The sequence below is a fragment of the Camelus ferus genome, chromosome 33 (assembly GCF_009834535.1).
Source record: "Camelus ferus isolate YT-003-E chromosome 33, BCGSAC_Cfer_1.0, whole genome shotgun sequence".
In the NCBI taxonomy this organism is placed as follows: domain Eukaryota; kingdom Metazoa; phylum Chordata; class Mammalia; order Artiodactyla; family Camelidae; genus Camelus; species Camelus ferus.
Window position 1 is genome coordinate 19,502,405 of NC_045728.1, and position 132,790 is coordinate 19,635,194.

The 132,790-nt window shown below is 38.9% G+C and overlaps 2 protein-coding genes across 3 annotated transcripts; both read right to left on the bottom strand.

Annotated features, from left to right (window-relative positions):
- Window positions 1–4,887: 4,887 nt before the first annotated feature.
- Window positions 4,888–22,715, bottom strand: ACAT1 (acetyl-CoA acetyltransferase 1). 2 transcript variants are annotated; one of them, XM_032472795.1, is made up of 12 exons: window positions 22,565–22,715; window positions 17,138–17,185; window positions 15,946–16,063; window positions 15,500–15,595; window positions 15,179–15,279; window positions 11,774–11,917; window positions 11,120–11,270; window positions 10,083–10,178; window positions 8,395–8,508; window positions 7,456–7,520; window positions 5,708–5,865; window positions 4,888–5,271 (listed from the first exon to the last, which is right to left on the bottom strand). In XM_032472795.1, exons 1-12 carry the CDS (start codon window positions 22,640–22,642, stop codon window positions 5,151–5,153), a joined length of 1,290 nt encoding a protein of 429 aa, XP_032328686.1. In that variant the 5' UTR covers window positions 22,643–22,715; the 3' UTR covers window positions 4,888–5,150. The 2 variants fall into 2 exon arrangements, with proteins under 2 accessions (XP_032328686.1, XP_032328687.1); XM_032472796.1 differs by lacking the exon at window positions 22,565–22,715 and adding an exon at window positions 19,325–19,866.
- Window positions 22,716–32,707: 9,992 nt separating this feature from the next.
- On the bottom strand, window positions 32,708–114,400 carry CUL5 (cullin 5). The gene is made up of 19 exons (XM_032472708.1): window positions 113,903–114,400; window positions 97,746–97,855; window positions 84,817–84,916; window positions 78,990–79,166; window positions 77,197–77,338; window positions 75,668–75,813; window positions 75,505–75,585; window positions 62,480–62,573; window positions 60,307–60,437; window positions 59,951–60,058; window positions 57,202–57,266; window positions 46,468–46,600; window positions 45,456–45,587; window positions 42,601–42,724; window positions 42,116–42,291; window positions 41,401–41,562; window positions 40,549–40,667; window positions 39,780–39,903; window positions 32,708–36,321 (listed from the first exon to the last, which is right to left on the bottom strand). Exons 1-19 carry the CDS (start codon window positions 113,924–113,926, stop codon window positions 36,127–36,129), a joined length of 2,343 nt encoding a protein of 780 aa, XP_032328599.1. The 5' UTR covers window positions 113,927–114,400; the 3' UTR covers window positions 32,708–36,126.
- Between the last annotated feature and the right edge of the window lie 18,390 nt (window positions 114,401–132,790).

Genomic DNA, 132,790 nt, shown 5'->3' on the forward strand with positions numbered 1-132,790 from the left:
TTTTTGGTGATAATATTTTATTTCTACTTATCAAGTTTCAGTTTAAATTATATAATACAATATTATCATCTATAGTCACCATGTTACACATTAAACCTTCTGACCATACATGTTACAGCTGAAATGTTGTAACCTTTAACTTCTCCCTATTTTCCTCTACGCCCCCAGCCCCTAGCAACTGCTTTCTTACTGAGTTTTACTCCTTTTTTTAGATTCCACATATAAATACCATGCAGTATTTGTCTTTCTGCATATTTCACTGAGCATAATTGCCTCAAGATCCATCCATGTTTTCACAAATGGTAGGACATCCTTCTTTCTCATGGCAGAATTAACATTCCATTGTATATATTTGCCACATCTTTCTTCATTCATCTTTGACTGCCACTTAGGTGTTTTCGTATCTAGGCTATTGTCAATCATGCTGCAGTGAATATAGGAATGTAGTTCGGTTTTTTTATATATTAATATCCTGTTTCCATTTCCTTTGAGTGTATATACACAGAACTCGGATTGCTGGATTCATACTTTTTTCAGTTTTTAATTTTTTGATGAATCTTCATACTGTTTTCCATACTTACTGCCCCAGTTTACGTTTCCACCAACGGTACACGGTGTTCTCTTTTCTTCACATCCTTACCAACACTTCTCTTTTGTCTTTTTGATGATAGCCATTCTAACACCTGTGAGGTGATATTGTGGTTTTGATTTGTGTTTCTCTGATGACTGCTGATGTTGAACACCTTTTTGTGTACCTGCTGATCATTTGTATGTCTTTGGAAAAGTGTGTGTTCAGATCCTCTGCCCATTTTTTAACTGATTGCTTTTTTGCTGTTGAGTTGTGTGAGTTCTATATATATATTTTGGACGTTAACCCCTTGTCATATATATATATGGCAAATTCTTTTCCCATTTCATAGGTTGCCTTTTCATTTTGTGAATGATTTCCTTGGCTGTGCAGAAGCTTCTTAGTTTGATGTAGTCCCACTTGTTTATATTTGCTTTTGGTGTCAAATCCAGAAAACCTTGTCAAGATCCATGTCAAGGGGCTTACCTACTTTGTATTCATCTAGGAGTTTCATGGCTTCAGGTATCAGATTTCAGTCTTTATGTGTATGGTTTAAGATAGTGGCCCAATTTCATTCTTTTGCATTTGGCTGTCCAGTTTTCCAGCACCACGTATTGAAGATATTGTCGTTTCCCCATTGTATATTCTTGGCTCCTTTGTTGTAAGTTAATTGACCATATATGTGCATGGGTCTGTTTCTGGGCTTTCTATTCTATTCCACTGATCTATGTGTTTTTATGTCAATACCATATTGGGGGTTTTTTTGGTTTGGGTTTCTTTCCTTTTGGCAGGGGGAGGTAGTTAGGTTTATTTATTTATTTGTATTTATTAATGGAGGTACTGGGGATTGAACCCAGGACCTCATGCATGTTATGCATGAAGAATGAAATATAGCCATTTGCAGCAACATGGACATACCTAGAGATTATCCTACTATGTGAAGTAAATCAAAGATAAATGTCATGTGATACCACTTATATGTGGACTCTAAAGAAATAAGATGAACTTATTTACAAAACAGAAATAGACTCACAGACATAAAAAGTAAACTTATGGTTACCAAAAAGGAAAGAGGTAGGAAAGGATAAATTTGGAATTTGGGATTAACATATACACACTACTATATATAAAATAGATAAACAAGGACTTACTGTATAGTGTTGGAAACTATATTCCATATCTTGTAATAACCTATAATGGAAAAGAATCTGAAAATACGTGTGTGTGTGTGTGTGTGTGTGTGTGTATGTATCTGAGTCACTGTGCTGTGCACCTGAAAAACTATAAATTAACTATACTTCAATAAAAAATGAAAATTAAAAAGTATGTGCTGTTGTGTCTCAGGGAATAGGGAGGCCTGCTCCCTCCCCTCAGGAAGAAGGAGAGAGACGAGAGTTGCTGGTTCGCTGGAGCAGTCAGAAGGCACAACACTTACCAAGTTCTCCATCTGATACGAGCACAGGTCATACTGCCCCAAAACAGTTACAATCGTATCATCAAAGATCACTGGTCACAGGTCACCATAACAAATACAATTTTAAAAGTTTGAAATATTGCAAGAATTACCAAAATGTGACATAGAGACACAAAGTGAGCAAATGCTGTTGGAAAAATGGCCCTAACAGCCTTGCTTGATGCAAAGTTGTTTAAAAAAAAAAAAAAAAAAAAAAAAAACTCAGTACAGGCATATCGTGGAGCGATTGCAGGTTTAGCTCCAGACCACTGCAGTAAAGCAGCATCTCAAAGCGAGTCACACGAATTGTTTCCCAATGCATCTAGAAGTTATCTTTACACTATACTGTAGTCTATTCAGTGTGCAATAGTATTATGTCTAAAATATATATACCTTAATTTTAAAATACTTTATTGCTAAAAAATACTAACCATAATCTGATAGCAGGATTGAAGCAAACCTCCGATTTGTTAAAAAACAAAAGTGCAGCATCTACAAAGCACAATCAAATGTGGTGTGCCTGTACATCGATTATGTATCCTGCAGCTTTATTGTAGTCGTTTATTGTAACAGGTTTTTTTGGTAGTCTTTGGGTTAGTCTATATATAATACGTCATCTACAGTTCCTCTACTTCTTCCTTTTTGTTTCAGAAGCTTTCATTTCCTTTCCTTGCATTTTCTTTCACTTGCTCTGCCTAGGACTTCTAGTACTATGTTGAATAAAATTGGCAAGAGTGGACATTCTTGTCTTGTGACTGATCTGAGAGGAAAACTTTCAGCTTTTCATCATTGAGTCTGATGTCAGCTGTCGGCTTGTCATATATAACCTGTATTATGTTGAGGTACATTCTGAACCCCATATGTTGGGAGTTTTTATCATGAATGGATGTTGAATTTTATCAATGGTTCTGCATTTTCAGGTGATGATCTGATTTTTATCCTTCATTTTGTTAATTGGCTTATCACATTGATTTATGGATATGAACCATCCTTACATCCCTCGGATAAATTCCACTTAACTATAGCGCATGACCCTTTTAATGTGCTGTAGACTTTGGTTTGCTAATATGTTGTTCAGGTATTTGTATCTATATTCATCAGAGATGTTATGTAGGCGTGTAGTATTCTGTTCTTATAGTGTCCTTATTTGGTTTTGGTACCAGGGTAACGCTATCCTCAAAATCAGTTTGGAAGTGTTCCCTCTTCTTCTGTTTGTTGGAGGAGTTTAAGAAGGATTAATATTCTTTAAATGTTTGGTGGAATTTACCAATGAAGCTGACTGCTCCTGGAATTTTCTTTATTGGGAAGTTTTTGATTACGGACTCAAACTCCTCTACTGGTAATTAGTATGCTGGTAATTAGTATGCTCAGATTTTCTATTTTTCTCATGCTTCAGTCTTGGTAGGTCTTAATGTTCTAGGAATTTATCCATCTCTTCTAGGTTGTGAAGTTTGTTGGTGTGTAATTGTTCAGCATAGTGTCTTATGATTCATTGTGTATTAGTTGTAATATCTCCTCTTATTTATAATTTTATTTGAGTCTTTTTCATTGTAACTCTAGCTATTCTGTTTCTTTTTTTAAAAATCAGCATTTCATTTTACTGATCTTTTCTATTGTCTTTTTAGTCTCTATTTCATTTCTTTCTGCTCTAAGCTTATATTTCCTTCTACTAACTTTGGGCTTAGTTTGCTCATATTTTTCTAGTTCCTTGAGGTGTAAGGTTAGGTTGTTTTATTGAGATCCTTATTGATTCTTAACGCAGTATGACTTCCCTATTAAAATTGATCTTGCTGTTTCCCATATGATTTTGTGTGTTATATTTCTGTTTTGCTTAGAACTGAACCCATCTCAGCCACTTACCACTCTGTGCCTCCAATTCCTTATCTATGGAGGAAGGATAATAATGGCACCTACCCTAGTGAGTTTTTGTGAGGATTAGAGTTATTACAAATAAAGCCTCTACGACCCAACTTAGCACATGATGAGCTGCGAAAGAGCTGTGATTACTACTATTTTGAAAGTAGTCTTTGTCTGAATCTAAGAACAATTTTTTTTCCATATATTATCTTTTTGTTCCCTCAAAGGATTAAACGTGACTAATTTGCCATGAGGTATGTGTAACACAGTGAGCTTTCCTGCCCTCTCAATCCCTGACTCTTGTGAGTCTCAAATTGAGAAGGCTTTCCTTTCTGAGAACTGCAGCTGAGGCGGTGTGCACAGCCTTGCCTACCATGTGGTTTCCTCCTAGACGAAATGCAGCTCAAACTGCTTGTGCTGAATTCCCTCCTGTGTAAGCAAGAACAGGTGTTGTGGCATAATTCAAGCGGCAGTCTCGTCTCTTCATGAATCTATTCAGTTGAGCAGCTTCCACTTCCTTCCCACTCTGTGCTGCTGTAGTAATTCAGCACAAAGTCCCAACCCCCCCCACCACACACCCAGCAAATTCTGAAAGCTGAGGTTATGAGAAATCGCACCCACTTTAGATCTGAGCACATGGGTTCCTCCTATTTCTAGCAACACTGCAGATACTGTGTGGTTTCTGGACTGTTGATCCGAGGCACTGCTGGTCTGTGCAGAACAGCCGCTCTCACTTGGAAGAGTCTATTAAATCTCAACTAGCTAGAGATGACATTCACGTAATCTTTAACAAGCTTCAAAAACGTAAATTAAGATCTAGTGTCTAAAACTGAAGCTTCTAGCTACTCATTAAGTCACAAATATTGCACCATGGGGGGAGGAGGGCATAGCTCAGTGGTAGAGTGCATGCCTAGCACACAAGAGGTCCAGGGTTCAATCCCCAGTGCTGCCATTAAAAAAAAAAAAACTAATTACGACTCCCCCAAAAAACAAATACTGCACAATGGTATTTCAAATAGTACATACAGCTTTATAACAAAAAGAATACAAAGAGTTTGTATTCTTAAAAAATTTAAAGCAGAAGAAAAAATTCATTTGTGATATCAGAAGGCTATGGGATTTGATCTTTTTATCTTTCTTTTTTTTTAAGAGTTAAAAGAGAAAATAAAAAGTGAAACAGATCGACATGAGCTGACCCAGGGTCCTCAGTCACCCTGAGGACAGCAGGCCTGTCTGGCCACACAGGGCCGTTGCCTGAGACGAAGGAAGCACCTACAGCTTCTGGACCAGCATGGCAGAGGCGCCACCACCTCCGTTGCAAATACTGGCAAGACCATACTCTCCTTGCTTCAGCGCATGAGCCAAATGAACGATGATCCTGGCCCCAGACATCCTAGGGTTAAGAAAGCATTTGGGTTCTTTAATGATTTATAGAAGGTATGAATAACCAAAAAAAAAGTTTTTATTCCAAATTGATTTTTTTAAAAGTTTACTAGCTGTTACTTATAGCTGAACTTAACTACTTTAACTTGAGAAGCCTGTTTCAAGATGGTTACAGCTTTTTTAAAATCCCAAGCACAGACTTTAGTATTAAATATCTCCTTCAGCCTAAAACAATATTAGTTTTCAAGTAATAGATGTACCAAATCTCTGTTCATTGTGGATCCTATCAGAAACGGCATCTGCCCTAGGTTATGAAGGATGATGGGTGGGAAGAAAAACTGTTAAACCAAGGGTAACAGGAATTATCATGAAGCAGTTTAAGTTTAGCTAGAAGGACAAAGGCAGCCATTACCCTGGATTACCTTTCTCCTTATGACTTTACCTACCCAATTGGATGTCCAAGAGAAACAGCTCCTCCGTCGACATTCACTTTTTGGGGATCGATCTCTAGCATTTTAATGTTTGCTAGAACGACCAGGCTAAAGGCTTCATTTACTTCCCACATTGTAATATCTTCTTTTTTCAATCCTGCATCTTTCAGAACCTAAAATTTTTTAAAATATAGATTATGTTCAGATAAAAGTCAAAGCTTATTTCATTATCTTCTTGAAATTCAGCAATTTTGGCTTATATCTCCCTTTGATATAACTATTTAAATATGGAGTTTCCTAGTGTCCAGGAAGACAGGCTTTTATTTTCTGATTTTAATTTCTCATCTTACTGCATTGTGATGAAAGAATTTCGTTTGCATTATCTTATTTCTATTTTGGAGAGAGAAAAAACTTGATTTTCTTAAACATTCTATGAAGACCTGAAAAGAACATGTACTGTTTATTTGGGGGTACATACTTGATACATATTCTTAAAATCTACTGATCATACGCTACTTAGTTCTAGATTATCTGTCAGATGCAAGAGGTGCATTAGTCTCTACTGTTACCATGTTTCTGTTTTCCATTGCATCCCCTAGAGTTTCTGCTTTATAAAAGTTGCTGTGGGGTGATCTGGGGCACAGTTATTCAGAGATACTGCATCTTCACTGTAAATGATTTAAGTCTTTTATTATACAACCTCTTGTTTTGGTAATTCCTCAGCTATGACAGGAAGGTGTATGTATGGTGCTAGTGGTTATCTTTATGCTACTATCTTTATAAAATATTGCTAGCACCTTTTTCTTAAGAAAGTTTCTTGTTGCCAAAATAAAATTAACATGAAACTTCCTCCTCCTTGCTCCCGTCCTCCAGCTGGCTCAGGCAGCTTCTAAGCTGTACAGCTCAAACAGCTTCCTCTAGTTCCAAAGGCATGAGATAGAACAGGGTCCCCAAGCGCAGCCACTTGTCTAGCTCTCGGAAGCTAGCTGAGAAATGTTTATCACCCTTCCTTTCCAATGTGATGCATCCACTTGCAGAAGCTGGGTGGTTCTGCTGCTTTCTGAGATCTGCCACCTCTGGACAGACAGCACTCCCCACTGTTTCCAGTACTTGTCTATCCTTATTCCCTACTGATTTCTGTTTTGTCTGTCTGTTTTGAATCTGGGTGCCCCTCTCAGGGTGAGGCCCTCTGCTTCTGAAAGGGGGTATCTGCTGGGGTCTTCCAAGATCCCTCAGCCCCTAAACCAGCACAACACTGTCTCTTTTCCTGTGATCCCTCAGTAACTTCCCACAGGGTCTCAGACTGACAATCCGGAGTGGCTGGTTCTCTCCATATCTGATGTTACTCTAAGACCAGCTCCCAGGAGTTCCCATTCAGGATGAGGACCATTCCTTTCAGTAACGAGTGTCTACTTTCAGGCCTAGAACCCTGGACCCCCAGCATCCCTTTTTTTCTCTGCTGCACCAACTTCTCCCTGGGCGGTCACCTCCCAGGCCTCCGAGCTCACAGCACACTCAGAAGGCACTCAGCTGTGCACCTGTTACCCTTCCCACTGAAGACGCAGTTTGTGGGCCGTTGCTCTTTTACTTTTGCTGCTGTTGTGCTTGTTCTTGTAATTGTTTTCAGGAGAAGTGAGAAGACTGGAAACCCAGCTACCTCTATGCCTTGGCAGACAAATGGCATTTAAAATCTAAAACACGCAACCAGAATAAGCAAACCAGAAATGGGCCCCATGGAGCACAGCCCCTCGACCTGCCCTCACCTTAGGCACAGCATACACAGGTGCAACTGGAAAATCGATAGGTTCCACAGCAGCGTCCGCAAATGCTTCATTAAAAGAAACGATAAATAGGTCATTAAACCCTGTTTTACAAGCACCCAAAGCTGTATCTAATAATTTATATAATATACTAAAAAGAGCAAGTTTCCTACCCTTTATAATATATTTAAATGTATCTGTGCCTGTTCTAAGATTCTGCACTTTGTAAAATTATACCAGTCATCTAAGCCATTGATTTTCCCAGGTAAGGAGCCAGGGGGAATTGCCCCCAGGGACCTGGCATTATCTAGAGATATTTTTGGCTGTTGTAACAGGCAGACTGCCACTAATAACAGTATCTAGTGGGTAGAAGCCAAGGATGCTATAAACATCCTACAGTGCACAGAGTACCCACTACAACACAGAAGTATTTGCTGCAAAATGTCAATACTGCTGAGGTTAAGAAACCATGATCTAAACAAAATGGTACCTGTTTAACTTCTCGTGAAGAAGGCGAGGCCGACTTTATAGCTAAAAATAGGCTGAAGGAGACAGGGTGTGCCAAGGCCACGGAGTTAATAGCAAATACCAGTACAATTAGAGTTCACATTTGCAGACTCCTAAACGCATATTCTTTCTATGCTACCTGGCTCCCTTTCCCCATAGGGGAAAACATGTGCCTTTCAGGCCCCCACACATCATACAGGATAGGAAAAGACTCTGTTTTTAAAGCTTTCTCTTATATAAAGCATACCACAATGCAAATATTAAAGGAGCTTCTATCTCAATTAAAACACGTTATCAGTTAAATTCTGTCACAAAGTACAACCTACAGACAGAAATAGTTGGCTACTTCAGTGTTGTGTATTACCAACAAGGAAACTCAGTTTCAGGAAGAGCTGATAGGCGGTTAGGAATAAACAAGTTCAGAACATTTTCTACCTGCTATTCTTGCCAGTGGTTTAACACTGAGCCTCTTGGCTGCGTCTGCGGTCATGAGAACCACAGCAGCTGCTCCATCATTCAGCGTGCTGGCGTTGGCAGCCGTCACCGTGCCTGAAGGCATCAATGAGTACGATCGTCAGAAAGTCCTTTCACACTGAATGTGCTGGGTTCAATTTAACAAATTAAATTCCTACAAAGGACTGCCTGTACTGCCTGGGTTGCTAGATGCATGAAAATTACAAATATGGATGGAGATAATTCCTGCCCTCAGGAAACATACATAATTAAATGTGTGTGTGATGGGGGGAGGGGATAGCTCAAGGGTAGAGTGTATGACTAGCATGCTCCAGGTCGTGGGTTCAATCCCCAGTACCTCCACCAGAAGTAATAAATACACAGATAAACCTAATTACCTCCCCCTGCTAAAAATTAATTAAAGTATGAGAGTGTAAAAAAAACATGTATGTGTGTAACACAATGTAAGGATGCCTTTTTATGTTAGTGTTTTGTAACAGTTTATTCAAAGCTAGCTCAAAACATGCATGATGGCACTGGGTAAATGCTGGATTATAATTCTTCAAAGGTATTGACACAACACTGTAAACTGACTATAAAACGCAATCAAAACAATGTTTTTTTCATTCTTCAAAGATAAGGACGACTTCATATTTTTCCTAATTCTAAATCTTGGCTTATCCAGAAAACAGCAGGTACTCATTATATATTTTTCAAATCAATGTCAAAATCAGGTATTTCTTTCACTATAATCACGAAGTTAAATGTCAATGAACCCTAAAAAACTGTATATTTCAAAAAGGAGAATTTGATGGTATGCAAAGTCTATGTCAATTAAGCTGTTTTCAGTGAAGACCCTATAATTGTCTGCTGCTAAAATTATAAAAATAGACTTTTGCAGGGGGTAGGGGTATATAGCTCAGTGGTAGAGCGCATGCCTAGCGTGCACAAGGTCCTGGGTTCAATCCCCAGTACCTCCATCAAATAAATAAATAAACCTAATTTCCTACCCCCAAAAAACAAACAAATACATATATATATATACTTTTGCAATATAAATTTTTATATGATGCTTTTAAAAGAAAGACAAATCCACTCCTATAGTTGGTATTGGGAAATTCAATCAGAAAAGGGGAAAAACGTTAGATCATCATCACAGCTGCATACAGCCAACTTTACAAGCAGAACTGACCCTTTATTCTGAAAGGATTTAGAGCCCTGAGATCCCATTTGTACTAACATTCAACATTATTTATTGAGGACTAGGCACTGGAGGTGCGACAGTGAAAAACACAGCTGTCATCTTGGTCTTCCAGAGGCTTACAGATATCGAACATAACATGTAAACCTGACTTTGATATCACAAAAAACTTCCAAGATGAAATGCACATGAAAAACTGAATTCTACAGTCGTTCTACAATCTGTTTCAGAGACTTTATATTGAAAGTATTAACTGTTAAGCAATTTCAAATATACTTTGGAAAAAGATCATTTGTTTTGTTCATTTCACTTGAGCCAGATATACTAAAAATGTGAAACAACATCTAGATGTTTTCTAGAATTACTTTTTTAAAATCTTTAGGCCACTCTAAGACTAGATACGGTATATGACTATTTTTTAAGCTTCATTTCTTTTTTTTTTTTTAAAGCTTCATTTCTTAATACTCACCATTTTCTTTTTGGAAAACCGTCTTCAGCTTTGGAACTTTGCTAAAATCAACACGTTTGTATTCTTCATCTTCTTTCACCACTACGTCTGGTTTACCTAAAACAAAAATCTTTTAAATTAAGTAATCTTAGCACTGAAGACAATAACCAGTTGCTCAGTAAGAAACGGCGAACAAGGTGCCTGGTAGTCTGTGCCTCCCTTTGTACGCCCGCATACCTCAAGCCATCCCACGTAAATTCCACTCAAGAATCTACCATCTATAATTTCTGTTGGTGTTAGAAGAATTTATTAGGTAGCGTGATACAATTTAGATCTTCTATTCAGCCACACCTCATTCTCTTCCTTCTCAGCCTTCTCCTATGATCACAGACCCGTTCTTCTAACCCTGGGGGTAGGTGTCCAACCGAGGTGGACAAGCTCTAGCATCCCATCGCTCTGAGCACAGCAGTTATTTCTAAAATGGAAATAGCCTAAACCACATTAGCAAGTCTTTACTGTGGACTTATTCTGCGGCCGTTGGCGAGAAGTGTCAGTCCTCCGTGACGGAGAGGCCTACAGATGCGATGGCAACACAGGAAGCCTGAGAGAACGAAGCGCAGAAGCAGCGCTGAGCAGCCGAGACAGCGTGTCCCACCGGTACTGAACTTCCTGCTCCAAGCCCTGAAGGCCCCAGTTGCTGCCAGACATCCTTCAGTTCCGGGAGGAACTGAGCGGCCTAATAACTCTCCTTTTTTCACTTAACCTAATGTGTTGTCTGTCACTTATATTACAAAGAGTTCTAATAAGTGCATTTCTCAAACTAAAAATTATATGCTTAGGGGAATTTGCATTTGAGTTGAAACCAGATATTAAATTGGGCTGGATTATCTCTGAGCTAGCAACATTTCCCGTCATTAACCATAAATGGGAGTGTTGGTGTCCTCAGCTGAAATGAACAGAGATAAAAGTGTACTAATTTAAAACTTAAACATAAAACATTTAGCAACATGTAAAGTCTACTGAAAATTAAAATCTATTTTGGAACATAATCCTTCAACCTTTTTCTGTAATTGTGACAGGAATAACTTCATTTCCAAATTTTCCACCTTCCCATGCTGCTCTACTTCTGGTGTAGGAGTTAATAGCATAAGCATCCTGTTCATCTCGTGTAATGTTCAGTTTCTTTGCAGTATTTTCAGCACAGTTGCCCTGATAAAAGTTAAGAAAATTTTAAAAATGAATTAACTTTGTATACATTATAAAATATTCATTAACTTTGCTTAACATAAAATAGTAGTTAGTTAGCAATTAAATTTAGTTTCTTAAAATATACTTCTATTTGTATTAGGTAACTTTCGTACTCATGTCTCATCTTCAAATACTTAGCCCAGAAGTTGTAATTTTGAAGGCATAAAATTAAATGGTTTTGGAATCCATTATGAGAAGTCAGAAAATGCCCTATTTCAGTAGTGTGGGGCAGTTTTATTCAACAAGTGAGCCAAGCTGATACAGTGAGCACAGAAAACATTTTCCTAAAATGAATGGCTAAATCAGCATTTATATCCTTCAGTTCAGTTTCTAAAATACATTATTTTTCTTAAGCCAAAGTATATAGTCAATTAAAATGTGTCGTTCTTAAAATACATATTTGTTTTAAAAATCAAGCACTATTATACATAGATGGCATTTCTCCATTAAAAAGCAATAATTACCATATGAATTTTATTGTAGACATCAGTTAGCCCGTCTTTCACGATCAAATCTTCGAGCTTTACGCCGCCATATGGTGGTGTTCCTCTGTTCATTACGTACGGAACGTTGGACATGCTCTCCATTCCACCTGCCACCATCACATCCTGCTCAGCAACACACAGAAATCCAGTGTCAGTTCAAATAGTACCACTGACTTTTGAACAACACCGGGGTTGGGAATGTCAACCCTCCACACCGTTGAAAAATCCTGTCCTGTATGATTTCAAAATCAGCCCTTGGCAGCCATGGGTCCACATCCACAGATTCAACTGTAGTTGAATTTACTGAAAAAAATTCGCACGTTAAGTGGTCCAAGCAGTTCAAACCCATGCTGTTCAAGGGTCAACTGCAAACCCGTTTCACCCTTCACACACCCACCACAAGCAAGTATTCTACATGGACTTCAGTGAACATTTGCTACACAGGCACTACAGGAAGCGCCCTCTTGCCACCGGTGAAAGGAAATGGTCTAAAATGTGTAACGGTAATAAAGATAAAATCAGACATTAACAAGAATGCCAGGAATCGTTCATGAAAAACCCATCTTCTGAAATTCTTCTAACCCATCATGTCACTGACACACTACAATGTAATCTCAGTTCTCAGAAATAATCCTGCTTCCTTGATTGAAATCCTCCTCATCTCCTCCCAGAGAGCTACAGTAACTTCCTACTTGATCACCTGACATGCACACAGCCTTTCCTCCCACCCAGGTGTCATTGACACTCACCTGACTCATGCTGGCTGGACTGTAAGTCTGGTCATCCCACTCCTGAAAGCACTCTGCAGCACAGTATATAAATAAGGCCCTTTACAGCCTGGCTTCTCTCTCCCTTCGCAGTCTCATGCCTTTGACCTAACGCCTCAGGTCACACAGAACTGGGTAAAGGTCTTCAAAGATACCACACTAATCCACACTCACACACACCTCTGCACTTCGGACCCATCCCCCAACATGCAAAACACCTACATTTTCTTTACAACTAATCAAAGCACAGCCAGAAGCACATCCATGCCTTCCCAGACCTCCTACTTCTATCCCTTTTGGGGACAGCTTCCCTTCCTTCTTTTGTGTTCCTCAATTACTGTGCACTGCTTTTATTAACACCATTACTAGATTGTAACTGTATTTCTTTGTCAAGTCTTCTCACTAAACTAAGCTCCTTTGAGGCCAGAAACCTTGCTGTATCTATTTTTATGTCACTGGTGCCTGGCATATATAGAAGTATAAATATTAATCACCTAACCTATAATTACAGATCAACAAGAAATTCATTTGCATTATAAGGGCTAATTTAAAACAAACCGTCTAATATAAAACAGTAATGTAAATACACATTAAAGCCAACGTTATTTTCTCACAGCCTTTAATCAAGAATAAAAACAAACAGAAGTTCTACACTGAAGAAACCTAAGTATTTCGCCTGTTTTGAAATATAGATTCTCAATTATTTCTCATGTAAGTTTTATTCAGTTCTCCTGAAATACTGAATATTTTCTGGAGATGATGGCAATAAATAAGTGACAGAAATTAAGTTACCAATTATTCTACAATATAAAATTGACCATTTGCCAAAATCAGATAATATTAATATCAAAATAAGGCAATTCCTAGTATTCCTCTGGGTCAGGTCACTGTGCACATGCGCGGATGCATCACATAATACTAACTGAAAGCATTTCCATGTAGTGCAAATAGCATTTGCTGGAGAACCACAATAAATCAACTGAGACAAAGTGGTCCTTGTCAAACAGAACTGAAACATCTAAACAATCTCACGACCATTTTCCGCCCACTGCTTTGACAACGGTTAGGTCATACCTGACGCTGGCGTTACCTTGTGTGTAGGCAAACAAGCTGTCACAACCTCTGGAAAATGTGTGCCCAGTATAACTTTAGTGGAAAGCATTTGAAAATATCAACATTTTGACATCTCTGACCCAGAAATTCTCCTCTTAGGAATTTTTCCAAAAGACAGACTTGCACATAGTAAGATTTTTTTTTTTTAATGGTTTGTTCACCAGTCTGCAGTCCCCATAGCAGGTCCTCAGCTAACGAGGGGCAGAACTAGGATTCCAAACCAGTCTGGCTCCAGACTTTGTGTTGTTAACCACTACAGTGCTCAGTGCAATGAATTAACAAGAGCTGATGGAAGTAGTTATGAATACACATATAGGGGTATTTACACGGGTCCTTGCTGCAGCATTATCTAAAATAGTGAAGAACTGGATACAACCTAGATGTCCATTCAAAAAGGACCCACAGAATATATTACAGTTGTTCAGTTCGATAGGATAGTACCTTAAGTGTGATACAGAGCCATCTCCAAGACATGACGTGGGGCACAGAGCGCAAGCAACTTGCCCCCAGGGCCTCCGCTCTTACGCGGCAGAAGCGGTGAGTAAGTCAGAGACTCCAAGGAGGGCAAGAGGAAAGATTTCCCATCTTATACTTTTCTATGCCATCTCAGTTTTTAGCACGCGTACCAGCCTATCACTCTTTTTTCTCTTTGGCCTGTCTTACAACTGGGAACAAAGCAAGGGAGGAGTTAACAGCAAGGGTATGCATAATCTGGCTCTTATCTATGTAAGAAACAATCTGCAAACAGCTCACAGCTGATTTTTACCGGGTGTGTTACGCCCTGATAGGCTGGACTGCACTAGACAGGGAGAGAGACACCTGCTTCCTAATTTCAGCCCTGGAATTGACTCATCCTCTTTCCGCAACTGAAAAAAAGGGCTGGGATCTGATAAACTCTAGGTTCTTTGAGTCCACGTCTGGTCTCCTACCAGCCAGCATGTATTTGCTCAGTCTCAGGTAAAGACAAGACCAAAATCAGCAAGGCCAGTCTTGAAAGCGAATCTGGGCATGAGGAACCACAAATCAGTCATCCATCCTGGGCTCGATCCATAATTTGATTCCCATGTCAGCACCTTACTCTCATTTACGGTGAAAATCCTTTTTATTCTGGCAAATACAAAATTTGGGATGTTTTAAATCACCCAGAACCTCTGAGTAAAGGGGCACCCAAGGACTAAAACATCCTGGCTGAAAACTACTTTTTAACACAAGACACTTAAGCCATCGTTCTGACCTCTACTTCAGATGGAGCTGCCAAATCCGGACACTCCTGAGTGTCCGGAACAACACCAGCAACTATACTTATGAATCTCACTTTTAACTTTTTTTTAATTTTGGGGAAGTACTGGGGATTGAACCCAGGACCTCGTGCATGCTAAGCATGAGCTATACCCTCCCCACCCCAAGAATCTCACTTCTAAAGTATGAACACGCTTAGATCTTTAGTGTCTTGTAGCACAGCATACTATTTTAGTTACAAAAAGGAAAAGAAGGTACTTCTTACCTGGTGTCCACACATAAGATTCTGAGAGGCCATCATGATGGCTTTCAGTCCTGAGGCACAAACCTTGTTTACCGTGGTGCATGGGGTAGAAATAGCTAAGCCTAAAACCAGAAGAAGTCACACTTGTGAAAAACAAAGACACTCCTCAAGCACAACTGAGAATGAAAATTAATAAAATACAGCACGTTCAACTATAATCTGCAACATTGCTCCTGCCAATGTAAGTCTATCACACATTTAACATCTTACTTAAGCTGAAATGACCTCCATTTTTCCAGGTCAGACATTTTAAGTATAAAAGCCAAAACGTGTTCCTCGTACCTGCCCCCAGCGCCGCCTGCCTTGCAGGGGCCTGTCCTTCACCTCCTTGTAGGACGTTACCCATGTACACTTCTTTCACTTCTTCTTTGGGAATCCCTTTTTAAAAAAAAAAAAATTAAAAAGATATTTCCGTATTTTAGTCAGTTGAATAATTTGTAATTACCTAGTCAAGTACATGGCACTATATAGCAGGAATGGTTTCCTTTTCTTGTCGGTTCTGGGTTTCATTCTTAACACTATAGTACAAGGACTTCCTTTCAATGGAATTCGGAAAAGATAGGTGTTAATTCATTTCTAAGTGTTTTATGTATATATACATATATATATGTGTGTGTGTATATATACTATTCACATACAGAGAGAGAGAGAGAGAGAGAACATAAAATAAACATAAGTTCTGTTGAATCACTTGCCCCCTCAACACAAAAAGTAAAGCGACTACTTACCTGCCTTTTCAACGGCTCCCTGAATTGCAATGGAACCGAGTTTAGTGGCTGACAAAGCGGAAAGGCTGCCCAGAAAGGATCCAATGGGTGTTCTCATGGCACTTACAATGACCACTTCCTGGCAAGACAGAAGAGGGTGGAAATGATTACATTTAAATGTTACTCAAATCATCTTCCATTAAATAAACATAATTCACAGACATATTATCCAAGAAACAGATGTTATGAAGACTAATTACCCATCAAAGATTAAAATAATCTTCATATTTGAACAGCAGTAAAAACCGTTCAATGCTGGTACTTTATGATTTAAGACCTAACAGAAAACCTAAGACAAAGCAGTTCTTAAACAGGCATAGATCCCTCCCAGTTTCCTACAGGAACTTCAAACCAGAAGCTTAAGTGTCAACTCTATTCCTCAGTTGGAGCTTAAGAAACGATCACTTCACCCTTGTTAACTGCGTAGCAAACAACCCTAATCAAGGGCTTCTTACTGAAGGGAGCTCTGGGCTTGGAATCAAGGCCTGTGTGCTACTGTGGGCCACACCACTGATGCAGGACACAGCCAGAGCCATAACTCCTTAAACTATTAGTAAGACAATAAGAAATTTAAGAAAAAGAAGATAAAAACTCTCTTAAATATTGCAAAACACTACTGTAACAATTCTCTTTCTACATCCTCTTAGATAAACACATACATACCTACATTCTCACAGATAATAAGAGAACTGCTCCCTAGATGCTGGTTGAAGGTAACTACTAAGTCATTTTAGAAACCTTACGAAACCAAGACGGGACCCCTGAGAGCGCTAGGTGACCTGCTGATGGTCCTTGCGGTCTCAACCCAGCACCGTTCAGTCTCTTTCTTCTAGTATCTTCCATCTGGCCTCTGTAATGCACCCACACAATACAGTGAGAGTCTTCCAGAGTAAAGAAAGAACACTGCCTACTTTTAGAGAAGGTTGTTCACCACAGACAATGAGGAAGAAGCAGAAATTATGCAGGGCACAAAATTGAAAATTTTTATGGTACTCTGGGAGTTTGACTTCATATTTCAATAATGAGCTGTTCTTAACCATTGCATCATTCTGAGTTGACCCTCACCTATACACAAATCATAAGAATACACGTTTTTATTGATATTTCCTTCAAATTCTTGAAATTTTAAAGTACAATTTAAATTTCTACTTACATTTAAAGTGTGTTTTGATGCATAACTTCGCTCCACGTATCTTATTTCCTGTAATATAAATATTTATGTTATGATGTAATAAATATTAAACTACATCACTTTGCACTTCTCAGTAATAGAGTTATGGTGATTTCTTCTGGCTGCATCACACTTTTACTTCCACATTTTCCAGTTAGTATATATCACTGTTATAGTAAAAAAAAAAAATTACTGCTTTTGTAATATACCCATCTGATGAACTGTTGGTTGGAAATGTATGTTTTAACTTCTGATAAGCTTATGATTTAAAAATTTCTAAGCCTTTTTAAGTACTAGCTTTATAAAATGCAGCTTTAAGTTAATCTAAGTTCTAAATTAAGTAATTTTTGAGTACCACAATATCCTCATTGCTTAAAAAAATTCTAAGTTAAACTTGCTGTTTCTCCCCATCCACTTCTAACAAATGTCTCTAATTTATGTGAGAAAAACACCTCATACAAATTTAGTCTATATTACCAGATAAATTACTTTTCAATTTTTTTTTAATTAGAAGAGTAAATATCTTGCTCCTATATCTCAATTTTTCCACACTGGTCTTAGGAATGAATGCCAACAATAAATTTGAAAATGCAGGTCACAGTTTAGAGACCTAATTGATCTGAAATTGGGCAATTTACAGGATGAAGAACAAAGAATAAAATTTTATATCCTCTGGAGTTAGAAAGCACAATAAATATTCAAAAATGACAGCTTACGTTTAGAACCCAACCTTCTTGGTAGTTATAATGGTCAGTCATATCTCACAGAGTAATAAACAAGTCTACAAATATCTAAAAACTTTAAACTGACCCAAAGAACTTACATTAAATAAGTCTTGCCCTGATTCAATGAAAAGAACCAACGAAAGCTTTCAATTTATAATACATCACAGACTAAAAGAAAGCAGATTCGACAAACAGTGGTTACAAGCAGGGATAACCACAGTCACTATAAAGTACCCACCTAAAATTGACTTTTATAAAGTATTTAGGTGAAAATATACAAAGAAACACAAATGGCAGCGTAAAGAGAATTTTTTCCTAGGCAGTGGAAAAACAGAACTTAATTCTAAGGTAATCTTTTTTCCAAAGTTAATATGATAGAGTAATTCACTTTTATGTAGGAAATTCATGTAAGCAACTTTGCTATAAGAAATAATCTAATTTAGTCCTGATTTGATTCTAAAATGTCATCATTACATTACTGAGTGCAGCCTCTATTCTAAAGAAATGCCTTTACAGTTCTTGTGCGTGGGAGATGGCCAACACACATAAGACCGCCTGACGCTTCACCTGCTAGGTAAACATGCTGACACCACTTACCTTCCAGCAGGCATTATGGGGAATTTGAGGTCTGTCAAATATGGTCCCTGTACTCAAGCAGCATTACAACCTTATAAGGGAGAAATGCTAGTTATCTGCACTTCCTGCAACAGAATTTGTTGTGAACTATAAGAAAGGCAAGCCATCCCCAGAGAAGACAGGTTCCTGCAGGAGACCTTCAGAGGAGAACGATATACTTGGTGTTGTGCAATGGTCTTCAAGTACCGGGTGGGGTTCCACTGAAATGCTTCAGACAGGAGTTCCACCAACACTCTGTTTAAATTCATCTTTCAAACACATCAAATGTAAACACAATAGGGATCACCAACATGCTACTTGTTACTATCAAATTAACCTGTTTGTGTAGACCTTGAAATGCAACGTACCTGCCCTCTTACCTGCATTTGTACCTCTGAAAGCTGTGTCATGAGGTTAGCAAGGCTTGTCTCTCTACCCTCCTGAGCTGCATGTGTCCCCCTGAGCAACAGCGGACACTGCCGGCCCAGGCCCAGGGCGCAAGTCTGTGCCCGGCAGGGCTCCTGCTTAATGCGTGTTCCTCCTTGGTCTCAGCTGTGCAAAAACAAGTGCACCCTTAACCTGTCATATAATTCGGGCTGCTGCTTATGTAACCCATTATCCCTTCCCTCTCCACTGCAGCATCCATCCCCTCTCCTCCCGGAGCATTCCGTCAGCACAGAAGGCTCTGGCTCCTGCCACCTAAAAGAATTAAGAACAAACAAACTCCCCTTAACCCCAATTCCCGCTGAGCTTTCATCTCCTTCCCCAGCTCCTCTGTACAACAGAAGTTCCCCAACAACTTACTCACAATCTGTTTCCTTGTCCTCACCTTCTATTTCCTGTTCCACCCCATCTGGCTTTTATCCATCCTGCTGATGACTTTGAGCGAGGTCAGCAATGTCTGGGCAGCAAAATCCAACAAACACTCCACCATGTGCGTCCCGGCCCCTCGGAGACCTGGAGCTCACTGTCCTCCTTTGGGGCATATGTGCCGTGGGCAGGAGCCTGGACTTACAGCTGTGTGCTTCTGACCTTTACCTTGGTTTTCTAGAACACTCTCCACAAGTCGTTGTGAGAGTAAACGAGGTAATACGTGTAAACCATTACACAGACCCTCCCTTTTCTCGGCTTTCATTTTAACATAATCTTGTGGCCCTCCTGCTACCTCCCTAGTTATTTTTCTCAGTCTCTTCTGCTGTTTCAACCTCCCCTTCCCAACCTCTTAGTGCTGGAATGTCCCAGGGCATTGTTCCTGGCCCATTTTAATTTTCCAGCTTCACTGTCTCCTTAATCATATCTAGGCTCAGATTTAAACAGCAGTTATGTGCTGATGATTTCCAAAGCTCTGTCTCCAGCCCACACCTCTCACAACTGATCCGCAGACTCATATCCAAGTGCCCACTTGACAGCCTCAGGGTTCAACCAGGAAAACAAAAGCCATGGTATTTGAAACAGAATTTAATGCAGAGAATAAAATGCACAGGTGACAGAAGAGCTGAGAACAATAGGAGAAAGCAGGACAGAGATTACAGGGATCAGTAAACAGGAAGGCACCGTAGGCTACTGGGACAAAGGGAAGAAACAGTTACCAAAGCCAAGGGGGTCAGGATAACCTGGCAGAAGCAAGAACCAAATGAGTCATAGACACTGTCAGAAATACCATCTAAGGCAGAAAGAGGGCAAAAATGATTATCCTGACTTCTCCCTTCCTATCTCCCAATCTCCTGTAGGTGTCTGAAGCAGCCAGAAGCCAGCTGATGGACATTAAGATGTTGGCACCTGCAAGAGTCAGCCTCACAGCAATACAGAGAGAGCAGAGCCAAGAGATTAATCTAGAACAAATAGGCTCAGGACTGGAACAATGCAGGAGGTGGTTTTGTTTTTGTTTTTGTTTCTTTAAGTCTGAGTATTGAAGGGGAGGGTATAACTTGGTGGTAGAGTGCATGCTTAGCATGTACAAGGTCCTGGGTTCAATCCTCAGGACCACCATAAAGTAAAAAAAAAAAAAAAGTCTTGAGTATTAAAAGAAAATTATTTTGTTTCCCAACAGTAAAACAGGCATTTAAAGGAAGGAATGGTCAATAGTGTCAAATACAGTATAAAGGTCAAGAAGAAGAAGGAAAAGTACAGAAAGAGAAAACCACTGGTATTCTTCAGCAGAGTACACAGAAATCTAACTGCAGACGTTTAAAGAGAAATGGATGTAAAGGAAAGTGACGAGTAGGACCGTGAGAAAAAGCGATTCCAGATGGGAAGCAACAAGCTCTGCTAAAGCGTATAAAGGTCTGCTGACCATAAGGCAGACGTGTGTGTAGCTGAGTGCAAAGGGGAAAGACCAATTTACTTAATGAGAGGTCAAGTTCCATTCCACAAAACGGCACTGAATATTGAAAACCCTGCTAAAACAGATTTCCACAGATCAGTAAATGACCACTTAATTCAAGTAACAACCAATACAACTAAATCCCAGAGTTCAATTAAATGTATGCCACAAATCATATGCTAAGGAACCTACAGCTTCATTTTTCTCATTAGCAACACTTGTGTTTGATTGTAAGCTCTTAATTAAACTATAAATTAAGAAGGTTCTGCACTTGGTTTTTGTTGTTTTTTTTTTTCTACAAACTTATAGTACCTAGTTCACCTATTTCACCTAGTAAATGCTGGCTGAAACCCAGGCTGACCTAATCACATTTTGTGCTCTCCCAAATCATTCCGCAAAACTGACAAGTATGTTGACTAAGAACTCTTTCCTGGAAACCCACTCCTCCTGACTTTTCTATTACCTCAGCCATCCAGGATTTGTTTTGTTTTGTTTTGTTTATTTATTTTATTTTATTTTATTTTATTTTATTTTATTTTATTTTATTGGTAGGGGGAGGTAATTAGATTTATTTATTTATTTATTGGAGGAAGTACTGGGGATTGAACCCAGGACTTCGGGAATGCTAAGAATGCGCTCTACCACTTGAGCTATACCCTACCCCCAGAATTAATTTTATTTAAAAAACTTTTATTTATTAATTTTGTTGTTATTGTTAATGGAGGTAACTTGGGGGTTGAACCCACGACCTCGTGCACGCCAGGCATGCGCTCTACCACGCAGCTATCCCCCAACCCCCAGGATTAATTTTAAATTTTAGCCTCTTCCTTTTCCCTTGGCTCCCCGCCCTCACTCTGCATTTGTCCAGCTCTGCATTTACTTTCACAGTCTCCTGCTTAAAGCGGCTCCCTCTGAACCAGTGCCACAGCACACCAGTTCAGGCTGCTCTGCACCTAACAGACAATAGTTTTCACCCCACTTCAATCCTCCCAGACCTCTAATTACGACAAAAATATAAATATCAATGGTCCTCCCTGACCCGAGTCAAAGCCAAACTCTTACACTCTGACTGGATGTCAAAGTTTACTGGCCCAACCAAACTGGAAAATTCACACCTCCCCAACCAACCACACCCTGACCTTCTCTACCTACTCCTTAGGTTTTGCCAGACCCTAAACCTGCCGGTGAAAGCCAGCTCGCTTTGTGCACGGAAAACAGTAGATTTTTTTCAAGGCTGCCGCTCGTGTCCCCTGAACACACCAGCCGGCGGGGAAACACGGCTCCGGACGCCCTCAGCGTGTAACCTTCACTCATCAAGAAATTGATCGGCCCGTTCTGCTGACAGGTCTGAAGTCGAGAGGCACATCTTTTCACCATCACACAGCGCCTCGCGTCTAGTGAGCCCGACGACTACCTCCTGCATGAAAGCGACATCTTACGTCCACAGACGTCCACAGAAAAGCGCGCAGTGACGGGCTCTCCAGCCCGCCGGGCAAGGTCAGAACCTAGCCCTGGCCTTGCTGTCAAACACCCGCCCCGCCTGACAACCCAGAAGCAAAAACCCCCACGGCCCGGCAGCGCCCCTGCGAGCGGAGAGCTCCGCACGAGTCGGCGGGTCCGCGCGCGCGGTCGGCGGGGAGGCCTTCTGGGCGTGGGTCCCGCGGCGGAGAGGGGCTTCGCGCATCCGGCCGCGAGGCTGCAGGCGGGAGCCTCCGGAGGCGAGTCCTGAGTCCCGGCCCCTCTCACCTGCGTCAGCCTCCGAAGCAGGGAGCTGCCCCCGCGGGCGCGGGCTCGGCCTAGCAGAAGGGCCTCCTGCACAGCCATCCTCGACGAGCGCGGAGCGGGAACTCGCCGCAGAGAGACGTGGGCGCGCGCGGCGCGTCCCCGACTCCGCCCCACCCCCGGCCCAGCCGCCTCCTCCAATAGCAGCCTCGGATCGCGATGGCCGGCCGTCATTGGCCGGCAGCAGAGGAGGGGGGCGGAGCCTGACTCTGGGCCCTGGAGCCGCACGTGACTGTGGGCGTCCGAGCAGAAACCACCCAGCTCCTGACGGGCTGCTGGGGCGCCGTTTCCACCGCTTCTGACCTCCTGAGACCAGTGGTTTATGTGTAACCGGGCCTTTTCCATTCACTGAGCCTGCTTCTCTCACTTAGACCCACATAGTACAAAGGAAAGTCATGAAAATATTTTTAAGCAAGTCAGGTTTTCGTTTATGATGAGATAATGTTGCAGTTGTTTTTCAGTAGGAGGAAGAAGAGAAAACACATTAATGCCTAACTTGAACAATTAATAAAATTATATTAACCTTCACAACACTCCATGAATTAGATGCTGTTACTGTCCACACCTTAACTAATGAGATGAAGAGCTACAAAGAAGTTAACGTTTTGTCCATGATTGCACAGAAAATGGTTGGAGCTCAGGTCTGAACTGATAGCATTACATTGCATTGCTTTCCTGTCCCTTTTCCCAGAGAATGATACAAATGTTAACTATGATTATTCTTACATTTTGGGAACCCATTACTTGGGATCGTCAGCTGAAGAGCTGGAGACAGCAAATCTTTGTGACTTTGTAACATTATTTTCCTTTATATTGATTTTATACAGAAGATAAAAGCAGTGGACACACACACAGTGAGCACTCCAACTCAGCTTCCTCCATGCCCAAACCCATGTTTTCCCTAAAGTAAAATCCCCACCCTTAATTATGCTTTGTAACAGAGGGAGATTGTATTCTTCAAAGTTGGCCACAACTAAAGTTAGTGTTGGGCTGCACCCCACAGGCCTGCAAGCCCTGTAATTGCCTGGCCTCAAGACCAGAAGAGTCCAGAGTCAGTCTCAGAGACATCAATGGTTTACTGGGTAGGGGATCTTACACCCATAGCAAGAGGGTCCTGGAGAGACACCCCACCACAGGCTGCAGAAGGCAGGCTGGAAGGGGCACAGTCTGGGCTTCAGGGGGGAAGAGGGACTTGCTATAGGGGGAATTGACATCAGGTTGGCTCATTAGTTACCAGGGAGAGCAGCAGAGGAGCACACTCCTCACCACCCCTTTGATAAACTATCTTTGTAGAGATGTTCTGATTTAAAGATTAGAACAGTCTCTAGCGGAGATGGGGCCAAGTACGCAGGCATTCACTAATCAGGCTGCGTGGTTAAGAGGGAAGGTCGGCCGGGTGAGTAGGGTGTGGGTGAAGCAAGGTCTGGTCAAGAAGGGGACGTCCGGAGAGCAGGAGAGCAGCCATGTGGGGCGGGGGGTGGGGGCGGCCTTGTGGGGTTGGCGACCATACAGGTAGCCCACCCCACAAGTTCTTCTTTCAATATGACGATGCTCACTCCGACTCGAGGTGGGGGTCTGTGTTCCTTCCCCTTGGACCTGGGCAGGAAACACTGACTGCCCCGACCATGGAGTTTGGCAGAAGTGAGGTATGTGACTTCCCAGGCTAGATCTAGCCAGAAATATGGATTAAAAAGTTCTCAGATGATTCCAGTCCCCAGCCTTCAAACATCCCAGCTGATATCCCAGAGATCTTGGAGCAGAGACAAGCCATCCCTCCTGTGCCCTGTCTGGCTTCATGATCCACAGAAACAATGAGAGAAAATAAATGGCTATTGTTTTAAGCCACTATATTTGGGGATAATTTTCTACATAGCAATGATAAATTCAGCACCCCACCTTAAATTTCCCAGTCACACTAGGTTGGTCCTTTAGAGGGGTATGTGATTCCTTCAGCTAACAGATCCTCTATGATCAGTAAGTTATCAAGTCCTGCCTCCCTCCTTTCGATGTCACACCCAAGCCTTCTCTCTTGCTGGCCCTACTCTAGGCTAAGCACAAACCTTTTCATACCTACTGCTTCAGTAACTGTTAAAAGTAAATCATTATAATGTGTATCAATGCTTAAATTGTGTGTATGTGAAATGTACAAGATATATGAGATCTTTATCTGAAAAGTTGAAATTTTAAAGAAATGACTCAGAAAATTAAACACCTGGTCTGGTCTAATAAACAGATGCCAGTGCTGATAACTAGATGGCGGGGGGGGGGGGTCGTCAAACATCAAAAGATGACTGGTTATAATAATAGCTATTTATATAATTCTTAGTATGGGGCAGTTCTTTCACTGTTTAATTCATTTAATCCTCACAAAGGCCCAGTGAATTAGGGAGTTTTGTTATCCACATTTTGTAGACGAGGAAACTTAGATACAGAAGTTACATAAATTGTTCAAGTTCACAGAGCGAGTTATTAGTGACAGTTGCAGTTTGAACCCAGGCTGTCGGGTTGCCGGGTCTAGGCTCCAAGCCTCTTCGCTAGTTTTGCCCTAGGAGAGACCAGCCTTAGAAGTACAGCTTTGAGTGGACAATTCTGCCATCAAAAGCACTACTAGGTACACCAGAAGCAAACACAACATTGTAAATCGACTACACTTCAATTAAAAATAAAAAAGGACTCCAGGAAATATTGCCACTGTATTGAAAGTGACTTCTGGAGAAGTTCAAAGAGACTTGGGGCAGTTGGGAGAGAAACACACAGCAGACAGCTTCCCTTCCAACTCAACTTTAAAACCTAGGAGCAGATTCATCACAAGTGGAGCAGCAGGCCTAAGTGTGGTTAATAATTTCATTTAAGAACCTAGGAATCTGAAAATTCAAGGTTTTTTTTTTTAAGAAAATAAGAGAATTTTTTTTTAGAAGCCATAGAATGTGGGCTGCTGTATTCTATTTGTAAATTTTAGCAAAATAAAACATTTCAGCAGGGAGGAGGGTGGGAAGGGATAAACTGGGAGTTCGAGATTTGCAGATACTGACAGGTATCTATAAAATAGATAAGTAAGTTTATACAGTATAGCACAGGGAAATATATTCAATATCTTGTAGTAGCTCACGGTGAAAAAGAATATGAAAATGAATATATGTATGTTAATGTATGACTGAAGCATTGTGCTGTACATCAGAAACTGACACAGCATTGTAAACTGACTATAACTCAATAAAAAAATAAATAAAATTTTAAAAAATTTAAAATTTCAGATGAAAAAAATAGGGAAATTCACTACAGTAAGAATAATTGTAGTACTTGAGTGGCTTACTCTCGGGGCAGTTTATACTCCTAAATAAATAAAAACTAATTCTGATCTTTATTTGCATTTGTCAAAAAGATTTAATTGGGAACCAGTTCAGGAGTAAAGCATAGCACTGGGAGTTAGGGCAGAGACATAACGGTTGAAGGTATTAAATGCATGAAGTGACCCAAAGAAAAGCCTGTAGAGAAAGATACCTGCATTCAGGTGGAGGAAAAGGACACACCAAAATGGATGGAACAAGAATTGTAACAGAAGGGCAGCGAAGAAGCAGATGGCGCTGTGGGCTGTGACACGCCATCCTTGTATCTGGGCTAGTCCTCCATTCACACCCAGATGTGAAGCCATCATCACCAAGGGGAAGCACGGCCAAAGCAAACAACGGGACACTGAGGTTTTTATTCTAAAATTTGAAGGTCACACTTTAGGTAAAAGACAAGAAAGTTTTGAAAATTCGCTTTTCCTGCCCCTGCCCAGTGCTAGTTAAGGGAAACTCAGGGGAGAAAGGCTAGAGCCAGAGAGGAGGCCAGAGGATTTGCCACTGACCAGTGTCCCCGTGACAAGGCCCTGATCCCGTCTCCTCCTGGAGCCCTGCCGCAGGCAGGCATACACACACACACGATGAACTCAGTGTTCCAAGGATGAGTAAATCTCAGTTCCCAGATTCAAACCAGTTTGTCTGGAAAAGCAGCCCATGTGAGCACTCGAGGTTAAACAGAAGATTGAGGTGGTGGCTTCAGGCGCTTGGACATGAGGAGCCTAAGGCGGCCGCACAGAACGTTCCCATGACCCCAAAAGCCCCACAACTGTGAACTGGGTGATTTTCCTGTTGCAGCTGTGAGGAGCACAGAAGTCAGCTGATCCTTGCGTGGCCCGGCTCCTGGAAGCTAGGCCTCCCATACAGGCCGTGGCGGTGTCCCCACGCGGGGCACAGGGCAGACCAGGGCGCCACGGTGCCCAGGATAGAAGGGGTGAAGGGAACGATCCTGAACGTGGCAGGTCGTTAACCTACAATTTAGGAAAAGATACTACTCAGCCAGAAAGAAAGAATAAAATAATGCCATTTTGGAGCAACATGGATGGACCTGGAGATCGTCATACTAAGTGAAGTAAGCCAGAAAGAGAAAGAAAAATACCATATGCTATCACTTATATGTGGACTCAAAAAAAAAATGAGACAAATGAACTTATTTACAAAACAGAAACAGACTCACAGACATAGAAAACAAAATTGTGATTCCTGGGGGGAAAAGGAGGGGTGGGTGGAGGGATAAATTAGATCAGGATTTGCATATACTAATATATAAATACATAAAATAGATAAACAGCAAGGTCCCACTGTATGGCTCAGGGAACTATATTCAATATCTCATAAGAGCATCTAATGAAAAAGAATATGGAAAGGAATATATATTACGTATAACTGAATCATTATGCTGTACACCAGAAATTAACACATGGTAAACTGACTATACTTCAATTAACTTTTCTAATTTATGAAAAGATAACTGAATTTTACTGAGTTTAGGTGAAAATGACTAGATTAAAATTTCTTCCATGAGATAGAAACGAAGTGTTGGAAAACAAAACTTAAGCCCAGTTTAGAGACAGTTTAAAACTTTTTTTTTTTGCATATCTGAATTTGTAGGTTTGAGTTATCATTCCTGTCACAGTAGGTAACAGCGTCTGGACACAGAGTCATTAATAAAGAGCCACCTCTCTAGAAATGTGCTTCATCCCGGATTCAAAGTTCACTGCCCTCCTTGGAGACTAGCCCATAACCCCTGCCAGTGGCAACAGTGTGAGTGGAGATTGACAACCTGGAAAGAATACCATCAGTCTTGATAAAATAAACCTGTTGGCCTCCTCCTCTTTGTAAACACCCATAAGTACAGTCCTAAGCCCCAGAGTGGTTTCCTAGAAGTACAAGTTAGTTTTAGGAACATTAGAACAACATTTTCATAGCAGGGAACAAATTGGGAGATAAAAAGATGTTTAGAAAAAAAAGTGTGGGTACTAGATTCACAATACTAGAATGCTTGTTATTCATTCTGAATTAAATTCTTCTATAACAAGGAGCTTCCATCATAGTCTACTGGAATACCTCACTGTACTAGGTTGACTAGTGTCCCCTACAAGTCCTGCCTCTGAATGACTTTATTTGGAAATAATTTTTTTTTTTTTTTTTTGGCAGATCAGTCAAGTTTAGATGAGGTCATGCTGGACTGGGTTACACCCTAAATACAGTGAGTGGTGTCCTTGTAACAGGGGCAAGGGTCGCTTGGAGATGGAGGCAGAGAATGCAGCGATGCACCTACAAACGAGACCCCAAGGAGTCCGACACCACCCGAAGCTGAGAGAGAAGCGTGACACAGAAGCTCCCTTTGACCCCGCAGAAGGAGCCCCCTGCCAACACCTGGGTCTCAAGCTGCCAGCCTCCACAGCAGGGAGAGAATAAACTTCTGTTCCTTTAAGCCACTCTGCTTGCGGCCCTTCATCATGGCAGCCCTAGGAAACTAATGTACTCATCCTGGTCAGACTACGTATGTCACCTCCTCATGTTATTTCTATTTGCGTGCCCCATAAAACATCTTCTTTCTTGAAATCCTGGGAAGTACAAAGCGGCAAGAGCTTCTTTAGCAGACATTTGGAAATGCTTGTACCTAACTGTTGAAATAATCTTCCAAGCCCAGGGTGGAGCTGCTCCTGCCTTGGGAGCCAAAGAAACTTAAGATAATTTTCGTGTCCTTGTAAATGCTCCACTTGACCAGAAATACAGTGTATCTAGCCGGCCAATCCCCAACTGCCAAGAGTGTGTACTGATTTCTTTGTTCTAGGTAAGGTCAGATGTGAAACCTCGGCCAATTAACTGAAGCTGAATACTCTTTCCTGGTTCCCTGGCTGACGGGCTAGCCTAAGGCAGGCAAGGCCGACCTCACACAGGTCACGCCGTTTCCAGGTCGCTGCTCCGTTTAAAGCTCTGTGAGGCTCCTCTTGCCCAAAAGCCCTTAGCAGGAATGCTCCACTGCCCGGGAGGGGCTGTGCTCCCCAGCCCATGGGGAATGTAAGTTCTCCCCTGAATAAAGGACACCCAACTCTTTATTAAACTGTTTTATTTTTGTCATTTGGCAACACGCATTCAAGTAAGAAAATGATTACAATCGGAAGATGCACAAGACAGCACAAGAGAAGAGAAGAGTGCCTAAAAATAACTTCCATTGGGTTTATCTTGGGCTTTAGAACAGAAAGATACAAAAGAAGATATCTGGGGAAGTTCTTAGTGAGAGTGAGACAGAAGTCCCGCTTGCCCCAGGCATGACTTTGGGGCTTGTTAACCTGTCCCTCACCTTTAGAGGATGATTTGGTCTGGTCAGCAGTGGCTCCCAAATCTTTGAACTAAAATTTGCAAGTAGTGGGCCCCTAACTGAGCAAGGAGCCGCACTAAAAACGTGGGAAGTTTTTAAATGATGAAAATCCTTGTCCTGCTTTTATGCTTTCGACTTAGAGCGCTTCCTCAGCCACAGGTTCAAGGGAATGACCCAGTTCACCTCAGCTGGCGTCAGGCCTCAGACAGAGGTCTGAGCGCAACTCAGGGGAAAATGAGAGCTAGGCCAGCGGTCCAGAAATGCCACGGACGTTAAACAAACATCATCTTACTGGCCACTACTTATCACTCTGTACATTTAGTCCACTTCCAAATTAGGCCAAGAAGCAACCCAGCAGCTAGTCCCTACCTCCCTCAGATGGTGTAAGCAGACCGAAATATTCGTTCAGTGAACATAGTAGCAGTAAAGGCAAACAAAGGTGAGACCCTGAAGGCAATACAGGGGTAGAATCAATAGTGTGGTGTGGGAGGGGAGCAACAGGTACACCAAGGTTGCTAACCTGGGAGACGGAGATAGCTACTAAGTGGAACAAGTCTGTGATGGATGCTATGTTCAAGAATCAGCTGTAAATACACGTTGATCTGGGGATGGAAAGCCTGGGATGGACACAGTCTGGAGCAACGACATGCGGACAGTGGTTGAAGCCAGAGAGGTAGGTAAAATCAGCCAAGAGTCCACAGCTCAGCAAGAGTAGAAATGGGGATGAAATCCTGGGGCGTGCAGGCAGAGAACAAGGCTGAGGAAGCTAAGAGAGTAAGCTTGGGACCAGGAGAGAATGGTATCCTTAAAGTCGAGGGATGAAACAAATTCAGTAACTAGGAGTGTTCAAGGTACAAATGTTGCAAGGGGATCAAGGGAGATGAAGATTGAAAATGAACTTCTGATGAAGCAACAGGAGGACACTGATGACCTTGGCAAGAGGACCAGTGGAGGCAGAAGCCAGTGAGTACTAAGGAGAAGAAATAGAGACAGAGTGCACAGTTCTTTCAAGATGTTTAGCAGAAAATGGAAGAAGGAGGAAAATAAGGTCATAACATGACCAAGGCAGGGGGAGGACATTCTTAAGGATGGTGGATACTTGAATGTTTTTAAGTCAGTGACTCAAATTTTAGTGCATCCGTATCACCTGGAAGGTTTATTAAAACTCAGATTGCTGTCCCCACCTCTCCCCAAAGTAGGTCTCGGGTAGAGCTCAAGAACTTGCATCTCCAACAAGTTCTCAAGTGATGAGAATGCTGCTGGTCTGTGGCCCAAAACGTGAGAACCCCTGTTGTGGGCTGAGGAGAAAGTAACCAAAAGAAGGATGACTGGAAGATACAGGAATGTAGGTATTTTTGGAGCAGAACACAGGAAGCAGAGAAAGATAAAACAGTTGGCCTTGAGCAAGAAGTGAGGTACCCCTTCCTCTGAGATAGGTAGGCAGATGAAGACGTGCGCTGCTGAAGCTGACAGGTAGAGAAGGCAAGTTACCACAGTGCATACCTGACAGCCTTACATTCTCTGCTTATTTTCTCAAAGTAAGATCTTCTGCTGAGAATGGAGGAGGTAAGGCAGAATAAGGGAAAAGAAAATGATACACTTAGCAGCCACAGGAAAAGGGCTTTGTAAAGGTATTCCCAGGCCCCATCCTTTCTTAGAGGTACGATAAATATGGTCTCTTAACAGGAGTGTTAATTTTCAAACCTGGCTCGTTGCAAAGTTGGCTCTTTCCTTTCCTCTGCCTTCCTGGTTCCCACAGCTACCCTTCAACCATCAATCACTGTTGAAGAAACACCTAAGTAGCAGTCCGCTCCAGCAACCACAACAACAAGAGAAATACTGCATTTACCACTAAATGAAAACAACAAAACCCAGTAACACGCAGGTGTCATTCTTGAGATAAAAACAGCCAAGAACTAGAGACCTAAGTTCGGATCAGCGCTTGTGACATCAGGCCATTACCAATTCACACAGCAAGTTGCTACCCACTCTCTACGCGCTGTGGGATCTCACTATCAAAGCTTTTTGATCTTGAGTGTTGGAACACTTTACAGTTATACACAGAATTGTTTGCGACATTATATACATGGCTTTCTCTTTAATCAGATGCTCATAAAATTCTCAACAGTCGAAGACCCTTGTTCCAGACTGTCTGTTGGTTAAAACAGATGTTTAGGAACATACAAAGTCCGTATTTGATTTTACAGCCTAGAATAAGCAATTAGAAAATAGTCTTCCCATTTAAAACTTAAAATACTGAACTTTACTCAGTTCTTAAGCATACATGCTTCATTCATTCGATCCACATTTGCATGCCTTCTATGTGCCAGACACGTGTCTTTTTGCGTTGTTTCAGCAGGACTGGATCCAACTTTGGATATTTAGGGGATTTTCTTTGAGAAAAAATAATATAAATTACCAATACAAAATTCCTAGGGCCCCTCGCAGGGCCTTGGAAGGGGGCCGTGCAAGTCAGGGCCCAGAAGCTTATGCCTAATAGTAAATCTGTCTCTAGATTCTGGTGAACCTTAGACTGAGGTCACACTTTCCTCTGCCTTCATTTCCAAGTTAATTTCCCCCCAACCTCAAATCCCAGTTCAAGTCCAAGGCGGAGTTTAGGGTCACCATGAAGTGCTATGGACTGAATGTGTCTCTCCACAAGGCATACTTGAAACCTAGTCTCCAACGTGATGTTGCTGGGAGGTCGGGCCTTTGCTCTGGGAGGTGATTTGGCCATGAGAGTGGAGCCCCTGTGAACGGCATTAGCACCTTTATGAAGGAGACCCGGAGAGCGCTCCGTAAGCCCTCCCTCCGCCGTGTGAGGAGACAGTGCGAGGCCAGCAGTCTGCAGAGGGTCCTCACCAGAGCCAGCCACACTGGCCCCCGCATCTCAGACTCGGAGCCCCCAGAGCTATGAGGAACCAACTTCTGCTGCCGTACACGCCATGCAGTCCGTGGTGATTTGTTACAGTTGCCAAGACCGACAAGACACGGTCTATCTTCATAACTTTATTACTAAACTGCCTCTAGCTTTGAAATTTAAATATTTCACAAGTTATCAAATATACACAAAACAAATAATTTTTATATTTTTTACTTTTATGTGATAAAAAAAAATTTAAATTTGGGGTACGACATGGCCTATCTGAACTGATGAACGAATACATTCATCACTTTAAGGTTTGAAAATTTTGACCTCTTCCAGGCCTGACAGTCCTATGCGACCGTCAACGGAAAAGCTGCACTCCCGACAGCTTTCATTCTGAACTATGATTTGAAATTCAAAAGTAAGTTGGTTACTTTTCATATTTTTGACTCCTAAGGCTGGCTGAGATTTAGTATTTCATGATGAAATATATAAAAATACCTATTACAAAAATTTGAATTAAAATTTAGAAACTGTTTTACAGTAGAACACCAACATTTTCTGGATAGGTGAAAGCTTTTATATTACATTTTTATTTTGCAAGAAAATAAATTATACAACTTAAAAAATAAAATCCAAAAATTAAGCAGTTCATCAAAATATTTCAGCCTACTGCATACAGAAACTGCTACCATTTAAAATTGTACAGCATTATCATCTCAGTATGTAGTGGCACACATTCAAAATTGTATATTCCATACGAGGGTAGATTACAACTCAGGAACTCAAATTTGTTCAACACTCCAGACAACATATATAGTGTAGATGACAGGAAAGCTCTCATGTAATGTTTATTTCACAAACATGACCTTGGAAGAGTTTATAGGACAGCATCCCAGTCATTTACATGAAAATAGAAAAAACAAGCTTGAGTTTAAGATAGCAAATCTTTCTGGAAAACTTGCAAATCTTTCACCCAAATTGAAGTTTTAAAATTTGCCCTTTGAGCAGGGCCAATGACAACTTACTGCAAATAATGCAAAATACTTTTTAACTACTCTGGTCATATTTTGCATTAAATTTAATAAAAGATAAAAACAAGAAAGCTAATATCTCACTTTTGGAAATTTTAATATTTATGCACAAAAGAAGAGTAAGACACTTAAATAAAGTTTGACAGAATGCAGGGACCCCTCCAATAAATGTAAAAATTGGAAGACTTCAGAATTTATTTCATGATCCTCATTATATCATTGGAACAGTAATATTCTAAATATTTAACTCATTGTAACCATTAAAATTGTTCTATATTTTTACTTTATTTCATGTTTACTTACTCTGGCAATGAGACGGCAACAAAGGTTAACATTCTCCAGATGGCTCCATCTTTATATCATAAGATGAATGCTCGAAGCTTAAATTAACCTCAAGGGTCCTATTGCCATACTCCTCATGAAAAAAATATATACATATATGTATATATCTATATATTTTTCCCCTTAACTATGTCAGGTTTCATCCCTGCTCATAAGCACTAATTTTAAGTGCACATTACCAGGAAGGGGACTCAATAATAAAGGCTACTAACTGTGATTTTGTACCTTTAGCAAATTGCTGGTAGGTTTTTTTTTTTTTTCAGATTCTTTTTTTTTTTAATTAACAAATCTACTGTCAAAATATACTTAAAGAAAATTCAACAATGGTATAGGCACCTTGTCAACTAAATGGTTTTCATAAACACCAAAAAGTAGTCAAATTTTTGTATGCATAACGAAAACAATGATGAAAACTGTAAGTCTACAATATTTGCTGCTGTTCTATTCTCCAAAATACAATTAGGACATAATTAGCTATTAAAAAATTTATAAAATTTAATAGAAAACTTCACTATGGATTTAGAGTTACCCACTTTTGCATTAAATTTGCCTTTATAAATCAAAACATCATGGCTCTCATTCTTAAATTAAATGACTAAAAAGATTAGAAATTCCAAAAAAGTTCTGAGGACAATTCTGGTTTAATACAACAAAAAAATCTTAAACTTTTAAGAAATGGCCTGTAATTTTTCCTTCCATTTCTCCCTCCTTTGGCATTCCTGGATAAGCAAATATGCTAATATCAAACTATTTTTTAAACATACGGGAAACAATTATTACCAAATCATCATTTTTTAAAATTTCAATTTTATCCATTGTTAACAGTCATCTAGAGGAAACAGTGAGCACTAATTTAGTTGAATTCTTCACAATATGCTTAGTTTAATAATTGACATATGCTACCTCAGAGCTCAAGTATAAGATTTTAAATTAGAAACAAAATTCCAATTTCCTATGAGTTTCAGAATAGGTATTTGACTATACAGCAAAACCTTAAATGTTTTAAATTTGCTTTCCTTCCTTTCAGCGGGCAGCTCACAAAACCTCTTGGGAATGGGGACAGCCGCCATGAAGTGCTCTTGCAAGCACTCTGCAGTAATACTGTATGCCTTTCGATGCTCCAGCATTCTGTTTCCTACTGTCATCAAATTCACTTACAATATTATTACTAATACTAAACAAAATAGCAAACAATTTGCAAGAAAATCTGAAATGTGCCCCACAATGAATAAAATCCATGTTCAGCCATTCTTTCCCAACGGGGAATAAATTTTTCTCTTTTAAGTTGTTCATGTCCTCAAGTCCTAAAACCTCCACTATTTTGGGTATTCAGTTGCCAGCAACTAATAAGTTGCCACTTTGGATTGACTAAAAGGAACAAGGTAAGTGTTGCCTTCAGACTATTTTGAAAATGTTTATTATTAAAATATATAAATATGTATGTACATATATTTGGCAAGTTTACTGTTCATATTAAGATTGCAACAATTTTGCTTATGTTTTTCAGATCTTATGTTGTGGTTTTCCTCTTCCTCCTAGGTGACTTGATAATTACTTTTTAAAACAGAATGTCTTACTTTCCATAAAACTGTTATAAATCCATAATCATGAATCAATTTCACTTTAAAATTTCAAAATGTCTATGCTACAGGTTAAGAGGTCAGTTACAAAACAGCATTATATTAGAGCAGGAGATTTGTCTTGTTTTTAATAAATTTGAATGTGGCGTAATAAATATTAGGTATATAAATATTAAGTGTCTTAGCAAACACTTAAGATGCTTGTTTTGCTGTTTTGATTCTGCGGTCGAAATGACCTATTTCCATACATTTTAACAACCGAAATAACTAATATAATCCTCACTTATCCCAAACAAGTTTTCCATCCATTTAAGATAAAAAAAAAATTCAAAATTTCCTTATCATTTAACAAGAAACAACTAAACACAGTAGTCTCCTGCTTAAAGAAAGCCAACATTTTTAAGTTGGAAAAATTTAATACCATTTTAAAGTCACCATTAAAATCCAGTTACTATACTGAAGCAGTGTTTGAACAAGTAATCTGACACTATTAAATACTTGTCTTTTCCCTACATCTGCCCTGTCCCAATGTTGTGTTGACCAGCTCACTCTTTTGATCAAAAGAAACGAAGAATGCTATTTCTAGTTTTAATTGCATTGTTAAAACAAAACATAACAGCATTTTTCAGTGCACGAACATCTGAAGATCCTTCCTTGTGCAAGTACATTTTTCTAAGAGAGGGAAAAAAAAGAAAAGAAAAAAACAAGCAACAAGAACCCCACTGTTACCCTTCCCATTGTATTTCTTCTGGTGGGTATAAATTGGATTTATTTTTAAAAGTTCATAATGGGCTCTTCATGAATGCAAGTTTCTCCACAAAACAGCATGCTGTTAAAGAGTGTGCAACATGAAGGGAATGCCACCATGCTAACTAACGTGATTGGCAAAATATAGTTGTTTTGTTAGGTAAGGCAGAGATTTTAATATTTATGTAATCAAAGTCCAAATAAACCTTCCTCTAGCACAAACTGTAACAACTTTCTGCCCAAGCACTCCACAATTTGGGTTCTTAGTATTGTCCATGATATTCAAAATTACGCCATGTATATGAAAGTGTTGATATCAGATTCATCTCTTCTGATGTATTTGTGCTCTATTAGCCACTCTATTTGCTCTTTTATCATTTTCTTTTGTGGCAAAAACATGTTTTTCAGAATTTCTACTAATTCAGTCTGCAGCTGAGCATTACTAATTTTCTTTCTCATCTTCATTATTTGTATGATAGCTTCCTAAAAGAAAAAATAAAAATAAAATATTATTTTGAGCAAAACAAAACAAAAAAAATGACTTTTTACGTATTTCGTCCTCTAGCCAACATCTCTCCAAATGATCAGCAATCACTAGATTAATCTTGAGACCAGTACCTTTTACTTAACAAATAAAAATGTTTTCACTCTGAAAAATAAAATCTGCATATTATAGAGATTTTGAAAGTGAGGAAAAACAAAATCTACCCATAACCTCTTTGCTGAAAGAAAAATCACACCTAATGTTTTCTTGTTTTTCCCTTCATTTCTTCTTTCCATACTATGTACATTTAAAAATTTTATCTTACCTGTGAACACAAAATGTATGTAATCTGGTATTGTGTTAAGAATGAACTAAGATACAACAAACTCCTTTACATACTTTTTCATTTGTATTCAGTTATTTCTTTGTATAGTAAGTAGTAAGTCAGTTGGTGTCTGTTTTAAAAATTAGTAATTATGACTCTCTCTATATTTACCAGATGAATAAACTGTATTTGTTGTAAGTATCTTCAGCTTATATTGACTCAATTCAGTATTTTTACTTTCTATAGGAGTAAGTACTTTTCATCTAAGTCAATTTTATCAACAGTCTTCTTGATGATTTCTTTAATTAATATTAAGCTTTGTAATAAGAATAAGAAAATTACTAAATATTTTTTTCCCTTTGGCTTTTCCAGTACAAGCTGTCTCCTCAGCCAACAAAAGGTATTCATCTGCCGTAGTGGAGATAAGAATTTATTTGAAAAGAAATGTGAAAACAGAAAAGGAGGTAAATATTTGCTTTTGTGATTGAAAAATGGAGTTTTGCTGCAAGGCAGTATCAGCCTTGGGAGTCAGGCGCTACTCAGCATGAGAAAGTACCTTCAGCTTCCCCTGGACAGACAGGAGGACCTTACACTGCCACTAGAGGTCAGGTGGGTTCCTCCCAATGTCATTTTGTCCAGATCCAGGCTCTTCATCACAGGGATTTATGTTAAGGGTCCAGAAAGAAAGAATAAAGAGGGAAAAAGGCTGTCCCTCCCTTCAGGCACCTGTACACGACAGAGCCAGGAAGGAGAAGAGGAGCAACTGGAAACATCCCAATTTCTCCGATTCTAGCTGTGTTAGAGGTGAAGACGGTGGGGTGTGTGAGAGACCAACAAGGGTTCTGACCCTGGTCCGCATTTAGTATGTTGGAGGTCACTAGAAAAGCGGCATGATATAATGGAAAGAATCTGCACTCCTGAGCCTCTCTCAGTTCTCACATGATGCAGATCGAGTTGAGAGCTAACGGACCTGCCACAGAGGGCCTTTAGCGGCAGGAGAGGGTGCTCCTGTAGCAGCAGGTGACAATGAGAGCGTGCCATGTGGGTGAAGGGACACACAGAAGATGCGGCGGGGTCTCAGAGGGCTCAAGAGCCCAGTAAGAGCGGAGGACAGGCAGCCAGAGCAGGAAAGATGCCATGCGGTCCTCGCCAACCAGAAAAAGAATAAACCACGTGCATCTGCTACAGACGGCAGAAGAAAGTCAAATTCCCACAGGTGGCAGATAAAGAAAGCACTCCACAGCTGACAAGAGCAAGAACCCAGGACACGGACACAACTGTACAGATATGACAGTCCGTTCACTGTCACTAGGAGATCAAGTGAATTTCTCTCAACCTCAATACATCCAGACGCCACCTGTGAAAACGGGGAAGGATGGGAATGGTCGGAGCAGAATCAGGGAGAAATAATCAAGCCTGAGCATCAGCTCAAGGGACAGCCTGGATCAGCGGGCTGGGCGGAATTATGGATCAGTTTTACATAAAACAACAAAACTTCACTTTCTCTGCACATATTACAGTGTAACTACACCTGCCCTCACATTACATATCTCAGTTCTAATCTATCTGAATGGATCCGGTGTAGACATAAGCTAGAAATATATCATGCTTTTTTCCCCCAGAAGTAAAATTTCCTGAACCTTCTTACTGAATAATACATTTCCTTTCCATGGGCCATGGAAATTATTTCCTTTATTGCAAAGTTCATCTACACTTACATAGGAGGTTTAATTCCGAGTTATTATTTCTTTCAGTTAATCTGTCCGTCACACTTTTATTTTTGTAGATATTTTATTAAGTTTTAGTATTTGTCAAGACAAGTTCCACCAGTACTAACACCTTATTCTTACTTTTTTTTTAAGGTTCTCAATCACTCTCATCTATTCATTCTTTCTGATTAAAATTGAGAATCAATTTTTAAAACTCCCACAGTATTCCTAGGTGAGTTTTTATATGAAATTCAGTAATCCTGGTACTACTACGGGAAAAATCAACTTAACTTATTCAGCCTTATCATTAAAAAATGTTATTTCATGTTAAGCAGAAGAAGCCAGATACAAAGAGTACATACACTGTCTGATTCTGTTTATATGCAGACCTAGAACAGGCAGAACTGAGCAGTGGCAACAGGAGTCAAGAGGGTTGAAGGGGGAGACCGGCTGGATAGGAGACATGGGGAAATCACTGAGATGATGGGAATGTTCTGTACTTTAATTGGGGTGATGGTCACACAAGTATACACATTCAGCAGAACACTGAGAACCAAAAAAATGTGCATTCTATTGTATGTAAATTGTACCTCAATAAAAAAATTTAGTAAGATACAATCTTTCTATTTATTCAAATCTCCCTTTGAATTTCTCAGGTGAAGGGCCCTCTCTTCACAGAGGGCCTACACACTGCTTTTTAAAGAAATGCCAGTGAATTCTAGGGTTTCTTCTTTTACGTTCTTAAGTTTATTTGTTTGTTTATTGCTAAACAGAAAAGCATTATATTTTTATTCATCTTCTCTCTGCTCCTTTATCATATTATATGATCTAAAAGTCATGAAAAATTTTAATCTTTCCTATTTGTTTCATGTTTGATTACACTGGCCAATAATTTCAAATACAATGGAATGAAAATGGTAAAAGTGGCACAACTTAGTTTTAAAAAATCTCTGAAGTTAAAACACTCATACATTAGTTTGCTATAGGTACTCTTTATCACGTTCAGAGGTATCATAATCCTAGTTTTAAAATATGTTAGAAAAAATGTTCCCTAATTTCACATGACAATGGAATTAGAAGTCTTAAATTTAAATGAAATTTTAAACACACAGTCCCAGAATTGTAACTTGTTGCTGAGATACATTTATTCTCTTTGACGTGTGGTCAAAGAGACGCATAACCAAAAACGAAGGTTTTGCCCAAACAACAGAATCTACCAGAGACCACCAAGTCACACAGACGTCTCTTTCAGCAACTGAGAACACTATCAATACAATTTTTAGATTTCAGTAAAATGAAAATTAGCTCTTCTGTACAAAAAGTCTGAATACTTACATTCCTTTAATTTCAAAAAAGATTTGAAGATAAAAGAACAACAATGAAGTTTTTCAAAATGTATAGACTCCATCTTAATATTACAAACCTGGGTTCTTAGTATTCTTAGTTGAACTATTCCTTCATTCTCTTCTTCTCTCATCCTTTCTGTAGTGAGCTGCAAGCGTCCAATCAAGTTGATTTTGCCCCTTTTCTGAACTTTTGCATTTTTTCTATAAAAAACATTGAGTCAAATATTTTGCAGTGACAGGCCTTTAAAACATCATATTACAGCAACAATGTCTAATAAAAAATTTAGAAGTATTCTTAAAATTAATATCCAGCACTGTTTAAGGTAAAAGTAACAAATAACCAACATACAGCTTTATTAAAATGAATCCTATAAAAAAAAAAGAACCCTATGGTTTCCCTCAAATATGGTAAAAGCTCTGCTAATAGAATACGGGTGACTACACTCCCTGTAGTAACAGAGTTAATATAATGTATATTGCCATGAAAGTGATTAGATAACTGAAGATATACTGGCTGTAATTCAGCATTATCTTCTAATCAGATCTAAGGGGAAAAATCCTGGGTGGATAAAGCTGCTAAAGTGCAAAAGGATGTTTAAAGCTGAAGAGCAATACAGTATAATGTCAGACACCCACACGTATCCATGGACAATACACAAAGAAGTAATAAACATCTCCAGCTCATTAATGTGTTTAATAAACAACTAAATGGCATAAATTTAAAGTGATGACAGTATACAGGTATGTTTTAAATATCATGTAAGGAGAACAACTGTTTTGCTAAAAATAAAACATTAAAATTCAAACAAGCTATTTTTATTTTAGATCAACCAATGTAGACCTTACATTAAACTGAACTCCTGGTTCACTGAGAAGAGGGTACCCTCTGTAAAGTCTTTGGGTGAGTTGACTTGAGGTTCATACAACAGAACTTGCCGTTTGAGCTTTGGGAAAGCTACTAAAGACTATGAAGAACAAAGAGAAAACAATTAGCTTCTATAAACAGTGCAGAATGCCAAGATCAATTCTCCAACATGACCAACATAGGTGAGAAAGAATTATGAGCATGAATTTCAAATTCAAACTTTTATTTAGTACTTCTGTGAATATAACAATGGAAAGGCATAATGAGGAGAGAGAATGAGGAGAAAAGAGCTGGTTGTGAGGAAGCAATAAATACTCTCTCTGCCATAAGACAAAAACCCAAAAAACCCAGAGGCGCTGGTCATATATGAGCACGATGAACACCACTGCCAGCTATAAACCAGCTGATCTCTCTCTAGGTGAGAATTTACTTTGGAAGAGGCCTGTGGAGTCGGGGTAAAACGCAGTTTTGAACAGGAGGCTGATAAGTACATTTTACAAGCCCTCAAAAGATACTTCTTAGAATCTGGGTTACCATAAAATCTTGGAACACAGTCTCATGATGCAATCTTTGGCCACTCCTCATAGATAACATTTAAATACCAACTCAATCTTTCTCACACTCTCTCTCTTTTTGCCATTCTCTGTCTTAATAACTTGCTTATTTTCAATTTCTTTTTTTTCCATAAATATCTCATTAGTGTATTTTTCTTGGTTAAAAGTCATTTGAGAGTGTTATGAACTCATAAATTTATTTCAAGCAAGCCAACACATATTTCTTGCTATGAGAGAGGATGTAACTTAAAAAATAAAAAAACATAAAAGCAAACCAACCCATAAAGTCCTTCTAAGCTCAGCATCAGGGAGTTCAGTTGCAAGTTTTAGGTTTTCAAAGCTGATTTTCTCTCTGGGTCTTTGGTTCCATGCAAACAATACAGCCAACTGAAACGTCGTTACCTCCAAATCATATTGACCTACTTCATTCTTAAACGTGATCTATAATAGATAAAACAATTTTAAAAAGTAATCTCTTTATGATGATTACCATCTATCTATAATATATCTTACATGAGACTATGTATAAAAAAGACTGCTGGCTGTCTTCCAATATCCATTCTTCCTTTCTTACATGGTAATAAAAACTTTAGCAGACCTTAATGACTACTCAGAACACAGACTCACCTCCCAGCTTTCCTGAGCAAAACGTGGCCATGTGACTAAGTGCTGGCCAATGAGATTTGAGTGGAAACAATGGGGGAAACTTCTAGAAGTTGCCCTTAAAGAAAGCTATACTCTTTATCTTTCCCTTCCTGTTGGGCTGGAAGACAGGCATAGCGAGCAGCATATTGGATACTGCAGGCAAAAGAAGACCTCAAGCACGGTGCTACAACCAGAAGCCTATGTCCCTAGCAATCTCGTGAAACAGATCCACTCTGTCTGCTCCGACTTTCCCTTGTAAGAGCAGCAAGGACCTCATCTAAGCAAATCTTATGTGGAGTCCTGCTGCTTTCAGCCAACCAGTATCTGAACTAACACGCCATCTACTTACAATTCCATTTGACATGAGGTGATGCCAATGTAATTTTCTACCACTATGATTTTTTTTGTAGAATTCTTCTACTTCAGGTATCAAATCCTCCAGTTCAGTAGGAAGTGAGACAAAGACTTTTTCAGAGCTTCTTGACCAAGCACCAGCATTCAGAATTTTTATATTAACTGAATCGGCTATAGGAACGAATATCAGAAAATATAAAGCAAATAATCTTAACAATGGATAAAATTCAAAATACATAAAGGATAAGCTTTGGTGAAAAATAAACAAGACTCTAAAGGTTTTGTTAAAAAGTGTCCTTTTGTTTCAAAATAAGAATTAGCAAATCTAAATTCCGCTTTGTGGGATGGGGTGCCTTCAAGGAACATGGGCTTTGTAACATCTTTTTATCTATTACTACTTAGGTTTATTTTTAATTTATTAGAAAACAAAGATACTCTTTCTTAAAAAGTTAAAACATGTATGTAATTATAAAATAATACCTGGTAAAGCCAACTTATTATTTTTGTGCATTTCCTTAAAAGCTTGGTTTAAATCTTCAGATACTTTTATGTCCTGAAACATTCTAGCAAGCTTGTTTACGTAATCTGCTGGCATACCAACTTCCTATGAAAACCAAGGACAGAAGAAGTAATTAATAATATATAATCTGATATACTCTTAGCAAAAAATTTTAATGGAAAGCTAAGTGTTAGATGCTTTAGTACAAAATTCTGCCTTTCTCTTTTATTTATTAGAATGTTTATAATCTAATACCTATTAAATTTGATTCTTAGAAACTAAACAGAATATACAGGCAATCCTGGCTTTCTGTGCACAGTTCCAATACACATGAATTTCAGTTACCACAGTACAGTTAAATAACACCAGTCTCCCAACAACACAGTTCAACTTTCAATTACCACTATATATTAAATGTGAGTGTTACATAAATCACTAACATAACTTCTGGCTCCTCAGTCTATTGCACCACTAATAACAGAGCATATCATATCAGTGACCAATCACAGATACTTCTTCCAAAATCTGTCAGTCATGTTTATTCAATTCACCCACAGACAGCAAAGCACGCAGTCTTGTGGCCTGTCTTCCACGTCTTCCAGTGATAAATCCACATGGCATTTTATTAAAATGCATAATCAAAAGACATAACTGGTCAAGAAAGATGACAAAAGTACACCAAAAATATAACAATGTTGGAAATGAAAATAAAATAGAACATAAATGGAGTTTAGAAAAAAGAGCTGACTGTGGTTGTTTAATGTTTATTGATAATGCCAATGGCGAAGATTTTAAATATGCAGGTATAGAAACTTAATGAGGGCAAATTATCAACATAAATGAAAAAAATGGTAGTGACAATAAAAAAAAGGATAAGATGAGGACGTGATGCCAGCAAAAACTTTCATGACTTTGAAAGACCAAAAGATGAAAGTTTGGAAGCTGATCCAAACTTAAGAGTATGACAGCTCTTCAAGGTATACAAAAGGTGCTCACTGTGTACTGTGAGTTGCATGACAAGAAGTCAAGTACTAGTCAAACCACTCTTCATTTTAGTAACAGTGTTACCGAGATATAAATCATCTGTCTCAAAATTTGCCCCTTTTAAAGTGTACAATTAATCAAGTTTTAGTGTATTTACACAGTTATGTAGCCATCACCACTGTCTAATTTTAGAACATTTTCATCATGCCAAAAAGAAACTCCATGCTTACTAGCAGTCACTCCCCATTTTCCCCAGTCCTGCATTCCTGGAAACCCTTGTTTTTTGTTTCTAAGGATTTGGCTACTGTGGACACACTGAATTAGGGGAATCATATAGTATGTCATCTGTGAATGGCTTCTTTGATTTAGAAAATGTTTTCAAAGTTCATCCATGTTGTTGCATGTATCATTACTTCATTTCTTTTTATGGACAAGCAATATTCTATCACATGGATAAACTATATTTTGTTTATTTGTCAACTGGTTTGACATTTTGGGTTGTTTTCATTTTTTGGTCACTATGAATAATGCTACTATGAACATTCATGCACAACTTTTTGTGTGCTCATATGTTTTCACTTCCCTTGAGCAGAATTATCTAGTAGCAGACTTGCCAGGTTAACTCTAAGTTTAACTTTTTAAGGAACTGTCAGTTTTCCAAAGTGGCAGCACCATTGTATATTCCTACCAGCAATGCATGAGGGTTCCAATTTCTCCTCTTCCTTGGCAACATTTGTTATTATCTGATTTTTCACTGTCGCAGTGGGAGCGGAGTGGCATCGCACTGTGGTTTTGATTTGCCTTTCCCTGATGACTAATGATGTTGAGCGTCTCTGCATACACTTACTGACCATTTGTATATCTTCTGTGAAGAAATGTCTATTCTAATTCTTTGCCCATCTGTAACCAATTTGCCTTTACTGTTGGGTTGTAAGAGTTCTTTGCATATTCTAGATACAATATTAGACATATGAATTGCAAATATTTTCCTAACTACTCTTTTTACATTTTTAAAGTTTTTTTTAAAAAAAAAAACCACTTTAAATCTGAAAGTTTATGTTTTAACTTAGTGTACTAAATACATACTAATTTTACTTATTTTTATTTTCCTATATAACAGATGGTAAGTTTTTAATACTGACAAAAATTTCTAAGTTATAGAACAATAATTTTCCCCACTGATTGTTAATTTTAAGATCAACTACACAGTAATTTTTACTACCCTACACCACCATGCAAAGTAGGACTATCTGTAAACCTGCAATTTGAAATACAAATATAAATGAAAGACATATGTATGAAATACATGTAGGTATACACATTATGTACTTATTATCATATATTTATATATTATATAGAATACATATATATAAATGAAAGACATATTAATTTATGTTAATATAACTCAAATTCCATTAAAATTAACTGAAAGAGACAAACTTAAAATTCTGTGACATAGGAATGTAGTCATAATTAGCACTGATTACGCTAAATAAGCCACCACCTTTACCTATTGGTTCTTTTTCCTTTATAGATGTATTTATTTACAAACATCTCTGTGGTTAAATATTTAGTACTAAAAATACCTTTAAAAATGAAATGATTTGTCCAGTAGTTTATTTAATAACGTCAATAAGTGAGAGATACAAGAGTGAAACAACAGAAGCAAAGCAAGAGCAAAGGTGCTTCTTTATTAAGAAAATACTTATTTTATATAATTGATGCCATATTCTTATAAAATGTCCCCTATTTCTTCAACATTAACAATTATCACCAAACTGTACTGCTTAAGCACACATATGAACCATGTGCTATCTTAAGAGAACCAAGTATTTTTTAAAAATTTACTTACTCTTAGCCACTCTACCATATTCTCTTCAATTTCACTATCAGCAGAGATGTCTAATATAAGACGTCGTGTCAAATGCGCTTTGTGATATCTCATAAAAACGTCTTTGTTTTGTACGTACTTAAGGACCAAGAGCTGTACGGGAAACAAAGTGACTTTCAATTTATAAATGCTCTTAGCCATCCCTCTCATTTAGACCTTCCTACATTCCCCACCGTCAAAAGTCAGAAATTTATATAAACATATACAGACAGAGGCCTACTAACCTGAACAGTAACCATCTTTGAACAATAACCAATCCTGGTATTATTTTACTACTTTAAAAGTTAGCAAACTTGAGAGACTGTAACCAAATAACCTTTGAGTGCCTATAAATACCAATTTTTGAAATTTTATATAAAACGTGATAGAACTTTATAGGAAAATCAATGGTTCTTCCCAATTTTTTCTTCTATGTATCTTCTTCACTTTATTCTGACACCAATCTTCTTCGCTCTAACTCTTTTTGTCTATACTTTCTCTGTAACTTGCTTACTAATTTTTTTCTTCTTTGATTTCCTGGGCTAATATCATGTTACACTAATAACAAGAGACAAATAAAAATGAAAGCAACTAACTTTGAAACTACACTCATTCACCCTTGGTTATCTATTTTGAGCTCTCACAAGAAGAAAGAAGTGAAAAACATCCAGTCTCAACCATCATTCCAAACACCATTGGCTGGTTCCATTTCTCTTTTTTGCTTTGTCCTTTCATAGGAGCTAGAATTTAATAGATTTTTTAAAAGAATCGAGAAAGAATGAAATGCTATTTCCCTTTCTGGCAGCTATAGAATAAAAATTTTCAGGAAGAAAAATAACTGCTTTACAGAGATCTTACACTGGTAAAATTTCATATTAGTTGCTTATAGACACATGTTAAAAAAATTAATGCTATCACAGAAAACCTTATACACAAAACACAAATTCAAAGTAAGATAATTAAACTATCTGAAGTTAAAAAAAAATGTATGTACCACTTCTTTAAGCTTTGCTTCAATCTCTTCAGAGGTTAGTTTTTTGCTTAATGGTGTTTTTCTTAGCAACATGTCACAGTAATTGGCAAGCAGCTCAGGGCATTTTGACTCAGGCTGAGTTTTTAATCCCACCCTGAAAAACAAATTAAAAGCAGTTGATGAAAATGACTGAATCTGAAATATGTTTTCTAAAGCCAACTTTTCACAAACGAATTTCTTATGCTATATAAATCCAGTGGGAATAGGGTGAGAAAGTTTACACCTAGGGTCACGGTTTAAGGAGGCACTCACTCTTAGGGTCCTGCAAGTGCACTTGTAGAAAGAACCCTAACGGTATCATCTCCTTAAATTGTACCTCCTTGCCTCAATCTAGTGGCAGCTCTGCCAATCATCTTTAAAAGATTTTATTCAGATATTCTAAAATACTTTTGAAAAACTATGTAAATCTTTGAATATAAGTTAATATTTAAAACTTTTCATTATTAGTATTAAGATAAAACTGTTATTTCACTCTGAAACATATCCAATGTAACCTAAATTCCACAGTGGTATGAATATCTACCATCATCCATTTAAAAAAAAGCTATAAAAAACCTCTCTTAAACAATGAACTTGTATCTATATTTCACTTTTCCAACAAAACTTCAAAACCAGTGTATTGTATTTTATACTTGAAAGTCTTGCATTTATTCTTTATCCTACTTCTTTAAACTATATGTAAATAAATTTAAATTTAACATTTTAAAACTTCTTGTGTATATAAATTCAACTGTTATCAGAAATGAGTTATCCAAATTATTGTAAGTACACAACTTACCAAAACAAAGTAATTATACTGTGTGTATCAAACATATGCATATGCAAAATTTTCCCTCCCAATTATCATCATCAATTTTACTTCTACTTTTTATATTTATAAATTTATGTGTTTTCCCTGAAAAGTCTCATTACCATAAATAAGTAGATAGGACTAGAAGTTTTCCTTATGTTACTCAATTCATTGAGCACCTTCTGAGTTATTTGCTAAAAAATATATAGTGATCTAAAAAAACCTACTTTCAATAATGGATCAAATTAGCCATCAATTGTGTTGAAAGCAAAGAATTAGAAACCATCTTGCAAAAGGATACAATACCTAGCCACTAAAAATTCATTTTCTGTACATCAATAGTAATATTTCAAAATATTCCTTTCTTACACAACTTGCGGGCTTTTTATAATGTGAGGCAACAAATCAGAGTAAGAAGGAAGAGACGCGGGTCTTTCTTTACAAAACAGGAAAGAGTAACTAGAAAGGAGAAGTGGAAAGGAGAAACTGCAACAATACTTCCACCAGAGGGGTCAATTTCTGAAAAAATTAGATGTGGAAGTTGAGGACTTAGAAAGCAATGGCCTTAAAAGTATCCACACTGGTTACTCCAGGCAAGTCTTCCTGTATCTCTCAAGGCAGACACAGGCCAGTCTGAAGACAGCTTCCTTACATCACAAGAACCCACCCAGCTTGTCCGACCCATTCACCCTGCCAGTGCCTGGCTTCTGTGTGAACTACTGTAATGACTGCTGTATCTCCTAACTCAACCTGTCAAGAAGACAGCTGTCAGTTTTTTTGTTGTTTCTTTGAAGGTACTGCGTCATTCCCCTTGTTCTCTGGCTGTTTCAGTGTTTTGTTTTCCCCCGGTTTTTAGCTGTCTTACTATGGAATGGCGCCTAGGAATGGTTTAATTTATATTGGTCATGCGTGGGATTCAAAGAGATGCTTGAATATAAGTTCACATCTTTCATCAGTTTTGAAAAATTTTGGTCAGTAGCTTGTGTCTTCTTTTGCATTCTCTATGATTCCAATCACATATTTCTATAAATATTTCACCTTTTCTCAGGTAATAATTTCTACCTATTTGTTAACATGTATTATTTATTCATTATTATTTATGGTCTAGTTAAGATTATTACTGAAATATAACTTACATACCACACAATTATCCATTTAAAGGGTGCAATTCAATGTTTTTTTAAGTATATTCACAAAGTTGTGCAACTACCATCAAAATAAAATTTTAAATATTTTCATTACCCCTAAAAGAAACTCCACACTCATAAGCAGTCAGTCAAATCTCATTCTCCAGCAATCCCTCCCTCCCAGCCCGTGACTGTAACTAACCTACTTTCTGTCTCTATGGACTTTCTTATTCTGGACATCTCACATAAATGGAATCATACAATATGTGACTCTTTGCGACTGGCATCTCTTATTCAGCATGTTTTTATGATTCCTCTGGATCACAGCGTGTTCATTCCTTCCTTTTTATCATGGTCAAAAGATTTTTAGCATAGTAGCCATTTCAAGTGTGCACTTCAGTGGCATTAAGTACATTCACAATGTTATGCAAATATAATCACTATGTCCAGAACTTTTTCATAATCTCAAACAGAAACCCTCTATTCATTAAACAGTAACTTTCCATTCCCTCTTCACCCCAGTCCCTGTGACACCTGGTCTGCTTTCTGTATCAGTAAGTCTGCCTATTCTAGGCACCTCATACAAGTGAAATCACACAAAATTTGTCCTGCTGTGTCTGGCGCTTTCACTTAGCGTAATATTCTCAAGGTATCATTCATGCTGTAGCATGTATGGAATCTCATCCCTTTCTGTAACTAAATAATATTCTGTTGCATGCACATATCACAGTTTGCTTATCCATTCATCAGACAATGGGCATTTGTGTTGTTTCCATTTATTGGCTGTTAAGAATAATGCTGCTATGAACATTCACATACAAGTTTTTGAGTGGATATATGTTCTAGTTTCTTTTGGGTATATACCCAGGAGTGGAGCTGCTGGGTTACATGTTAACTCTATGTTAAACTTCTTGAGTTACTATAAAACTGTTTCCACAGTAGCTGCACACCAACTATGTATGATCCCAGTCTCTCCACATCTTCACCAAAGCTTGTTAATATCCTTTTAATTTCAGCCATCCCAGTGAGTGTGAGCGGTATTTCACTGTGATTAAGTTATCAATTTTAATTATTTTAAAGTCCTTATCTGCTAACTCCAATACTGGGGTCATCTGAGAGTCTGACCCTAAAATGATTTTTCTCTTGGTTGATCATAAGCTTTCTTTGCTATCACAGGACTAGTAATGTCGTACCGAACACTGGGAACTGCATATAAAAGAATCACAGAGGTACCAGATGATGTTTATCTTCCATTAAGAGTATGTTCACCCTTCATTCTGCTATGGAAGAGGCTAATCACTTTAATCAGGAACTGCACTGGCTCAAGGACGGGCTGTAGTTCTGCTAAGAATCAGTCTACCCCTGGTTAGCCACTGAATGTATGGAACGTCCCTCCTGGGCTTTCAACTGCGAACCGAGGGGGCTTTGTCATTCCAGGCCTGTGTGGTGACCCAGAGCCCTACTGTCCCCCAGCAGTGCTGCTCAGCCTGAGCCAAGCCTAGATTCTCAGCTGCTTCTTTTCAGGGAAACACAGCTACAAAACCTCAGCTAACTTCTGAAAGGCTCTCTCTCATTTGTATAACATTTGAACATCTTGTTCTAGTTGCTTCTGTAGCTCTTTGATAATAGGAAAATTACTATTTTCTTAAATTTACCTGATTTTTCTGGTTGTTCTCAGTGGAAGCACTGGCTCAGCATGAACTACTCTATTCCTCCTGAGAGGTGAGTCTCTCAAATACCCTGGATGCTATTAGCAGCTTTATTCTTCTAGAACATTACCTCTACCACCTCTAATAGCCACAGCACCCATGTTCTGCTGCCTGGATCAGCTAATAATACTCATTTTATTCCACAGAAAATTTCTACTTAATCTGGAGCTAAAGGTAGGACACAGTGACCTTAAATTAAAAAAAAAAAAGAGAAACCCAGTAATCCCTGCCTCTCAGGATCTAGACTGTAAAAACACTTTCATGTATATCAAATGGCAAGTATACAATATTATTCTCTGGAGCACTATTAGTAATAGGAGAATATCAGAAACTACTTAGCACAGCAATAAAGGATCAATTAAATAAACTATGCTGTACCTACCAGACATAATGCCACGCTGCTATTAAGAATAACACAGTCATCAAAAACCCACAGCTAACATACTCAATGGTGAAATACTGATGGCATTCTCCCCTAAATCAGGAATGAGACAAGGACACCCGTATTCACCACTGCTATTCATCACTGTGCTAGAAGTTCTATAAATTCTACTTATAACAATTAGGCAAGAAAAATAAAGACATTCAAATCGGAAAGGAACAAGTAAAAGTATCTCTCTTCACAAATGTCATGACCTTGTACACGCAAAATATGAAAGAATCCACAAAAAAGCTACTAGAGTCAATGAATGAATTTATTAGCAAAGGTGCAGGGTGCAAGATCAACACACAAGAATCAGCTGTGTTTTCACACACGAGCAATGAAAAATCCAAAAGGAAATTATATAAACAATTTCATTTATAATAACATCCAAAAGAAAAACATACCTAGCAGTAAACTTAAACAGGGACATGAAAGCCTAAACAGAGTGGAAAAGCCATTCCTGCAGGGCTGCAGCCTTGCATGGGGAGTCAGAGCCTAGGCTTGGCAAATCAGATATCCACTGGAAAGGCCTAGCATCCAGGTGTCAAAGCCCAAACAGTAAAGGGTGTGTTGACAGGTACGGCATATGAGAGACCAGACAGGTGAGGAGGGTGCCCACATAAGGGAGGCACAGTGGGAGGTGCAAAGGTTCCAGTGGGATGGGGAAGGCATTCACATGGGGGGGGGGGGGGGCCAGGCCGGGGACTCAGAGCCTCAGCAGGGTGAGGAATGCATCTGCCAGGAAACCAGGCACTGCGTTGTATATCTTTAAGTCTGTCCACTGAGAGGGTCTAAGAGCAGTAGCACCACAACAGCAATGAATACACCCAGCACCAGACTTTGTCCACGAAATACCATTGCTCACTAAAAGGAACTAGGACTTCGTGAAAAAATGGCTGATTCTGAGGCAAGGGGAAGGGCAAGTAAAAAAAATGAGTCTGGAAATCCTCATGTGCCGAAAAGAAAGGAAGAGTTTACTGTCAAAAGGACCCAGAAACCAGCTCTCACTAGTGAAATCTAGGCTAATTTGAAAATCAAAATAAAGAAAAAAAAAAAAGTAAATTATAACCCACTGAACAAAAATAGTAAACCATGAGTCCATGCTGAAATGACAAATCAATGTATAAAATGAAGATCTGACGAGCAATGATGGGGTCTTCACACAGTTTGAAGCACCTATTGACAAATACTTACTGACAATAAGAAAAAGAGTAACTGAGTGGAGAAGTCTGGCAGGCACTAACCCAATCAGGCAATCAAACTAAACACAGGCAGTAATGGAGTAAGTCAAAACCACGCACCTTCCCTCGGACAAGATGCGATGAGAACAATAAAGCCTCACTTCAGCCAAACGTGTAAACCTGAATCTAATCATAAAAATACCAGACTGACTCAAACCGGACTGTAGGCTTCAAAAACGTCAAGGTCATGAGAGTCATAGGAGAGATGGCTCCAGGCCAAAGAAAAAGAAATATAACAACCAAATGCAACACATGGTTCTGTACTGGATTCTTCTGCTAAAACAACAACAAAAACAGCAACAGCAACAAAAAAACTCCATGGTCAATAAATTTAAAGGGGTCTGAGCAGCAGATGGTATTATGCCTCAAAGTCAATTTCCTGATTTTGATAGTTATACCGTGATTATATTTATAGAAAATATATATTAGTGCACTAGGAATAATGAACAACTTAATCTCAAACGGTTCCAGAAGAAAGTTTCAATGGTATTTCCACACAGAAAAGAATAATATAGAACTTAACAAATTTATGTATATTAATTTGACAACTGAAAATAACACATTTCTTTAAAAACACAACTTACCAAAACTAAAACTAGACTAAATGTAAAAGTTGGAAAAGCCCTGTATCTATTAAAGAAATTAAATTTGTAACCAGTATCAGTTCATTAAAAACTTCATGCCCAAATGGTTTTACCAATGAATTCTATCAAACATTAAAGAAGGAATACCAATTACACTAATTCTTTTAGAACATTCAAAAAGAAAGAGTAACTCTCAATCCTTTTTATGAGGTCAGCATAATCCTGAAATCAGAAAATGACAAAGACATCACAAAAATGAAAATTGCACAAGGCACATAGTCCAGAAAGAGGTAAATCCTTCACAAAATTAGATTCCAAAAACTTGACAAAACACTAACTAGCAAATTATATCCAGGAATATACAGAAAGAATAATACATCATGATCAAGTAGAATTTATCCCAAGAGGTCAACATTGGCTAAATTATTTTTTTAAAAAATCAATGTATTTCACCACATCAAAAGAATAAGGAAGAAAAACCATATGGTCATTTCAACACAGAAAAAGCACTATTAATAAAAGTCAACACCCATTCATTATCAAAACTTTCAGCAATAATTAGGGGGAAAAAGCAACCCAATTAAGGGCTTCTATGAAAAATCCTCAGCTAACTTTGTACTTAATGACAAAAAATTAAGGCTTTCCCCTTAAGCTTGCCAAAAAAGGCAAGGACGCCCACCCTCATTACTTCTATTCAACATCGTACTTATGATCCTAGCCAGTACATCAAGGCCAGAAAAAGAAATAGCTGGTATAAGGATGAGAAGGGAAAAAATAAAACTATCTTTATTCAAAGATTACATGATTATTTACATAGAAAGTCTTAAGAAATCTAAAAAAGAACTACTAGACCTAATAGCTTTAACAAGGTAACGGGATATAAGATCAATGTACAAGAATCAACTGTATTTCTATACGCTAGCATATCAAAAGCACTGATGGAATAAAAGAACAAAGTTACACCGCTTGACTTCAAGACTTACTGCAGAACAGTATTAATCATGACTCTGTAATGGCCTAAGGATGCTCATATAAATCAATGGACTAGAACAGATGGGCCAGAAAAACATAAACATTTTTAAGTCACCTGATTTTTGACAAAAGACCAAAGCAATGCAGTGGGGAATGGAAAATATTTCCAGCAAATGGTGATGAAACCACTTGCTATCCATATGGAAGAGAGAAAAAAAAAAAGAAATTTAACACCTAACTTACACTATATGCAAATATCAATTTAAGGTAGCTCTTAGACCTAAATGTGAAAGCTAAAAATTATAAAGCTTCTAGAAGAAAAGAGAAAAATACCCTCATACCCTAGAGGTAGAGGTAGACAAAGGTTTTCACAAAAAAACACAGAAAGCAAGAACCACAAAAGATTAATGAAATTCCTACCAAATTACCCAGAACATATTTCACAGAACTAATAAAATTTATATGGAACCACAAAAGACCCAGAATTGTCAGAGCATTACTGAAGAAAAAGAAAGAGGCTGGAGGAATAACTCTCCCAGACTTCAGACAATACTACAGAGCTACAGTCATCAAAACAGCATGGTACTGGTACAAAAACAGACATATGGACCAATGGGACAGAATACAGAGCCCAGAAATGAACCCACAAACTTCTGGTCAACTAATCTTCAACAAAGGAGGCAAGAACATACAATGGAATAAAGACAGTTTCTTCAGCCAATGGTGTTGGGAAAACTGGACAGCAGCATGTAAATCAATGAAGCTAGAACACTCCCTTACACCATACACAAAAATAAACTCAAAATGGATCAAAGACTTAAACATAAGACAAGATACAATAAACCTCCTAGAAGAAAACATAGGCAAAACATCTCACATACATCTCAAAAATGTTCTCCTAGAACAGTCTACCCAAGCAATAGAAATAAAAGAATAAACAAATGGGACCTAACGAAACTTACAAGCTTCTGCACAGCAAAGGAAACCACAAGCAAAACAAAATGACAACAAATGGAATGGGAGAAAATTTTTGCAAACAATGAAACCTACAAAGGCTTGATTTCCAGAATATATAAATAGCCAATACGACATAGTAAGAAAAAAACAAACAACCCAATCCAAAAATGGGTAGAAGACCTAAACAAGCAATTCTCCAAGGAAGAAATACAAATGATCAACAGGCACATGAAAAAATGCTCAATATCACTAATTATTAGAGAAATGCAAATCAAAACTACAATGCCGTATCACCTCACACCAGCCAGAATGGCCATCATTCAAAAGTCCACAAATGACAAATGCTGGAGAGGCTGTGGAGAAAAGGGAACCCTCCTACATTGCTGGTGGGAATGCAGTTTGGTGCAGCCACTGTGGAAAACAGTATGGAGATTCCTCAAAAAACTAGGAACAGACTTACCATATGACCCAGGAATCCCAGTCCTGGGCATATATCCAGAAGGAACCCTACTTCAAAAAGATACCTGCACCCCAATGTTCCTAGCAGCACTATTTACAATAGCCAAGACATGGAAACAGCCCAAATGTCCATTGAGAGCTGACTGGATAAAGAAGATGTGGTATATTTATACAGTGGAATACTATTCAGCCATAAAAATGACAACATAACACCATTTGCAGCAACATGGAGAATGTCATTCTAAGGGAAGTAAGCCAGAAAGAGAAAGAAAAATACCATATGAGATTGCTCATATGTGGAATCTTACAAAAAAAAAAAAAAAAAAAGAACATAAATACAAAACAGAAACAGACTCATAGACATAGAATTCAAACTTGTGGTTGTCAGACAAGGGGGAGGAGGGCAGGAAGGGACAGACTGGGAGTTTGAAATTTGTAGATACTGACAGGCATATGTAGAATAGATAAACAAGATTATACTGTATAGCACAGGGAAATATATACAAGATCTTAGCTCACAGCAAAAAAGAATGCGACACTGAATATATGTATGTTCATGTATAACTGAAAAATTGTGCTCTACACTGGAAATTGACACAACATTGTTAATCGACTATAACTCAATAAAAAAAAAAATAATTTCACAAAGAAAAAAAAAGAAGAACCACAAAGAAGAGCATATATCTTACAAAGGACCTATATACAGAATATATAAAAACTCACAGCTCACTAATAAAAAGGAACAACCCAGTGGAAAAAAAAACAGGCAAAAATTTTGAACATTTTATAAAGAAAAATAAACAAATGCCAAAAAATACATGAAAAAGTGCTCAATATCAATAGTCATAAGGGAAATGGGAATTAAAACTATACTGAGGTAATACTACACACAGAATGACTAAAATTAAAATGATAACACTAAAAACATTGGTGAGAATGTGGATTAACTAGTACTCTTACACTTCACCGGTGAGCATGTAAAACACTACAACCACATTGGAAAACAAACCCCTATGATACACAAAAATATGGCTGAATCTCAAAAGCACTATGCTGAATTGAAAAAACCTTTACACAAAAAGTATATATACTGTATGAATTTATATGTAGTCCTAGATCAGGCAAAACTAACCTATGTTGAAATAATCAGAAGAGTTGCCTTCTGGAAGGAAGTGGGAGTGGAGTTGGAACTGACTGGGAATGGACATGAGGAAACTCTCAAGGATGATGAAAATACTGTGTATCTTAACAGGGATGTAGGCACTTGTCAAATCTCACAAAATTATACAGTTAAGATTTATGGATTTAACTGAAGGTAAATTTTATCTCAAAACAAACACAAAATTCAGTTAATGGCTATATGGTGAAGTGTTTAGAAAGTAAAGGTTACTGATGCCTGCAACTTCTTTTGAAGTGCACTTAAAAAGCTGACTGATGGGTGTATAGGGAGGTACACATTTAATAAGGCAATAGAGTGACTTTACTCCTGAGTTTGAAAATTTTATTAAAAAGTTCTGGGAGCAGAGGAGACTGAAGAAGACCTTTATGTATTCATATGAAGGGATCTCCAATATGTCATGTTATGTTTCATATATTTCACAATCTATAAAGAGAACACAATAAATGCCCTTCTAAACTATTCCAATTACTTTAAAACTGTAGGACTCAGGTGTCTTCCACTGTAATAGCACTTGAATAACTTACATGGCTCAAAAAAGACAAACTGACACTGACTTAAAAAAAAAATCCTGAACAATTACTTTTCCTTCTTAAGACATGTTACTTTCAAATATTTTATTAGCATTATGTATAAAATGTATTTAAAATAGCAATTCTCAGCTAGAAATTACAAAAAAAAAAAGACTTTTCCAATTAACCTTTACTGCTACTCAGTACTACTCTGAAGATATGATAGCTAGCTCAGATTAATATTTCATTAAATTTTGATTTTTAGATTTTCTATAATAGTACTTAGCACAAGTAAGTCCATCTTATTTGAGAGATGATATGAGAGCTCATCAATGAGAGATCAGTTTTAAAAATGGCAATATAAAAATTTACATTAAAATTATTTCTCCTTTTTTTAAATCATTATGGTGAATTGAGTCATATTCCATGCTTTTGTAGGTTATAAAATAACTGGTGAATAATGAGGAGGGAAAACAAGTAGAGATTCAAAAAGATTAAGAACAAAACATTTTTTCTACTTAAAAAATAATGTCAACATTTTTTGGTAATAATAGGAGACAATATAAAATTTAAAAGTGAAACAGTTCTTAATAATTAAAGGCAGCAAAAATCATAAAAGTTAAAAAAGCAAAAAAACAAACCTGATAGGATTAGGGAAACAGGGCACTTCTGCATATTCAATAACACACAGTACTCTCCAAAAACAGTAAGAATATTAAATACATAATTTTTAAAAACCTTACCCTTTCTGCTTCAAAGGTAATTCAAGTTTAAATATGGTAGCATCATTAACAACTGCTTTATATGCCTGCAAAAAATGGTTTAAAGTAAAACATAAACATTATTTTTAACACTTAAAATACAGCTAGATAAATTGTTACAATTCCAAAAATACATAAAATATAAATTGATTTTTAATTTTACTGGTGTATCTGGCCTGATAGAATTCCTCAAGGCAATGACATCAGCATGTTCTTTGTCATATGATTATCATAATTCTCAAGTGAGGTCTTAATGCTGCCTGATAACCATACTATTTTTCTCTTGTCCACACATTTTCCTGGAAAACATTTTCATACCACCTCCTTTCTCTTCAAACCTCCAATATTTCCTCTCCCATGCAAGTTCTCAGCTGATGGTTGGGCTTCCTATTTTATCAAGAAGACTGAAGTAATCAGAATTTCCTAGTTCTCCTGTGTCATTTTCTTCCTCTCTGTTTTCTGCAGCTTCAGTATGCATACATATTACTTTTTAAATCTTAAAAATTCTCTCTTGACTTTGTCCACCTTCAGGTACTCACCCATCTCTCTCTCTCTCTCTCTCTCTCTCTCTAAACTAAATTCCTAGAAGAATTATCTAACTCAAGAATTATCTATCTCAAGTGTTGCTGATAGATTTGTAAAATGGTAGAACCACTTTGGAAAACAGTTTTACAGGATTTTATAAAGTTATTTACACTTCTCATGATTCAGCAATTCCACTGTTAATTACCCAAAAGAAATAAACACATATCCACACACACACACACACACAAAGAATTATCTAACTCACTGTCTCTAATTTCTCTACTCCCATTCTTACTGTGAGCCATTCTATCACCAGGCTTTCTCACTACTACTCCAATCAATCGTTCTTGTCCAGGTCACTCACAACCTTCATGTTGCTGAAGACAGTGGCTAATCCCCATCTTATCTGACCCATCTGATCTATCAACAGCATTCTACAACAGAAGAGCATACTCTCCTCCCAGAAAGTGCTTTTTCCACTTGTTTTTTAGCATAGCACTCTCCTGGTCATTCCAATCATTCTCCTCTCTCCTCATGAAAGATGGTTGGGTTCCTCATCTTTCTGATAACTAAATTTAGGTTGCCCCAGGCCTGTCCTTGGATCTCTTCACTCTTAACTTTGGAGATCACAGCCAGTGTCAGTGCTTTAAACACCATCTATCTGCTGATGCTCCCAAATTTATTTTTGCAGCCCTGTCCTCTCCCTTTAAGCTCCAGACGTGGTGTTATCACATGGATGTTTATTAAACATTCAAAGTTAACCTGTCCAGAACTGAGTTCCCAATCTCTCTTCAACCATCTCCCCAAAACCTGCTTCTTCCACAGTCTTCATCTGCCCTCATCTCAGCAAGCATATACTTCTAACTGATCAGAACAAAACTGGAGTGCCATCCTTGATGGATCTCCTTCTATCACATTGCACGTCTGGTTCCATTATCAAGTCCTGTATAGTCTCTTTTCACTATATAAACAGAACTCAACCACTTTTGACTACCTCTACCTACTACTGTTCTGGGCAGAGCTCCCATCATTGTTTAATCGAATTACTTAAATAGGTTCTTAACCCATATTCTTGCTTCCTCTGTTGCCTCCTTCGGTCTAGTCTTTCTGTAGCAGCCAGGTAATCCTGATAAAATATACATCAGATCCTATCATTCTGTTCGAGATCTTTCTATGACTTTCTAACCTATTCAGAGTAAAAACCAAACTCCTTACAATGGCTCACAGTCTTACATGACCTGGCCTTCTATTATCTCTGACTTAATTTCCTACTATTTGCCCCCTCTAGCCACAATGATCTCTTTCCTCTCTAGTCCTAGAACATGACGGGTGTATCTCTGCTTTAGAGCCTTCGCACTTGTGTCTCCTCTGGCTAGAGTACTCTTCTCTTAACCACACGGCTTACTCCTTAATCAACTTCAATCTAGCTTTGAATAAACCCTCTGCAGGCCAATTGAACACTTCAAACCACCTCATTTCCTCCACACTCCCTTAACCCCTTTCCTACTTTATCTACCCACGTACTACCTACCTACCTTTCTTTCTAACCATTCATTTATTTATCTAAAAATAATGAGGAAAAAAGCCTACTAGAAAAAGCTGATTTTTTTTAAGAGTCTAGAAAAAAAATCTAACTTAGGAAGTAAGGAAAGGTAGCTGAAGGAGGGGGGAACTAACAGTAATTTCTAGTGACAGGTTTATGTCATTTAAAAAGACACAATTCTAAGGATAATACTGTTTCATTATCTTTATCCTATAACGATGGGCAAGAGGGTATGGAAAACAAGGATAAATGTGATGTAACTGTCACAAGAGCTCTATGAAAGGAAAGGGGACAGGGAAATCAATTCTGCTTGGGACAGGATGTGGGGAGAGGCAGAGTATCAAGGATGGTCCATGAGAAGTATGCTATGACCTGGGTCTTGAAGAAGGATGAAGAGGAATTCAATAATCAGTAATATTCAAAAACAGGAAAACATTCTTGAAAAATGAGGAAGAGAACAACCTTCTAGCTAAATTTTGGTTCACATGCATACCCAATGCTGACAAAAGCACTAACAAACCAAACATAATAAACACGGTTGCCCTCCACTGATGAAAAATCAGTGTTGCTAGCTTTTTTAGCTTGTAACTTAATAGAATAATGATGTAAGTTTCTTACTAAAATTAAATTATGACAGTAATGTTAATATACAGGAATATATACCTTGTCTCTTGCAGTAAGAAATCGTGGATCATCTTGAAAAGCTTCTTTGACGAGTTTACTAAATCTATTAAATAGTGTAAGTAATTGCTCAACATATTTCTCAGAGTCCTAAAAATAAAGTGTTTTATATTCAGTTGAGTCTTTAAAAAGAAAATAATAATACAAAAAAGAGAGAAAATACAAACATAATTTTAATAAAACACTACAGCTTTAAAATTAGGAAAATTTTCTGAAAAAAGTTTTTCTTAAAAAAGGTGTTCCAACATTACTGTTTTGCTATCAGTTATTATTTTAAACACCTGATTCTGCATTGAGAAGATAACCTTGATATATATGTTGTCACCGAGAAGACTTACAGTAGTAATGGTTTCAGCAGCTGCTACCATGTCTGCCAGGCCCGCGCTAATGATGTGTTCCTCCAGGTCCTTCAGCATTGGCTCTATCCCATTAGGAACTTTGTCCATCAGTGAGAACATTAAATGTAGTTCTGAAAGGACAGAACATACTCATGTAACCCTTTCATCCACCAGAAGAGATTTTCTCTTTGCCTTGTATCTTGGATCCATGATGCCTGTCACAATGAGTGCGGGGAAGTACTAGCTGGAAGCTGACAGCTTTAGTAGTATTCTGTGGGTACAATTAGTTCAGGGGTTGTTACAGTAAGAACTGCAGACTCTACAGTAAGAACTTCCTAATCTACCTTCTCAGTCTGAGAAAAATAACTTTTATTTTTTGGGGGGGATTAGGCTTGTTTGTTTGTCTGTTTATAAATAATGGAGGTACTGGAAATTGAGCCCAGGACCTGGAGCATGTTAAGCATACACTCTACCACTGAGCTACAGCCTCCTCCTTCAAAAATTATTTTTGTAAGAAATCCTAATTGAAGTGATCACACACACTGTAAAACCCAACTCCTCTTAAAAGATGAGTCATCTGATTTTCAAATGCAATGGAATGTATTTATTCTAAGAAATACAAAAGTTTACACAAAAGATTAGTACATGTCATAAAATAGATGCAATATTAAATACACAAAACACAGCCATGTGATTAAGGGGTAAAATAATCATGTCCTCAGATAAGACAGCATAAAACTCTATTCATAAAAACTTTTTCAATTTACAAAAAAGCACTTTCTCCTGTTTTACCATTTAATTGACCTTCAGAAAAGTCTTACTTCTGAACTGGGTACCACTAAATAAGTCCTTTTGAAGGGAGTCCAACATGGATCTGACATAACACTACTGAGCTTGGCATACAGAAATTCAAATAATTCATTTATGCCAAGTGAGAAACTTGCTTTTTACTACAAAACTACTTCTGAAGAGTGTATGGACTTAAGTGAACTGAAATATATATATATATTTTCTTATTTAATAAATATTTATTATCTACCTCATGCTAGTCACTGTTCAAAGTATTTGGAACACATCAGAAAATAAAGCAATCAAAGAAAAATGTTAACCAAATCAAAGGATTTCACTCTTTATGTTTGATAATGCTATTATTTCTATACAAGGTGCTATTAACTATTATAGAAGAAACCCTAATCATAATTTTTATTTGAGTGAATGATCAGATAAACCAGTGTACAATAATGTAATTATGTAAATTTAGGAAATATGCAATTTAGTCTTGGAAAATTTAAAGAAGCTGGTTTTAGCCTGCCGTGAACTCCTCTTCTGCTTCTCCATTAGAAGGTCCTATCAACTGGTTTGTCAGATCTGGGACGTAAGTACTTTCTTCCACAGAAAATTAAATTCCCATTTAGAAATGACTTACTGGCAAGACTCATCTTTATCACTCATTTACTAGATATTCTTGAGAATAATGTTTTCAAGGTACAAAATACATACTTTAAATGCAACTAGAGACCTCGCAATTTTACATAATGAAATCTAGAGAGTAATACATCAAAATGTTAAAAGTGGTCATCTCGGAGTGGTAAGGATATGGGTAATTTTTACTGTATTCTTTTTTGTTTTAATGTACTTGTTACCTCCCAAAATATACCTTTATCATATTTAAGTAATAAAAAAAATTTAAGTAAAAAAATACACTTCAGATATCTTAAATTATAATGTATTTTGGGAGAGAGGGATGAAGATTACAAACATAGAGCATTTTATTACTTTTTAAAAATATTTGTCACAAGGTCCCACACACAAGTCAAATTACCTAGTTTTATCCTATACCATATGTTTATCATTTAAACTAGCCTTTAAAAGCAGAGTCCTACTTTTCCCCCCCTACTTTTGAGAAGAAATTGAAATTCACATGCAAGAGTACCCACACACATACTGATACCTGGGGGGGGTGAGGAGGGGAATGCTTAAAATATACATTTATAATCTTCTTTACAGTGTTTCTAACTATGCTAAATATTTTATCATTTTCTTTAAGTATAATTTGCCATAACAAAAATACATACGTATAAAAGAGTGACCTAACAGCAATTTATTAAAAGTGATGTGCTTCAAAGATACCCTCTAAAAAGAGTATGAGAACGTTATGTGATGTTTTACCTACTTTCAGTTTCGTTTCGCTTGATCATGCCTTGGCACTCTGCTAAGATAGTCTCTTTAAAGGATGTCACCAGGGCATTTACACAGCATTCCATGAGCTGAAACACATCAAAAACTGGTCAAGGCCCTTGTAAGCACAAGTAAGGCACAAATCTATTCCTCTCCATTTTGCCTTATAGCTCCATAAAACCACATTCTTGAACAATAGCAAAACAGCTAAGCTCACTGAAAGTAGACTTTACTTACCTTTACGAGAGGATTACTGAAGATGGGTACTCTATGTAAGTTTACCAAAGCATACTTCCCTCTAAGGAAAAGGCTACAGAATGTAGGTTCTCGTTAGAAATTTTAATGAAAGTCCTCAAGGAGGGGAGGAAAAAATTTTAATATACAAAACAAAATGAAAAAAAAAAAGAAAAAACAACCTTTGGTAAACTCTCATCTGGAGAGAACCTGTGCTGGAATTAGATCCTAAAATTCTAAAAGTATGAACATTCATTCAACACATAGTAGGCATCGCTGCTGTTGGCACCAAAGAAGTGATCAGGATACAAAGGAGAATTTAAGAAATAACCTCTGCTTTGGAGAAGACCACTGTCTCATTGAGGGCAGGGAGGGAGGCAAATGTCAACTAATAAACACAACTCAGGTAAGTGGCAAAGCGCACGCGCGTGCACAACACACACACACACACACACACACACACACACACACACACGCCCCCAGACAAAAACAAAGGGACTACTATTTGTTCGTGGGTAGTTAAAAAGGTCTCATGCACAAGATGAAATGTAAATTCAATGCTTAAAAATAAGTACAAGTCTTAAAACGGATTGAGTATTCTAGGAACAAGAAGCTGAATATAGTAGTGAAGAGACAGTGGGAGGGAAAGCCAGAAAGGTAAGCTGGAGCCAGATTGTGAATGAAAATCTATGGTTTGGGATTTTATTCTATAGGTAGGGAAGGTTGTAAACAGAGGATAAATGTAATGAGCTTTGACTCCCCTACAAAGTCATTTCTAAATGCTCAGTCTAATGGTAGGTGGTACTCAGTGGTGGTAGGGAGACTGGCAAACAAGGCTGTTGAAATACTCCAAGTAAGATGGTTAGCGTCCAGTGTTCTGGCTGGCCCTCAGGAAAATCCACCCCACCTCATCACTGCTCCTTCATGTCATATATTTACTTGTCTCACAGGTATCAAATAAAATGAATAGGGTGCAAAGTACACAAGGCTGACATCTCTCTTCTGAAAAACAGATCATCATAGATAGATCTATATTAAGGAAGGGAACTATGTGTGTCTTAAAAAGTTCTTTGCCAAAAATTCCTCTTGGAAGTGACATAATGTTGATAATTACTGGAGTTGAATTTAGGTAATGGAGAGTCATTATACTACTCTTTCTACTTTAAAAAATGTTAAAAATTTTCCGTAATAAAAGATCTTTTTCAGGTCCCTCTTTGAGAATTATGCTAATGACTTTAAAATCCATGTATGTCAATTTCTGTAATAAAAAAACACACAGATACAAAGTGGTTGAGAAATTTCTGCCCTGCCAAGGTGGGGCGCTCTGCCCCAATCACTGAGTAACCTCATTCCGTACCAGCTCTGGAATATGCACAACTGAACACTACCAGCTTCAACAGAGACTAGATAAATCTAATTACATGTAACTAATAAAGAAGAAACAGAAAGTGCCATCAAAATTAGCCCCAAGCCCCAGTCACTTCAGCTCTGCTTTCTATTTTAGTTTAGATCAGGAGTAGTCCAACTTGTGTTCAGGAGAAGTCCAAGTTTTGCAGACTCCAAAAATCCAGACCAGTGTGTTTCAAACTGTCTGTTGTGAAATCAGTTTTAATAGCTGTGACCAGGGTTTCTTTCTTTAATAATACAGAACAGTACAAACAACATCAGAACGCAACACAGATAACAGCAACAAATACTATTCCATAAAAATTTTGTTTCAGATGTGAGCAAATAAACAAAGAATATACTAAGCCACAATAAAAAATGTATTTCTTACTGTGGGTTACAATGAGGATTAAGAGGAGAGGCTAAATCGACAAGACAACTGAAGTAAACTGCAAAGACTGTGGTAACTGCTTAAGTGAAAGGAGTTAGGGATCTAAGTTGCTGAAGCAGTTTCTAGCTTGAAAGGTTAAACAAATTATTATAATAACAAATATTTTTAATGCGCACTTACTCTGACCAAGCATTATGCTAAAAGCCTTTTAAATATTATCTCATTTAACCCATATGTCATTTAATCCATGACAACCTTATGCCGCAGATATCTACCATATGAGGAAACAAGCTGAGAGAGGCTAAGTAAATAACCTACAGATGTTGCACAGTTAGTTCATTAGGTTTTGAGCTGTAATATGAGGCCAGGTATGTGAGTCCACAGCCTACAACTTTTGATACTACACTAAGAGAGCAAGTATATACTTAGCAATGGCTACATGCTCAGAGTTGTGTGTTATAAGGAACAGAGAAGTACAGAACACGGTTTATATCCTCACTGCTCTTAGTAACTGGAGTGCAGTGTATCTAAAAAATGTGTGCATACTTCATACACAACAGAGGTGCATAAAAAGTTCAATTTCACCAATAAGGCAAAGAAGTAGAAGCAAACACATCATTAACACACCATAAACCTCACAAGGAGAGAGACTGTGTTCTGTCCGTAGCCACACATCCACAGCTTCAACACAGCCGGTACTTGATAAACAACACAACAAAGCAGCCTGTAATCTGCTACTAAATCAAGCTGTAGAAACAAGAGGTGCAGTAAAACGTTGCTTTAAAAAATGAATTAAAAAACAAACAGACTGAGCTATATGAATAAGGAAATATTCCTTATTGGGTAGAATGACTCTTACTGAACAATATTAAGTTAGAAAAATAAGTTAGGGCCAAATCATGAAGGGCCTTGAAAATCACAGACAGGAAATAATGATACTATGGCTTTTGAATAAAGAAATAAAATAGTGAAAGTGATGTTTATGGAAGAGTACCCCGAACTCACAAAAGAAGAAACACAAATGGTCCACAGTAAGATAAAGATGCCCAGCCTCATCAGTGATTTTTAAGTGCATATAAAAAATCTTTTAAAATCTGTGATACTGAGCTTGGCAAAATTAATAGTCTGACAAAACCCCGATGAACAAAGATAAACAGGCATAGTGTAAATGGGAATGAGAATTACAACAACATTTCTGAAAATCTGTTTGGTGTTTACAGCGATCTGTGAAAGGTGCAGAGCCTTTGCTTCAGCAACCTCCTTTCCAGGAAATTCTATTCCAAGAGGCTGCCACATGTGACAAAGATATATGTATAAAGATGTTAAAAAGATAAAAAGATATAAGCATATAAGAGTGTTCCGGGAAGTACTATTTGTAAAAAATAAACTAATGATAACAAATAATACTGAAAATTCCCATCATTAGAGAATTAGGTATATTACAATACACATATACAATGAAATATATACAGGCATTAAAAACAATGTTATAATTCAGAAGTGTTTAGAGTGAAAGTGCGCATTATCATTTTTTTCAGTGCTGGAGAAAAGAAAGAAAGAAAAAAAGAAAGGAAAAGGAGGAAAGGAAAGATAGGAAAGGACATGAAAGGAAAGGAAAGGAGGAATGGACAAAAGAGGGAAAAAAAAGAAAAAAAGGATCAACCAAGCACGTATGACAAAATGATCACTGTTAAATCTGGGGGCTGGGTTTGGGGAGTGGGGTTCATTATACTATTTTCTCTATTTTTGTAAATATTTGAAAACTTTCAACACAAATATTTTATTAAAAAATAAAGAGAAGAATTATGGCATAGGTCCCTGTGTATTGAAAAATCCTTTAGAAAACTATTTTATGTAGGCAAAAAGAAGAAAGGGAGATTGCTTGATAAGAGTTCTCTCCTTATTTCCAGAGTCTTGTCTTAACCAAAGTTTCTTGAGGGCAGAGACAATGTTATTCCTCTTTTGTACTTTTTCCCCCATCGTTTACCAAAGTTCTGCATCCAGGGTCAACCCTAAATATATACTTGTTATTTGAAAAATACATCTTGCATGGAAAGGATAGTGATAAACCATCTCTCTCACCTTGTATTCCCTTTCTGTCTCCTTTTGCTAGCTTCCGTGAAGAAAAAAACTTTTTGCCATATGTCATCAACGCCTGTATTTTGCCTGAGATGAGCACCACTTCTAAATCCATAGCACTCTCCCCAGAGGTCTGCAAGGTGCAACACTTTAACTATCAACGTGCTTGATGTTTTACCTTCCTCTAGATAGCAAAACTCTTCAAAGATGATGCCTGCCATAAAACACAGCAGGCACTCAGTACCTGTTGAATGAATGAACGTGCAGGTCTGTGAAGACGGAAGGTGGGACAGGCAGGCTAAGTGACGTAGGAGAGTCCTCTTTTAGCAGTATGCAGTTTGCACAATTAGTGCTGCTTCACTGAAGTTTAATAAAAAGCAGTAAGAACAGTTCTGATTTTCATTAGTTATGCAATCCTGTACAAGCAATATTTTGCTTTTGTCTCAGCTATAAAATAGAGGAGCTGGATTAAAAATTATCCTAGGTTTCTCCACCTTAAGATTCTACTTTATTATTATCAGGTCTTTAACCACACAAGGATATCTGTAATGTATTCATGAATTCATTTACTGCATGTGTGGTAGGCTAGTCTCAAAATTAACTTCTCTTGGCCTTTCTAGCTTGGTTACATTTTTTTTTAAACCTTTATAACTAGTGTTACCTGCTTCATTTCTAAACTAGCTATACAAGTAACTCTCTATATAGACCAATGGAATCAATTAGACTCACCTTGACTTTTCACACAGCACCCTTAATATACCAAAATGAGGGTCAACAAGTACTTTACTTAATGTTAATAATTTATGAATTGTAACCTTGTTGTTAATTCAGTTTTTCATCAGTGTTTTGCACAGGCAGTAAAATAGTTTCTGTCTGAGACTCAGTAAGCAACTTTCTGCAGACCACAGCCCTAACAGTAAAAACTACCATGTCAGTTTCAGTGCTTAAATGTTTTGATAAAGTAGTTGATTAAACACAATTGGGTATTACCCATTTTACAGTTAGGAAAACAAGGATTACAGAAGTTGAAGAACTTGCCAAAGGGTAAAATGACAACGGAACTCAAACCCTCCTCTTGTTCCAACGTGTATGCCCCTAATCACTACACTGCCTCCCCGTCAGTGCCCTGGTCATTGTGAAGAAATGAAGACTTGCCACCACTGCTTCACTCTCTAGTCCATTAATCCACTGTAGAAACACTCCAGTTTATTCTAGTGCTACTCTGAAGACCGGGACCACTTCTGTCCTCTTATCCCCACTAGCACAAGGCCTGACACAGTTCAGGTGCATGGTAAGTAATAACTGAATGCTCTCAGGTAGTACCAAGGGATGTGGGACTATCACCTAAAATGCTAAAAGCCACAGGAAAAAAATTGTAAGTTATTTTGTTTTATATTTTTTTCTCATTCTTTTCTTACTGTTATGTGTCACTTTTTGCTGTCTATGATGCCTCTTCAGCCAGCACAGCTCTGAAGCCTCTGACCCAGTTTTACTAACATACCGCTGCTTATCTCTACAGGCCCGTCCAGTGATAATCAAGCTAATTAGAGAGCTGGGAGGATGCCTGGGTCTGGGCGGGACTAAGCTGCTCTCCTGCAAGCAAAGGTAGAGCAGCGGGCCTACCAGGCAGCTAAGGCAGCGCTGCTGCTCAGATCTCTTGGCCTGACTTACTTTCCAGGCTCCCCACTGAGTTGCAAGTAGCTCAAGCTGCCAGAAGGCTTGTCCTCTGGAGGAGTCCAGTATTCCTGCATCATACCTACTACAAACACATATACACTGACAGCTCACTCACGCCTGCACATGTGCACAAAGAAACACACTTACACACAAAGCATCTGATCCAAGTTTGGACCCTCAAACAGAGCTGGGCCGATTAGCACTAGGCTAATTAAAACGAGTAGGGCCAGACTCTTCCCTCTGGTCCAAACTGGAGGGACAAACTGGGAGCTCTCATGATCCCCACTTCAATCCAACACAGCTGCATCAGTGACTCAAACACCATGAGCAGTATCACTACAGATGATACAATTTTTGACAGTGAAAAAAATTTGTTTCTTTTTTTTTAAATTTATTTTTAATTTTCTTTGGTGGTGGTGGGGTAATTAGGTTTATTTATTTATTTATTTTTAGAGGAGATACTGGGGATTGAATCCAGGACCTTGTGTATGTGAAGCTCTACCACTTGAGCTATACCCCCCACCAAAATTTAAGATTCTAAATAAAAAATATATTACCGTTCCTCAATTTACACAGTAATATCATCCCTGGAAAATAAAGTGTATTACTAATATCATGCAAAAATGTTTTGATTCATAAGTAAAATAAAATTCTAGATGCAAATAAGTATAAACAAGATTTTCACTTACATGATTGGCCAGTGGGATTACTGAACATTATTTTTGGGATATGGTGTAATTCTTGCTTATGTGGGACAGTCTGAGTAGCATTCCTGGATCCCACTCACTAAAAATCAATCATTGTGACAACCAAAAAAAAAAAAAAAGAAAAAGAAAAAGAAAAGTCTCTACAAATTTCTGTAACACGTGCTGGAGGCAGACACTACCGTCACTGAAGACCGCCAGCCTAGAGATTTCCGTTCAATGCACATCAGCTATCCTAACAACCCACAGCGTAACTCACTTCTCTTTGATTCATCTCTATCAGAATCTGCTGTACTGTGACAAGCAAATTCAAATGAAAGCTGAATTACAACAAGCAAATTCGTATGAAAATTGAACTAGGATAAATTTGTAAAAGGATCCTGTGATTATAGACTAAACCTAACATTAATATATTGACAGTAACTTTAATGGGCTATATAGTATATGTCAAAACCCCTCTGGGGTATAAATTTTGTCCATTAAAAATGGGACTTGGTGTTCATTTTGAAAATGGAAGAATAGTGTAACGTTAGGAACTCTGTTAATGTGATTTCCTGAACCAGTTAGTTCAACGGAAGAAAAATGCCATATGATCACCTCTGAGGAAATGTTCTAATCTCACTGTTTTACAAGTTTTCCCAGCCACTTACTTGTTGAAGAGACTCTTTTCTCCACTGTGTGTTCTTGCCTCCTTTATCACAGATTAAAAGACCATAGGTGCGTGGTTTTATTTCTGGGCTCTCTATTCTGTTTCACTGATTTGTCTGTTTTTGTGCCAACACCACATTGCTTTGATTAATGTAGCTTTGAAGGACAGTCTAAAGTCTAGGAGAGTTATATGTCCAGCTTTGTTCTTTTTCCTCAGGGTACCTTTGGCAATTCAGGGTCTTTTGTGGTTCCATATAAATTTTAGGATTATTTGTTCCAGTTCTGTGAAAAATGTCATGAGTATTTTGATAGAAATTGAATGAAATCTGCAGATTGCTTTCAGTGGTATGGCCACTTCAATAATATTAGTTCTTCCAATCCAAGCCAGCATGGGATATCTTTCCACTTCTTTGAATCAGCTTCAATCTCCTTCATCAATGGTCTATAGTTTCCAGAGTATATGTCTTTCACCTCCCTGGTTAAGTTTATTCCTAGGTATTTAAAATTTTTTGGTGCAATTTTAAACAGGATTTTTTTTTCACTTTCTCTTTCTGATATTTCATTCTCACTGTATCAAAATGCAACAGATTGCTATATATTAATCCTGTATTCTGCAACCTTGCTGAGTTCATTTTTTAGTTCTAATTATTTGTTTGTGGAGACATTAAGGTTCTCTATAAAGAGCATCATGTCATCTGCAGTATTTTATCTCTTCCCTTCCAATTTGGGTACTTTTATTCATTTTTCTTGTTTGATTGCTGTGGCAAGGACTTCCAATACTATGTTAAATAAAAGCAGCTAGAATGAGCATCTTTGTCTCTTTCCTGAATTTAGCAGGAAGTCTTCCAGCTTCTCACCATGGAGTATTTTCTTGCCTGTGGGTTTGTCATAAATGGCCTTTATCATGTTCCCTCTATACCCACTCTGATGAGAGTTTTTACCATGAATGGATGTTGAATTTTGTCAAATGTTTTTTCTGCATCTATTGAGATACTGTGATTTTTATCTTTCCTTTCATTAATGTGTGTCACACTGACTGATTTGCATACAACGAACCACCCTTGTGACACTGGAATAAATCCAACTTGATCATGGTGTATTTGCTTTATATATTTAGGTGCTCCTGTACTGCCTGCGTATATGTTAACGACCATAATATCCTCTTCTTATAGTGATCCCTTTATCATTACATAATGTTATTCTTTGTCATTCATTATGACCTTTAAAGTTTATTTTTTCTCATATGAGTACTGCAGCCTTTGCTTTCTTGTCATTTCTGTTTAAATGAAATCTTTCTGCATCCCTTCTCTTTCACTCTGTGTGTCACCCTGAAGGGAGTCTCCTGTGGGCAGTGTATTGAAGGGTCTTGTTCTTTAATACAATCAGCCACCCTGTGTTGTTTGAGCAAAGCATTTAGTCCATTGATATATAAAGTAATTAATTTTTGTTTTTGTTTTCTTTCTTTGGGGGGGGTAGGCTTGCTTATTTATTTACTTATTTATTATTTAAGCAGAGGTACTGGGTTTTGAACGTGAGGGGGAATTAGGTTTGTTTGTTTATTATTTAAACGGAGGCACTGGGCACTGAACCCAGGACCTCATGCACGTTAAGCATGTGCTCTGTAACTGAGTTATACCTCCCCCTGAGTAGTTAATTATTGATATGTATGCACTTACTGCCATTTTATTACCTGTTTATCACTTGTTTTCAGGTTGTTTTGGTAGTACTTCTACATTCACTTCACCTTCTTCTTGTCTCTTCCATTGTGAGACCACACTACTTAATCACAGAGGCTTTACACTCCATGAGACGTCACACTTAACGTCTGGTAGGGCCAGTTCTCTTCAAAGTTTTTCTTTTCCAGTGTTTTCCTGGTTATCCTTACACTTTATTTTTCCACATGAACTTCTTTATCAATTTGTCTAATTTCATGAAACAGCTGCTGGTATTTTTATTGGAATTACAGGGAACATATAAATTAATTTAGGGAAGAAGTGACATCTATATCATTTTGACTCACAGAATTTAAGAATAAGGGGTATCTTTCAGTTTTTTCAAGTCTACCTCTCTGTCTTTGGCATGTTTAAAAATTTTCCTAAGGTTTCACACATTTCTTGTTAAATTTATTCCCAAGTATTTAATTTTTTTTGTTGCTACCATAAGTGAGGTTTGCCCTAATCATATAGTCCCTGTTTATTATTTGTACATAGGAAGGCTGACATTTGTATGTTAATTTTATATCCTGCCACTTTACTGAATTACTTTACTGTTTGAGTTAGTTTTAACACTGACTGTAGAGTTTTCCATATAAAGTACTATCATGTAATCTCCAAAATGAGACAGTTTTCCTTCAGGCTTACCCATTCTCATTGATTCCTACAGTTTAACTGCATGGGCTAATGCCTCTAATACAGTGTTAAATAGCAGTTAGAAATGGTGAGTGTCCCTGCCTTATTCATGATCTTAATACAAATGCCTCTAATGAGACTCCATAAAATAAGATACTGGCTTTACAACTAGGGTATATACATTCCTGATAATATCCTTAATAAAAGAATAATAAGTAAATACTTTTCTTAGCATCATAAAATGCATACATCATGCCAAAAAGCAGCATCGTGCTTAATTGTGACGACTTAGAGAACTGCCATCAAAGACTAGAAGAAGTCAAGGATCCCCAATATTCTTTAACATTTTTCTAAAATAAACCATTAAAGGATCCAATCCACTGAAGGAAATAGGAGATGATAGTATTAAAAAGAAAGATATAATCAGATGCTTGGAAGTATCCAAAAGAACAAAAGAAAACTCTTATAAACTAGGAAAGAATTCAGTAAGCTGCTAAAGTACTATGTAAACATTACTTAAAATGCACACCTGGCCTTTATTAGGCCTGCCGTACACCTGGATACTGCCTAGGTGAGACTTGACCTACTCTACAGAAAACTGATTCAGAAACTTGTTTTCCTGTGCATACTGAAAAGTAATCAGATCTATAAGATTAAGATCACGACTTACTAAATTCAAAGAAGATAACTGGTAAATCATAATAATTTCCTAATTTTCAGAGAAAATGTTAATGTCAAAAATGTACATACTTATTAATATTAAATTTTGTTGTGTATTATTGTGTAGCCCCAGATGAACTGATAGATAATTGTTCTCCACTAGTAAGAACAGCCTAATAGGTACGTATAGACTAAAGCTACTATCAACAAGGCACGAAGATCTGACGTAGCATGTTCTGACGGCTGGTAATTCCTCTAACAGAATTTAGGGTAGTGAGTCTGCTTTGAATAATCTTTAGTTACGGAAATGACTCTTTCCTTAACAACTATTTCAAAAAAAAATTACACTTAATGTGTATTAAATTAGAACCCAGAACTTGGTGATTTTTTGGTTTATTGTTTCTTCCATTACAACACACTTCATTTTAACACATCATTTCTCTTTGGAAACAGAAACTGTAAATTAACAAATATATAACAAATATTATGTATATATAGTATAGTGGCCTTAGATCAGTGAGGTATATAATACAGTCCTGCATCTGCATTAACCCTTAAGTTCCCAACGTTATAGTTAATTCTACAGTTCTCATTTACTGTCTTCTCTGCACCAAATTTTGCTGTACTAACTATATAGGGATCACTGATTAATATTAATCTATGCTCGTAAAAGTTAGGAAAATGACAATCTTTGAAGAACAAGATGGTAATGATGCTTTGGAAGGGGTGTTTATAGAGTTTCCTATTTGCTGGTAATTCTTGTCCTGGTGATTTCACAGGTATGTTCACTTTGTGATAATTCACTTATTATAATATACTTGAGATTTCTGTGCACTTTTCTGTATATATGTTGACCACCAATCAAAACAGCTGATTAAAAATAAAAGCATAAAATCAAAACAAAATTAAAACAAACCATACAAACAGACCTCTTACGTCCTCAATAAAGTACAATTTTTTTGCAAGCATACTATATTGCACTTGTGGATTTTGTTGAAACAAAACAAAACCTTATCTTTAAACTCTAGAATCATTCAGCTTGGTGAGATGTTCACACCACTTGGTATCCGCGGAAGAGTAAATTCACATCTTCTATTTCAAGTTTTTCCCCAAATGTGTGTGTGTGTGTGCGCGCGTGTTTTAAAGCAGAAAGGGAGACTGACCTGTTCTATACAAGTTTTCATGTGTATTAGTTTCTCTCTACCATTCTTACTCTTTTTCTTGCTCTCTTGTTCGCTCTTAGTTGGGCCTCTATAGTTGAACTTCCATAAGTTTAATATAAATATGATACAACTCAGCTGTGTAAACTAGAGTATAAGAATATAACCATACTTCTACCTTACAAAATTACAACATCCCCACCCAGGTTAGACACGCACTCCAATCAACTCAAAACACTCAATTCCTCAACTAACCTCATCCTTCTCCCTCACTACCAAGGTTTACTCTTAGACCTCATCTCTCTGTAGCAACACAATTCTCCCCAACCAAAACCTCAGGCACATTGTTGACTGAATTCTCTCTGATGTCTAGCCCCGCTCACACAATGCAACATTCCACCCCTGGGAAGTCTTTGTCCCCGCCCTCTTTCTTTCCACTTCCATTGCTATACCCTGCCTGGTACTCCTAATACCTTCCTCAAATTACTGTAAAACCTTCCCACTTGCTATTCCAAGCCATTCCCCCTTCCAATTGATCGTTCATACAGTCACTAGATTAATGTTTCTCAGAGATAACTTTGAGCATGGCATAGTTGTTTAAAAAATATTCAATGGTCTTCCCTGCCTTCTGAATGAAGCTGAAGCCTGGTTTTAAACTTCTATAGAGAATTTCTATAAACAACACAAAATTTGCCCCCCTTTCTGGCCAATATCAAAGTTTATTTGAAAGAGGAAATAAACTGCACATAATAAAAAGCAAAACAAACAAAAAACAAGGGAAAAAAGATCCAACTCAGTCCAATTTCTGAATAAACATGACTATCAATCAAGATGAAAGAAGCTAAAAAAAAGTCAGAAGTTAAAAAAAAAAAAAAAAATCCCATCCATAGCTGAAAAATGTCTGGTTTAGGCAAACTGGGAAGTTACTGCTTTGAATGTAAATTTAAATCTAGTTTGTAAGCTCCAAAGACTGAAAGAAACTGGAAGCAATACTGCTAGCTATATTTGAGCAATTTCTAAAACTCTATCCAAACTTGATTCTTACCTTCCTTACCAAAGCACACTAGAGTCATTCTCCACATAAAAGCAAACACCAGGATGGACACTGTAGCATGGCTACTACCTCTGATTTTTCTTTCTTTCTTTTTTTTTTTAAATGAGGAACCAAAAACAAATAACTATATAACAGACTGATGTTCTCTTATCAAATAATTGACATTTTATCTCATGACAAGAGGAAGTCTGAAAACATCGTCTCATAACAAAAAGAAGCATCCCCTAGCAGCAGCGGCGCGGTGCTCACTACTTCAGTGTCCGCAGCCACTAGTTTATAGAACACAATTACCATGAATAGCGAGAATCAACCGTTGTCTATTGGGAGCATATTTTACTTGCCACGTGAAAATCACTGCTACGGCTAACTTTAGATAATATGCACAAAACATAATAAAAGGGGACTGATTAAAAAATAAATGCATTAAATACAGAAAAGTCTAGAGCAGGAAGGGCAAATAGATTTTATGTTGCACATCAGCTCTGAAAAACAATGAGTTCTGAATCCAGTGCCTTCTGAAGCTGTGCTCTGCTCCCTGGGAGACAGCACCATGAACAGTCAGTAACGCTAGTCACAGAGGGAGAAAAGAGAGTAACGTTACCTGCGTCGTGCACCTGCCGCTCCTGGGCTACTACCCTTCAAAGAATCTCAAAGAATAAACAGCAACAAAATTACTTACCGCTTCAACCGAGTTACATTCTCGTCTTGTTTCTAAATAACGTAGTGCTCGTTTTTCTTCTTCTTTTAATTTAGCATCTGCCTGTCCAGAAGCAAAATAGCAGTCATTTTAAGAATATCAAGAAAACAGCTCGAATTATCACATATACTAAGTTCTGACTTACATATTTCATATAATTCTGTACACCATTTTGTTGTAAATATGAGGGTGCCTGTGTTCTATAAAATCTCTCTGTTGAATCCAAGTATGCCTTCTCAAAATTGTCCCTATAAATTTGAAGCTTATCCTCTGGATTAGAACAAAGGTTAACTGAAAAACAGAAAATAAAATTTACTCTAATTATGATTCAAATCAGTACTTTGAGTACAATAAATAAAAACATATACTGAGGAGTCATTATGCTCAAGAAATTGTGACGATGCTCAAGAGAACATAAAGCCATATAAGATAAAATCTGTCTCCATAAGAAACTTAAAAAGATAATAGAACAAAACAGTAAAGTGACAAAAAGCACAGATAACAAAAACTATTTTATTTCAGAATAGGAAAGAGACTAACTTCTAACTGGATGATCAAGAAACCATTCATAGAAAAGATGGGATCTGAATTGAGTCTTAAAGAACAAACCAGGATTTACACCGATTAGTAAAGTAAGTAAATATTCAGAAGCAGAAAAACACAACATCAAATCGAAGCACAATGACTAGGTTGTCTGTCGGGACTGTAAGGTTAATAGAAGATAAGGCAGAGTGGTAATTAGGAGTGGTTACGGAGAACCTCAGCTCTCTGGCTAAGTAACCTGAATTTAGCATGGCATACCATCAAATGGGCAAGAAAAATACCACTCATATAGTACTTAAAAATTAATCTTGTGAACGGTAAATGACTTAAGTGATAGCAATAAGATCACTATAAGAAGACTTTTTGAGAAGTCTAGAAGTAGAATTAAAAGAAGTCTAAACTGGGGGGAGTTGGAATAAAAAAGAATAAATGTCAAGGACAAGGCTAATGAAAATCCAGACTCGATACCTAAAGAAATACAAGGGCAATGCAGAAAGCAAGTGAAAGACAGCTAAAGGTTCATTCTTACTGACAACTATTTCGCGCCGGGCATTCTATGTTCAATAAAGATACAGGGTGAAGAACACGGAAGTATTAGGACAGGGAGGCACAGGTGCTATGAAGCACCTAACCTCATCCGGGAACTAGGAAAGGCCTCCAGGAGGAAACAGGACGAGGATGAGTTGGAAGATTAAAGGGAAGGGAAGAGTATTCTAGTCAGAGGAAGCAGCACATCTGCCTGAATGAGCAAACGAGAACATCACTGTCAGACACTGAAAAGTTTAGAGAGGAACGAACACCCGGAATTAATTTATGTCCTAAAAACGTAAGTACAAAAACCAGTCACCTTTTATAAGCTATAGATTCAAATCTACATTTCTCTAATTTAGATCACAAAAAGATTCACGAGCCAAGAAATGAGTGAGATGGAGAAAATAAGTATTAACCACGCGAATATGGATTTTTATAGGTTCCATTTAAGGAGACTACCCTCTGTGTCCTCTTACAAGCACGTGGCACTAGAGGTACATGTGACTACATGCTAGTGAACATAGCTTTGATAGTACTACTCGATAATTCCCTTAGAATTTCCATGAAAAGGAAATCTGATCATAAAAGTTCAGAACATACCATAGGATTCTCTTACTCCAATGACAAGCTGAGAATCAAAAGCTTCTCCTAATCTCTCAGCATGTACCAGCTTCATTGCACTATCTTGAAGTCGGTTTTTTATATTTGAAAAGATTGACTCATTCCATGTATCAAGCATGAGCTAGGAAAAAAGAACAACATATGCAATCATTTCAGTCAATAATATACCAAGTGCCACATATAAACACACAAAATTTTAAGTACAAACACTTGAAAAAGAAATAAAATTCTTAGACCCACATTCACTTGAGTACTGTAGGAAAGCGGCACATTTAAATCTAGTTAATAATAGGTGGGAAATAACGGTAAAGAGTCAAACGTAACTGGATTTGAATTCCAGCTCTGTTACTTATTTACCTGCTTTCTCATCTGTAAAACAGTGAAAATAACAGTACAAATTTCAAGTGGCTGTTGTAAAAATTAAGTATGGTAATACAGGAGGGAGGGTATAGCTCAGTGGTAGAGTGTACACCTAGCATGCACAAGGTCTAGGGTTCAATTCCCAGTACCTCTGTTTAAAAAAATAAACAAATAAAGAAACCTAAAATTATCTCCCCCCATTAAAAAATAATATGGTCATACATGGAAAATGTTACTTCCCCTACAGTTCCAAGGCTGAATTTCAGAAATACTGATAAGTGTTTGGCATGCTCAGAAGCGTGTCTGTACGAACATACGATAAATGTGAAAAGGACCAACTGAAAATATGTTTGACACTGAATTTAAAAAGAATATACAAATCCACCTTACAGATGTTCTGTTTAAATGATGGAAGTGGCATACACAAGTCCATGGGTATGCTGTCAGCATTAGCACAGATTTACAGCTGGGAAGGGCCGACAAAGTCCCGGCCACTACTGAAGGCCTGAGTTGGTTGCTAGAACCATCACAGCAACTAGTCAGTTGTTGCAAGTTCAAACGTCATTTTTTTACTTTTCAAATCTGTGGCTCCATTTGATTCTCACAAGCTGAAATACATACATATATATGACAGATATATACATATGGTGAACGAGGACAGCAAGGCGGGGCCGCTGGCTGCAAGGCTGAAAGGGAAATCTGGGACTCTTCCATTTCAGAGCTGAGTTCTCTCCATCAATTCACGAGCTGTTATTGGGCACAGATCTTTTAACTAGAAACTGTGCACAATATGACAATAAGCACAGTACATACCGAGTTTGTAGTAAGTAGAATCAAGTAAAAACTTATAAAGGTGACAGCAGTTTAGCCACAATTAAGCACAAAAATACCAGAAGGTAACCTAATAAAGGAATGATTTTTTTGAACAGAAAAAAATAATTTAATTTACAAAGTAAAAGTACAAAGAAAGAATAAGGAAATAAAATACTAAAAACTAGGAAAAGGAACAGGGTGGGTATAGCTCAATGACAGAGCACATGCTTAACTTGCACAAGCATTCATGAGGTCCTGGGTTCAATCCCCAATACCTCTATTTAAAAAATTAAAATTAAATTCAAAAATTTAAAAATAAACCTTAAAAAAAACTATGAAAAGGAGAAAGTCAGAAGGAAAAGCAAAGGAGGTGATGTATGAAGACACAGATCCACAGCTTCAGACCAGATGAAAGATGAAAGAACTGAAGCTAAAAATGGACAAAAGAAAATTAATGTTACTCAATAAAATTCAGCAAGAGCTGAAAAGGACTTCACATGTGAAATAGAAAAACACACTCCAGTGTAAATTACTTCTGAAAGTCTTCAACTCACCCTATTTCTGAAGAATATTAGAGAAAAATGGGAAAACTGACTTACCTTTCGAACAATACTGTCTTCTACGTTTGATTTTTTATTGCTGCCCTGTTTACCCATTAAAGTGATCTCTAGTTGACAAAAAGGCTTCGGTAAAATATCACACTGTGTAAAGAATTTTCGCCATTCAACAATATAAGCTTTTAGCAAAGCTGTATCATCTTGATGGCTCAGTACTCGCTGAAAAAAAGAATCATATCAATTTAAAATAAATGCAGGTGCTTTAAAAAAATAACAATACATTCATGCCATAAATTTAAAACATTTTCTTTACTATATAATCCATATTATATCCAAAAGAAATCAAAACACAGGTATCTATCCAAGAGAAATTAAAACATTTTCACACAGACTTGTTGCAACGAACATTTCACAGTATATACACAGCGACTCCTGTTGTACACCTGAAACTGAAAAAATGTTACTATGTCAATTATACTTCAGTTTAAAAAAATCCTATATACTTCAGCTATTACCTTCTTATCCTCTCCACTTTCTGGCTCCCCCTCCCCACCAAACCCTAAGTAACCACTAATCTATTTTTTGTGTCTATATATTTGCCTATTCTGAGCTCTCATATGAAAGGAATTACACAATAAGCAGACTTTTATGACCGACATCTTTCACATGGCAATAGTGTTTTCAGGGCTCGTCCAAGTTGTAGCATACATCAGTACTTTATTCCTTTTTATTGCTAAATACTATTTCCTGGATATACCACATTTGGTTATCTGTTCACTGATGAACATTTGGGTTGTTTCCACCTTTTGGCTATCATGAACAATGCTGCTATAAATACCTACGTACAAAAACAAACATTCCAAAAAAAATTGTGCACACTCACCAGAAAAAAAGAGGGGATTCAAATAAAATCAGAAATGAAAGAGGAGACATTACAACTGATACCACAGATACACAAAAGGATCATTAAGAGACTACTGCAAACAATTAAACACCAACAAATTTGACAACACATAAGAAATGGATAAACTCCTAGAAACATACAATCTACCAGGGCTGAGCAGTGAAGAAAAAGAAAATTTGAACAGACCAATTACTGGTAAGTTATCGAGACTGAATTTGTAACAAAAAATTCCCCCCAAAAACACAAGTCCAGGATCAGATGGCTTTAATGGTGAGTTTTACAAACATTTAAAGAAGAATGCCAATCCTTCTCAAACTCCTCCAAAAAAACAGAAGAGGAGGGAACACTTCCAAACTCATTTTATATGGCTAGCATTACCCTGATACCAAAATCAGACAAGGACGCCACAAGAAAAGAAAATCACAAGCCAGTATCTCTGATGAATGTAGCTGCAAAAATCCTGAACAAAATTCTACAAGCCAAATTCTACAGCACATTAAAGGATCGTTACACCATGATCAAGTGGGATTTACTTCAGGGATGCAAGGATGGGTCAACATTCACAAATTAATCAATGTGATACATCACAGTAACAAAATGAATGAAAATTATATGATCATCTCAATAGATGCAGAAAAAGCATTTGACAAAACACAACATCCATTTATGATAAAAAGTCTGAACAAATACAGGGGGAATGTACCTCAACATAGCCAAGGCCATATATGACAAGCCCACAACTAACATCATATTCAATGGTGAAAGCTGGAAGTTTTTCTTCTAAGATCAAGAACAAGACAAGGATGCCTCCTCTCACAACTCCTATTCAACACAATACCAGAAGTCTTGTCCAGAGCAATTAGGCAGGAAAAAGAAACAAAAGACACCCAAATTGGAAAGGAAAAACAAAACCGTCACTATTCGCAGATGATATGATATTATATATAGAAAACACAAAAGACGCCACCAAAAAATAATAAATTAAGTAAAGTTGCAGGATAGAAAATCATTATACAAAAATCTGTTCAGTTTCTACACTCTAATAACAAACTATCAAAAAGAGAAATTAGGGGAAAAAGTCCTGTTTAAAATTGCATCAAAAAGAATAAAATACCTAAGAATAAATTTAACTAAGGAGGTTAAAGACCTACACTGAAACAATGATGCAAGAAACTGAGTGAGACACAAATAAGTGAAAAGATATTCATGCTCATAGATTGGAAGAATTAATATTGTTAAAAGGTCCATACTACCCAAAGTAGGATGGATTCAGTACAACCTCTATCAAAATTTCAGTTAACATTTTCCACAGAAATGGAACCAAGAATCCTAAAATTTGTGTGGAACCACAAAAGACCCCGAATAGTCAAAGCAGTCTTGAGAACTAAGAACAAAGCTGGATGCATCAAGCTCCCTGATTACAAACTATATTACAAAGCTAGTAATCAAAACAGTATGGTACTGGCACAGAAACAGAATATTGATAAATGGAAGAAAATACAAAGTCCAGAAATAAACCCACACGTATCTGGCCAATTCGTTTATGACAGAGCAGTCAAAACTGCAAGAATATATCACCTCACCCCTGTTAAAATGGCTTATTATCAAAAAGACAATAAATAACGAGTATTGATGAGGATGTTGAGAAGAGGAAACCCTTGTGCACTGTTGGTAGGATGTAAACTGGTGCAGCCACTATGGAAAACAGCATGGGGATTTCTCAAAAAAATTAAAAATAGAACTACCATATTTTCCAGCAATTCCACTTCTGGGTATCTATCCAAAACAAACAACACTAATTCAAAAAGATATACGTGCCCCCATATGCACTTCAGCATTATCTCCAATAGCCAAGACATGGAAACAACCTAATGTCCATCAATGGATGAACTGATAAAGAAAATGTGGTACACAGACATAACAGAATATCATTCAGCCATAAAAGAGAATAAAATCTTGCCATTTGTGACACCATGGATGGATTGCGAGAGCATTATGTTTAGTGAAGTAAGTCAGACAAAGACAAATATCTTATGATTTCACTTATATGCAGAATCAAAAACAAAGCAAAAGACAAAACAAAAACAAAAACAAAAACCCCAAAACAAAAAAAAAACAACCCCAAGCTCATAGGTACTGAGAATAGATTAGTGGTTGCCAGGCAGGAGACTGGGGAGGAGCAGGACAAACTGGGTGAGATGGGTCAAAAGGTACAAACTCCAAGTTTATAAAAATAAATTAGTCTCAGGGATGTAATGTACAGCATAGTGATTGCAGTTAATAATACTGTAGTACATATTTGAAAGCTGCTGAGAGTAAATCTTAAAAGCTCTCATCACAGGAAAAATATTAGAAACTACATATGGTGACAAATGTGAACTAGACTTATTGTGGTGATCATTTTGCAATATATACAAATATCGAATCATTATGTTGTACACCTGAAACTAGTATACTGTTAGGTGTCAATTATACCCAAAACAAAAGTTGTTCACAAATGTTCATAGTAGCATTATTCAAAATAAACAGAAAGTAGTAACAACCCAATGTCCATCAATGACAAATTCGTTAACAAAATACAGCATAGCCATACGATGGAATATTATGCAGCCATAAAAAAGGAATGAAATACTGCTAAATGCTACAACATAAATGAACCTTGGAAACATTATGACAAGTGAAAGAAGCCAGTCATAAAAGGCCATATATTGTATGATTCCATTTATAGGAAATGTCCAGAATAAACAAATCCAGAGGGACAGAAAGCAGGTAAGCGTTTGCTAAGGTGGGAAGGAGTGGGGAGGAGGGGTGATCATTGGGAGGTAACTACTAAATGGGTACAGAGTTTCTATTTGGGTTATGAAAATGTTCTAGAATTAGTGGGTGATGATTGTACAACTTTGTGAATATACTAAAACACACTTTTTAAAAGGTAAATTTTCTGGTATGCAAATTACATCTCTCTCTCTTTTTTTTTAACCTAATCTATTTTTCCACTGCTGGACTTAAGGCTGGTCCTCTGACTGCCTCTGACCAACAGAATGCAGCAGATGAGACATGCGAGACTTCTGAGCCAAGACCTGAAGAGGTCTGGCGAGATCCCACTACTACCTCAAAGCCTGGCTTCCTTGAGCATGAGAAACCACGTGAGGGGGAAAAGCCCCAGAAGCAAGCCAGTACCAAACATGAGGAACATGAAAAAAAGCTCTCTTAGACCACCCGTCCCTGCACAGCCACCACCTTACTGCCACGTTAATAAGTTCAGATGAAATCAGTGAGTCTAGCCCAAACTGCTAAGCCACAGAACTACGTGCAAATAAAGAGTTATGTTAACCTTAAAAAGGAAAGAAAACATCAGAATTAATAACTTCCCAAACATTGCACATTTACTTATACTTTCCTTTTTTGTCATTTTATATAATGCTGTAATAAACATTTCAATGCATACTGCCTGCCCTCTTTAGGAGATGTGGTCCTTCCTAACAAGGTAATTTCAATTAGTTTCATAATTGACTAGTAAAATAACTCACAAAGCTTGATTTTCTCAACAGTTTTTAAATGTTTTAAGTTACATACTCACATCTGGCACTGCCAGTTCTGCAATCTAACTGCTCTAACTTAGTGGCACTAAATCCCATCCTCAAGTTCTGGCTGAGGTCTACATTCCAAACCTCCCCCTGGACTGTGGTACAGTGAAACCCTTAAGACATTTTGTTTTCTAGTGTGAAGTATATTTCTCAATATCTGTTAACAATATCTAAGATGATTCTTTATGAGCCCATTTCCAGAAATTGAACGGTAATGCTCTATCAGTTTGAAATAATGTAATTTATCTTCACCAAAAATCACAAATGGATAAGCTGATATGCTTTCCAATGCAAGCAGAAACTGTTTTCCTAAATCAGTTCTAGAAAAATACATTTTGATTAAATTGTGATAGTGAAACATTAATTTTTCTAAGCAAACCTGACAATAATTTATCTTCATTAAAAGATAATGTCCTATAAAACTCTAATTTTTAAAAAAAAATCATTGATCAAGATGGCAGAATTAATGGTGTCATCAATAAAGTATTTCATTTCATAATATATAACATGATATCGTTCTTATTTCATCATGGTAGTGACTACTAGCAGAATTAAATATATACTAATCATATATTCAATTAAGTCATATATAGAAAAAATTCATTTTTAATATCCAACTGCTAACACTTTAATATTTGATAAGATTTCTAACAGACTTTTAGTGCTAGAACATTAGAACATTAGTGTTGTACAATTCTAGCTCTCTAGTTTTCAAACTTCATTTTATAGCAAAGAAGGTAATCTCATGTCCTTAGGTGGTAAAGGATGCATCAGTGGTGTCACAGTTGATCTGAAACAATACTTTACCTCTGCATTAATTTTTCCCAAAAGAAAGGTTTTAACAAAGATAAAACAAAACTAGCTCTTGCATAATTGACCTAAGGCCTAAATGAGCTTTGTCTTCATTTCAATAATATTAAACGTGTATACATATCATCAACTCAAAGAGTGCTGAATTTCAGCTCAGTAGCAGCAATGCAAGGGACAGATGAAGGATTACAGTTGGAGAAGCAGCTGGAATTAAAGAAAATGACTGTCAGCTTGAGAAGAGGTATTAACTGTGAGGAAAAAATAGATTTATGTGGACTGAAATGTGGCCAAAAACTAACGGTGGTGGGGATTTCTAAAGAATGTACAGAAACCGGAATTCTTTATAGCATCTTTTAATTGAGGATAATAATATATTCTTTTGAAAGAAATGTCACTGAGGAGAGAGAAAACAAGTAACAATCATCTCATTAAAGAATCTATTTAGCAAGTGTATCAAAAGTCAATGCGATATTTTAAAATTACTTCAGGAAGTCCTACGTTTAAAATCAGAAAATATATTCTCTGAGCAAAGCCTTAAAAATAAACAATGTACAGATGCAACACTTACTGCCTGTGCTTGCTTAATAAACTCAAGAATATCTTCTTTTAAAGCCTGATGAATTTTTGCTGGGCCTTTATCATCCCAGAGACAGACTGCGTGTACATCCCTGTGAAAACAAAGCAGGTGAGCAAACATCAACACTGGAACAAGGACAAAGGCAAAACTCACACCGAGCTCCCACGGGCCACGTGAGGCCAGGATGAGAGTGCTGGCGTCCACGCCTACGAGCCCGGCGTTCTTTGTAAGCTGCCTCACACATGTTTGTTTCTGTTTATTTTGTCATTGTTTTCCTTAAATTGTTGCAGCTTACTGATTAAATTTTTAATTATAGAAACATCTCCCAATCAGACTCCCAAAGTTAACTACTATTAATATCTTCTTGGGCAAAGACAAGCAAAAATCCTTTAATACATAAACAATATGTGTATTCTTTTTTTAAAAAATGAATAATTTAAATCCCACTACAGCAAAACTCCTAGTTTCCTCCATATAATTGATCACATTACACATCAATTACCACTGTGTCTCCTTTATTTACCATAAACAGAAATATATTTAATATTAATACACAGTCACAGAGTTCATTTTCTAATTACTTCATTGTAGAGCAGGGAAACATAACAAAATGATAGTCTTATACTGGGGATTCTTTTTTTCAAAAAATGTTCCCCAGTGACTCATTCAGTACTTTCTAGAGCCCCTACCATAAAAAAAAAAAATTAAAAATAAAATTGAAAAGCCACAAAAAACATCTCTAGAATTGTAACATAACACTGGTCAGATTTTTTTATATTCAGATTCTTAGGCACATAATTATATCCCGAAGTTCTGCCTGCATATTAATTTGAATTTGCTTTTGTCATCTGTTAAATTCAGCTTAATAGTCGTATCTGGCCCAGTGCCTAAGATGTAGTAAGCACACAAATATTTGTTACATAACAACATAATAGATAACATCTGACTGCTTACACTACACGCCAGATACTATTCTGAACTGTTTTAACTCGCCAAACCTTCACAGCAACGCTGAAGTAGTACTATTTCTACTATCATTTTACAGATGGGGAAACTGAGGCAAAGAAAGGCTAAGTAATATTCCCAAGATTACATAGCCAGTCTGTGGTGAACCCAGACAGTCAGGCTCCAGAACCCACACTAAACCATTTCCCTTAACTTACTCTTGCACCCCTCCCACCCTTCCAACTGTAGCCAAAGTGATCTTCATAAAACCCAAATTACGTCTTATTTCTCTGTACTGAAAATCCTCCAGTGGTTTCCCACTGCTCTTTGAATAAAGTACAAAATGGTTAAGTGACCCCTGTAATAGCTCTGCAATCTCACCTCACGGCTAAAGGAATCCAGAGTCTAAAAGAAGAAACTGATACAAAAATAGATTGATTATATTTCAATATGTTTACAATTACTACGTATATAAACACAAGATAGCTTAGGAACAAACGGAGAAGGTGCGGGTGGAAGTGAGAGGTCGAGTTAAAAAGGGAGGACTCCCTGGTAGAGCTGATTCCAAAGCTTCTCTCGAAGAACTAGCAGGATTTTTCCAGGCAAAGGTGTAAGAAAGCGGGGAAGGATATTTTATGAAGAAGTCACAATATGAATAAATAATTGTAGATCACTATGGTGTTTTTTGCAGTGAACTATTAACAAATCAGTGTGGCATCGTGTTAAGTGGGAAGTGATAAGCAAGAAACTTAACAAAGTAACCCTTTTTTTTTTTAACCCCTACATCCAATTATAGTCCTACAGTATCCATCACCTAAATGTCTCTCCAACTTGGACACTTCCATCCATCACCAGCAACAGTCAAAATCACGACCATCTCTTACTGGGCTTACTATAAAACAAACTAGCATGTACTGACTGCTTACTATGTGCCAAACGCTTTACTGAGTCATGCATTACTTTAGGTCTTTGGAAAAGAACATGGGATCAGACATGCAAGAGATTTACTGAGGGTGATGCCTGTGAGAGAAAATGGGAAGTGAGGTACAGGAAGCCGGGCAAGAGATAAGCCCACAATGCTGGTCTGGTTCCATAGGGAAGAGAAAGAAGAAGGTCGGGTAGCAACAGTCCTAAGATGGCAGTGCAGTTCTAAGAAAGTTTGGTAAAGCTGTTGGAGAGTTTTGGAGCAAAAATCACCAATCAGAGAAGTCCCATGCCTTCCCCCCCCCCGCCCCAATCAGGAGTCCCTGCCGACTCAAACCACTGTGAGGAACAGTCAGAAGGGCTCAAACGTGAGGAGCCTCTTAAGTCAAGAGGGAATGGTGGGGAGCTGGGTACCCAAGAAAGAGTCAAACTTGTGATCAACACATCTTCTCCAGCTCCCTTTCCGCAACGTCCAGGTGCTCCCATGTGCCGTTACATCAGGGAAGAATATTCTCAATGTACTCTTTCTTATTCAAAATACAATACGTTTCACCACCACACAACAGACCCTGTCAAGTCTCCAGGTCGATTTTCATACACATTTTGAGGAATACATTGTAACAAACTTGAGGAATGTATTCTGACAATACTCTCAAAACCCTCTATTTTCCTCCCTCTAATCCTTCTCTCTTCCAACACTTCTCAGACGAAACCAAGCCTGGATGTCTTTTTTTCCCCCAAGTTTTACAACATACTATAAGGGTTTCTGAATGTTACAGAAATTATATAAATAATAATTTTAAAAATTATTCAAATGTAGGTAGTGGGATTGAATCTAGGACCTTGTGCGTGCTAAGCATGTGCTTTAACCACTGAGCTATACCTACTGCCTCCATAATTTTTTCACTCAACATGTTTCTGATATTTACCCATATACATGCGTGTAGTTCTGGTTCACGTACTTTATGTTATAGCAAATGGCACTTCAACATAAAAAGGAAGGAGTAATGGGTGAGCAATAAATACCTGAAATTAAGTATGAATGAAGAGGAACACACTCTCTTGGAATATGTAACCAAAGTGATTTTAAAAGGGACATGCTGTAGGGGAAATTCTTTTTAAATACTTCACTATATTACAAAAATCAAGGAGTTGGGAAGTAGGAGAATAATGAAGTAAAAACTCTTCAAAGGTTTCAAGGGGACAGACATAAGGAATGAGCAACGAAGTAAGGGGTAAGAAGTATCCCAAAGGTTTCAACTTCCTTAGGTTAGTAAGGAAGCAAAAGAAATAGTGTGACCTTGGTGCAAAAAATAGGTATTTTGCTTTTGATTAATAGTAACACCATACACTTCTGATTGAGCGTGAAAAACAGTAAAGTAACCACTAATGGAAGTGAACTTTCAGATTAACAAAAATAAGGAAAAGGCAAAACAAGGAAACAATAGTATTTAATAAGTGACAAATTACAGAAGCAATAAAAAGAGTATCAGTTATAATATTAAATCGAACTAAATAATTTATCCCATTAGAAGAAAATACGCTTTTCAAAAGGAGAGATATTATGATTCCACTTACATGTGGAATTGAGAACAGGCAAATTCATAGGAACAGAAAGTAGAATGAAGGCTCCCAGCTGCTGGCAGGAGGGGCACTGGGAGTTAATTGTTTAGTGGGTACAGATCTTCTGCTTGGGATGATAAAGTCATTGTGAAAATGGACACTGCTGATGTTTGCACAACATTATGAATGTATTCAATGCCACAGAATCATATACTTTAAAAAGTGGCTAAAACAGTAAATTTTACATAATGTATACTTTACCAAAAAATTTTAATGCCAAAAAAAAAAGTGTGTCTTAAGAGATACAAGGCAAGTATAAACTAAAAAAAAAGCAGGGTGGCAACATTTGTACCATCCAAAGAAGAATTTAAACTTAAAAGGACTAAAGAGAGGAAACATTGTTTAAAGATAAAAAGCATTATTTATTAAGATGTGTCCATCTATTTATACCAAAAATATACATCTCAAAATATAAAACAAAAAGAATAAGAAATGTAAAAACTGGATACAAATACACTGTAATACTTTAAAACATCCTTGTATCAGGAAGCACTCAGCTGAAAACATTAACGTCAATCAACAATGGCCTAATCAGGTTCTTTTTCTTATGTAACAAGAAGTCTGGAGAAAGGCACTGGCTGAGGTCTGCTTAGAGACTCACCAGGATCTCTCTCTCTTCACTCTGTCATTTTAGCATGTTAGTCTGTGGCTGGTCTAAGGGGAAAGGGAGGAGAGTGTCACTTAGTTTAATTCATCTGGAAAGCAAAACCTTTCTGAGAAGCCCACCATAGACCTATTTGCCAGGATTATGTCACATGGCCACCTTAGTGGTAAGGAAGGCCAAAGAAGTATTAAATTATCTAGCCTCTGTAGTGGTAGGAGCACAAGGCAGAGAGAACCAGGAATGCATATGGCTTAGCTAATCAACACTGTCAGAAAATCTCTCAACATTGAAAAATCTGGGAAAAAAAAATTAAAAGACACAGAAGAATTGAAAAATACAATTAATGGCTATGATTAATTAGGCAGAGATTCTTTCAAATCACAAAAAGATAATTTTTTCCTAAGAGCACGTGCATACATACAAAATTTTTAAAATCTAATTTTATAGGCTATTTCTCTGGTTATAATCCACAAATAAATAAATAAATGATAAAAACTTCAATATCTAGAAATTTAAGTTCCTAGATAATGCATGCATTAAAGAAAAAGTAAAAAGAAAAATTACTATCAATCAAGAAAGAAAGAAAAAAGAAAAACACTTCATACCACAAAAACCTATGGTGACAATAAAAGCAGTACTAAGGAAAAAAATGTATAGTTTGAATGCTTTCATTGTAAAGAAAAATATTAAAAAGACTTTAAAAACTAAGGGTTCAATAACAGAACTAAGAAACCAGACAAAGAACAAAATAAAATCAAAGAAATCAGAAGACATTAATATGGAAGCAAATTATAAATATGACAATGAACAAAAACGGAATATTATTCTTTCCCAAAAACTAATTTTTACCTTTGTTCTTTTCTCTATTCACAATTATTTTGTATTTCATTAATTCTGTCTTTTGTCTTTCCTTTTTGTCTTTCCTTCCTTCTACCTTCTTCAAGTTTAATTTGCTGTTTTTTTCATTTCTTGAAAGAAAAACTTAAACCACTCACTTCTAGCTTTTTTTTTTTTTGTCTAATATATGCATCAAAGGCTATAAACTCCTTTGCAATTAAGCACTGCATAGATGGATCCAACAAGTTCTGATATACCAAAGTAATTTTTATAGCTCAATTATGTGAAAAGTTTGATAAAATGAATCAACTCCTTAATACCCATATTAAAGAAAACTACGTAGGATTAGGGATAAAAAATGAGATGTTAACCACATACATCATGTAAGCCTACTACCTACAATTCTATGGCAACAAATTTCTAAACCTGGAAGAAATGGAATAAAATGTGAAAAGACACCTTTTCTCATTCCCAATTTTAAACGAAATGCTTCCAGCTATCATTACAGGCATGTCTGCTGCTAGCATACTCACAGATCACCTTTATCAGATTAACAAACAATATTTTTATTTTTCTATTTTATTTTGGAAAGCTTATCTCTATGTTTTTTTCTTCATCTATTATGATCAATTTCTGATATGATTTTGTCTTTTTCTATTTGTTTTCTGAATTCAATTTTCATTTCATTTCCTCCTATTTTTGTTGATTTCTCTCCTTAGTTTTTGAATTTTCAGCTCGTTTGTTTGATAAGCAGCCCCACATGGCTGTGTGAAGGTACTGAGCTCAGCAGAGTATTCTGTTCGTGTTCTTCTGCTTCATAGCTGGTTTCCGTGGAACAATTTTTATCAGCGAAAATATTTTAATTTGTTCTTTTTTGTAGTTTTGGATGGATGATGTCTACTTTTTTCTATGTATATTTATCTCATGGTCAGGATTCCTAGTTCAAGAGCACCTCGCTCAGTTTAGTTTAGTAAAGCTCAATCTCTTTAATGGCCAATGTTGGTAACAGTAGAAGAAGGGGTACCTATTTTATTTCTGCAGGATCCTTCAGTCTTCTAAATCCTTACTTGTCTGAAAGTATGTCCATTTTGCCTTAAATATGATTAAAAACTTGACTAGGTATAAAATACTAAGTTCAAATTAATTCCCCTTTAGATATTTAAAGAAAAATTTATCAACCTCCTGCATCCAATTTGGCCAATGAAAAGAGGGCAGAGAGGCTATTTTGCTTGAAAGGTAACTGATTTTTTTTCTCTGCAAGAATTAGGATTCTTTATCCTTGGAATTCTGAAATGCCTTAAGGACATGTACAGGCATGTACATGAACATGTACAGCACTTCCAATACGAAGATCTGTAGGGCTGGGTAGGAAGGTACACGATTCCAGCCCTGGGAAACTTTCTTCTTATCCTTTGGGACTACATCCTCTCCTCTACACTTACGTCCTCTCCTTCTGGAACCTCTCTTAAGTCTACGTTAGCCCAATTCTAGAGCTATGCTCTGTATGTCTTAATTTTTATTTGATTTTCCGTACTTTGCTCTATATTAAGGGAGAACTCTGGTTTTATTTTTCAAATCAGTAATTTGATCTTTTAAATTTATTTAACTCATTTTTTCATTTGAAAGATCTCTTTGACTCTTCCATTTTCAAAATAGTCTTCTTTCATTTTATTCCTAATGATATATGCTAGCATGTTTTTTGATTTACCTTCTAAACCTTGCATCATTTATTTCCTCTGGGGTACAGCCACTAAGGTGGCCCTCAATGATCCCTGTCTTCTGGCTGGAATTCATATCTATGTACAGTTCCCTCCTACAGTGTACAGGCATTTATCTGTGTGATCAGTAGCATACAACAGAAGTGATAGCCTGTCACTTTCAAAATTATGTTATAAAACACCATGACTTCTGTCCTGGAAGCACTCTCTCTCGCTCTGGGGAAAGCAAGCTGCCACACGGTAAACAGCTTTACGGACAGTTCTACACAGTGAGGAACTGAGCAGCTAGGGAAGAACCAAGGCCTGCCAACAACAATCGTGTGGGTAAGCTTTGAAGATCATTCACTCCTAGCTGAATAAAGGCCTAGGTCTTCTGCCTAGAGCCTGACTCAACCTCATGAGAGACTCTGGGCTAGATCCGCCCAATTAAGATGCTACCAGATGCCCGCCCCTCAGGAACAGCACAGACACTGTGTGTGTGTGTTATTTCAAGCTCCAAGTTTTAGGGTGATTTGTTGTGCAGCAATAGACAACTAACAAGAGATACAATAAAGAAGGTAGGGGACTGCTGTAATCATTCAGCCAAGACTGTGGGGAAAAGAAGTGGGATGGAAAGAAATTCAAGACATATTAAATAAAAACCTGTGAAACCTAATCATCAGTTGGACATGAAGGAGCACAAAAAACAGGAGGTTGACGGTAGCCTCCAGATTTTCGGTTGAGACTGTAACAGATTTTCATCATTCTAAATCTGAAGTATTTGTGGAACTTAAGGGACAGACACATGAAGGGAACCACAGGCCACGTGGGTACAGAACTTTGGAGAATAACCCGGATTCCTTATAAAGATATGAGATCTCAGGTAAAAGAACAAGGAAAAAAATGGAACTCTGGAGGAAACCAGTAATTAAGGGGCACAAAAGGACGTGTCAGCTAAGATGACAGAGCCGAGGCAGACAAGAGATGAGAGAAAAAACAGGAGAAAGTGTTGTCACAAAAACCAACTTAGGAACAAGAAAAACATTAGAAAAATTATTTATAGTAAAGATGAATTTTCTTAGAAATAGAGTCTCATGGTGGAGTTGGGGGGACCAGTTCTGTGGTAGAGCTCATGCTTAGCATGCACGAGGTCCTGGGTTCAATTTCCAGTACCTCCGTTAATTAATTAAATAAGTAAATAAATAAATTAAAAATTTTAAAGTAAAAATTCATTTTTAAAAAGTCTCATACATTGAAAATAATTCATTATTTAATTTTGACCTCAATTTTACAAATCAGAGTCAAACCAAACAATATATATCTAAAGGAGCAGTTCTCAACTGAGGGACTCACTGCCTCCTCAGGACACTGGATATGATGAGGAGTGGAGAAGGGAGGACACACAGTTTATGAGGGTGAAGGCCAGAGGTGATAAACATCCCACAACATGCACAACACCCAAAGTGCCAACAGCACCTGGACTGAGAAACAGTGATACAGGTTACGGGAAAATGGGGGCAAACAACCAACGTAGTTTAATACCAATACAGCATTTTTAGTACTGCAGATTTAGAAAGATATAAACAAGCTAAATGTTATTAGTTAACATGACTAAATAGGTTAAAATTTAGAAAGCTTTTAACTAATGTAGGTTTTACAATTTTGGTGAAAGCATGATAGGACACACAAGAATCCTTTAACCTAAAGGGATTTATGTGCTGAGCAGCCTTCGGTAACTCTAAGGAGATCAAGGATTTTTAAAAAACGACGTGCTGAGGCTACTAACTGGATCAAATACAAGGTTACTGACTATTTCTGCTTGGAAGTAACTTCAAGCAGGAAACAACACCACACTACGCTCCTTTTCCCACTCAGGAATCTGCACAGAAGCAGCATTATTCTAGATAACAGATTATATAATCAACACAAATTGACAAAACCAAAACCAAAACCAAAATCAAAACCAAAACCCCCACAACATTCAACATATTAGTCATAAAATATGTTTAATCAAATAACTTAAGAAAAATATATGTATACATGAATGCTATAAAGTTTCAAAAAGGTCTCAGTTGCTTCTTACTGAACTCAAAAGGCAGAATCATGGATATACGTCAATTACTATCACGCAGTAAGTTCTACATTGTTTAGGATTAGACCCTCCTTATGTGATAAAGAGAAAAAATGAGCACAACAGCCTAATGTGTGTAGATTATTCATTCACACATCTACAACTCACTGACACAGTCTCTCCCTAGCGCACACGCCAACAAACATTACAGCAGGGCTGAAACTACCACGCCTACAAGACATGGCTGCAAGGCTGGTGGCCCTTGGCTGGCACATGGGAATTTGGATTTTGTGAGGGTTCTCACCATTTCCTGATCAGAACGGCTCGCTGTGTCTCAACTGTTTATGTAAAGTATCTGATTTATGCTGAACACTTGCTTTTTGTCTGGGAGTCTGGGATTTTGGTTCATGTCAGGCAGAAGCTGCCTATATGACCAGCTCCCTCAGTAAAAGCCCTGGACCCTGACTCTTTAAGGAGCATCCCTGGCAGACAGCATTTCACACGTGTTGTCACGATCAGGTGCTGGAGGACTCAAGTGGATGTGCTCCAACGGGAGAGGGCACTCGGAACATTGTGCCTGGTTCCCCCTGGACTTTCCCACGTGCACCTTTGTTGCATTTTGCCTTGTATCCTTCACTGTGATAAATGGCAGCCATGAATACAGCTATATGCCGAGTCCTGAGTCTTCCTAGCAATCACCTGGGGGTGGTCCTCAGACCACTGACGTGGTTGGTGTCAGAAGTGGGATTTATTAAACATGGTGAAAGCACTGTCTGAGAAAAGGAAAGATGAAGTTGCACGATGAAACCTTGCTGCTTGCGTGCTTATGAGCTCACCCACCGTGTGAACCAGCAGCTGAGGTGCTATCTGCTGCAAGAGGTGAGAGCTACCTATGAAATTTGACAATGATAGCTCTAACCTCAGTAGGGCTGGCTCATTCAGCCCCCTAGCTGTTTCTGGCCATGTTGATCCGAGTGAGAGAAGGAAAAGCACAGCATGGGTGACGCCTTTGGGTTTTGTTCTCGCCTCCAAGTAGGAGGAGAAAAGGCCTGAAGTTGTCAAAGGTAAACTCTGGGTGGACCAAAATGTGAAAATGTTTGGTCTATCCTCTAAGCACGAGGAATTAACAGTTCTATTAGATCTCAGAGCTGAAGACAGCTTCAGATAACCAAGGGGAAGGAGACCACTCCAGCTGTTTCTCTAGCCTGACTACTGCTGCTGCAGGCCCTCCAACGCCTCTTACATGCCAGTCAGGATCTCCCGGCAACTGTAATGTTAATACTGGAAATGCTAAATTCATTGCTGAGAGTTTGAATAAATTTGTAATGAGAAAAAAAGGGGTAGGGGATGTTTAAAAGATGGCTTTGTACTTTGTGGCTACTGCATCTGAAAGTATGATAAATAAAGATATAAAATATTATATGCTTGCACTTTCATACATACTAGAGGGAACGTTATCAATCAGGAAAAGTTGCAAAATAAAAACTTAGTGAGACACAACTTCCTTGCTTTTTACTGCTGGTAAAGGGATTGGAATTTAAACTGTTTGAGCATTGGAAACAGAACAAACCTCCATAATGGATGTCATTTATTATTATTTTTAACCTATTGGCATCTCTGAGAAAAGGGAAGCAACATGAAAATAAAGGAAATTTCCAGACAGAAATACACTTCTGCAGTATTAAAAAGCAGTTTTTAGTTGCTACTGAGCTCTTGTGAAATTGGACGTTGACTCTGAAAAGCTGATGATTTTCCAGCCTGATGTGCATATTTTTGAGTGGATTAATTTGTTCTCTAAGATTGACAAGTTAAAAAGGGTTTAGAAAAGTCTTGCTTGTCACCTGGACTTAGAACATGACTGTGTCGTCTGCAGTACCTTGGTTATGCTACCGCTTAACTAAAGTCATTGGCTTTTTTGGAATCCTGAATTCACAAATCCTGATTGCTTGGATCTGACTCAGCAGACACCTGACACTGTCTGATATTGGGCTATCTAAACCTCAACACGAGCTGTGCTGAACTAAAGCAGGCTCATGCTCAGTGAGTAGGACTCTGCCTTGGGGACTGTTGAAGATTTAAGACATCCTCTGTGAAGCCACAGACTGATGACATCATGGATTCTGGTTAGACCACCTGAACCACTTGCAGATGCCCAAAGAACAGGGCTCCTTCTCCGCCGGGGCCATCTGCAATCAAGCTGCTGATGGGCTCTGCACCAGGTATTCAGACCTGAAGTGCGTTACTAACTTGTGGTTACTACCAAAAGCTGCAGCTTGGGAGAGTACACTCTACTTGCTCCTTGCAGACCGGATTCATGGCTCAGGGATGTCTCACTGCCATGGGCTTGTGTCCAGCTCTCAGGATTAGTTGTAGTTTTCAACAGTGGGTTAATAACCTGATTTTATTTCCCTCACCTTCACCTAACCCATCCTCGCACACACACCTTAGTAAGGCAACTTCATTATTAAACACAGCCGTCTCCAGAAAGGAATTAAATCTTTTCTAGGCTGCTCACTGGGTAAACGATCAGGACAAAAGGGGTGGGAGGTAATGTAAACTTATTTTGAAATTTTTTGAAAATTTGGGATTTCAATATGTTTTTCTAGTTAAGTTGTACAAAAACGTTTTTCTGTAAAAATGTTTTTATTCCTCTTTCAGGTCTGGATTGGGAAAAAAATGAAAAGATTTCATTAATGAATGGGGCACACTGATTTCATAGGGACAAAAAATAAAACCCAGTATCTAGTGAGGCACATGGGAGGAGGACGTCAATGATTTTTGTTTTTCCTAAGTATTCTTGAAAGTCTTCCCTTCTTCCTGAGGGAAAACTCCTGTTGTCGGCTTTCTACACTGTTGTGAGCGCTTTGAATTCAAACGGAATGCTGAGCTTCCAATCACGCCTAACAGTGCTCTGAGGCAGTGAGCAGGCCCAACCCCTACATCGTTCACAAAGGAGACCTCAAAGTGGCATCGACACCACGAGGCAAATGAAATGGCGTCACGGACACAGTGTGAACTAACCACCTTCGTCCATCTGAAAAGAAGGCCTGAACCGAATTTACTGGACTGGATTTGAGAACTCTATAGAGCAAGAGGCCCCGTGGGAGGAGGACACACTGAGGGCCTTGTCAACCTACACTACCTGACGCGTCTCCGTCTTTCCTGGAGTGCCCTAGCAACTGCAGACTCTTTGTTTCCGGGGTACCGTGCGGCTCCTCTGAAACTGCATTGTTTTGTGTGTGTGCCCTGACCATCATGACACTGCTTCAACCCTGGAAAACTCTCAGGTCTAATTCAACTTTGTGGCCAGAGTTGCAGTTTGCCTCAATTGATGCCTCAGGCCATGCAGAAAAGGTTCATACAGAAACGGAAGGAGAAAGCTACCTGTTTTTGTGAGGTAAACCTCATGGTTGGCGGGATTTATTTTAACTAGCTAAATCTAGGCCCTCTAAAAGGTATAACAAGTTGGTCTTGCCTTGCTGCACATAGGGGTGGGGGTGGGGGAGCGTCCTACTGGTACTAGTGTTGCTGTAAAGACATTCTGGCCAAAGGCCCAAAGTTATTAACACAGCAGAGCTGAGACTGTATTCCTTAGAAAAGCCTGCTTGGCCTTGGCTGGCATCTGAGAACTTGAACGTTCAACAGTTTCCTACAGTGATATAAAGCTTTCCTGAAATGATAAGAATGGCTCACTGTGCCTAAACCGTTTGTACAAACAATATGATTTACCCTGAACACCTGCTCTTTCTGAGAGTCTGGAATTTTGGTACATGCCAGGCAAAGGCTGCCTCTATGACCAGCCCCCAGGAAAAACCCTGGGTACTGAATCTCCAGTGAGCCTCCCTGACAGACAACAAATCACATACGCTGTCAGTCTCATTGCTGGGGATTAAATGTGTCCTGTGTGACCCCACTGGGAGGGCACTCTTGGAAATCTGCGCCTGCTCTTCCCCACACTTGGCCCCACATGCCTTTCCCTTTGGTAGCTTTGCTTTGTAGTCTTTTGCGTAATAAATCACAGCTGTGAGCCCGACTTTACGTTTAGCTCTGAGTCCTCCTAGCAAATCACTGAACCTAGAGGTGGTCTTAGGGACCCCCAACACAACCAGTACAAATTTCAAACAGGTAAACAGACTCATCTGGAGCCAGTATTCCATGTGATTACGGTCACCACATTTCCTTAATGTTAGTAAAAAATCAGAATGAATGGATTACTTACGAAAATAGATCAAACCACTGCTGTTTCGTAACAGACTCCTGGCGTAAAAGCTTCAGAACAATTGGACGCATGAAATCCCATTTGTCTTCAAACTGAAGAGAACCTTTATTCTTGAAAAAAAAAAAAAAAGAATAGTTTAACTTAAATGCAGTTAAGTCAGAAGTGTCTGTTATTTTTATCTCAAGAGACATCTAGAGAAATTTGAAAGAATCAATTTTCCATAATAGAGTCCCTAAAAACTAAATCTGGTACCAAGGAATCACAGGAAGCAACCATAAAAGAAAAAAAAAATCAGCTGTATGTGTGGAAAGTTTGGCCTTGCTCACTGACTAGGTCTGGCCTTTGCCCTTGGCTCAGAGTAGGTAGTACCTCTTCGCCCTTGGAATGTTCTATCTGATAAGAGAGTCTTTGTTTGCCTGGGGACCTTGGGTCATACTGGATAATCTAGCAGTGGGATTTAAAGAGGGGGCTAGCAAACCATACAGTCAGGGTGGGGGGGCGGCCAATCTAGAAACACCAACAATGTGGCTTAAGGTAGGGGGGTTGGGTCAACCAATCTGGAGCCTGAGATTACCCACAGGAGCAATGAGTACACGACGAGGCCTTAATAAAAATTCTGGACACCAAAGGCTGGATGAGCTCCCCTGGCTGACAGTACTTACACGTCCTGTCACTTAAGGAGGGAAGGAGAGAAACGCGACCTGACAGCACCAGAGAGGATGAGAAAAGTGCGGAGTCTGACCCTCCCAGACGCTGCTTCTTCCTTTAGCAGATCCTCATCTGCATCCTTTCCCTTAACAAACCATAACCATGAGCAGAGCAGCTTTCAGCAAGATCTATGAGTGTTTCTAAAGAATTTCAGTGAATCTCAGGGTGGCTTTGGGACCCCCCAAACTCGCAGCTCGTGTCAGAAGTAAGGGTGGTCTCGTGTTTAGAGTCTGTGCCCTCTACTCCTCACAAACAGTAGATAGAAAATCCATATAAACTCTGAAAATTAAGGCAGGAAAACACCTGAAAGACACCTTTCTCACTTTATAATGCTAACAAACTCTGATACCAAATTGGTGAGAAGAGAACAAGAAATGGCAACTCGAGACCAATCTAACAGGAAAACACAGATGCAAAGTCTTAAATAAATATTAATAAATTAAACAAGTGACATATCCTCACGAGGGGAGGGTAGAGCTCAGTGGCAGAGTGCCTGCCTAGCATGCACAAGGTCCTGGGTTCAATTCCCAGTTCTCCACTAAGGGAAAAAATAAAATAAAAATAAAGTAAAAATAAAACAAACAAACAAAACACACACACACAAAAACACCTCATAATCATGCATGTTTATTCCAGGAATGTGAATTTGATATTAAGAAAAAAAATCAATTCATTATTAGAGACCCCACATATGTTAGTCATGAGTACTGTTCCTTTTCAAGTTTACTGATCAAAGCAATACATTTCAACGAAAGTCATTACTTTTCTAACACTGCAGCAGCAAATACTTCTATGAATCTCATTATTATTTTTTACTATACAGTTGTTGAGAATGTTGCTTGCTTGTATCAAATTAAGACTGTGTACTGAATGGAATCTTCAAACTCCCTGAAATTGTAATCTAGAAGCAGTTTCTAAACATACGGTCTGATAAGAACCTACATCAGAGTCGCCTAAGGTGGTGGTTACAGATATATTTATAAAACCTACCTCAGACCTGCTGGATCAGAACCCTTGACGTGAGTTCAGAACCTAAACGTTTATCAAATTCATGAGAAAACTACGTAAAAATGTTGCAGGGTCTATGACGCTAGAAAGGTTAAGGACCACTGACTAACACTGTGAAAGCAAATGGTACTTCCTGCAGCTACAGACACGGCTGATTTTAAAAGTCACTGTACTGTCCTGCCCCAGGTGCCCACTTTTATCACAAAGTTCTCTTATCATAAGAACCCACCAGAGATTCTCCCTCAAAATTCAGCACTGGGGTTAGCTGTGCTTCTCCCCTCAACAACTGGTTTGTTTTCACCTAATGAACTTGAGTGATTCCTGTAGGTAACTCTGCTCTCCTTAGTACTGGCTAATGAGAAACTCAGTCAGATTTGCCGTTCTCTGGTATGTACTCTGAGTACTACCCTTACGGCCAGCTTCACATTTTCCACTGTTATTATTTTCCTATAACCATCATTTCTTTATTTACTCTTCCCTCTGAGGAAAGGGTGTGCAAGTAAACAAATACGGAAGAATCACAGGAAGAGCATGCAAATCTTTTCTTGACTATGACATGGAGAATCCTAATACCCTCTTAAGAGGATACTCGATCAAGACAACTTTCCTGGCAACTTATAAAATTAAATACAGTGTAAGTCCTGCAATTAAAAATCAAAATAGTACAAAGGGATTAGAATAAACAGGTATCTGAGGAACCACTCACTAGGCTCTGAACGCAGCTGTGGCAAAGTGACAGTCAGCACTGTCTCCTACTTGATGAAACACACAATGTTAACTCCAGGAGCATTTTCCTCTAACACTCAGTTAAAGGAGAAATTAAATAACTGAATCTTCCCATGAAGGTTTTACAACAGATTCCAGAAACGATGCTCAAGCAGCTCTTTGACCTACCCTCTGTTAAACTGAAGAGCGTATTGTTAAATCGTAACTAAGCAGCAAGGACACCAAACCTACCGTCTACAAGACAGAATGTCTTACTGATAAGTGAAGACACCTTCAAACTATGAACCTTGATTCATGTTCCCGTGGCTCACTGACGGCCACCTAACCTTTCCTGGTGTGCCACAAAGTCTCTCTGCTTTCATTCTCTCATTATCGCTCAGAGTAACAAGCAGGCTATGTAACTTACCAACTGCTGTTAAGTCTAGCATGATCACACTCACCGGCTCTTCTTCACTAACAGGATGTCAACGTTCGCCATACCCCTGCCCCTCTAGCCTTCCCTTCTTACGCACAACTAATTCCCTCAGAAGCACTCTTCTCAAACACAGATGGCCACGGGGAAGCCAATGGGAGGCTGGCCATGGGGGGTGATGGGGGAGAGTATTCCAGGCAGAGGAAGCAGTCACTGCAAAGACCCCAAGGCAGAAGCATGTCTGATGTACTCAAGGTAGAGCAAAGTAAGGACAGGAGAGAGATATGAGGTCAGGGAAGCAACAGAGAGTTAGATCTTGTTATAAGGGCCTTGAAGGCCATCATAAAAAATTATAAGTGAGATGGGGAACCATTAAAAGATTCTGAGCAGATGTGACATGATCTGACTTGTGTTTTTAAATCTCCCTGATTGCTAGATTGAGAATATATTATAAGGAGCGAGTGTTAAAGCTGAGTGTAGGGTCAGGAGGCAAGGTTAGAAGTAACGGTGACATGGACCAGGGTGGTAGCAGTGGACGTAGTGAGTAGTTGGATTTTACATGTTTTAAAGGTACTGCTGACAAGATTTCCTGACAGTATGCACCTGGGATGAGAGAAAGGAATAAAGTGTGACTCTGATGAAGTTAATTTGTATATTGGTACCAGTAAAATGGAGGCCTCCTTACTGGCCCAGCCCATGTCAAAAACCTAAACCTAAATCAGCCTGCACATTTGGGAAACACCTCTCTGTCGAGGAAACTTAACACCAGTCACAATCCTCCAACTCAGCCTTAGCTAGCTAACCCTGCCTGAAAAATGGGACCTGCTTACCTTATAAGGAAATCTGACCTCCTAGCCAGTCATGCCATGTTTCTGTATTGCCTCTTCTGACACTCTATAAAACCTGCCCAAAATCCTTCAAGGAAAGTGCTTCACCGCTTGTCAGGCACTGTACTCCTCTAATCCATGGGCTATTTTCCCTTTAATAAAGGACATCAAATCTGTCACTAAATTGTTTCAGTTTTGTGATTTGACATGTCCAAGAAGTATGGCACTGCCATCAACTGCAATAGAAAAGACTGCAGATGTAACAAGCTTATGAAGAAGGAAAGCCCAGGAGTTCAGTTTCAGATGCTGCTTTCGACCCATCTATCAAACAGCCATTTGAAGATGCTGAGCAGGCAGTTCAACAAGCAAATCTAGAATTTAAAAGAAAGATCTGACCAAGAAATAAAAACTTGGAAGTCATCAGAGTGCAGATGGGTTTTAAAACTTGTTACTGGATGAGATCACTGAGGGAGTAAATTACATAAACAGAGAAGAGCCAAGCCCAAGTCGTTAGGTGTCTAATACTGAGAGGTGGGGAGACAAGTAAGAACTAGGAAAGGAAACAAAGCAACCAGGGAGGTGGAAAGGAAGTCAAGAACATGGTATTCCGGAAACCAAGTAAACAGAGCATATCAGGAAAGAAAGAGTAATCAACCTGAGCAAACGTTCCTGACGGGTCACGTAAAATGACTACTGAGACAGCAATGCGAGGGTCACCGAGATTCTGTCAACAGCAACTTCTGTAGGGTGGTAAGGACAAAAGCCGGACTGGACTAGAATGAGGAAGTGGAGGGGGAAGAGGGGAGACGGGACTGGAGAAACTTTGGCCAACTCTTGACAATTGCTGCTGTAAAAGGGAGCACAGAAGCAGCATGGTCATTGCTAGGCTGACCGACAGTCAAAAAAAAGTTTTTTTAAGATGGAATCCAGTATGTCTGTATACTGATAGACATGTTCCAAGATATAATATTAACAATGATGTATGGGGAAAAAGACGGAAATCGTTGGGGAATTTAAAATGCCCTGGGTGGACAAAAAGGAACGGAATCCAGTGCACAGGTGGAGGGACTCTACGCTAAGCTGGGAAGGCAGAGCACGCAGGATGTGCAGACTCTGGCAGGAGCGGGGATACGGCACTGCTGTGAGAAGCTCCCTTTTGACTGCTTCAATTTCTCAGTGATATGGAGATGAGGAAAATGCCATGGAAGATCGGGGAGGACGTGCCAAAATTTTGAGAGAAAAGACGTCGAACAGACATCTAGGAAAGTGGAAGAATAAGCGACCATGGAACTGTGGTGTGATCTGGCTCAGTCATAGTCTGTGGTCATGAATTTAAAGCAAAAACAGCATGTGCGTGTCTTTTTCTCTGGCACCGTTCAACCACACGGAGGCCAGCACTGCAAGGTGAAGAGATGGATTTAACTGGGATGGTGGTTTTTGCCAGTGAAACAAGAGAGGAACAAGGGAGTCAAAAGTGTATTCAAGGGAGAGATTATGATGCTTGAACAGAAAATTCATGACAGGCTAAGGGGAAGAGAAAGGACAACAGGATGATGAGAGACAGAGACTTCTGCTTCCAACCACAATGGAATAACAGAGGCCAGATTTGCCCTCCTGCCTAAACAACTGGAAAGCCAGAGGGCAGCACAGGACTGCTTTCCCGAGACAAGGTAAACAAACGCAGCGAGCCCTGCAAATGCCCAAGCATGCTGCCTGGGGACTTTCCAGGCCTGAGCATAAGCAGAGGGAACCCACAGAGCCTGGGGTTTCACTAAGTTCAGGAGACACAGCTCAGAGTTTGGGGAGGCCAAAGTAACAAAAATGTGTAGCACAGAGTATCAGAAAAAAGGGGGGCTCTGAAGATATACAATGGAGTCCCCTCGAGCCTTTGACTATTAAATATTGGCCTGTACGTGTGAGTGAGAAAACGACCAGAGACTGGGGAAATAACCACCGGGCAGCATCTTCAGGAAGCTCCAAGGCATCTGTAAAGACACAAAGCAGCCCGGCCCTCAGTGCTGTTCAGACCCCACTCTAACAAAACAAAAGCACTCGTCAGAAGGATCAAACTGATTTTAAGTAACTTCACTGTGTCACCGTCAAATCCAACAATATTTATAGGAAATTTTAAAAATCCAGCCCATAAAACATAAAACTCACAATGTCTGGCATCCAATCAAAAATTACCAAGCAGGCAAAGGAGGAGGAAAACATAAACCCATCCAGAGAAAAAACCATCGACAGAAACTGACCCAGAAATGACGTGGATGACAGTTTTAGCAGATAATGGCAGATGTTAAACCAGCTGTTATATACATACGCCACACGTTCCGGAAGACAGCTGAAAGCATGAACAATGTAGAAACAAAAGATGTTTAAAAGTGTGCATCAGTGAGCCGTGAGACAAATCAAATGACCTAACCTACATGTAACTGGGATCTTGGGAGGCAGAGAATACTTGAAGAAATAAAGGCCAAAATGTTTCCTAATGTGATGAAAACTATAAACCCACAGATGTAAGATATTAAACAATAAGGCAGAATCAGTGAGTTGGAGACCCTAGTGAAGTTGGATTATCAGAATAAGAGCACTAGCGTGAGTTTGAAAAAGAGGAGGAGGTAATCAGACTAGGATGCTTGAAACTGGAAAGACAAAAAAAAAATTCTCATTGTATTTTTGCTCAGTCATTCCATTGCAAGGCTTTCTACTATACCTCTCATTGCAAACACATGGCATTTGGCTAATTTTGGGTTATACCAGCCAAAAAATTTTGTATGTGTGATAAATGTGGTATAAAAGAGCAGTTCCTTTTATCTTCAAATAAGTTTTCTTTACATTTCTATGGGTAGTTCAAACATCTGAGACCTGTGAAAAAATATGAATTCAGCTATTTATACCCTCCATTATTTAACTTCAGCACAGATCACTCCATCACTTTGATCATTTTCCTTTATAACATCTGATTGCTACTTACGCATCAGGTTCTATTCTAAATACTTCATTTAATCTTTACAACTATCCTATGTGTTAGGCGACATTATTACCATTTTAGAGGTGAAAAAACTATACACTGTAACCTGAGATTAGGTTAGGTTATTTCCCTAAGGTTACAAGTAGTCAGTGGCAGAGTAAGGGGTCAAGCCCATGCAGTTTAGTTCAGTTAGAGCCACATTCTTAAATACTCCCTGGATCTTCCCTGAAAGAGGACTGAAGGGACTTCTAACCTTTGGGCCAGATCCAGCCCTTGGCTTCATCTCATCAGGCTTATAAATTGGGGTGAGGGGGACTATGATTATAAAAATTTAGTAGCAATTATGTAGAAGCCACATGGTGGAAGCATCACTACATAAAAAAAAAAGTCTCTCTTTAAACATTGTGGGGCAAGGGGAGGACATTATTTTCCAAAAAGTTAAACATCTTTTTCTAGTAAAATGAAAATTTTCACATTACACTTCCCTTCAAAACTTTCAGGTTTCTTCTGACCCATAAATGAGGAGTCAAAAAAAAAACACCCCAAAACTTTTAGGTTTCTTTTATAGAGGCAAAAATAATTTTTAAACAAATTCTGACAATGCTTATATTTTTAAAAACCCAAACTAATTTTAAGGAGAAGAAAACTAATGAAAGTTTGAACTTATTAGGGAGGGGGGTGGTTCCTTCATATTCATTTACTACACTTATTCATTCAACAAACATCAGAGGGCCTAAAGTACATGAAGGATTATGCCAATCATTGGGACACATAAATGAAAGGTCGTCAAGTAGTTCACATTCTTGTGGTTCATGACCACGTGCTTGTTCTGCCTACTGGATAATATAACAAGGCTCTCAGATTTCCGACCTGAATGAATGGCTGGTGGAATCACTGCCCATAGAAGAAACACTGGGGGAATAATGCATTTGATTGGACAGTTTAGAAGGGGTGATGTATTTTGAATGCATTGTCCAATAAAAGCAAATGTTGAAGTTGTAACCCTTGGTGTTCATTTCTTTTTGCCTGTGCTCTCCCTTCTTTATTTTAAGATGAAAGCGTATTTACTACTGAATTGCTTTTTACTTAATGTCTCCCCAGCAGCTGGGGGGGGGGGGGGTGGAATGAGCGTAAAGTTTCCCAGAAACTTAGAAGAGAGAGGGTAAAAACAGCATGAAAAAAGAAAGATGAAAAACAGGCGAACAAAGGTTCAGTTCCCTTTCCCTGCTCTACTTGGTAGAAAGAAATCAGAGTCTTTCAATATAACGTGTTGGTTGCCCAGCCCAAATAAAATACATTCAGCTTTATCTAAAAATATTCCCTAGTGGAAGAATCAGTTTTAAAACAGATTGAAAGTCAAGTCCCACAATCTCTTACCTATAGCCCTGGTGGTTGTTTCAAAGAAACACAAACAAACCTTAGAAGAAAGTCAATTACAGAAAAAAAATTAATTTTTTGTAATGTGTTAGCGCATGGGGAGCTGTTACAGGCCAGTAATGGAAGATACTATATAGATCTTTCTAGAATATATTATCACTTAAAAAATCTACACCTCCCACTGAAATTCAAAAGTGCTTTTCCAAGCAATGAGTTCATCTACAACAATTCCATGTTATTTAATCCCAACAAAGAGCAGATGTATAATACCTTATATGCAAATATAAAATTTGGTACCATGTTAAAAAATAGGAATGCTTAAATAAACACATGAAAGTAAATAAAAACAGAAAACCCCACTGGCTTGCAAAATGTTTTAAAAGTAACAGAATCATTTTACTCACTTACTTCGCAATGAAATAACACAAATATTAAACTATTAGTTTGCCTTGAAAAATATCCAGAAATCTCTGCACAATACACAGGACAAAACATACCCCATCAAGTTCTGGGAACAACATTACTACAGTATTTTATAACGATGTCAAGTGTTACATATTTAAAAGGAAACAAAGAATGTAATTATTATTGTTGTAGGTCTTACTACATGATGACTAAAGTACAAGAAAAGTTAAAGGACAACCTGTAGGCAAGACAAGAAATAGTAACACCCACACAACTAATAGCAATTATTTTTTGTCACCTGTGTTCTTTCATGCCCACTACATTTTTACAACACAAGGAGTTCAGGTGCTTTAAGATTTGTATTTGTTCCCTCTTTGAAGTTCCTGATCTACTGACTATAGATTATATCCAATGATGGTATTCTAATAACTTTCAAAAGGAATCCAATTTGTATACTTTAAGTCTTTTGTGTAAATTACGAGGTTAGCTTTTTGAATGTGTGGCTTCCCATAATGTCTATGAGCCATTAGTGCTCCCAGTTATGTGATTTAAACCCACATTTGCAATCCCCATTAACTGAAAGAACCACAAAACTACAGTATATATCTGAATACTGGCAATTCTCACTATGTTCCAGCCACACCACCCTTTTAAAGGTGTTCCTCAGATGTGCCAAGCTCACCACTGCACCTCAAAACCTTTGCCTAGAAAGCAGATCATTCAGGTCTCAGCGTCAATGTCACTCCAGACAGGCCTTCCCAAACCAACCTAAGAAAAATGCCCTTCCCTTTTCCTCTCTGCAGAGCCAGAGCCAAGGTCTTGAGCTGGTAAGACAGATGCTTTGACTGGCTATGAGAAAGAACTTTTAATTCAGATAAACCAATACTTTTTAAAAAGACCAGAAAGCTATGGGATCTGGCTGAAATGTCATCAAGTAGCAGGGAAGGAAAATTCAACAGGACACAGCTGAAAGCTATAAAAAATAATTTTCTATTGTAAATAGGTAAGTAAAATAGTGGCGCCACCCTCTAAGAACTCTTGATTATGTTGTTTTCATCAGAGACTTCACTACTATAAAAATTACCCAGTGTGTTACTGATTTCTTTGGTGTCAGTATTTACACATTACAATGTAGGATCCAGAGACCAGGCACCTCGCCTGTCCTCTCACTGCTGTACCACTGACACACAGGACGGCATCCAGCAGAGAGGAGACTCGTGTACTTGTGGAGTGAACAAGCCCAGGTACACACATCAAATGTCCCTGAAATTATTACCTGCATGTACTCCATGTATTGTGACCAGTGTTTTAACCTGAGCTGTAACTTGTTTGCCTGCTCACAGAGCCCATCAGGCACCAGCTTTTTCCATCTGCTATACCAAGGCCAGAGCCTGATGACTTTCAGCATCACAACTCGGTTCACTAGGACCCTAGCAAAATACCTAATAAGAAACGCCTGTCTGTCTTTCTCCACCCTTCTCTGCCCACCAAACAGAGGCTTAGTGTCCTCTAGAAACCCTACTGCAGCCTAAAACTCTTCCCTTCTAATTCATGGATAAATTGATAAATCTCTCAAAGTTTATCTTCCACTGTCACTTCCTGTTAGCAGCTTTAATTAACATATATCACCTGCAGATTATAGCAACTGCTCACTCACTTATTTTCACAGAACATGAAAGATTTTCACATTTTGTTGTTTTCTGTTTTTCTTATTTTTCATTTTTACACATTTATATTTATCACACAATTTCACAGTGAATGATTTAGTCCACTACTCCCACTCCCACCCCTACCCATGGCCAACATACGTTCCCTGAACTGCTTCTTATCCTTGGCTCTGAGGGTCAAACGTAACCGTGTCTCTGAGAGAGGCCACTGGAATGAGGGAAGGTGGCCCCGAAGATCATGACCCCCTTAGTCTGCCCATTCAAGAGGGCAATTTTCATCAACCCAGTGAAAACTGACAAGTTAGGTTCTAAATAAGGCTCTCGATTATGTTTAAACAAACATTAAAAAAGAAATATCTAGTTTTAGCCACATTCACTGACAATATTTACATCTTGGTTATTATAATTGGTTACCATAATCCTTGCCAAGCATGTTCCTGACTCAGTGCCTTCACACTGGCTGCTCCTGTTCCATTCACCTGGGCATTTTCTCCTAAAAATGTATATGGCTTGCTCCCTTGCTTCATTCAGGTCTAACTGCAAATGTCATCTCCTTAGAAGCCTTCCCTGATCATTCCTCAAAAATAACACCTATGACTACTCTTTACCCTGACTGTTTTTATTCACAACATTTATTACAACCTGACCTGTAGTACATATACTTATATGTTTATCATCTCTCCCCCCCAAATGTTAAGTTACATTTAAGGGCAGGAATTTGCTTGGATCACCATTATCTAGTTGGACTTAGAAAATGTTAAAATACTTGTTGAATTAATGAATTTATTTTCCATATTTAATGACTCCTGCTATAATTTCAATGAACACGGTGTCGTTAGCGCAAATGCCCCTCATCCATGGCCACTCCACAAATCAGATTTTGAATACACACAGAATAGAAGTAATAATGAATAGGTTTTATGCATAAGAGCCAAGAATTAGACTGAGGGCTTAACCGTATCTCTGCTCATATATTTTTCAAATATTCCTCATCATCTATAGAACTTTATTCTAAACTCCTGTATCTAGCATTGAAGACCTTTAATAATCTGACCCTGACTTTCCTTTGTACTCCTATCTTCTACTGTTTCCTGTATTTCGGGCTACTATGCCGCAACAATTTCAAGGAGCACCACTGACACAGAATGCAACCCAGCATGCTGCCCTGCTTTTACCGCAGCCATACAGATCTAGACTCCATTTCTACCCAGTTTTCTCCTAATCATCACCTACAAAGAGTCTACCCACTCTTCAAAATCCAGCACCAGTGCTTTCTCTATAAAAACTTCCTTGATCATCCCACCAGAAATGATCTCCTCTGTCTGTGAAAGACCAACACAACACATGGCAACACTCCTGAAGTTCTAGCTAATCATTTGTACTTTTTAATCTCCTTCAGTATACAGTAAACCCCCAAAGAGCATGGACATTGTTTTACATATCTTCATGGTGCCATGCACACGTGTCCAATAAAATTATTTTAATAATGAATAAATTCTGCACACACTTTGAACCACTCCTTTGTATTTCCTTTTTCTTTCCTCTCAAAGGATAAAAAAGTTTCCACTGAAGAAAGGGTGCTTCCACTGAAAGTTTGGATTGTCTTTTAAGTTGGTTTTACACCTCTACTCCTTCTGTCTCTTTCTCTAGATCTAATTAGAAGGGAATAAACCCAGAAATTCCTCCTTTTAACCAATCAGCACTCATTTACTGAACATCTTTAACAATGCATGGATACCACATTAGACTTCCCTTTTCAATCAATTATCACTCATTTATGGAGCACCTACCATAAGTAATCATCACACTAAATGGTTAAAGCATCAACAGGTTATAAAGTCCCTAAACTGCTGGTACTTACAATCCAGAAAGGGAGTTAGACATGTAAACAGACGCTGTAACTAACACGGAAGGTAGGATGTAAGTGCTAGAGGAAAGGTGCAGTGCTGTGGCTGCGCAGAGTAGGCAACAATTAACTCCAGGCGAGGGTGCTGAGAAGGAAGCAGGGGTCTGGGCTGGGTCTCCACGACTAAGGAGGACTGTCACAGGACAACACTGAGGGGAGGGGGCATTTCTGACAGAAGGCACAGCAAACACAGAGTCTTGAAGACTCTGATATGCCAGTGAACCAAGAAGTAACCAGCGAGGTGGAGGAAGGGGTGTGTGCATGTGAGTCTGAGAGACTGCGTGTGACAGAGCGAGAGAGGACATTATTAGGAGAAGACCCAGCTGGAAAGCTCTCAAAGAATTTGAACTATCAAAGGTATCTGACAGGAAAGCGATATGGTCAGCCCTGTGTTTTGGTCTAGCGCTCAGGTCAGAGTTAAGAGATAAAAATAGTGAAATCATGGGAGTTAAGAATGCCCCAGGAAAAAAAGTATAAAGACAGAAAAAGGATGAAGATTAAATCCTGAGGAATAATTATATTGAGGAGAGGAGGGAGGTCAGTGAAAAACACTAGTAACTTGAGAGAGAGGAGACCAAGGAGAGAATGGCATAAAACCAAAAGGGAAGCAGAGGCAGCAATCAACATCAGAAGACAGGATGACTGTATTAGAGGAGAACCTCCTTTGGCAATCAGGAGGTCGCCAGTGCTCCTGAGACTAACAGTTGCAGTCTAACTGGGTGGGGGTAAGGAGAGAGCCAAGTCGTAGTAAGCTAAGGGAAAAGGTTGAAGAATTATAAAGACAGCAAGTAGGGGCTGCTTTTCTAAGAGCTGTGACAGTGAAGGGAAAAAAGAGAAAAAGGGCAAAGGTTTGAGGGCAAAGCAGAGTACAGGTCAAGTTTATATGACAAGAGAGAATACATGAACTTTCTTATCCTCAGAGAAGTGAGATCAATGAAGACAAAACAAAATAAGGGGGACGCGCTGCTAAGTCCTGGGGGTAGGGGTGGGGAATGAAGGCTGAACAAATGGAAGGAGGCAGTGTAACAGGTGCCTTGAGAAAAGAATATTCAGCAAACCAGAAAAAGTTGTAGTACTGGCCAAGGAACTTAAGGGCATTTAAATAGCGCGATAAAGTAATATGCTAAGAATTAGTTTGAAAAATTTGTTAGGCTTAAAAAAGTAAGATTTAAACAACTGCTATTTGGAATAGGATAGTCAGCTGGAAATGAAGAAAATGAGCCTAGATAGCAACAGCAAAAGTAAAGGAACAAGTAGAATCACATGTTAAAACAACAAACTTAAAGTAGTAAGACTGAAAGGTTTTGGGAGCTATAAACCCCCCAAGCAACTGATCACTGAGTATCTCAAAACGTACAACACAAGTCTTTGTATGCCCAAAAGATTTCCAAAATCCAGCAACAGTCCACTTGCTTTAAGTAGTGAAAACAATTATTATTACAATCAAATTCCAATATTAAAAAAAAGTAGGTGGTTTTTATTGCATTGGATTTATTGGTTTTTATGCAACTTGTAAGTCTCAGATCACAGGCATGAATCTTGTTCTCTCTCTTAACATACTAGCTACCCCTCCAAACTCTCCATTCACAAATTCAATAAACTCAACTTCAACCAAGCTCCTGGTGAACAAGAAGGAGACGTATTTTTTCAGCAGGACAGTAAAGGCCTCCCTTCAGGGCTGATGATGGCTTATTACTCATCATTCTTCAGGTTCAGTTGTTTAACTGACAACCCAATCCTAAACGCATTCTCATCTGGCCCCCATTTCTCCATGCTGACCATATGACATGATAATTCTGTCAAATACACTCGGGTGAAATCTAATTGCACAATGTCTAAGGCAGGTGGCTAGTGAACCAGTCGATGAGCGATGTCAAGAAAGGAAACGAGGTTAATGTGGCCAGCCCCCAGCCAGCTCTGTCTCTGTTCAAAGTACCACCACGCGTGAATTTAAACGATCCTATGAATTCCTTTAAGGGTTTCACTGCAGTTTTCCAAGAAGATAAACTTACCACTTTTTCATTAACTACTTCTAAATATATAAACACAAGGCAATTCTCCCCCAATAAGAAGAGGAAAAAGAGGAAAGAAAAAGTTTTCTGGCCAATATGTAAACTTCTGGTGATACAGATAAAAGAATCAAATGTCTACTCATAATATCCCTTTTATTACATTACACATATTTAAAAATCATATACTATACAAAATAGTATTTAGAAATTCTTTTTCCCCCTTTTCAACATTTCATTAAATTTTTCCAGGGTATCTATGGCATCTTTTCATGCTCACTTGAGTGACAGAGTCATTTACCAGTTCTGTCAAAGCATTATCACTTTCCTTTTATTAAGTAGTTTAAGTTACAGAACTTTTTGAATTCTAGTGATCTTTTTAACCTGAGTCCTAAGTGCCTATTTATACACATCTGGGCAGTTTTTTCATTCTGTAGGTAGGTGTGTGCTATAAACGTTGATTCATAATCTCTACAACGTAACCACTCTGTAGTACTGACAAGTAGCTTCAGACTTATATCTCCCCCAAACAATCCTTTGTATGGAGTAGAATAAAGTGACTCGCTCTTTTCTGAGAGAGAAACCTGAGGGGGAAAGAAGACCTTGCTTTATATCCAAGTAATCAACAAGTCAAAAATTCACAAAGAATCAGGAATCCAATTGCTTTTTAAACACATCTCAATTAATAACTTACACTATTGTTTATGTAAATACACGGATCATTAACAGGAGTCTTCAGAAGTTAAGCAAGTTTTCCCTCTGAATTAGTATTAGGACTTTGGTATACTGTTACAAAGGAAGAGTAGAGTGGGTTACTCAATTTCCATGAATCTCTTTTCTTAGAGAAACAGCAGTAACTCTAGTAATTTATGTATATTGTGTACTAATTAAGTGCCCGTCGCTGCTTTTAAGATTTTACATATATTAACTCAATCTCCACAATGCTCCTACGAAATAGGTTCCTATTGATAATTTCCTTCTATTGTTGAGGAAACTCAGGCACAGAGAGGTTTAGAAACTTGCCCAAAGTCATACAGCTTCTAAGCGGCAAAAATTCAGTCTAGTTCTAGGTCTCTCCCCCTTTTAAAAGAAGATACATTGCCTCTTAAATTAGTAAAATTAGATCTATACTTTATAAGACAGTCCCATCTATTAGACAGCTAATATCTGTAGTCTAAAGAAGACATGAGCGGGGTTACAATAAATTTTAATATATTTTCTATTACCCACTCACACTGCCTGAAGGCATCATAGGTTTGAAAGAGTAGTTCATCCGTTGTATTTACGTTCCTTGAGCTAATCACTGTCCCCATTTCAGTTAACACTTTTAAGGCAAAAGGTTCCTACTACAAAGACAGCACAGAGGAAACCAGTACCATGTCTTCCTCCTTCTCTTCCAGCCTTTTTAACTGGTGGTAGAGCCTCTGCCCCTCTGGGCCTAGACCTCCCTTGGCACCCCAAATATTTAAAACTAACTTGAACCGTCTCCTTTGATAAGGCAACTTTCCTAAGCCCTGAAACGATAGAGGTGCTTCCCCAGTAGTCTGGCTGTGTGCTGTAATGGGGTGGAGGGACCGTTTCCTAAGGGAAAAAACGGGTAAAATATGAACTCCAAAAAAGGCGAATAGGGGGGAAGGTATAGCATGCAGAAAACGGAGGGAGTGGGGAGGAAGGCACCGCTGTCTGACTTGGAATTTCGAGCAGACAGAACGAGAACAGACATGGGGGGGCGGGGGGGGGCGGGTTATTAAAACCTGTTAGGCAGCATTTGCTTGGATTTTCCTTCCACGCGTCTTAGACTGTCTCTTCAGAAGAAACGGGGACCCTGAGAAGGCTAACGGCCCGGCGGCCCGGCGCCCAGACGTCCCCTCTCCGCGGCCCCCGCCGGCGCCGGCCCCGGGGAAGCCCCGCTCCCCGCCAGCCCCCGGCCAGGCCTCGCGCCCGCCGGCCCAGCGGCCTCCCGACCCCAAGGCCGGAGACCCGCGCGCTCCGGCCCGCGGCGGCAGCCTCCCCGGCTCCCCTTCCTGCAGACAAGCCCCGAGCGCTCCCACACTGCGCTGCTGAACCTAACCCGAGCCTTTCCCTAAGGGCCGAACCCAGGCGGCCCCGGAGCAGAAAGCAAGCCGGACCGAGGGTCTTACCTTTAACAGATTAGACGTCGCCATGTTCCTTCAACTTAGACTCTCGCGAGACGCCGCGAGATTTCGTGGCGCTGCCGGCCAGGCCACCGCTGCAGGCCGGAGTCCCCACCTGGGCCGCTCCGGGGATGTGCGGGCGCCGGGTCGGCGTGCCCGCGGCGCTGACCTCGTCCCAGGCACCTGGCGCGTCCTGGCCCTTTCCCCCTACATGGTCAGCGGAGCTTCCCCACGCGAAAGAGCTCATGCAAACGCTCGGGGAGATTGCAGCGGCGAATGGTGAGGAGGTAACGGGAGCCGACCCGAACGGGAAGAGGAAGCATCGACTCCACCACGGGCCTCCCCACTGCTTCGGACTAGTCTGTGTGGTTGCGCCCGCGGAGGCCGCCGGCAACGAATTTAGCTCGGCTTCGGGCCCGGCGGCTCGGGGGTCGGCGGTCGCGTCACGTGACGCGGCAGGCGGGGGCGCGCTCGGGAGCGAGCGTGGGAGCCGGGCAGCCTCGGGGGGCCGGGCGGCTGCGGAGAGGGCGGGAGCGCGCCCTCTGCTGGCGGGCCTGGCCGTCTTCCCTCGTCCCCCGCCTGGGGGTGCAGGGAAATGCCTTAGCCCGAGTGAAATGCTTGTTAAAATAAATAGGAGCCTTCAATAAGAGCTGGCGCACAGAAGGCACCCACTAAATACTTGTTGCAGGAATGGATGAATGCACAGAGGTGTCAGCTATTACTGTTTCTACTCAAGAGTGCCTGGCCTGTGAGTGAATCTCACAGTAACGATGGTAAGTGGAAGAAGTCAGACAAAAAAAAAAAAAAAAAAAGAGATTACTGTTCTATGATTCAATTATGTAAGGTTCTTGGAATTGCAAGGCAGTCTATATGACAAAAATTTTTTTAACTTTTTTTATTGACTTATACTCATTTTACAATGTTGTGTCAAATTCCAGTGTAGAGCACAATTTTTCAGTTATTCATGAACATACATACATTCATTGTCACTTTTTTTTTGCTGTGAGCCACCACAAGATCCTATATATATTTCCCTGTGCTATACAGTATAATCTTCTTTATCTATTCTACATATGCCTGTCAATATCTACAAATTTTGAACTCCCTGTCTATCTCTTCCCACCCCCTCCCCCCTTGGCAACCACAGGTTTGTATTCTATGTCTATGAGTCTATTTCTGTTTTGTATTTTTTTTTTTTTATATTCCACGTATGAGCGATCTCATATGGTATTTTTCTTTCTCTTTCTGGCTTACTTCACTTAGAATGACATTCTCCAGGAGCATCCATGTTGCTGCAAATGGCATTATGTTGTCAGTTTTTATGGCTGAATAGTATTCCATTGTATAAATATACCACATCTTCTGTATCCAGTCATCTGTTGATGGACATTTAGGCTGTTTCCATGTCTTGGCTATTGTAAATAGTGCTGCTATGAACATTGGGGTGCAGGTGTCTTTTTGAAGTAGGGTTCCTTCTGGATATATGCCCACTCCTGGGATTCCTGGGTCATTTGGTAAGTCTGTTCCTAGTCTTTTGAGGAATCTCCATACTGTTTTCCACAGTGGCTGCACCAAACTGCATTCCCACCAGCAGTGAAGGAGGGTTCCCTTTTCTCCACAGCCTCTCTAGCATTTGTATATGACAAAAAGTTTATCAGTGGTTGCCTATCAGGTGATGGGCAGTATGGAGAGATCATAAGGGACACAAGGAAACTTGAGGTTGATGGGTATGTTCATTATCTTGGTTGTTGTGATGGTTTCATGGGAGTAAACCCATGTCAAATCCTACCAAATTTCCTAGTTTAATGTGTACCTTATTGTATTGTGTATTACACCTCTGTGATGCTGTTATTAAAAGCTATAAATAAACTAAAATGTAATTGTAGATATGGGGAAAAAGAGTGCCTGGCCCTGAAATAATCTGTAAGAGGTTGTTCAGGTAATGAGTATCAATCTTGGATTACCTGAAGGTACATTATCCTACAAAAGCCTAAACCACAAGCCCCTAAACTTTAATCCCTTTAGACCCCAAACCACTGGCCAAAGAAAGAGAATATAATTTATATGTAGAGCCCACAGTATACTTGGTGTTGTATTATACATGTTTCCAAACAGTATTCATTCATACATTCATAATATGGCAGAAATAAATAAGAGCTACAGAGTAAAGCAGGGAAGGGGGATGAAGTTGGCAATTTTAAATAGAGGGATCAAAGTAGATCTCACTGAGAAGATGGCATTTGAGCAAAGGCTTCAAGGAAGTGAGGGAGGAGGCCAGGACATATGTGGGAGGAGAGCATTCCAGGTACGGGGGGAGTACAGGTGGGGAGTCGCCCACGTGTCAGAGGAGCAGTGGGAAGTTGGTGTGTTCAGAGCAAAGAGAATAAGGCCAGCATAAGGCCGTATAGGGCCTTGTGGACCACTGGAAAGACTGGCTTTTTTTCTAAGTGAGATGGGCAATCATTGCAGGCTTTTGAATAGGGGAGTGGAGTGATCAGACTCCCATTTCAACATGATCATTCTGACTGCTGTGTAGAGAGTAGAAGGAGAGAGGTAATTTATAGAAGGCTTTTGTATTACCTCATTAAATCAACCCAGTCATACCACCTAGGTGCCCCATAGTTTACAGTGATTTCTTGGAGAGTAATCTAGGCGTGATTAAACAGTGACTCCATGGTAGGACAAGGATTCAGAGCCACTAGGCCTGTCATGTCCTGGCAGAATGTCCACATACGGATGACTCTTAGAGGTCACCTTTGTTCTTCAGATGAGAAAATGGAGGCTTCTCTCTGGCCAAGGTCACAACTAGGTCAAGGAAAGGTCCCTGTCCAGAACAAACTTTGTATATAATTACGGTTCCCTTTTCCAGTGAAACTGGGGTGTCTTCAACCCTAGTCCGACTCTGCTGCTTAAAGTGTAAGTTGATTGAATTATAGCCAACCTTCTGTACCGTAAAAAGAGTTAGGTGACAAACTGTGATGTAATGATTGAATCCATAAATTAATGACCCAGCTTAAAGAATCCAATTAAGTATTTAATACCTGTTTGAGTATCTAGTATGTACTAGGCACTGGAAATACAGGATTAAATGAGACAGACAAGACCTCTTCCTTCTTGGAGTTTATGGTCTAGTAAGAGAGCCAGATACTAAGCCTAGTTACATCGATCACATGTTGCCTGATTGGAGTTGTGATAAATACTGCGAGGGAAAGACACAATGTGCCTTTCAGAGCGTACGGTTTGGAGGGGGACTACTATTTTATGATAGCACTATTCCTATGATCATGCTCTGAACCTTATGACTACTTTTGAAAACTGGGTTTAAAATATCCCACTGTCTAACAAGACAGTCCATTCTCCTAACTCGCTTGTTCTGGCAACATCACTGCTCACAAAAGTCTGACTCAAATGAATTCTCCGTTTCATTGACCCCACCAACTCCTTATTATCTCTCATCCCCTTCTGTTTTCACTTTCTTCCTCATCCAGTTTAGATTCAATGACCCATCATCATTAAAATATTTAAAAATTTAAAATGCTTACACATTTATTTAAAGATAGAGAACACAAGCACATGATACAAAATCCAGAAGGTGCTGAAAGGCATACAGTTAAAAGTAGGCCTCCCCTCCCCCTTTCTGGGGTAATGTGATGTTCTGCATTGGGGTAGGGATTTGGCTCATTCAGGTGTATGCATTTGCCAGAACTCAGCCAGTGTACCCTTAATGTTTTTGCATCTCATTCAAAAGAAAAAAATAGTAAACAAAATTTGAATGTAGCTAATGATCTTCATGCTGAAGAATTTAGGGATAAATGAAGTTATAGTTGTTATTTGCTCTGAAATGTATCAAAAGATGGATTGATGGTTGCAAAGCAAATATAGTAAAATATTAATAACAGAGTCTGGGGATGGGTTTACTAGTGTTCTCTATGTAAAATCTTTCAATTTGTCTATATGTTTGAAATTTGCATAATAAATGCTGTGGGCATTTTTTTTTGATAGTCCTCCTTCCTCCACAGTCCCCCAGGCACCCATTCTCCCTCATGCAGAGACAACTACGATTACAAGGTCCTTGCACCTCCTGAGGACATGCTGTGCGTATATACACTATTTATGTGTGTATTTTTTTCTCTCCCCACGAATGATGGCACACTGCTTATGCTCTTTAACATCTTTTTTCCACTCAGCTGTATGATGTAAATCACTGGAAAATATATTTGTGCTTATTTTTTTTCATACTTTCTTATAGAAATCCAATTACTGGCAGGCCCTAAAGCACCTGAGGCTTCCAGGATGTTTGGGATAGTTGCTTCCAAAATTGTATGCTCTGAAAGGCCCATTTTAAACACAATAGCTGTAAAGCTAACGTTTTTCATTTGTAAGAAGCAAAAAAAAAAAAAAAAAAAGCTTTTGTGCATATAAAGGGAGTATGTAAAATTTAATCAATAAACTATTAATTAAAGAACTGATGAAAAACCAGGGGGGCATCAAGGGTTTTCAAGATTTGGGAGTGGGAGAGGGAGGAAGATGGCTCTCGGGGCTTCCTAGACTTCTGGAAGAAAAAAGAGCTCCCCCTGAAAGACGGCGCCACTGCCTGGCACCGGGAAGACAGCCCCACAGAGCCAGCCCTGAGCCTAACCGTTCCTGGAGTCTAACTGTGTCCCTATAGCAATTTCTATCCTATTCCTCAACCAGAAGACCCCCCTTTGCTGGGCTGGAGGTGCCACCCATTGCCGGTGCTGATGGGTGTGTTAGCTGTCTTCCTCGGGAGAGGGTATCTTGGAGGCACGTTGTCTTCTGTAAGGCAGTCCCCTGTACCTTACGTCTGCTCAGCCTGCCGGACCACTCTATTCGGGTGGCTCCCTCCTCCAGGGCCCCAAACACTCTTAACCTCCACTCCCATCTCCAGCAAGTGGGGCCCTGGACAAGACGCGGGGGCTGAGAGATGGAGAGGTAAGGCAGTGAGATCCCCACCAGAGAACCTAAGATTTCCATCCAGGGGTCAAGGTCAGGAGTGAAGCTCCCATAGTCCAGTTTGGACATGTTCCATAATCACTCTCTTGGAAATACCTGCAACAGCCTACCCTTTTTCTCCTCCATCATTTGTAAGTAATAAAATCACAGCCTTAAATAAACCCTCTTTATCTTCTTTGTACCCACACCCGAGTAGCTGAACGCTGCTGGAGAAAAGCGCAAAACCAGGTTGAGCGGTTTCTCCCTAAACTCACACCAGACCTCACATGGGAACTTAACGCTACCCCACAGTCCTGTCCTGCTTCTCTCTGGTGGGCCTGCCCTTCCGCTCCTTCCCTAGTGCACCTGCTTCATCTCATAATCACTTACTCCCCTCCCCGCACCTCAGTGGGGTACTCCATCCATACTTCATCACAGAAATAAATGGCATCTTTCTTTTCTTCTCCCATGAAGTCTTCAAACTTCTGTCCCTCCATCTTTTAATCCCTTTGTCTTATTGTACTGTTGGCCAGGCCCCTCCTCCAGCCCAGTACTTCCGTTTGTATTCTGGATCCCATCTCAAGAACTTCCTTCCTTTATCCATTCCCCACCTCTTTTGTATCATCGTTTCCCCTCCTCTCCTATTTTATTCCCATCAGCATAAAAAACGTGTTCACAAAGTGTGGAGCTGGCTGGCGCTCTCTGAAGCTGCTCTAAAGTTCATAAAAAAGCCCACTCCTGGGCTCTCCATGTGCCTGGAGCCGACTGACACCTTAACCCCAACTCCCCACTGCAGGACCCTTCGCATACCTGCATTTCTGCAAGATAAAAACGTCTCTTGATTTGTGTTTTCACCCTAACAGAACTAACCACCCTACGAAATAGCCTGTCTGACAATACCCTCGGGGGACAGGTCTCACAGCACATCCTGCCCTCATTGGTCAGAGTGCTCCTGACAGATCTTACAACCAATCAGCTGCCTGTGCAGGAATTGATCACGCAGCCCCTGCTCCTCGTGTGCACACCCCCTCCCCCCAGTAAAAGCCCCTGCACGTTCACCCTGGGTGCTCACCCAGGCACCTCTATCTGTGTGTTCTGCTGTTGCCTGTAACAGCGTATCTAGTAAACCCCCCTGTGTTCTTAAACCCTCTCGGTCTTTGGTAAATCCTTTACCGCCCACACCCGCTGGCCCACCTTGTGTCCCGCAGCAAAAAGCATCTTTCATGTTAAAAAGTATCCTTCCTTTAACTCTGTGATCAGTTTTTACTTCAGGGCGCCAAGCAGGGAGTCCAAGACAGCTAGTGCTCAAAAACCCTGAACTCCTAGATGGGTTTCAGCAAAGCATTTTTAACGACAAGGTGAGGGAGGGCCATCCCAGGGTATGCGATCAGCTTGTGCACAATTCTCTGGTTGGCTGATGGTGAGATAATAGGGCAGTGTCCCAGGGATTAACATTATTAGTCCTTAGGTTCCAGTAAGCCTGGGGGCTGTGTGCTCATGCTCATCAAATTCCATTTGTTGGGGGATTTTCATATCTGTAAAACAACTCAGGAAATGTGCATCGGACACTTATCTGGGTCCTTCAGAGAGGAGCTGCAGCAGAGGACATGGGGGAGGGGTCTGTCCCAGGAAGGCCCATGGGGTCCTGCTTAGTTACAGAATCACCCCGCCTGTAACTTGGTCGTTCTTCCAGACAAAATCACCTAAGGACCTACCTCTGGTCTTTGATTTGGGGTGCTGTCCCCATTGCAATCGCCTGGGTAAAATCAGCTTCCTGACTTGGTATTTTACCTTTGACAATGTGTAAAACATGACTTCTGATCTTCTCTCTTCTTTAACAGCCATTTCCATGCCTTTTCCTGGTCCAAATGTATTTCTCTCTCACCTTCCCAAGGCTTCTCATCCAAGTTTTAAACCACTCTCCACCCAGCTGTTGACGTCCAAAACCTTTCTCCTTTCCCCTACTTCCCACAACCAATGCATCAGCAAATCCCCTCCATTCTGTTTCCAAAACATAATTTGACTCTGTCCATTTCTCTCTGTAATCACTGCCATCACCTTATTACAAACAAAGGTAACTTCAATGGATCCCTAAATATGCTTCTTTAGTTCATTCCCTATGCAGTAGATTTGAGTTGGGGCAGGTGGAAGAATTAGCGTCCATGTGCTATGTTGTAATGTTACCAAATGATACATTAGAGAGAATAGACCTAATTTGAGGAAATGAAAGATTATTCTTTCCAATAATTACTTTATTATTTTAAAATAAAGTTCTATATATTCCTTGTGAGAAAAATGTTTATCTCCACTTATCATGACTATCTTTGTAAATCGTATAAATCAGTTAGTACTTTGCTAATTTGGGCTTTTTTAAAAAAAAATCATGATTGAATTTCATTTTTATTCATCAGAGAAAAGAAATTCACAAATATCTGTTTGGGGTGTCTATCTTAAAGTATTGACCAACCCCTTTGATCAGAGGAGTTAATTTTATTTTTAAGTTTCAGAGAAAGATTAATCCACAACCTTATTGAAATTGTTTTTGTTTGTTTTTTAGGGGGAAGTGATTAGATTAATTTCTTAAAAAAGTTTTTAATGGAGGCAGTGGGGATTGAACCTAGGAAATTGTGCATGCTAAGCACACACTCTACCACTGAGCTATATCCTCCCCTGCTGAAAATTTTTATACGTACTAATGGTTGAGAACCCTTGTATACTGCTAAGTGCATGTGCTTCACCAGAAAGAGAAAGAAAAATATCATATGATATCGCTTATATGTGGAATCTTAAAAATAGACACAAATGAACTTACAAAACAGAAACAGACTCACAGACATAGAGAACAAATTTATGGTTACCGGGGGAAAAAGGGCTAGGAAGGGATAAATTGGGAGTTTGAAATTTGCAGATACTAACTACAATATATAACATAGACAACACATTTCTACTGTGTAGCACAGGGAATTATAGTCAATATCTCATGCATTGCTAATCCTGCTGTCTTAGTTGCCTTGTCTGTAATATTAGGATAAAAACAGCATCTCCATCATAGTTATTGTAAGGATTAAATATGACAGTGTATGTAAGGTGCAATGTAGTATAGTGTGTTACACATGTGAGCCCTCAATAAATGTAATAAGACCTAATACATGTAAACTGCTTACTACATGCCAGGCACCGTTCTATGCACTTTACATAGATGAATATATTAAATGCTGGAGTTTAATCCCTCCTTGTGGAGACTTTAAGCGTCACTTAAACTTTACATCTTTGGAGAGGAATCATCAAAAGTAGCTGATGGGAATGATGCACTTACAAAAACGATGCAGAAGATAGAAGGGGGGAAATTTTCAGAATCATTTTCTTGATGAGGAGAGCAGGTGGCACGTAGTGCACAAATGGAGAGACGGGAGTCACACGTAGCAGCAGGATGGATGCAAAACAGTGGACGGGCTGTTGGAAGTGAGAGTTCTCTTCTGACTGCTTGTCCTCTCTGGCTGAAGTTGGAAACCAGCTGATAGGATGTTGTGAGGTTTAAGAAGAAAAGAGGAAAGAGAGAAGGAAATAATTATTTTCAGTGGAGAAGATGAAGGGCTAGGGAAATGCATGAGGATTTCTAGGTAGCCCCAAGGACCCACTTGAGAGCAGTGGTCCTGAATTTTAGTTGAGACCACTCCGCATAGCTAAGGAAATTAAGACTCAGCAGGGTTAGGCAATGTGCTGAAGGTTTCACGGCTCATGAGTGGCAAGACCTGTTTGGTTCTAAAGCCACATTCAGCTGCTCAGGCACAGAACTGAACAGGTACAGAATAAGCTGTAACCTAGGCTGGAGTGAGCATACATGTAAAGGAGTATGATGGTTGACCATGGGATTAGACCTGAATCTGGAGGGTGAAGAACAGTGGAAAGATAAGAGGATCAAAGTACTGAGGTCTGGGTAAGCGTCTAAGGATTGCTGGCGTCAAGATACAAGAGGGACTGAGCTGAGAGATAGGAGGAGGTGGCTGAGGGTGAAACTGAGCTTAGGCTGTTACTGGTTGCAGTTATTGGCAATGAAAAGGGCTCAACTGTGAACATGGGAGAGAATGGTTGGAGTAGGGTACAGGATGGGGCCACTGGAGAACAAGAGGTCAGGGGAACCAAGAAGCCAGGCACCCCAGGTGCTTTTTCGATGTCCTAGTCATATCTCCTTGACCTACTTCTGGTTTCAGCAGCAGCTATGGTGGAAGACCTTTCAGACTTCCCCTGACATTTTCCCACCTGAAAAGGGCCCCCTCCTTCTGCTTCCAACTCAACGTCTTCTCTTAAAGCCCAGGAGCCCGCTAGGTTCACAGACAAGTGCAAAGTACAGCAAGGATGGGGAAGGTAAGCTTCAGGGAACCACCTCCAACCAGCAGGGTCAGAAGCCAGTGAGTAAGCGTCCCAGCCTCCAGTCCTTAGACGGACGCTTTTGTGGGACACTCAGGATGCTTCCCAGAGGTCTTCTTGGACGTGAGTCCCCCCTCCCTTTTTTTTTTCACGGTAGTGACCTTGAAGCCACACCTTTACAGAGGCTTTTCTTCTTTCCCTATATCCTATTCTCCTTGCTCCCTGCTTCCTGCTTCCCGGGTTATCTCCCAAGCCCTTATTTCAGGGTCTACCTTCGGGAGAAACCTTAGTAAAACACAAGGATACTAGTAAATCTTCTGTGGATATTGAAATCGCCAAGAATTATGAGAGGAGTCATGTTGGAGAGAATGATAGTGAGTCAGGATGTAAATTAAGGAATGCAGGAGAATGACCAGGGGACAGGGGTCAGTACACAATTGTGACAAGGATGGTGAATGGATGGAGATAGTCCACCGACACCGGACTTAAAGCCGAGTGCTTTTAGGGCAGAGGGGAAGAGGAGGATTTGGAAGCAGCAGTGGAGAGCAAAGAAGACCAGCACATGAACTCCAGGCCCAGTGGTACATCAGAAGGCAAGTCAGAGGTTTTAACTCCGGGATCCTTAACCTTGCGCTCTGGTACCCTCCAGCGACCACTGCTGGGCTTGCGGCCACTGCGGTGGAAAGTGTTCAAAACTGCATCTCCCTAGCTCCCCACTGTGGTACGTCAGTTAGCTACAGTGGCAGGAGCGGCCATCCGGGGTCCCATTGACTTTTTGGCTCAAGGGTGATTTAAAAGACCCTGAAAGGAACACACGCAATTGCACCCCAACACTTCTAACATTTGTTTTATTGTCTATAATTACACATTCACTTTTCCAATACTAGAAACAAAAAAGCCTTTATCTTGCCTGATTAGTGCTAAGCAGCAAAAAGGTTGTTGGCCAATTGTTAACACGTCATTCATGCTATCACTTGCAAACTTCAACTAATTAGAGTTTCACTTTTAAATTCTATAGTACTTTTAGTTCAAGCTACTGTCTTTTAAAATCCTTATTTTAAAATTCTCAGTTTAGACAATTTACAAGATGAGGAGAGACTGTGAAAGTAACACTGTAGTAATGGAATTTAGAAGGTTATCTTCTACATGAAACTCAGTTTTTTAATTTAATTAAATCTGAAGCGAATTGTCACAGTATTTTTGCTGTGTCAAGCAACTTAGTAATTACAGGACAACAGATGCGTCCTGCTGTATCTTTGCTTAGTAACTTAGTACTTATAAAAAGAACATATCCCCAGGCATCACAAATCTAGGTAATGAGATCACATCAATATTAATATTAATAATAATTAATTAATCAATATTAATATTAATTTTGCCACTTCTTCCATCAGCCTTCACTTCTGCCCCCTCACTTTTTTTTGTTTTATTTTGTCAGTCTCCAGGGCTTGCTTCAAAATGTTCATATCAACTCCGCTTGGAATCTTCAGCTCCATCATTTAGTTGAGAACCTAGAGCAACGTATTAGTGATTTCAGAGAATACACGTACTTAGAGATGCTAATTAGGGGCCAGTTGAGAACATAAGGGGACAAACAGGGCTTAAAATATTTAAATCATGGTGGTAAAGCTATCCTGGAGAGTACATCTTGAAAGGGAGATCAGGAGTTGTTTTTTCTTCTTTTGCCTCTGAATAGAACTTGCCTACTTACTTGTAGGTGGGGCAGCTAGAGAACTACAAACCTCTTTCAAGTTTTGCAGCCTAGAAGGGACCAGCGCCTGGAATCTACCCACTAGAATGCACAAGAATCATGTTGCACTAGCAGGGACATCCTGTGACAGTTCTCTTTGATATGATTTTCCCCAAATTGATTTGTATATTCAATAAAATTACAGCAAAATATATAATCTTTTTTAATAAAAACTTGACAAGCCAATTAAAAATGTATCTGAGATAAAAATGTGGAAGAATGCCAAAAATAATTAAAAAAAAAAAAGGACTTGTGCAACTAACACATCAACCCACATTACTTTTTCAATGCTGGGTTTTTTTTTTAACTTTTTATTAAAGAAAAGTTCATAAAAGTAGAAAAAATAGCGCAATGAAACTCCATACACACAATGTATTAGATTCCTGTTGCTGCTGTAACAAGTTACCATAAATTTAGTGGCTTAAAACAATGCAAATTAATTTTCTTACCGTTATGGAGATCAGAAGTCTACAATCGAGGTGTTGGAAGGGCTGGCATTTCTTCTGAGGTTTTCAGGAAAGAATCTGTTCCTTACCTTTTCCATCATCTGGTGGCTGCCAGCTTTCTTAGCTGGTGGCTCTCTCCTCCAACTTCTAAGCCAGCAGCATAGCGTCTTCTCTCTCTGACTCTGCTTCTGTTGCCGCCGAGTCTTCTATGTTTGACTTGGACCCTCTTGCCTCCCTCTTATAAGGATTCTTGTGATTACAGTGGGGCCCACCTGGGTAATGCAGGGTGCTCTTTCCATCTCAAGATCCTTAACTTAATCACACGTGCAAAATTCTTTTTGCCACATAAGGTAACATATTCACAGGTTGTGGAGATTAGGGCATGAACATCTAAGGGGTGGCGGAGGCATTACTTTGTCTTCCATCCATAGAAACAACTCATAATCACTCCAATTTACTTCTAATCTATCATTTTGAAGCAAATCTCTGATACTCTACCATTTCATCCATAATCACTTTAGTATGTATCTCTAAAATGTAAGGGCTCATTTAAAAACCAGACTGTAATGCCATTATCACACCTAAAAATCAACATTAAGGCAATGATGTCTTAATATCATTGTTTACTATTCAGATTTCCCTGATTGTCACAAAATTCTTTTTTACACTTAAACCAGGATCATATGGTCAGTGTAATACATTTGGTTGATATATCCCTGAAGTCTCTTTTAACTTACAGATTTCTGTGGTGGACACTGAGATGCCCCATCCTGACCCCCTTCTGTGAAGGGCTTATCGCCTCAGCTCTGCTGTCCACAGGCAACATCCAGCTGTCAGTTCTCTCCAGACTTGTCCCAGCTGCAGAGCCACCTCACCCAAAGCCACACCCCAGGCCACACCTCTTCTGGAAGGCCCCGTCTCTGACAACTTATCAACAAAACAGGAATAAAGGCTCAACATCTCAACCTAACTCTGTCTCAGAGTCAGCTTCCTAGGAAACCCATCCTATGACAGCTGTTACCAGGAGGCTTTCAATAAAAGAGCAACCAAAATGAAGTTTTGTTTTTTGTTGTTTTTGTTTTTTGGGGGGAGGGTGGGTGGTAATTAGAGTTATTTGTTTGTTTGTTTTTTTAATGGAGGTCTTGGGGATTGAACCCGGGACCTCGTGCACCAAGCACGTGCTCTACCACTTGAGCTCTACCCTCCCCCCAATAAAATGAGGTTTTGGAACTGAACCACTTCTTACTAGTATGACAAAGAGACCATCAAAGGTTAAAACTTGCCCCAGCAGCAAAGTGTCTGCTATATGGCAGAAGAGAATGCGTTAGCTGGTGTGATATGTAAGGCATCTGAGGAAGGTGTGCTCACCACATGGGGTCACCAGGGTAAGTACAAGGACAGTGGTCCTGGGTGGCTATCACTTAGTACAAGAAAAAGATAATGAAAACCTGTGAGCAGTAACTGGCCAATTGGAAACAGTGTGACATCCAGAAGGCTCCCTGATAACTTACAATGAGGCTTTCATCTCCTCCAATGGGATGATAGGGACAGTCAAGGACCAGGCCCAGGACTTAATCCTCAGAGGAAAGGAGTTTCAAAGAGAGTTAACCCCCCTACAAGACAGGCCTTCTACCCCAAGGTCAGGGCCACAACTGAGAAAGGATGGACACATGGAGTGAAGTCACCTAGGCTGATGACCCAGAAAATCATGAATTACCAGGTTCCCCTGGGCCCTCTGAGCCGAAAGTTCCACCCCTCCCTATCTCCCTTGGCTTGTTGATGACACGGATTTTTTTCCCCACAAGGTAACACGTGCCCTTTCTTGGCCTTAACTCAGGCTGAGTCACAATATAACCCAGTCAACAATGTGCTGGGCCTGAAAAGGCAGGAAAAAGCCTGCACCCCGAAAGACTGCCAAGTATGAGCCAGCAGGGGCTGGGGGATTAGGCTGCTGTTGGTTCCTGAAGGTGCTTGACGAGCAGCCCAGAATATAAGGTTGGGTAGGGGAAATTTTATTGATTTGGGAGCATTTTCACAGGATGCTGGATTTAATACTCCGGCAAGGACCCCAGGTGATGGTGCCAACTTTTCCCAGGATGCCTTCTAGAAACAGAAAACGTAACAGCCACACTAAATGACGTTGCAACGCTAGAACTCTCATGACGTAGTAGAAGAAAGAGTTAAAAGTCTCAGAGACAAGAGCACGTGGAAGTGGATATACTAGGTAAAGTGGAACGTTCTCCAGGTGAACGTCCTGGTAAGAGGGGCACCTGTGTCACTCACTAAGCAGCTCAGGTGTAGCTCCTCTCTGTAGGCCAGAGCTGATGGTAAGGGAGGTCATTCCAGAACTAGGCTCCCCAGTAAGAATGGGGGTGATAGCTCTCTAAAACAAAGAGGCTAGGTCACAACACGACCCTTTGAAACCATGTGGACACAATTTCATAAAATATGTGAAGATCGGATCTGCAGATAGTTATAGAGATGATTAATAGGACACAGTGTTTACAATGGTTGATTTTATGCATCAGCTTGGCTGAGCCACAGAGTGCCCAGATATCTGGTCAAATATTATTCTGGGTGTTTCTGTGAGGGTTATTTTTGGATGAGATTAACATTGAAATTGGTGGACGTTGAATAAAGCAGATTGCCCTCCATAATGTGAGTGGGACCCATCGAATCAGTCGAAGGCCTGAAGAGAACAAAAAGACCAGCTTTCTTTGAGCAAGGGAGAATTCTCCTGCAGACCGCCTTTGGATTTCGTCTGCAACATTGACTCTTCCTGGTTCTGTAGCAGGTGGCCTTTGCACTTGAACTGGAAATTGGCTCCCCTGGGCCTCCAGCCTCCCGGCCCAACCTGCAGAGGCTGGACTTGTCAAGTGAGAATCTATTCCTCGCCTTTTCCAGCTGCTAGAGGCCACCTGCTTTCCTCAGCTTGTGGGCCTTTTCCAACATTGGCATCACTCCTCTGCTTCCACCATCACATCTCCTTCTCTGACTCTGACTCTCCTATATTCTTCTTTCCCTGCAATTCTATTGGGCCCATCTGGATAATCCAGGATAATCTCCCCATTTGACAATCTTTAACTCAATCACATATTTGCTGGGGGCCTCTGCAAAGTCCCTTTGGCTATTTTGACTATATAAGGTAACATAGTCATGGGTCGTCTGGGGATTAGGATGTAGGTGCCACCAGGGGTGAGGGTCTGTATTAAGCCACAGACACATGAGTGAAACCAGCAGAGACACTAGATGAGGGTGAGGGAGTCCAGAATGGATGGCTGAGAAAGAAAACAGCGAGTTATCAGTTGTGGCCTTGCAACCAGTTGCAGAAACTTCTTATATTTTGTTCCAGTAGCTTCCCCTTCTAAGGGGGAAGGAGAGGTACACAGGAATCCTGGAGGAGCTGCCCCCAGACATTTATGGAAGTGGACTGGAGCAGCTTTGCCACTTGCCAATTTATGGCTTCCAGCACCAAATCCAACTTCCTTTGCTCTGCTTTGTGCTTGGACCCAACAGCATGGACTCCCATTTACTAAGGCTGATCCAGCTACTGCTACCAATAAATGTCCAACCAAAGGCACCGACAGGGGGCCCTTGACATGTCACTAACTCCCCGTGGTGAGGGGGGTGGTCTGTGCAGAAAAGAGTTAACATAGCAGGCTTGACTGCTACGCTTTGGGAAACCTGCCCTTGGTTAGCATCTGGAAACTTAGATTTCAGGAAGCCTCTGAAACCAGGAGTGGCTTGTTATGCTTAAGCTGTACAAATAATATGGTTTATGCTGAAAATCTGCTTTCCTTCAGGGATTCTGGAATACTTGCCAGGCAGAGGCTGCCTATGTGTTCAGCCCCAGTAAAAACCCCGGGGGCTGAGTCTCAGTGAGCTTCCGTCATAGACATTTCACATATGTTGTCACGACTTGTTGCTGGGGGATTACGCTCGATTCCCCCTGGAGAGGACCCTTGGAGTCTCACGACTGTTTGCCCCCAGACTTTGCCCCATGCACCTTTCCCCTTAGCTGAGTTTGCTCTGTCTCCCTCGCTGTAATAAATCATAGCTGAGTAGAAACTCTGCTGAGTCTTATGAATCCCATGACTCACTGAGAGTGGGTGTGGTCTCAGAGGGGCCCTAGACCGGAGCCCCATCAGCCGCTCATTGCAGGGCAATCACATCAGACTTTTTCCATCATGAAAGGGACAGAGATTTGTCCTCGCTGGAATAGATCCATATTCTGGGCATGGTTTGGCTTCAGTGTCATACTTGAACTCACAGGATGCCTTATCCAGGGGTGCCCGCATAGCACTGGGTCCTATCAAGGAATTCCACAGCAAAGGGAATGCAGCAGTGGGTTCGTGCTTGTGGAATTATTTGGTCTTACCACGTACCGCGTCACCCAGAAGCAGCTGGCCTAATTGAAAATGGCTTACTAAAGACTCAGCCCCAGAGCCGTAAAGGAGACAAAACCTGTAAGGGTGGGGTTCGGTCTTACAGAATGCCGTACACGCTTTGAATGAGAGACCATTATATGCTGTAGTCTCCCCTGTATCCTAAATCACGGGTCTGGGAATCATGGAATAGAAGTATGAGTGGCTCCTTTTACTATATATATTTTGAGTTTTTCTTCCTGTAACTTTGACCTCATTGATTTTTAAATATTTAATTATTTTGCTACACTGTTATCCGTTGTGATGCTCACATTTTCCCAGCTTTGGCCTCTTCAGATGTGCGTCTAAGTCCTTTGGCTGCGTTCATAGTGTTCTTTGACAGTTTTTTTTTAACCGTCTGGTGTGACAAGATACCCAGGCTCATTTCGTCCATTTCCCACCCCAGACCGAGAATCAGCCATTTCACTAAAGAGCCCTGGTTCTATTCAGTGGGAAACAGTATTTAGAGACCACTGTCTGGGCGCTGGTGAATGTGGGAACTACTTATAGCAACTGGTTTAGCCATTGTGACACCATTTTTTAAAACTTCGGTAAATGAAAATGTGGTATTAGCTCACCAATAGACTAATAATCAGTGGAACTGAAGTCTGGAAACAGATTCCATATAGACACAGACAGTCCCAAAACAGGGAACTGTAAATCTATGTCATAAAGAGAGCCATTGGAATGCTTGAAGAAAAGAAGAAATGACATTGGAAAAAGACTACTTACTCAGAAAGAACCCCCACATCATAGCATGTATAAGTAAGTTCCAAAACATAAAAATGTCAACGGAAAAAGCAAAATATTGTGAGAATGTTTTATAACTTTTGGCTAGGGAAGAAATTTCTAATCAAGACGGAAATCCTAAAAAACACAAAGGGAAATGAAAATTTTACAACAAAAGATAACATAAGCAAGTTGGAACAAGCTAGAAGAAAATAATTTTAACATATAAGACAAATAATTTCTAGCCATACTATAGAAAGTTCTCCTAAAAAATAGTAAGAAAAATTCTAACAGTCCAATTGGAAAAGGATGCTAGTAGGCAATTTACCAAAGAAAAAACAAATGATCAATAAATTTATGAAAGCTGCTCAACCTCAGAAGAACAGAAACATGCAAATTAAAATGAGAAAAAATTTTGCCCATTTTATGTCAAAATTTTGCCATTATTTGGTATTAATGAGGATCTGAGGGAAACAAGTGTTTTATTTACTCTTTTTGAGAATACCGTTAAGAGCTTTTATTTTATTTTTTTTAACCAGACTGAGAATTCTTTGTTATTGTTGTTTATTTGGGGATGGTTAGGTTTATTATTTTATTTATTTAATTTTTTTAGAGGGGGTACTGGGGGTTGAACCCAGGGCCTCTGTCATGCTAAACATGCACTCGACCGCTTGAGCTATACCGTTCCCCTCCCCCCACTGACCTCTTTTAAAATAAAATTTGGCAACAGCTACTGAAAATTGTGCAATTTTGCCTTTTGACCCAGCAAACACACTTTGAGGAATCCATCACACAAAATTACACATTCATGCCAAAGTACGTTCACTAATATGTTCATTGTAACATTATTTATAGTAGCAAAAAATTGGAAACAATATAATACAAATTATTACTGAAAGTGGTTCTGATATTTCCCTCCATATTATGGCACTCTTTGAAGATGTCAAAGAGAAAATATATGTCAATATGGAAGTGATTTCCAAGAACCTTATTATGTGCAAAAAACAAGTTACAGAATAATATTATAAACTGATCTTATTTGTATAGTCCCTCATGCAGTATATAAAGTGTGCATTGTATGTGTAAAACATGTAAGAAAAAGGCATGAAGGATACATATATAATTGTGAACAGTGACTTCTCTGTCCAAGAAGAATGAAATTGGGACAAGGTAAAAGGAGGCTCTCACTTTTTACTTTATGTATCTCTATTATTAGATTTTTTTCTTTTGACATGATTACTAAGAGGAAATATATTAAATATTGAAATAGTTGTTTTCAGGCGATGGGTCTAAAATGATTTTTCTCTCATCTTTCTATTTTTCTATATTTTCCAAATTTTATACAATGAGCTAGTATTTATTACATAATGGGGACACTTTTATTAAAATGATGATACTAACTTAGAAACATGCTAATTGGAAGAAGCCAATCATAAAAGACATATATTATAGGATTCCATTTGTATGAAATGTCCAGCATAGGCAAATACAGAGACACAAAATAGATGAGAAGTTGTTTAGGGCTCTGGTGGTGTGGAGTGGGGAGGTACGTTGGGAGTAACTGCTACAGGGTACAGGAATTTCTTTTTTGAGGTGACAAAAATATCCTAAAACTGATTTTGGTGATGGTTGCACTTTGAGTACACTAAAAACTATTTAACTGTGTGTCTTAAATGAGTATTTTATGGTATATGAAGTGTATGTCAATAAAGCTGTTGCCAAAAAATCTTTTAAAAAACAATGCTGATGGTCATTTTATATATAAGTGACTAAGAAGTCCAGTCCTTTGACCTACAGTCCTTACCGCACAGGCATGAGCGCTCACTGTTCCTGGTGCCAACTTCCCAGCGCTGCTGTGCAGACATGATGGCCTGTGCTGATTTGAGCCCCTGTCCATCTGCTCAGAGGCTGCTGGTGACTGCCAGCAATCCCCAAGAGCTGTGTCATCTTCTGATTGTCCTACTAAAGCATTCTTCCCTGACTCTTAAGAATCAGACCATTTCAACAAATGCTGGAGGGGCTGTGGAGAAAAGGGAACCCTCCTTCAGTGCTCGTGGGAATGCAGTTTGGTGCAGCCACGGTGGAAAACAGTATGGAGATTCCTCAAAAGACTAGGAATAGACTTACCATATGACCCAGGAATCCCGCTCCTGGGCATATATCCAGAAGGAACCCTACTTCACCATGACACCTGCACCCCAATGTTCATAGCAGCACTATTTAC

What these genes read in the sequence shown, in the direction of transcription:
- ACAT1 (XM_032472795.1), bottom strand. Translation starts at nt 22,642, where the DNA reads ATGGCTGTGCAGGAGGCCCTTCTGCTAGGCCGAGCCCGCGCCCGCGGG. An exon ending in TGCTTCGGAGGCTGACGCAG is followed by an intron (nt 17,186 to 22,564) that starts GTGAGAGGGGCC and finishes TTTATATTACAG; the next exon opens with GAAATAAGATACGTGGAGCG. An exon ending in ATCTTATGTGTGGACACCAG is followed by an intron (nt 11,918 to 15,178) that starts GTAAGAAGTACC and finishes GTTGCTGAGCAG; the next exon opens with GATGTGATGGTGGCAGGTGG.
- CUL5 (XM_032472708.1), bottom strand. Translation starts at nt 113,926, where the DNA reads ATGGCGACGTCTAATCTGTTAAAG. An exon ending in TTCTTACTGCAAGAGACAAG is followed by an intron (nt 57,267 to 59,950) that starts GTATATATTCCT and finishes CATTTTTTGCAG; the next exon opens with GCATATAAAGCAGTTGTTAA. An exon ending in AGCTTAGAAGGACTTTATGG is followed by an intron (nt 40,668 to 41,400) that starts GTTGGTTTGCTT and finishes TGTTCTTCATAG; the next exon opens with TCTTTAGTAGCTTTCCCAAA.